A 131,931-nucleotide genomic window follows, 5' to 3' on the forward strand; every position below is an offset into this window, starting at 1 on the left:
CCTTTAAGCCTTGTTGCAGAGGGTGAAGGGGGGAAGAGAAGAAGCGCGCAGTTTGTTTTAGACGCTGCACTCGCCTCTCCACATTCCTGCTCCTGACTGTGCTGTGGATGGACAGACAGCAGGACAGAGAGCTCTCCTTTGCTTTTAGTTAGTTTTAGCTGGCTGAGGCAAAGACGTTCCCTGGACTGTGGTTTTTCCCCTTTTCTTTGGACCTGTTTAAACCTGCTGTGGCCTGAACACCAGAAGAGCATTGGCAGCTCACACCTGTGGGGCCCACTAGGCCGGGCCGGGCCTGGGCCGCAGCATTTCCAGCACCGGAGGGACGGATAAGAGCCTGAGTAAGCTCAGCTACAACCCGGGGAGGGACTTTCTCAGTTTGTCATCTCTTTTGGAGCAACAAGAGGTTTTATTGTTTAATAAACAGTTTTTTCCCACTTTTCTCCAAGGTGCTATTTTCTCCCGAACCAGTTGGGGGAGGGTCTGATTGAATTTGCTTTCCTAGAGGAGGCCTTTGGGGGTTCTCTCCCAAATTTGCCCTGAACCAGGACAGTCACCCAGAGCTGGTGTCCAAGGGGTCACCAGGGGCGTGGGGTGGTCATTCCCAACACTCCTGCTCACACCAGGGAGATGCTTCAGCGGGAGCACAGGAGCCTGTCCCACCTCACAGCCTTAGCATACAGCTGGTTTGCAGCCCCTGCAGGATTTCCTCCACATTCTTTGGTCCATTTTCACGCACTGCTATCAGCACAGAGATTCCTTGCCAGGTAGCAAGGACTCCTGTCAGAACCCCTGCACCACAGGTAGGGTCCTGCTCCAGCAGGGACGCCTCCCACTGCCCCAGGCTGCTCCCAGCCCCTCCAGCCTAGCCTGGAACATTTCCAGGAATCCAATATGTTAGGAAAATTAACCCACAAACACCAGAGGTTTATGTCCAAAAAGGAGACACAGGAGTCCTTTGACTTTATTCCAATAAAGGGAGAGGCCATGGAGCATTCCCCTGGGGTCTCTCACATTTTTGGAGGATGCAGCCTGAGGAAGGATTTGGGAATTCCCTGTGCCTCTGAGTGTCACAGCCCTCAGAACTAACCAGAAATAAGTTCAAAAAGAGAGAGAAAAGGCAGGATCTGAAGGCAGGGAGGGAGACCTGAGGTTTCTGCTAACATGCCACACATGACGTTCCCCACCTGTGACTGGTCTGGGGGAAGAGCAGAGCTGCTTTTGGAGGCAGCTGTGGGGTGTCTGGGCTGTCAGACTGTGCACACAGTACTCCTGGACCTGCTGGCAGAGGAAGAGTTACCTGTGGAGAGGGGAACTTAGAGGCAGAGAGAGGAATTGTTCAGCCTGGCGAAGTTCCAGGGGCACCTGAGAGGCCCAGAGGGGCTCCAGGAGAGCTGCAGAGGGACTGGGGACAAGGCATGCCGGGACAGCAGCCAGGGAATGGCTGCCAGTGCCAGAGGGCAGGGCTGGCTGGGATCTTGGCAATGAGGAATTGTTCCCTGGCAGGGTGGGCAGGCCCTGGCACAGGGTGCCCAGAGCAGCTGGGGCTGCCCCTGCATCCCTGGCAGTGCCCAAGGCCAGGCTGCACACTGGCACAGTGGGAGGTGTCCCTGCCATGGCAAGGGTGGCACTGGGTGGGATTTAATGTCCCTCCCAACCCAAACCCTTCTGGGATTTTGTGAGTCCAAGAGCAGATACCCAAGGACCTAAGGGCACGTTTGGACATTTTCTCCTCCCATGTCCTGCTCTGTGTGCAGAGGGCATTTTTGGCCTAAAACATGTGCTTTGGCCAATCCTGTCCTGCTGTTTATCACTCAGCACATGAGAAGTGATGAGGAGCAATGAGGCAGGCAAGGCCTGTGTGGTGCAGGGTTTTCTTGCAGGCTGGCTCTGGCTAGAGGCAGTGCCTGACTCCTCTCTGTGCTCACCAGGAGCTGCCCCTGTGCTCCTCATGAGGCACATCCCAAACAGCGCCCAAACACTGAGCATCCCTGCCCTGCCCCCTGCATCACACTCTCGGGGTCTTTCAGATCACTGCGACCCAGAGAATGTTAAAAGTCTCTTTTCACAGCCTGGCTGTTGAAGAAGGAGTCAGAACTCTTCATTTTTGGTTGTTTATTGTTCCTTATCTATAAAATTCTTTCTCCTGTCCTGCCCAGGTCCGCTCAGCAGGACGGTCAGAGGCACTCTGCCTGCCCCGGGGTGGTGCTATGTCTTTATACTAAAAACTACATGTACAATATTTACAGTGACTTCCCAATACCTGTCACCTATGTTAGACAGTGAGCTTCTACTCTAAACCAATCCAAAAGTGCCACCATCACCCAGAGGATGGAGGCCAAGAAGAAGAAGGAGAAAGGCTGGACATGTCCAGATTCCTCCGTCTTGTCTCCTGAACTTCCATTCTAAAAACCCCAAACTCTTCTTTTCCACCCCGTGATAAATTCACTATTATTCTACCTAAACTGTCATAATCAAAACCACAGGTGTTTTGGGTTCTGTGCCAGGGTCTCTGAACCCCTGGCAGGGGTCCTGGCGTCCTGGACAGCCAGAGGGATGTGCTGGGTTCCCACATCACACCTGCCCTGCCTCTCTGGGAGCTGAAGGAGCAGCCAGGAGCAATCCCCAGGGCAGAATTTGGATTTTCCCAGCTCGGGGCTGGGAGCAGTGGGCAAGGCTGCTGCCCACAGCAATGTTAAAACTCTCATTCCCTGCCTCTCAGAGGGATTTACCTTGACAGCACTGCACAAATGTGAAACTGATGCCGATGCTACCCAAACAATGTCTGTTCCTAAAGGACATGACTGACAGACTGTTGCCTCCTATTTGTGTGTGAGGTGAAGGTTTCTGCCAGCAGTTCACTGCTGCAGCACATAAACAACCCTCAGCTGAGGGCTGCATAAATTAGTTTTGTGTTTTCTACAGAGGCTGTAATGAATTGTCCTCTTGAAAGCTTTCGCTTTGCACATAGCATCAGATGGCCTTCCATTCAGACAAAAAAAAAATTTAAAAATCCTTGAACTACATTTTGTTTACAGCACAATATGAATTTCTGGTGAATGTGGGGAAGGGAAAAAAAAGCCTTGGGAGGAATCAAAATAGACAAGCTGTCTCTCAGTGAGATTTGCTGTTGGTAGATTACTCTTGGGTAAGAGGCTCAGGTACAATCAGCTGCTGGAAGTTAGAACATCCAGGCTGATGCTAGCTGCATCTTCCCAAGTGAGCCTGAGAATCAGTCCCAGAACAGTGTAGGCTGAAGGGACCCTAGAGCCCATCCCCTGCTGCCCCTGCCATGGCAGGGACACCTCCCACTGCCCCTGGCTGCTACAGCCCCATCCAGCCTGGCCTGGAACATTCCCAGGGATCCAATCTGTTAGGAAAATCAACCCACAAACAGCAGAGGTTTATGCCCAAAAAGGAGACACAGGAGTCCTTTGACTTTATTCCAATCAAGGCAGAGGCCATGGGGCATTCCCTGGGGTCTCTCACATTTTTGGAGGACACAGCCTTCTTTTTATCCCAATTTCCCAGCCACATTTCCCTTCTCTCTTTCCCCAATTCTGAGGCACTTGAGAGGTTCAGACTTCCCAGAGCACCTGATCCCAAAGATTCCCCTGTAATGTACAACCCTCCCTTTTCATTTTTAATTCTTATGGAATTTAGGGTTTTTTCTTCCCCACTGTTTCTTTCACCTTTCAATGTCTAATTTCATTTATCAGCCAAACTAAAGTTTATTTGTAAAAGCAAATCTCTTTTCCCATTCATCAGTCTGTGGAATCCTTCCCATTGTTTCTTTTCTCTCTCAGTGCTGGTTTTATCCACCAGCAGACTCACAGTTTGTCTGGAAAGACAAATCCACCATTCCTCTCAAACCCAACGGGAATTTTCACATGGCTGCCCTAGAGAGGCTCTAACTCAGCCAGAACAATGTCTGCTCACAGTGGTCTCTCCTGGCCGGTGCGGGTGTGTGTGAGCAGCACACCCCTGACCCACACACACCTCTGCTCCCTCAGACAGAGCTCACCCCAGGGAGGGTTCCTGACCCAGCCCAGCCACCACGGGCAGAGCTGAGCCTTCCCCAGCCCCTGGCTGCTCCCCTCAGCCCCATCCCCACGGCTGCTGGGGCTCAGGCGCTGGTGTCCCAGAGCAGGGGGCTCAGAGCCCTCCCCAGCAGCTCCTGGGGCTCACTGGGTGCATTCCCACCCCAGGATCCCCCCCAGCTCAGGAGCAGCTCCGCAGGACAGCTGGGACATGGCCAGGAGAGGCTCCAGGGCTGGCAGGGAGGCGAGGGCAGTGCTGGGCTTGGTGTGACCATGAGGGTGGTGTGACCACATGGGGGGTGTGACCACAGGGTTGGTGTGATCACGAGGGGATGTCTTAGGTTGCAGTGCAAGATGAAACCAGATGTATTCTACCACCATCTGTTAAAAACCAGGTGGGGCAGTGTTCTTCATCTCTGCCACAGGCAATCCTCCCTCCAGGAGATCTCTGCTGTCCATGGCCCATTAATTATTAATTACCTTCTGTCCATGGCCACTGAGTGTCCCTGCAGGGCTGATCCAATTCCAGCATCCCATGGGGAGATGCTGCGCCCAGGGGAGGAGCCAAGCATTCCTACCTGGATCCAATCTGAGCTCTGGGACACCCCAGCAGCCTTTGCCCGCTGCATTGCCAGAGGAGCAGCTTTCTGCTGCCCTGCATTGCCAGAGGGAGCCCAGGCCCATCTGCAGCAGCCCTGGAGCTGCAGAGGAAAACTCCCCCCTTGTGCAGGATCCCTGCTGCAGCAGCAGCACAGCTGGCACTGCAGGAGGGCTGAGCCCCCATGGGATGGGGCTGTGCCCCCCTGACACACAGGGGGCAGCTCCTGTTCTCACTCTGACTGTGGTTTGTTTTTTTGTTTGTACTATTTGCATTTTTATTTTTAATTTTCGTAGTAAAGAACTGTTATTCCTGCTCCCGTACTTTGCCTGAGAGCCCCTTAATTTCAAAATTACAATAATTCAGAGTCAGGGGGTTTGCATTTTCCATTTCAGGGGAGGTTCCAGCCTTCCTTAGCAGACACCTGGCTTTTCAAACCCAGATGTGCTGCCTGGAGAGGCTGCCTAGAGCAGGGGCTAGACAGAGTTAAAGGAATAAAGTGGGGGTTTATTAAAAGGCCTTGAAAGGACACACCTTGGGCAGTACAAGAGCCTGGCTGTGGTTCCACCCAAGACAGACCCAAGATGGACCCTGAATCACGCGTTTTCATGCTTTTATAAGTTCTGGTCCATTTCCATACTGGGGTTCAGTGTCCACTTCCAGCTCCAGTTGTGCAGTGCCACCCTCCCAGGTTGCTCTCCTCCATTCCCTGCTGTTTGCAGTTTTTGGCCTGAAGCTGCAGCGGTGCCCTTGGTTCTGGGGCTGGACAAGGATTGTTCTGTGGGACTGGGCTGTGAGGAGAGCTGCTGACAATTTATATGGAGTTCAGAGATATTTACCAATGCAGTACAGAGTCTGGAGGATATGAAAGCTCACATTTGTGTGACCAGGTGCCCCCTGCCCGGGGAGCAGGGGCTGTGACCCACAGCACCCTGGGGAGCACAGGCTCAGAGCCCTGACAGGCTGGAAATGCCCAGCCCCATCTGTGGGACAGAGCCCTCAGAGCTGCCACGCCAGCTCCAGTTCTCATGGCTTTGTTTTCAGTAAAACAGCTGAAAATGTTCCACGGCTCATAAACGTGACTCTACCCTCACTTCACTTAGGATCCCGCTTACTTTTGGACAATCTCTTCCAATCGTACAAAACTAAATTCCAAATCGTGTAGAGGCCTGACTAGCCAAGCATGAATTTCTTTGTGAGTGTAAGAAGGAGTGGAGCTGAAGTGAGTCAAGGGCTTGTCCTGGGACACTCAGAAGGTGTGTGCACCATGTACAGCCCTTGGATGCTGAAAAAAGAGCAAGGCCAGGCAACAAAAAATGCACTTTTCAGCGCAGTTCAGTCCACAACTTCCTTTCCAACAGCCTGTGAACCTTAAGGCCAGCACTCACAGGAGCACGCTGTGTAGCTCATAACCCGTGTGTGACAAAACCACTTTGGCACTGGTGCAGGGCCAGGATTTGCTCTTGCAAATAATTCCTCTGCACTCCCTGTTGTGAGCATTATAAACTCTTCTGACACTGCTGCCTCGTGCTGCCAGCAAAGGAGAGGCTGTGTAGCCTCGGGTCCTGTCAGAAGCTCCATTTCCTCACTTGCAGCCCCAGCCCAAGTGCTGTGCCCAGCTCCTGCAGTGCCTGGCAGGGCAGCTGTCACTGATGCAGAAAGAAACTGGCACAGGAGAGAAAAGGGGAGAATTGAAATCCCTGATGGTGACCACAGAGATCTGCTGAGCTCAGGGAAACTCACACAGAGCACTGGATACTTGCTGTGAGCTTGTCTCAAAACTCTGGGGACCTAAACCTGAGAAACCAGGAGAGACAGATTTGAAAATATGCCAAATTATTTTCATTTGAAAAAATGTGAGATTATTATTGTTTTATTGCAATACCGTGGTGATCACGATTGGTGTGCAAAGGTGGGAAAGAGTCAAAATGCTTCTCCTGGTTGTTCTCTTGCCTGCAGTTCAAAAATACAGCAGACAGAAATTATTAAATGTGTAACATTTAATATTTCATTATTTAACAAATAATTTCAAACAGCAGCACAGAGGATGTCAGCTGAGATTCGGTGAAACACAAGAGAAATAAATAACAGGGACTTCTAACAGACAGACCCTTGCTGCAGTCCTGGGCACACTTTAAGGGATTCATCATTTTGAAGATTCAGCTCCTGCTGTGAGCCACGAGGGGCTGTGCCCGCCCTGGGCAGAGCAGAATGCAGAGCACACAGCACCACGGGGAACGTCCCAGATTCACACCAAAGAGTGGGGAATGTAAACTCCAGAGCACTGCTGGAGCCTCCACTGAAGGAGAGGGATTCCCCTTAGCTGCAAGGAGCTGCTCTAGAGGGGAAAGTTTGCATTTATTTGTAATTTATATAAAGTTTAAATTGAAATCCTTTAAATTACAGGATATAGGGCTTTTAAAAAATTATCTATTTTCTGTTGAACAGCCTCTTTTTTTATCATGAGGAAGAAAAAGGCAATTCTAGATGAGGTATGTGTAGCGCACAGCACTGGAAGTGAAGAACAGAAAACAAAATTTGTTGTAACAGTTACAAAGGGGAGGAAAGGTAAATCCTGGGGAAATCAGGTGGAGATTTTTGTCTTGCTGCTGGGGAAAAGGGGGGAAGGAAAGCTGCCTGATGGCTTGTGGGACAGACCAAAGGTATCATCAGCCACAGATCCCTTCTAAGCCTTAATTGCTTCTCAAAAAAATGTGTCAAAAGGCTTACACAGATTTAGTTTGCAATTTAATTAAGGGATTAGCGAAGTTTTCTTTTCCTATGTGGGAGCTATTAAGAATAGGAACTTACCTAGAAGATCAGCTCATTTAACATAGCTACTTAATTGCATTAATAGAGCCTTTGCTTAGGCAAAGTACTGCAAATAGAGGCAGCGTCTCAATTTGTGCAGAGACACCTCTCAGCGAGGTGAGGTGAGCTCAGGGTGGGCACAGAGCACCAAGGGGGACAGAGCTGTGGGCAGCAGCATGGTCCCAGTGAGAGGAATGGTGGATTTGTCTTTCCAGACAAGCTGTGGGTCTGCTGGGGGATAAAACCAGCACTGGGAGAGAAAAGGAACAATGGGAAGGATTCCACTGATTCATGAATGGAAAAAGAGATTTTGCTTTTACAAATAACTTTGGGTTGGCTGATAAATGAAATTAGGCATTGAAAGGTGAAAAAGAAACAGTGGGGAAGGAAAACCCTAAATTCCATAAGAATTAAAAATTCAAAGGGAGGGTTGTACATTAGAGGGAAATCTTTGGGGTCGGGTGTTCTGGGAAGTCTGAACCTCTCAAGTGCCTCAGAAATGGGGAAAGAGAGAAGGGAAATGTGGCTGGGAAATTGGGATAAAAAGGAGGCTGCGTCCTCCAAAAATGTGAGAGACCCCAGGGAATGCCCCATGGCCTCTGCCTTGATTGGAATAAAGTCAAAGGACTCCTGTGTCTCCTTTTTGGGCATAAACCTCTGCTGTTTGTGGATTGATTTTCCGAACACCAGGGACACTGTCCTGTCTCCCTGGGAATGTTCTTGGGAAGGCTGCTCGGAGCACCTTGGTGGTCTGTACCTTGCATTATTAGACCTTAATTATTTTGACATCCATCTGGGGACAAAAAATCCGAATAACCAGCTGCATCACTCCCTGGCAAGGCACTTTGTGGGTAGGCTGGCTTAAACCAGGACAAAAAAACTCAATTCCTACAGCATTCTGCAGAGAGCAAAATGCAAAGAGGAATAACTCAAAATGTAGGCAGAGGGAAAAGCTCAGCACTTGACTGGAACTTTTATTTGGTGTTACATAAGAGTGAGATAATTATATCTAGTAATCTTCATGGTACACCCTTGAGTTTTAATTTACCCTAGATATTGGGATTATTATGATTCAGAAAACCCAACACTGATTTCTACTTCCTTATTGCTGATTGTGCATTTGAAATTTCCTGTGTGTTGTATTCTCCAATCCCTTCTTTCCCAAGAATCATCCTTCTTCCTACAGCACATTGCAAAGTTATAGAAACTGACTACTTGAAAAATAAAAAGGTTAAAAATTCCATTAACACCAGAAGTATTTTTCATTATTGTTACTAGGGGCACCTACAAGTGTTTTAAATAAAAACAACCTTATTTTATAACACCTGAAAAAACACTTTTACTTACTTTCAAGGAACCACCTGGAAAGAGTGCAATAAGAAAATTACAGATTCCTTGCAAGTGCAAAAGAACATAAATACTTGAAAACTATAAATGGCTGAAGTCTCTCTCTACAGTTCACTTATGGCTGAACCAGTCCAGTTTCAGAGAGTCCCTCACAGTGAACAGCCTGGACTTGCATCTCAAATCAAGGTGACTGTTTCAGAAAGTGTTAAAGATTTTCAGGAGATTCAGAAAATATCCTTTGCTTTCCACTTGTCCCTAAGTCTAGGCAGGGGGAAAATCTCTATATAATATGATGTCATTGAGGAAGTCCCACTACCTCTCTGTGCTCAATCCACCAAAACTTTATTTCCCAAAAAAAAAAAAAGAATTTATGTCAAAACTACTGCAATAGTTCTACTAACATAATTTAATTAAATTATCAGTATTTTAGCATAGAGTGGAAATAATCTGGATAATTTACTTTCAGATACCTGTCAATACCAAACATTAATTGCATTGCAGGAAACATGCTTTTTGTTATACCTGACTCAGCTGACATTTCAGTGATCCCTAAATCGATTTACACACCTTGTTGTGAACTTTTGTGTCAGCAAATTCATGTCACTTCTACAAATACCTGTGGAAAACTGTGCAACACACAGAGAGATCCTGTGGAGACATCCCTCAGTGGAAGACGTTGTCTGGCAGCAGCAGAGGTGATTGCTCCTGGTTATGTGTTTTGCTTTGCACGTTCTGCAGTAACTTCTTAAAATAACCAAACACAAGGAGATGCACCCTCTCCCTCCCTCCCTTCCTCCCTTCCATCCAAGGGCTCTGCCAGGTGAGGCTGCTCACCTGAGGCTCTGAGGTTTGCAGGCAACACCTTCCAGAGAAAGGCATGAACATTCTCTGCTGGGAGCAGGGAGAACAGTGACAGAGCTCAGTGGAGTGATAAACACGGCCTTTAAACTGTGGGTGAAAGCCGTGACGTGCAAATTCTGTGCCTGTGTGTGTCTCAGCACAAAGCTCACATGATGTTTCACCATCTCAGAAATGTGCTGGGAGCAGAAGCCAATACCCTCTGCAGGCTTCCAAAAACCTTAATATTTGGGAAGTGAGACTTCAACTTCCTTTGTGAAGGTATCCCAAGACTAGGAGGAATTCCCACTATCACCAGGCACCATCTAATACAGGCCACTCCTCTTCACCCTTAGATGATTCATATCTGTTGACTCAGCACACAGACAAAACCTCATTACTCTGATTTAAAAATAGGGCACATCTCCAAGATGATCCCACTACCAAAGCTGTACTTCACATTCTTTTTAAGATGAGGATTCCTGTGCTGGGACTGAAAAGCCAAAAAAAAAAAAAAAAAAAAACAAAAACAAAAAAACACACCACAAGAGCAGTTTCTCAGCTCCCTTTGAGAAGGACTTCTGCTATGACAGAGAACGCCCAACCCACAGCAGAAGGACTGAAGACAAAAATCTCATATAAAAGTAAGGCTTTTCCCTGTTTTCCAGTAAGGTTTTGTTTCTTTACGCCCCACTCACTCTCCCAAGGCTGAGGAGGGCCTGTCTGTCTGGATAATCTCCTGCTGCACAATGCTCCCAGGCACGCCCTGGGTTCCTGCTCTGCATCAGCAGAACCAAGCCCAGACACAGCTGCACTGTCCCTGCACTGTCCCTGCTGTGCCTTGTCACCAAATGAGCTCCAACAGCAGCAGCACTCTGCACCCTCCCACCCTCACAGCATTTCACCTGTTCTCTAGGAATTAAACAGCAGTGATTGAAACAGTGATTATCTGGCAGGAATACAAGAAGCCTCACAGGGACAGCCAGAAAAGCTCCCTGTTGACAGAGCAGGGCTCACCATCACTGCAGTGTGACCACAGGCATTGAAGCCTGCTGAGGTTGTTCTGGACAGCACCAGCAGCCCAGCAATGCCAAACCCACCTCCCCAGGCTTCACTGCAGTTCTTTTCTTTCACTGCATCCAGGTTTTTTTGTCCTTCCTTGTCAGAGCACAGTCCGAATGCTCCCTCGAGGGTGAGGACTGAGAGTGCACTTGGCACACGCAGGAATTTGGTAATGGCTCATTCATTCTCTCTGATGGCAATGGTCAGAGGTTTTCAGACCCACAGCACCGTGTCTGCGCTCATCAGCAGCAGAGCACCGGGTTCATAATGCTTCACAGTGCCTGCCTTAGATAAACACACACCTGCAGTCACACCTTGCAAGATTAATTTCCCTCTTCAGCTCCTCCAGCTCAGGGCAGTGCACTGCAGAGTCTGGGAGGAGAAGCTCCCACTGATCCCTGCTGCGGGAACGGCAAAGCGTTTCCCTGATGTCCTGACACCTGGAGGGAATTGTTTGCTTAAGGTTAGCAGCTGCCTGACATGTAAAACATCACCCCCTTTTCTGCAGTCCTTCGGGAAGGGGCTGCTCCAGCGGGGTCAAACCCTGGACCAAACAAGGGACAAACCTTCAGGGACAAACCCTGCCACCAAACTGCTCCTGGGGCTTGCCAGGGCACCACAGCCCCCTCAGGGCTCCCTGATATGGTGGGGGCTCCTCGGGGCTGCTGGGCACCCAGGCCCACGACACCACTGCATTATTTTTATAATACTTCAGATTATTTGCTGAGGTTTAGGCATGTCAGCATCACTGTACATTTTCAAGCACTATGTTTAGACTGGTTATTTGTAGGGAAAACCCATTTGGATATCATATTCCCATACGAAATTTGGCCCTGGTAACTGGAAATTTGAAAATTGAGAAGCCCTTCTGAATTTTTCAGCTTCACTTTGCATTTGACAGAGCACAGGGGATGCCAGCTGCACACTCTGAATCGCCCATTTCACTCACCCTTACCATACCCCAACATTATTTTTGGATTTAAGTCTTTCTCCAGACTGTGCCAGACAGGGAAGAGACCAGGAAAAAAGGGTGCTCTAAAAATCAGTGAATTTTTAAGGCATTAATATGGGAACAAGGAAAAAGTCTCTTTATAGTAACCACTGTTGGCAGTTGCTGGCTGTACAGCAGAGTTGAGACTCAACTACATTTTCCCAACACACACAAATATATCTTCAGAAATAAATACAATACAGGTGAAACACATTGTTTTATTTATAAAAAGTTACCTTATAATTTATCAATATTTTTTCATGGTTTTTAAACAAATTAGAACCAATCCCCATTAGGCAGTTTGCATTTAAGGAAAAGGGTGAAAGGGAAGGGATGTGGAGAGAGAAAGTTACACATGATGCAGCATCTGTGATCTCTCAGAAAGCAAAAAAGCCAACTCAGTGCACCTGGAACTACACCCTGATAAAATCCATTAAGCTTCAGACATGTATTTTGAACCTCCAGTATCTGCCATCTTTAACCATGATTTGAGGATTAAAAACTGTCCTTTCTTTCATCCTCAGGCTCATACATATTTTTCCATTTCTGTAGTTCCTGAGAATCATTTATCTTCCACGCTTCAGCAAAGGACTTCATTTTTTTCCTGTGGGAGAAAAAAGAAAAAAAACCCTAATCAAAATACAGACACATTTTTAAGTGAAGCACATCAAACCCTGAAAGTCCTACAGTCATCTGCAAAATTTTATACATCGTCCAAAATAGCACAGCTCAAAATGTTATGTGATCTTCAAACAGCCAGTTAATATTTTCTAAGATTCATGTTCCTGCTGTAGGTCAGCCAACAAATTACTTTCATAACTAACTTACAGCACCAGCAGCACTGACAAAATTATATAAACAATTGGTAAGAACTACTTGTTAAAGGAAATAAACAGCATTGCAGTTAGCCCTGTTTAATTTCGATCATTCAGTTTGTACAAATTTGTATTTGCAGGACCACAACAAGAAAACACATTTTCAATACAAATGATTGCACACATCCTTCCTGTTTCTTCTCAGCATTTTTTGATTTGTAAGAGCTGTGACAAATTACAAGACATTTAAAACGGGTTAACACACACTGCCGACGACAACATCAATTGTCAAATGTCAGAACTGGATGAAGTTACCCAGTGGATTTTCTTAAACAATATGAGGGTGATTTAAAAAAACAAGACAAGGCATCTGGCCCGTGGGTATTGTGACAAGGGCAGTGCCACAGCAGGTCCAGGTGTGGCTCCCCAGAGCTGGAAACTCCTGTTCCCACCACGCAGACCAGACACACTCTCTGAACAGCACACTTAGGACCCTGCTCCAGGTTTGTTTTTTTTTTTTTTGCCAATTACAGACTGATATTTCCAATTAGCATAAGCCACTGCATTATTTTTCTTATAAACTGTCAAGTACCTTCTAAAGTTTCTCTTTTGCTTTATTAAGAGGGGATAAGAAACGTCGTTAAGTGCCGAGTGCTGTTGAGTTTCAAAGTTTGCACCTATAAATAATTAGTAGTCAAAATGTTCTCATGTAAAATTATCCTGTCAGGATTAGGTACAGCCATCACATAACCAAGATCTGGATTCATTATGTTCTTATGGGGCTATTTGAATTTTGCTCATAGGACTGCCATGGAAAATAACAGCAAAAGAAAAAAAAGAAACAGTGAAAACAGTTATGAATATCTAAACTGTGCACATAATGTTACAGGATTTACAAATCCATTATGCCACTTGATACACACAGGAATTTTCATAACTACTCTAATATATAAGGTACAAACACCCCTGAATGAAAACTGCATATCAGGGAAATATTAAAATCCCCAGAAGTTTCAGTACAATTCTGAGTGTTTGTGGGGCAATCAAAATAATTTATAAATATTTATTTTCAAGTTAAACCAGAATAAAAATGTCTGTATTTCCTTCTACACTTTGGTATGCAAAGACAATTTCAAGTTCCAAAGTAAGTAATATATACTTTCTAAATTAAAGTCATTAGTATTTTCACTATCACTGATGAGAACGTAAGTAGGTATTATAGAAGGAAATAATTAAACAAAGAAATCACATTTGTTCTGACCTTTTCATGTTCACTATTCTCTCCAACTCCTTTGATTTGTGAGCTGCTTTCTTCAAGATTTCTTCAGGAATATCTGCCAGTTTGGCAACATTTAGCCCATAACTCCTTGCAGAGACTCCTTTAGTTATTTGATAAAGGAAAGTGATAAATTCAGGATTCTCTTCCACTTCAGATCCTAGAAACATAAAACCAAATTCAAAACCTCCTCTATGTGGCAAATACATAAGTCCCCTGTCTTGATCAGCTTACAAGGTAAGCAGATAATACAATATGAAGAATTATTCAGGGGAAAGGTTAATGGCAAATAGCAATGGCAAGTCATTAAAGAAACACATTTAAAAATTTTACAATTATTCCGTGAGCAGGCCTTTATGATGCCTCTTGTAATTCAAGAACTGGGGCCATCATGTTTCAAAACAGTTTCAAAACAATCAGATGCATTTTTTCACTCCATAGAGTGCTAAATTTTGGAGCTGCTTGACACAGTAGGACAAAGACACTGAAAGTACACGATATTAAATTATGGAGCTCAGCTGAAATGAAATCCTTGGAAGCTACAAAACACATCCTGCTCGTGAAGGCCCATAAATAGCAAATGTTTCCAGACAGTGAGATCTTTCAGAGAAGGAGCTGCCATATGTTTGATCCCTAATCCCTCCTCCCTAATCCTTTGTGTTTGGCTGCTGTGGGAAGTTGGATGCTGGGATGGGTGAATCTTTCCCTGCCCCAGCTCAGATATCCTCCTGAAACACGTGAAGGAATGCATGTCCACTTTTCAACCCCCCTAAACGTGTGACTGGAGTGACAGTGGGTGTATCACATTCAGGTGAGGTGTAAATTGTCACACTGACATCCTAGAATTGTAGCTTTTATAATTTCCATGTCTTTGTGATCCTGCAGTTCTTTAGTGTATAACTCCAAACTCCACACACAGTGTGAGCTGCTGCTGTCCCATTTTGGGCAGACACAACAATTCCTCTCCAGGCCTGGCAACCAAGGACACCTCACTGCCTCAGGGCCCAGAAATTAAACAAAAGTGAGTTGGGGGGTCAAATTTGGGGTAAATGACTTCATTAGCTGTAGCTGTGATTGGAACATTAACCCCCAATATGCAAATGCACCAAACTTATAAAAATGTGAAAATCCCATGGTCCATTTTTGGGTGTAGCCCCTGAGGGAGGGATTTGTCTGCCCAACATGTACCTGAAGGCCCTTTAATGAATATCACTGCTTTTTATTCCCTTACCTTGGTCTGGCCCCTGTTTTTAGGCAGCCCAAAGGGCATCAATAGCACGGAGGGATCCCTCAAACTGCTGCCAGCAGCCACTGGGGACTGCTCAGGTTGGCAAGAAAAAGCATTTGGCAAGGTCTGAGGAGGAAAGTGGCCCTGAACAGCTTTTGAGAAGTCTGGCCCTTGTTTTTAGGTACCCTGAAAAGGCATAACCTTCAGAGTTACTTTGTGGCTGATGAGAGGAAGGAGAGATTTGTCTTTACAAACAAGCTGTGGGTCTGCTGGGGGATAAAACCAGCACTGGGAGAGAAAAGGAACAATGGGAAGGATTCCACTGATTCATGAATGGAAGAAGATATTTGCTTTTACAAATAAACTTTAGGTTTGCTGAGAAATGAAATTAGACATTGAAAGGTGAAAGAAACAGTGGGGAAGAAAAACCCCTGAATTCCATAAGAATTAAAAATTAAAAGGGAGGGTTGTACATTAGAGGGAAATCTCTGGGATCAGGTGTTCTGGGAAGTCTGAACCTCTCAAGTGCCTCAGAAACAGGGAAAGAGAGAAGGGAAATGTGGCTGGGAAATTGGGATAAAAAGGAGGCTGCATCCTCCAAAAATGTGAAAGCAGAATGGGCTCTCCCTTTATTCCAATAAAGAAAAGAACTCCTCTGTCTCCTTTTTGGACATAAAGCTCTGGTGTTCGTGGGTTCTTTTCCTGGCACTGACCTGTGTGCTGCGTGGTGTCCTCCTCACTGAGCAGGAAGGCCATGTGGTAGTTGCCCACGGCGCGGGGGTACAGCCGCTGCAGCTCGCACACCGACGGGTAGTGGGTGACAAACAGCGTCAGGGCCTGCACCTGCAGCACACACACAGCATACCTGGGCCTCACCTGACGTCCCCTGGGCTCAGCCTCGCCGGGCTGCTGTCCTTTCCCCACGCCCCTGAGGGGAAATGGCACCTCCCTCCATGGCTGCGGCCAGTGCGGCCTACCCGCGCCACAGAGCAGCGCCTCAGGTGTTGCAGTGTGATTTCAAGATTTACCTCAATACCCCAAGTTCCTCCCATGATAATTCCTTGCCAGGTGTGTCAGCCAGCTCTCCTTTCCCACCCTGACCCCTCCTAGCACTGTCTGTCAATCCTGGCATTCCAGAAGGGTGTGGTGTGGTTGGTGAAGTTCAAAAGATGCCCTCCGCCCCTGGGGGACATTGGGCCATCCAGGTGTCCTTTGTCCCTTTGTCCCTCCCCTCCTGTCCCTGCTTGGTGGCTCCCCACCCCTTCCCTGCCCCTCTCCCCGGGGTTCAAAGGAGCAGCAGCCACGGGCTCAGGGAGTTCTGCTGGAGCTGCTGCTGCATTCAGAGGCCTGTGGGCCAGGATAAAGCTCTGGATCCAAACCCTCCATCAGAACCGACTCCTTTCCTTCACCATGGCCTTAAAGCTTCTCCACCAAGGTAAAGCTGAGCTCCTGCAAGCCTGGGCTGGTCTCCATGCACCCAGCTGCAGCATCCAGCTGGCCAAAGGTGTCTCTGGGGTGAAACACCACACACCAGCCAGCCAAAGGTGTCTCTGGGGTGAAACACCACAGTTGCTGCTTTTTGGTCAAGGAGCAAGGGCCAGACAAGGCAAGGCACCTCCTGTCCTGAGCAATATTGGTTAATTATTCCAATACTCGGGCACTTACATCTCTGATGAAATGCTCCAGGGTGGCGTAAGCAATGGCAATGCCATCATGTGTGCTCGTCCCTCGGCCCAGCTCGTCCAGAATCACCAGCGACCTCGAGGTGGCTTTTCTGATGATCTCAGCAGTGTCAGTCAGCTCCTCCATGAAGGTGCTCCGGCCTTTGTAGATGTTGTCTGCAGCACCCATTCTGCACCGGGACACAGAACACAAAAACTCATTACAAGTGCCAGCTACTGCTGGAAAAACAATAATCACGGGCATGAAACCATTCTGTTATAATCTCTGGTTGTTGCTACAAACAGAGGAGAAGAACACAGGCAGAACATTCACCTTCCAGAACAGTCTCCCAGCTCACACTTCTCCCACCCTCACAAACAGCACAAGGCAGCCTGCTTTTCCCCAAAAAAGATCTCTGGGACTTCAGACCAGTCAGCTCACAAGAATTCCATCAGAGGTAGCTGTGAAGGTGAATTTTACTCCTTTGGTTTAGTTCAACACTCTATTCATATGGGTTTCTAATGCTAACAATACCCGAAGGTATCCAATGTGGCATTTCCACACGGAGTGGAAGCTCCTGTGAAACGGGTGTTTGTGCATTCAAACAGCAGAGCAGCCACCTCCTTCAAGCACTAACAAAATAACCATTAGTTCCCCTAATTGCACAGGTATACAATCTTAACCAGCGCCCTTAAACAAGATTTAAAGGTATTTTAAGAGTTCTCTCCCCATTCTGTTGAAACACAACACTTAGCAGCCTGCAGGCAGGTGGGCTCCACACCCAAATTCCTCCACATTCCACACAACTGTTCTAGCTCTGATTCAGATCCATGCAACCCTCAAACCCTATCTCAAATTGTGAATTTGTGGTCTGCATGTGAGAAACCTGTTGTTAGTCCACCCTGGTTTTCCCTTTTCCTGCAGCTTTCCTTACCTGCGCAGGTAATACCCATTCTATACTGAAGAAAGACCATTTCTTTTTTGCATTTCTGCTTTTGAATTACATTAATCACATTAGAGCATCCCTTCTGAGACAGGTCATCACCAGCATGCCACGGAGGAGGGACGTAAAACTGGATTTATTCACTCTTATCAGCCAATATATAGTTACATACAAGCCACACTGATTTAAGGGAAACTAAGTCATGGGTTTAGTATATTATATTTCCAAATTTAACAGCTGGCCACAACAGTATTTAGAGCCAATCAGAACCTTTAAAGAGAAGCCAAATACAGTGGTTTCTTTCTCTTTTGCTGGATCTCTCTCTATTATAATTGCTCCTGTGACTTCCTGAGGCACCACTAAGATACAAATAATTTTATGAGGATCTTATGACTAAGAGCATTTGACTAAAACCAAGCAGCCTGGACCCATTATAACTATGATTTGTATATATTCTCTGGTCCCTGCCCTGAAAATCTGTTGTGCTATCATGCATAACTGCATAATAAGCAACTCTTCAGTTATAAATTAACTACTTTTGGTTGGAGATGGGCATATGAGAAAACTGAGTTTTTGTTTTATTGAGTGTGTGCTTAAACACACACACACAAGTTGCACTCCCACATACCCCAAAAAACAGGTGATTCTGGCCGTAAGCTAATTCAACTGTACATGATTTTTCTCTGAATTAAGTGTATAACTCAGGATAATGAGGTTTTGTGAAATTAACATTTCATTAAGCCACTTACTACTGTAATCCTTTCAAATGCTGGGTCAGGAATGATGAAGATTTTAGTGAATTTCTCACAGTGCCCCCACTACCCCTGTGCCTCTTTCCCAGCTTGGGTCAGGCACCAGGCTCTGCTGTAAAATCCCCCTTACTGCACAGATCCACAGAGAGCAGGATAACTTAGGCCTTTTTTAACACTGTTAACTGCAAATACATTAATCAGAATGACAAATACTTTTTATGTTTGAACAGTCTCTGACTCCTTAATGAACAACTTCAGTGTCTCCAACCTTACAATTAGCAGCGTTATTATTTTCTCATTTCTTACTTGGCTTTTCCTTACAGGGACAGCATCTCACAGACTGTCTGTTGTGTGCCTGTGATGATTACACACAGAGCTTCCATTTTGCTCTGGGATTGCATCATTTCCACAGAGCCCACAAAATATTTTAGCCTGCTTTGTATCCAATTTGCATTCACAAAAATAATTTCCTGAACTTCCTCACTAAATGCTCAAGATACAAAGAGAAATTAGTATTATCTTTCCCTTGTTGCTAGAGACAGCTGGAGAAGAAGTCTTTCTTTCCAGCATTTTGAAAACATTCAAATCCAACTTGGGCTTAACTACAGATTAAAAAACCAGCGCATTTTTAAATGACATAAAACCTCTTAAATGTCATCCTTTGAAAACTGATAAAATTGTTCTTTCTGCCTCTATCCTTTACACTAGAAGAATTACACTTGTTTTTTGAACATACATACTGAGCAGTGTTATCCCAGAAGTAAGCAGGAATAACTGTTTTAGTGTGGATGATTGCATTTATAAAAGTAGCAGATAATTTGCAGCAAGGCATTGCTCCCTACCATTATGCTCTATTCCTGATACAATAAAGTTGCGGAGTCACAAAACCTACTGCTTGAACAACCCTTTTTTGGTTTGGTTTTTTATTTTTTTCACATTTAAAACAGCCATAATAAACCCCACCACACTTCTCCAGGACTCCTCAGTGGCTTGGAATCCGCATTTTAATGCAGATCTCCTCCTAAATGTTTTTATACATTAAAACATTAAATTTTTCTTCTCCAGTCCTGCCCACAAGGAACGTGCAGACAGGCAGCATGAGCAGCGTCTCTTTGGATCCATCACTCCTCAGCAGATGCAATTTGGCTGGAAAACACTTGTTTTAATGTCTCTTTGACAGCCAACCAAATCCTGCAAAATTAAAAGCTCTTCATCTTATGGTGCTCAACCCATTTATTATGCAAACTAAAAAAAAAAAAAAAGAAGAGAATGGATTTTCTGTTTTCAGTGCTCGGTTCAAGTAGGAAAGATTCCTGTCAAAGGCCTCAGAAAAAAAACAGCAGAGAGGCAATGTTTTGTAAGTTAATTTTCAGAATGTAAGTTAGAGGATACAACTGCACTACCTCTCAAAAGAAATTAACCCACATGTTCCTAGAGCTGGCCTGGGTTTGAGATCACAGTGAGGGCCCCAGAAGTTCACTCCTCTCTTATTTCACTGTGCATCTCTCTCACAGTTTGTGGAAATGTACAAGCAGCCCAGCAGCTCACAGTGCTAACATTCCACCACATGAATCCCAGAAAACAAGACTGCAAAGCCATTCTCTAGAGCCTCATTTTCACACAGCTGTCAACAGCCCAGTGCTACTTACTGATTCCTAGTCTGCAGAATACTTAATGCTGGGAAAAAACCCCAAACTTACACTACGTTTTCCCATTGATTTTAGTAATATCCATCTGAGTTTAGAAGCTCATCTAAAATACTTAAAATACTGCAAAATACCTAAAATACTGCAAAATTTGAACCTGTTGCAGAAGAATAAACTTAATTCAAGAACAATTAACATGAAAAGAAAATTACTTTTTTCTCCAGGAATAAGGTGTACAACATTCTCAGCACCAACAAAAATCACTTTCTGTGATTCAAAGATAACTCTGAGAACGCCATGAATAAAATAAATTTATAATGTAACTTTACAATTCCACTCACTCCCTCACACAAACCCCTCTGAAATGTCATTTCAAAGATCACTGCATTTGCACAGGAGTAATTTAAATTAAAATAACCAGTTTACAAGAAAGGAGGTCTAGATGTGCTGCTGCCTTGCAGCTCACCCTTTTCCTGGCAGGGGCCTGCTCTCCACAGCCTGCCTGTGCCCAGCACAGCAGCGTGGCCAGGGCAGTGGGGACAGGCAGCCCACCAGGGACGGGCAGGACACTGGAGATGTATTAAGTAATTCCTCTGGAGATTGCATGTGCAAATTTGTAACAGCTCACTGGCAAGAAAATAATGCTTCACACTCCCCCACAGCCTACTGGTACATCATCCTCTTCATCTCCATCAAGATCTCACTGATGCAGACCAAAAACTGACAGAAAGAAAAATAATTTACAGAAGCTGTAATTACAGAATTAGGAAAAAAAAAGAAGTGTGATGGGAAGCATGGCTATCAGGATAGTTATTATTTTTGCATTACTCATGGGTGACTTCTAAGAAGTGTGCCAAGTTCCATGGATGATGACAGGGAATCAAAGGATGCTCATGACATAAACCTGTTTTTAGTCTACATGCACATGTGCTCAACCATCTCTACAACTGCTTATCTGCAAATTTAAGTGAAGAAATACCAATGGTATGTTACATAATTAAGGAGAACAGCTGTTGAGAAGCCTGACAGAATGCATTCAATGTAAAATACATTTTTCTTTTGCACGTTATTGTAGATATGTGATGCTCTCAGTCACTGAGACATTAATGAAGATATTAAATGACTCTGAGGGATAAAAACTTTGTGTTATCCTAGAAAGAAAAGCAAGTCCAAAGTGATTTCAATACTCAGTTTCACAGTGGTTTCTAAATCTTTTTTTCCCCTCCTCAGTATCACTAGGTAACTGAAGCAGCCAGAATAAATAATCACTGAAATCATCCTCTCCTTCTAGAGCTGACCCACAGGGGAATGCTGCACACACCAGCACCCCTGTGTTTTAAAGAAACATTTCTAACAGGATTAACTTTCAAGAGGTGAAGTGCATTGATTTTTTTTTCCTGAAAGCCGGAGGGAAGAAGAACACCCACTCTATCTTTTCAAAAGCTTCAGCTGGACTGACAGGACAGGTAGGACAGAATCCCTGTGAGTCAATGCAGGCCCTGCGGGACCAGAAGTTACCAGCACCCCTCATCCCTACACTTCATGGACTAACAGAAACTCAGGTTTTACAAAAGGTTATGTCACGTTACCTAGGGAGGAACACACAGTAAATTTGCTTTCTGAAATTCCGCTATGATACTCTCAGTAACACTGAACTCCTTAAAAGTACTTGTTACATTGCTTAGGGCAAACACATCACTGACTTTTAAATTATCAGTGTAAATGTTACTGGTGGTCAAGAGAAAGACCAGCTTGTGAGGGCAAACACTTTGCTGAAGGATAACTTATAATATTATAAACTATAAAATTAAGGTGTTTCTTTGAGAGTCATGACTATTAGCTTGAAGAAGGTGAAAAAACAGAGACAAATCAACACCTTCAAATATGCACAGGTTTGCACTCACTGCTTGGGACACCAGGGAGGGAACTCAAGGTAATTAAGTTAATGTGCATTTGTAGCTGAAGGATTGAGGCCAGGGGGGATTAAAGAGCAGGAGCTATAGCAACAGAGTAGGGACAATGGCTGAAGCACTCACCACAAGTGAACTTTTCCCCTTTAGACCTGTGGACGCCAAAGACAATCCAATTCCACCTGTGACTGGGTCAAGTGATAGGATGGAAGAGTTTCGGACACAGCCTCGCTGTGAGCAGCTGCTCAGCTTTGCAGGCACATTTCCCCCTGCCCTGGCCCCTGCAGCACCCTGGGGAACACCTCTCCAGCCATCAGGGGCAGCAGGAGGTGCCCTGTGAGTCCCCCTGGGCGTGAACAGTGCCCTGCACTGCCCGAGATGCATCTCCAGGGCACATCTCAGCCCCTGCACACACAAGGGGTGTCTGCAGTCAGACTCTACCCAACGACATGCATGCACCCCAAAGGCTGTCTGGTGGAACACGGCAGTGTTCCATGTATAAAAGATGCAAACCTCACACCGCAGATGCATGTTTCTGTGAAATGAACAGAGACATGACACCAAATTAGCCACAGATACATGCACAGCCTGGCTTAACTTGTTCCTACAGAGCCACAGAACACTGTCAGAAGCAATTACAGCTCAAATGCACTGTGATACGTCCAAGACACAACTTTTATAGAAAAAACACAACGAAATAATTCTTCAGTTTAACAACACGAACTACAACTTTAGCTTTTTTTTTAATCCAAACCAAAGCTATCTCCACATGATAAAAAATGGTGCAATGTACTTAATACAGCACCCTGTTCTTCCCCAAAAGATGGGAACAATTTACCCCAGAGGTGCAATTACATGATTGATTGTGAGCATAAATGAAAGGCTTAAGTAATTCTTGTTACTCTGGCAGTAAACAAAAATACAATTAAGGAGGAACAAAATGAAGCAAATTACTGTGCCATAAAGAAGTAACATTTCTGAAAATTACTTTGGGGTTATTGACAGCTAAAAGTTCTGTTGGTCTGACTCATTGTGCTTTCAATACAAACAATACTTTCTTGGCATGTCAGTATATAAAAATCTCATGTGGGCTTGCCATTCACTTGGGATTGCTTTGTGAGAACAGCTCCCTTCTTTTCTGCACAATAAATAAATCAATGTGCATGGCAGAACCACTAAGCTTTACCACATACATACAAAATAAACAAAGACCTCAAAAAGTACCTTTGATTTTTTTAATTTTCTGACCATTATCTTTCAGAGTCTAACTGCTCCAGGCAAATTGAGAGACTTTCCTCTATTTGTTCTAATTTTTTTTTCCAAAGGACGATCTGAATGATTTAAACATTTACTTTCAGGTTTAAAGAACTTCTTAAAAAATCCCCAAAGTTCTGGTCAAAACCAGGCTCTGTACAAACAAGTTGTTGAGCTGAGATAAACTCCTCCACAGTTTTGACTCAGCGATCAATCTCCTGGTGATTTCTGTACACACCTGCAAAACCTGCCAAACACTGCTGTCACCTCCCCACTGGTTTCACAGCCTAGATTCTTCTGATTATGAAGAAGCTGCCTAGATGAATGTCTTCATTTGTCTGAGGTGTTGTGATTTTAACTGGTATTTCTAGGAAAAATTATCTTAATTTATCTTGCCCTGTAAGTTTCAAATAAATCATTAAAGCTTTATAAAGAAATAAATGGAAGCAAGGAGTTTTTAAAATGTAAGACTCTGGTCTTTAGAGCTAAAACCAGAAAAATTCACAAGTGATATAAAAATGAGAGGCAATATTTGCCTATTCCTATGCAATTAGGACAATTTCTAATAATGGAGCTTGTTATTAATTTATTATTTTAAATACAACTATTTCCCCCTCTGTGCTTCTCCTGTGCAGCTCCCTTCTGATAAGCCAATGAAACTGGCTGAATGAAATTAAGTGTAACGTGGTTTGCCTAGTTACAAAAAGTTGAGAATGCCTTCTGCCTGAGAGGTTGCATCAATGGAACAGTCACATCCATTAATACTTAGGAGTATTATTTTGCTTCTGTTCTCACGTGATGTGCCTCAATGTGTTGCAAAAAGCACTTGGAGAACATCTTCCCCTCAGTTTCCAGTATGACAGAACATTCTCTTCCCTGCTTCACATACCCACTCCATCCTGTGCTTTCTGATTTTCTCAGGAGTTCTTACAAAATATACTCTTAGCAACCCCTGAAACATTTTAACCTGAAAGTAAATCTAAAAGTAATCTAAAGGAAGCCATTTTTTAAGTATCTTTCAAACTTGATAGAAGAAAAGAAAAAATAAAATACAAGCATCCCAAGTCAGTTGTCCAAATGCTTGCAGGTATTCATACAATATTTGCTTTCCATCATGATTTCAAACCTTATTGAAATTTGTGATAATGCCATAGGTATGCACATTTCATCCAGTTAAAATAAAATGTTTGTCTACTTGTTTCTTTCAGCTCCACACACTTGTGAAACAGCAATATGACTTTGTCAACTTGTCAGAATTAAATAGCTGTAAATGCATTCAGGGAGGTAACACTCACAATACATCTATTATAAGGCCTGACCTTTTTGAGAGTAATTCCACCACTTACAGATCAGAAAAACAGACATTTTAATAAACCATACAGAAGAAAGTACTATGGCTTGTTTGGTACATGGCCTCTCCAGAAGTCTGGAGTAATGAGAACTGAGTTTTCTTGGGTTCTTTTTAGCTTCCTTTGAAGAAATCTTCCATCTCTAAACCGTCCTCTAAGCCCTAACAGCAATTCTTTCCAGCTATGGGGAAGAGGCTGAGGGCTCCATTTACCCTGCACAATCCTACAGAGACACAGCCACAAACACTCCCTTAGTTTCTGCCCCATAAATCTCTTTTAGGTGACAACAGTCAAGGCACAGGAAAAAAATGTGACAGGATCCACAATGCCTGTAGGCAAGTCATACCAGAAATGTCACTTTGGGACACAAATGCCCCTTCCCCTTCCATCTCTGTGAGCCCAAATGCATGTGACTGTTGTGGCTCTCTGCTCACAGGATGATGGAGATGAGCAGTGCCAGGCACACCACTCGAGCAGGCATTCAAACACTGATTTATTTTTTAATGCCATTATGCTGCCTCCCACGTGGGTTTTGCGAGGTTTTTACCCCGTGAGGTGTGTGCAACACTCACAAACCTCAGTGGAATGGGCCACACCTGGTCTGAGTGGGTTTCAGATCAGCTGAAGATCCCACCTGAGCAGTGGCACAGCAAGGGAAGTACAGCCCCCAGCTGGCAGAACAGCACCAAGTTCCCTCTTAGAGGGACTGAGGAAATGTCTTGGCTGCTCCAGCAGCTCCCTAAAGATAAAAAGAGACTGAATCTCATCAGTGTTACCATGTTAAGGCAGGTATATGTATAAGTAATACTGTGGGAATCCACAAAATCGGAGGTTTTGGGAAAGCTGCAAAAGGCAGGCCTCAGAGACAGCAGAACTGGGATTGGAGCTAAGCACCAGCCATGAGATTGATTGGTCAGCAGAAAAATTATGTAAAAAGTAGAAAAGGACAAATAGAGCAATGCTCTGTGTATTAACACTTGTCTAGAATAACTCCCTAAGCTACAGAAAAGTTTATCTAGCAAGATATTAGGAAGGTTGAAGCTTAATAATGGAGCTCTGTGTGTTGTGTTTGAAGGCTCACAAGCAGGTATTGCATTTGAAATAAGCAAGCATTGTTTAACCACAGGTACCTGTGCTTACAGTGGTTGGACAGAACTACTGTCAATATAGAATAGATACTGTACAGATATAAATACTGTCAGTGTGCTTTTGCTTTGTGTGATTGGGCAAAAAACTCATCAAGTGAGTTGTGCCATTGAGTTCTGTGTCTGCTGCCTGGGATGTGAGCTGCTGGCAGCTTCCCATTGTCATCACCATGGAATGAGAGTGATGCTGGAAAATCAAACAGCTCAAGGCACCTTCCCTGCAGCCCTGTCCTGTTTGGGATTTGTGCACAGACCCTGGCTGGTGATATAATACCATTTTTTCTTTAACCTGGAATGAACAGTAGGTAAACAACCTGCATGGTCACTCTGTCCAAACACTGGGGAGGCAGGAGCAGAGAGCTTTCCTCACACCAGTTCTGCTTCTTGGAAAAGAAGGATTATCTCATGGCCACTTCTGGGTGCCTTCAAGGCAAAGTGTCACACAAAACCAGGCTCAGCTGGGGTGAAATACCCAGGCTGGACTGATCACAGGATCCCCTGAGCTGGAAGGGACCCACAGGATCACGCAGTGCCACCCCTGCCCTGCCCAGAGCCCTGACAATCCCACCGTGGGCATCCCTGGAGTGCTGTCCAAGCTCTGCTGGAGCTCTGGCAGCCTCGGGGCCGTGCCCATTCCAAGGGGAGCCTGGGCAGTGCCAGCAGTTACCCTCTGGGGGAAGAACCTTTCCCTGTTTCCATGCCAAATGGCCCTGGCTGCTCCTGTCTCTGCCCTCAGCAGCAGCTGCAGCCCCTGGTCTGGGACTGGCCACAGCCTGGTCACTGACACTGCCCTGGCAAACTGAGCCCTGCACACACCCGGGTGTCCCCTCAAGGGCGGACACAGCCTGTGTGCACACGCTTTCCCTGACCCTGCAAAGGGGGGGTGTGCTCGCCACCTGAGCTGTGTCACCTCAGCCACAGCTGGGAGCACACAGCTGACACTCCCATGGACCTCAAATGCAATTTTCAACAGGACCTTCACTTGGAAAGGCTCTCAGTTGTTCGGTTGTTGCTTGAAGTGATCAAAATCCTCTCCCTATACTGAACCCATCAACCAAGTCAGAAAAGCCACTCCAAGGCACATGGTGGGATTGGCCCTTGGTGGCTGGAATTTGTGTGACCCAACTAAGGCCAGCGGTCAGGGGGATGAAACTCCTCCACTATTTCAGCGCTCAGCTGCCCAAAGATTTCTGTGCTCTGGTTTTAATTGAACAAACTGCTTTTACACATGTTCCACATCATTATACAAGAACAACAGATTATAAAATACCAAAACAGTGATGTAACTTCAGAGCTGGGGCAGACAGACCCAGGATTCCATCGTGGCCATGTCTGTCTGAGGGACTCTGTATACAGACATGTAATACAAGCTACAATTAAAAAACATCCCTCCCTAGCCAAGGTGAGCAATCACCATTTGTTTTCACAACTTTTTCATATATATAAAGGAATCTGAAACAAGTGAGTACCTCCATTGCAGACTCAGCAATGAGGAGGGCCCTCCAAGTTAAAAATACATTTAAATCATCTGTTACAGGGAGAAAATGCAGAGAAAAGTTCTTTACACCTAAATACAGATTATGTGATGCAAAGGGACTATCCTGCACTGCCAGCCTCCTCCACCCCTGCCTTCTCTACATACCCTACAGACAATTCCAGGTCTGTTTGATACCATGAGGATTAAAGTCATGCTGGGAGGCTGTAAGCAGCAAGGTAACTCTTTAAAGAGAGGCCAGGTGCATGAGAGGATAGTCTACACGGCTCCATTTATTCCTGTGACCTTTCAGCATGAGGCAGACCCCCTGCAAGAGGCAGTTCTCAAAGGCATCTGAGGCACAGGTGCTTCATTAGTTCAGATAACTGAAGCTGCACCTTAACAGCATTTCCAGCTTGGCTGGGATGAAACCTCACTGCAAGGTGTGACCCACAGTAGTGACTGTGCTAGCTCCCTGAAAAAAGTGAAAATAGCTCTTATTTCAACACAGGAAGAGAAATCCAGGCAGGTAAGTGCTCTAGGAAGGAGATTACTCTGTCCCTGTACCATCACCTGGCACTGGCAGGGGTTGCTCTCCTTGACAGAATTCTTTCTGATGGCAGCCTCTGATGTCCAAAAATTTATTCTCAAAGTCTTGAAGGCACTATGTAACCTGAACTGCTAATTATCTTGTTTATTTGAAGATGTTTTGCCTTCAAAGTGCTGTAGCATTCTCCCTCTCCCTCCCAATTTTGAACACGGACCCTCATGAACAGCTACTGTTGGCCCACAGGAAGTAGGATAAAGCCTCCTAGCAGTGGGAAATTCTATCAATAATTGATTAGAAGAGGGAGCTCTGCAGAGGTCAGCTTTCTTCAACCACCCCTCCCCAGGGCATGATCAGGCCAGCAGAACTCTTGTCATTAATTCCTCCATACATGGATGTCCACCCTTGCTTTGTCTCCCTGCTCAAACACACACAGAAACAGCATATTAATTTCAGTGTCTGACTGACTGTATTAGAACTAACAAAAACTGAAGGTGGATTTTAAAGTAGAAAATGAGCCCATTTACTGCAAGGAGAAACCTGGATGGGAATTTTCTAACATCAGAGAATTAAATATCCAGATCCCATTAAAACTCAATTAGACGGGATGTCAACCTCTTCAAAACCCTTCTAAATTTTAAAAATATAATGCCACTGATTAGGTTGAAATTCTTCAAGAAAAGATTACAAGAAAACATTATCCCTTATTGGAGAAGGGGGAAAAAAGAAAATACTAACCAGCAAACATCCTCAAAATCCTGTGTCCTCCCCCTAATCTGGGATAGGCTCAGCACTGTCCCCTGTCTTACCTACCCAGTAGTGAAGAAAGAAAGAAAAATCATGCCTATCTTCCCTCTACCTGTAAGCAATTCCTCTTGCATCTTTCAAAACATTTGGTGTAATCCAGTATGTAAAGTCAATTTAGAGATGCTATCCTACATAAGCACAATATATCACAAGGAATAACCATAGTAGCAACCTTTCAATTTCCATGGAAACCCTACTTGGAAAACAAGAGACAAATCCTGGGGATACAAATCCCTTAAACCTATAGAAATTCACACTTGGAAGATGCAGTCTACAAACCAAAAGAGGGTCTGGAAAAAGGTTTATCATGAACTCTTGGTCACCGTGGTGCACAGAACCCCTCATAGAGCCTCAGAGAACTTGTACAGCATCACTGGCTGATCCCTCCCTGCATCCTTCCCTGCATCCCTGAGCATCCCTCACTCTCTCTCCCTGCAGGGGTACCACATTAACAGCATCCCCCAAAACCACACCACCGCAGTGATGAAAGTAAGACTGACACCTTCCCATGGTAAGTTTTTAAAGTATTAAAAATGCACTGAAGTTATTAGCAACAAAATGGAAATTCACACTTTTTTCAGCAAGACCTTGTGGCCTGGGGTGGCAGTGCAGAAAGGAGGTCTACAAGGCTGTTATCATTTAAAAAATTTAAATTGTAATAAAAAAAATATCCAAACAAAACTAACCCGCAAAACAAAGCACAGAAGGTGAAAAAACAAAAGAAAAGGAAAATTGGGTGGGAGTTAAGAGAAAGTCTCTGATCTCTTCCAGGTCATTCTCCACCAGAGGAGAGGACAGAGCAAAACTGAGGCTTTAGAAAAAAGCATCAAACCTCAAGCAGGCCACAGTATGTGGCAGCTGATTTTTTGATTCTTTCCTTAAACCAGGCATTAAAAACTATTTCAAGGGTAACTTCCTATGGCTGAGAAATTCCCTGAATGCAACACCACATTAACCTGCCTGACAGACTTATATAGTTTTAAGACCTTTGCCAGAACCCTGAAAAAAAACAAAACCTACCCTAAAAAACCCCCCAAACCCACCAAAAGAGAGGTGCCTCCTCCTTGAATGGTCTCTGTATATCTTGAGCAGAATCTTCTAACCTGTTCCTTTTCTCCTTTTTTGTCCTATTACCTTTTAGCTGATGCATGACTACTTCTATCTTAAAAATGTATTATCAATTTCTTCCGGATTAATATTTAGTCAATTAGTTTACTCTTAATTGCTGGTGTAATTACAAGAATTTCAGTAATCCTTCCACATGTTCATTTGGTGTTTGACACATATCACATTAAATGAGGAATGGCACATCCAGCTGAGCTTCCAAAAGTAATATAGACAAGGGGGGGGAAAAAATCCATCCCTTGTGTTAATATGTGACTGGGCTACAAATTACATGGTCTGAAACCTCACAGAGTAAAAATCACTCTGTGTCTGCCTGGTTGTAAGTCTGAAAGCAGAAGTTTTGCCTTTGCCCACACCACTTTATCAGAAAAGTACTTGGGCTTTATTCTAATACAGAGAAAAGTGAAGCGGAATCAGGGAAATACACTGGGGAACAGGTGGAACACAGACAAAAATCCAATTTATTCTCTTTCAAGCAGGCCCAAAACAAAACATCTCTCCCAATGACTGTGTCATATTTCTTAGTACTTTCTGCAGAAATCATCCTTTTGCAATGATAGTCTAGGAAAAGCAGAGGAAAGCAGATACTCAGCTTGAGTGTGTGTATGATTAGAATTCAAGGCAGTGAGAATCCAAGTGAAGCACTCCATGTTCAGCTACAAACCCCAGAGGAAGACAAAAACAATCTCCAAATGCTCAGTGATGCTGTAATGCTCCTCTTGTATCATAAACCAGGTGTATCTCTGTGTCCCCACAAGAAATGCTCACCCCATCAACCAGCCCCTTACTTCCAACACAGGGTGGGGAAAAAAGTGAAGAATTTTGAATTCTCATCTCCAGTTACTTCTGGGAAGAGGATACAAATTGTTTGCTACTGTGCTTGGCACTGACCTGCACAGTGGAAAGTACAAACACAACACTTTTATAGGATGAAGCAATTGCAGGTGAGTAGTACCTCAGGTTCTTGATTAAAAGTTACCTCTGGAATCCACACTGGCATCACACAACAGGAATTTCCAGAAATTCCAGCTTAGGCACCTGATTGCTGTGAAACTTATAACCACACATGATAATCCACCTCAAATACCACCAGTAACACAAAACTTTGAGTAATTAAAGTAATTATTGAAGAAAAAGAGGGGAAACAGGGCGAAAAACCCTAGCAATATTAGATTATAATATACAGAATTCTGAAATTCTGACTCTACTGATAATTTTACAAATTACTCAGCAATGTCTCAAGAATGGCACAGTGAAATGAACTGTCATTATTCATTCTTAAAAGGACATCAAGTGAGGAATAAGTGTGTTTAGGACTGATAGTACAGGAAGGAGATTAGGCATGAAATATATGCAGCCCAAAATTTTCAGTCTGTAATATTGTGAGTGTACACAACAGAGCTTCAGGGCAGAAATTGTGACATAATTTTAAAAGGTGACAACATTCATTTTAGGGGAAACATTTGGCTACTACCGCTGAGATATCCATTCAGGCAGGTAAGCTAGATATCTGGATGTTAATCAAGACAGACACTTTCAAATTCTTACCCCTTGAAGATTCAAAGATTACAAAACAAGTACCATAGCTTACCAAAAAACTGGAATCAAAACATAGCAATGAACCTAAAGTGCCTCTAAAACGAAAAAAAGGAAACTTCAGGTATGAATTCTCAAGTTCTAAATGAAAAATTAAGTTATTGATACACACACTCCCTGCCACAGTAGCATTTCCAGTTTTGAGAGGTTACCTGGTAAAAATTCCATCCACAATGCCAATTGTGGCCTCTTCTGCAGGAACAAAGGAGCCAATCTGTGCCATGACTGTGATCAGCGCCACTTGCTTGATGTAGGAGCTCTTCCCTCCCATGTTGGGCCCAGTTATTATCATGACTCTTTCACCATCTCCCTGGAAACACAAAACAGTGGTGGAATACATTGCCCTGCACATGATGCTTTTACCAGGAAGTCTGGTGTGCTTAGAAGGATACAGGACAAGTCTGCAGGGTTAAACGTTCTATTTCTAGGTGAACAGCTTTCCTCTTTTCTTAGAGCTCATCACATTCACCTCTCCAGGTATTATCAAGCCCCAGATGTAGCAAAATCAACTTTGATTACTCTTGAGCAAAATGGACAGAGTGAGGGGGAACCTTCCTGCTCTCCAGCCAAGAAATAATCGAGGAACTCAGTCACCAGCACGGGGAGCAGTGAGGGATGCTGAGGGATGCAGGGCTGGATGCAGCCAGGCCACAGGAGGCTCCAGCATGGGCACAGGGATGGAGCAGCTCTGCTGGCAGCAAAGGCTGCCACAGCTGCCATTGCTCACCTGGGCAGGAGAAGCTTTGGCCTGAGCTCAGGGTGGCCTTGCGGGGCCTCAAGGGGCTGCAGCAAAGATGGACACAGACAATTGCCAAGGGCTGCAGGGACAGCAGCCAGGGAATGGCTGCCAGTGCCAGAGGGCAGGGCTGGCTGGGGTCTTGGCAATGAGGAATTGTTCCCTGGCAGGATGGGCAGGCCCTGCATCCCTGGCAGTGCCCAAGGCCAGGCTCGGAGCAGCCTGGGGCAGTGGGAGGTGTCCCTGCAGGGGTGGGATGAGGTGAGCTTTATGGTTCCTTCCAACCCAAACCATTCTGGGAATCTGCAGAATTTCTCTGGAGAAAGGGAGGAAATCATGAGTTTCCAGCATAGCCAGCACTGCCCATGTTTGGCTGTGATCTGGATTCCTCTCCAGTCTGAGCTCTCACTGTCAAATGGGAAGATCCAGGTAGGCAAAGACCTGACCTGGATTTTACACTCATAACTGCCTGGCTGGGTAGGACAAAAGGGCATGCAGAGTGGCTACAAGAAGGCATCAAGACATTCCTGAGCCTGGTAGTAGTTCAGTGCAACACAGATGCTGTGAGCAGACCATGCCCAATTTCCATCAGTGTCTCTCATCATTAAACCAGACCCAAGAAAATGAGATCAGATGCAAGAAATCATCTCTGCTGCAGGACTCCCCACAGTACTGCTATGTGTCTGCAGTTCCACAATAAAATTGTGTTCCTCAAGTGCAAGACAACTGCTGATACAAAATTAAAACTTGTCAATGAACCTATAAAGCTTTCTCACAGCCTGAGTTGAGACCAAGGGCTTGAGTTATGCAAGGACATCACACAGCTAGACTTTCCCAGGGGTGCATCTGATGAAATGCACCAAGTGATGATCTGAAGAGAAGGCAGCAGTCTCCACTGCCCCATGGGAGAGGCAAGGAGACAGGACAAGCTGTGCACAATGACATTAGTCACACTACGTGGGGAACTTGGCACTGATCAGGCACTGTGGTAACAGCAACCAACAAATCTCCATGCAGCAGGTCTCAGAATCTTCACAGACTTGGGTTTCAGACTGGTCTTTCATTCTGTTTATAGGAACACACACAAAACACAGCCAGGACTGTCACTTATGTTATAATTCAAGTGTTAGAGAAGATACAGGACATCAGTATTTATTATATGTAAAAAGCTGATCAGCTTTTGCAAAAAAAACCTCAACCACACAGAAGTCACAATGCAATCAAAATCTAAACAATGCCATTATTGGGAATAAAGGATTGGATGTAATGAAGTGCACATGACTATATGAGAACAGAATTCATAACATTCCAGTCTCGAAAGTGTAACTCAGTATTGCTACTAAAACTTTGTCAGGGCTCAGCACAACAGAATTTACAGATACTCAAACCCAGAAGGAGTTCACAAGTTCATGTTAGGATCCATGAATTTTTTGCATGTATCTGGTGTCTGTCCAGGCTCCCTCCAGCCATGCTGTGGGACTGATGGCTGCTCTGCCAGGGCTCTGGTTTTCAGAATCTGCTGCAATACCAGACCAGAGAACCCCTCTGTCCTCACAGCTGACGCAGCCATGAGCCAAAATCTCATTGGAATCCACGGCTGAAGAAAACAATTCTACAACAACCCACAAATGTTTGAGGAGAACAGGGGGAATGGAAAAATAAGCTGTTTATTTCAGGGATTAAGGAAAAAAAAAAAAAGCTTTTCCTCAAGTTAGATATTTGACAACATTTCAGCTGACAACATGACAGGAGATGTATTTTCCTGCTGATTCAAACACATCAGTTGAAAACTGGAGATGCTTTAATAAACTGGTTCCCACCCACCTCTCTCAAGAAAAAGAGAACTCAAAGAACTGTAGAAGCAAAAGTGATTCTGCCATGGTCACTTGGTTTTGTAATACTCAGTATTTAGAAAGCCAGCATAAGAATGGGACTAAAGAGGGAAAAGTGTATGATGATTCCTGAATGACACGCTGAATTTTTTTGGAAGTGCCATCTGTCGCTTGTTTGGAGTTGACAAATAATTTTGAAAACATTGTCTGATGTATTGCAAAATATCTGTAGCATTGTTCAGTATGGAACAGCACTTTAAAATGTTCCCCAAGAAATACACACCAATTTGAATGCTGTTTTTACAGCAATGTCCCGCTCTGGCAGCTGTTTCATACCTTTCCTACATTTAATGCACAAAAAGGCGGAGAGAAGTTGTGAGGATATATTTTATATTCATTAAGAACAGCTATTTAATATTTATAAAAGTATATGGAGAGATAAATATTTAACGAAAAGCTTCAAACAGGCATGTAATTTAAAAGACAGATTTTAGTTTATCAGGAAAAAAAGGCTGTATGACACTAATATTTCCATAGAGAAAGGAAACTGCATGGTATAAAAATACATTTAAAAAATACAAGCAATCTTAGAATTAATCTGAAAAATTTTACCTATAGTTTGTATTTCGTAATATTAGAAGATTATTATTAAAAGATATTCTAGATTCCAGAAACTAGATAGCTTGTCAAAATGCAGACTCCCTACAATGACACTGTTAAAAACCCTGTAATTATTCACTTGTTTTTTGAAAATAACCATTTGATTGACACGTCGATTTTCCTAATTCTGAGATTGCCTTCCTTTTCTTCATGCCTTGAGACTGAACAAGGCTGTGAAGAGAGCATCTGGCAGCAAGGAATCAGCAGAGGGACAGAACAGATGTGGTGACATCTAGCAACACCTCTCTGAAATGCAGCCCAGCAGGCTGCATGATTTAAACCACCTATTTCCACTCAGTGCCCAAGAAGCTCACCCCAGCCTCCTGCCCTGAATGATTCGGAAGCTCAGTCAGTTTCTGGGTACTCACTGAAAGGCTGGTGGTGTTTGGAACATACTGATCCTGCTCTCCCAGCAGAACATCAATCACAGGGTGCCTCCCATTCTTTATGATTATTTCACGACGACTGTCTTGCACAGTTGGCCTGCAAAAGAGGAAAGGTCTTCATCTCAGTGTTCTTTGTAACTGAGTATGTAAAACTACTGTAACTGAAGCCTGCAGGACTGTCACCTGTGATGTAAGTTTCTGTGGAAAAAGATACAAATTATAAAAATTAATTACTGCCATCAAGTATTTCTAAGGAAAATACTTTCTAAAGAACACTTTCTCTGAGAAAAATAAAGCCACAGAATTTTAGGACTGAAATTACCTAACACTTTGGGTGGACATCAAAGGGAAGATGTGGGGAGTGAGATTTCTCTTGGGTTGAAGAATGATAATGAAATTTTAAAGGAAAATGGAGACCAAATAAATGGCATCCTTCAAGCACGAAGCATTGAGGAAAGAGGTAAAACCTGATAATGGTGAGGGAGTTTAGCACAAAGGTAATTCCAACAGTTGTACAGCTGAGATGAAACCAGAATATGGACAGTCTTGGGGCTTACCACGTGTTCAACAGCATTCCTCAGACTGAAATTCAGTGAAAGTCTGCAGAGTGGACACTCACACACCAGATGGTGACCTCCGGACTGCCCACACCATCACCTACAGCTCCAGCGGCTGCCTGGGAGCCCTGCTGAACTGTCTGTGCAGAGGAGCAGCCTCCAGCACACTGCAAGGGGGGCTCACCTCTCCCCAACACCTCTGCCCCTGACCCAGCTCATTCCCCTGCCTCAGGCAGGAAACAATCCCCACAAATCAGAAAACATTCCTCCAAAGTAACACTACAGTCCACTCTTTCCTTCAGCAAGCCTCCAGAATTAATTATTGACACCTTCCCTGCAGCTGAGGTTTCACTGAGAAGTCTCCTTCCTGCTAGTTTATGAAGCCACTCTGAAATTCAGTGAATTATTTATTTACATTCTGCACAGTGAATTAATCACATTTCAGTTTGTTTTCTCATCTCAGTACACCGAAATAAGTGAGCAATTATTTTCAAAGAGATTTTGATAGAGAGACACACAAGATCCCAAGAGCCCAGAAGTGATCAATATTGTCTTTAATGATGTATCACAGCAGAAGTTTTTGGAAGTGGATTTCTCTTCACCCCCCTACCTGTGTGTGGTCTGGGGCAGAAGCAGCAGCTCGGCTCTTACACCTGAGCCCAGCTGAGGCATCACCACTGCTCTGCAAGCTGGAGCTAATATTTACTATTAATTACCTGAGATACACCTTTCAAACACACCTCAGATACCCCACACTCTCAGGTATCAGAAAGGTACCGTAAAATCAGACCTCTCTGAGAATAAAAAACCAGTAATTTTTTACAGAAAGACATAAAAAAAGTCCAGCATTTATTTGCGATACCACCTACTAGACTCAGGTCAAACAACAAACATTAGGATGTCAAATTGGAACTGCAATGTTTACAGATTTGCATTAAGTCCAGAAGTGTAGCTCTCCAAAATCAGATTAAGTTGAAACTACTGTAAACACTTTTAGTAGTGATTTTTATCATGGCACACATATTAAAATACAATTTATTTTAAGTACACTCTTATAATTCCGTATGAAATCCTACGTAAAAAAATTAAAAATTAAAAATTGATTACCTGCAGTAGTCTCCTTGTTTGGCCACCTGGGCCAATGAGAACAGGCAGTCCACAGTTGCTAGGTGACAAATGGCTTTAGACACGGGGTGATAATGTTCGCTGAAACGGCTGCATCAAAACGGGGAAAAGTTACACAAAAACAGGGACAGAAACAATTCCACTCAAATACAAAAGGATTGTCAAAATGCACCCCATGCAAGCTCGTCACAGGGCTCCTATGCTCTTTAGTCACTCTGAATCCAAATCTCCCAGCAGTGTATCACACAGAACATGAGGACAACAATCAAGGTGGACTTCACCTCCCATTCTAACAGTGAGTTATTTTTCAAGCACAGAAAATCAGGCAAAATTAAATTCATTAGATAGCTCATAAAGGGTCAGCAGTTGATCCCTGCTGCCTAAATGAGGTGTACAAAAATGCCACAATTTATCATAATTTATACAGAATACCAGCAGCTGGATCCAGCTGTTGATTCAGCCTCGGTTCAGCCTCAGCTGTTGATTCAGCTGTAAGTTACAGTCAAAGAAGAACCAAACTAAGAGTGTCTCATCGCAGCAGTTGTCTAAAATTTCAATGAATTATGGTATCTACAACGGAAAATTCAAGAATTCATTTTCAGTTTATGGTGCTGCTTCCCCAGTACAATAAGGACATTATCAGGAAAACAGTTTTCAGTGGAGTTCATTCTCTTAGTCCTCTGGAATTTCTTTTTCCCTCTCTCCTAGTCTCAAAGCTACAATATAGAATATAAAACCAGCAGGGGAGCAAAATCTAATAAACAAAGACATAAATGAATGATGGGGAGGGAAAGAAGAGCCCTTTCCTACACACAGGTCTTTCCTTTTTGTCTCCTGCAGCACTGCTGAGAACAGACAAGTGAACATGGAGACAATTCTTTCATTGTATTGCAAAGGAAACAAAACTGGAGAAGCGTCAATTGGAATGTCTTTCCAGTTTCTACTCAATTTTCAGAATTTCTGGGCTCCTAATGGGAAGCAAATCCAGTGAGACAACTTGAGCAGGGACTTGTTAAGTTCTTGCAAGCTATCGCTGCATGACAGGAGGAACAATTTCAGCAGTTCTGCAACTCATGCAAGTAAAAAACAACAGATAATCAGGCAACTGAAAAATTAAAGGCATTCAGAAGTTCAGGAAGTATTGTTTAAACTCCCATTTTGAAGATCCTTTTGCTATCCAGGCAAATAACCCCACTGAAAACTCTGATCTCAGACAAGCACACATGTCAGATGTGAGGGACAATGAAACTCCCACTACTTTCTAACAAACTCTCATGGTCAACGTAGCATACAAGATATAAAAAATAATAAAACAACTGTGTAATATTGATAAGTAATATAATAAAACCAATGAAATGCACTGGGCTCAGTTTCACTCAGAGTCAGCTGTACTTTCAGTTGTTAATGCTGTGGTATTATTTCTCAGAGTTTGGGAAACACCTTGCATACTTAATGGTGTGTTTTCACCAGAGTTTTAAAAGGTAGAGACACCACTGCTGGTCTCAGGACTGGGGCTCAGTCCTGAACCATTTAGAACGGTTTAAAGGAAGAACAGCATTTAACTGACTACCAGCCAAGCTGCTGTGTACAACTACTAACGCCTCTATGTACAAAACAAGCGTTTTCGTGTCCCTGCTGTCTCCCAGCGCAGGGCTCGGGGGCGGAACACTCACTCCAGGAAGCAGAGCCACCCAGAGGTGCAGTGCAGGGCGAGCTGCTCGCGGAGCTGCTGCAGGACCCTGTAGCTCTCTGTGACCAGCGGCGAGTGGAAGCGGCTCACGGCTTTGGTGCTGCACGGGGAGAGACAGAGACACACAGGGCTCGTTGGGATCAAGGCCACTCAGCGTGAAAAATGCACGTATTTTATGATTGGCTTTTTGCAAATATTACAATTAATATTATACGTGTTGTGTTAGAAACTGATGCTGTATTAATTCTCTTAAGTAGTGTGTTGAATATAGTTGTAGGTTATAACAAAATGTTAAAATAGAAACTATGCTATGTAGGATACTTTTTAAAATAAAGGACTTGCAGCGAGATAGCAGCCACAGGACACCTGAATCTTTCAGAGAAAGAGAATTTATTGCCCCATTATCAGAAGAAACGAACTTCTTCCTGCCTCGAGGGCACTGTTAGGATTCAGAGGAAGAAGCTGACACTGAGCAGAGAGAATCCTGTGTTTGAATGCAATTTATGCATCATGGATGAGGTGTATGAATATGCAACAGGCTGTTGCTTTTAAGGGTTAATCCTCTGTTAACATGGGTCCTTTTTCAGGCTTATTTTGCCCAGAGAAGTTACCCAGACTGTCTCTAACTCTTTGTTTTTATTGTCTCAAATTGTCCTAATTCAAATTGTCCAATTATTATTACTCTAATTGCATTACTATTTTTATAACCATTTTATTAGTATTAAACTTTTATAATTTCAAAAACAAGTGACTGGCGTTTTTCACACCCAGCAATCACCTGCACCATCCACATGCCAAATTGGACTCATTTCCTTCATCTCCGCCAGCCCCCACAGTGCATGTGCTGGAGCAAGGTTCTCCCATTGGTGGCAGTGACCTCCATTGGGAGTGAAGTGGCACTGCTGCCCACTCAGGAAGGCTCTGGAACGCTCTGCACAGCGTGCCATTGTCACCCCAGAGCACACACTTCACAAAACTGCTCAGCAACAGCTGCCCGAGTGCATGGCTGGCTGATACACACCCAGCCAGACAAAAACAAATTCACTGTAAAGAGGAAAACTCCATCATAAGCCTGAAATAAACATAGTTGATGCAGATTGTCTTGCTAGTTTTCATTTGCTATTTATTTGTGTGTTTTTATTAAGGACTCAATTTGGCACATACAGGCATTCTTTTACAGAATCCAGATTAGCTGTAATTTGTTCACCATGTTAATTCTGTCTGATCTGTGCGCTTCTCAGTATTAAAAGAAGTTTAATTAAAAGAGAATTGAGTGTTAATTCTTGCATAACTGAATAGAGCATCACAACAGAGTTCAGCTTAGGGAGACATGTTTGTGCTCACACATTACACTCTGGGGCTTGTAGAGAATTCAGTGTTTACATGGACATTGTAACTTCCAGGTATTCAAACCATTCAAATCATAAATCAAATGACTGAAAAGAAAAAAAGCCAGCTACATAAATCAGTCCATCTCTGTTTCACCTGCTGGAAAATTATCCAAAATCAAGCTTACATTAGAACAAGTACCAAAGCAAGAAGAACTGGTCTGTATGAGTAAATAAAATTATATTTTAAATGCACTGAATTCACCAAGATGTATAAGCAGATGTTGGCACAGCTACTTTAATCTTTCTGAATAAAACAAGAACAATCAAAACTGCATGAAGGATTTGCATATGCAAGCTACAAGTGCAACTGAATCAAGGCCACAGATCTGACACCAGTACATGAACCTTGAAGAATTGAGTGAGTAATTCTGTGCTTTGAGGATGCACTGTGTGAAAACAAACGTTGTAACAAATCAATTTTTCTCAGTTTTGTTTGGGTTTTTTTTCTTTTAAGCAATAGATTTGCAGTTTGGTTGGGTTTTCAGCTTAAAAAAACCCCAACAAACCTTAACACATGGGACAATAAGAATATGTATGTAATGAATTGTAATACCAAAATACCTCGTTTTTTCCTCTAAATTAAAACAGAACCAAACTTCAAAGACATTTTACATACCTACTAACCATAACCCAGTCAGATGGCACAGATGATTTATGGGAATTCTTGACTTCTATCAAAAACTGAAATAACAGAAATGTAATGTTACACACCATGGGAAGTCAGGAAGACCAGAGAATCAGAATCATCATTTATCCAGTAACTGCAAGCACCAGAGGAAAACTGTGGCATTCACATTTTCTGAAAAATCCCTTCGCCCAGGATTTTTCTCCTGGGAAGCTGAGAAGCCTCAGAGAAAAGGAAAACAATTCTTATCTCATTTGCTTCTCCTGTGTTGTGCTCATGTGGAATGTGTTTGGAGATTGTTTACCCACAGGTGATTGTTCCACTGGATTCTGCTGGGAGTTGTTTTCACTCTTTGGCCGCTCAGGGCCAAGCTGTGTCAGGGCTCTGGAGAGAGTCAGGAGTTTTCATTATTATCTTTTTAGCATTGAGTAAGTATCCTTTCTGTATTCTTTAGTATAGTTTAGTATAGTGTTCTTTAATATAATACAGTATTATAAAGTAATAAATTAGCCTTCTGAGAACATGGAGTCAGATTCATCATTCCTGCCTTCGTGGGACATTCCCTGCAAATACAATGGAAAACCATGCTCAGCCTGAAGAGAAGGAGCAGCCCAAGAGGGAATGCTGTTCTCTCCCCAGAAGAAGCTGGGGTTATGACACACATCCCCCTGGTGCACCTGCAGAAGTTTGCTGCAGGTTTGAGTGGGCTCGGGGTCAGACAGGGAGGCACAGGGACCAGCAGCAGCAGCGCCAGGGGGCTCAGAGCACTGAGATCTATGTGTTTGTTTCACATGATTCATGTCAGTTATCTCTGTAACAATAGCCTGAGGTCCTGGGTGTCAGGGAGTTGAGGCAGTCTCACGTCACAGAATTCAGCTGGAAAACAGATTTCCTGCAGAGATTAGGTTAACACAGAACCTGACCACATTTACGGAAAGCCACAAGAGCCATGTCTGGCAAAACTTCTCCATTGTGGCTAATGGGATTTAGATAGAAACTTCCACAGGAGCCAGCAGTCATCCCCAAGAACAAACAAGGATAACAATCCGAACACAGGAATAGAGCAAGGACAGGGTGCACTAAATGTTAATTCACCCAAAGTACTTCCAAGGTATTTCTCTGTAGTGAAAGAGCATTTGAATTTCACATCTATCAGGGTGCTACAAGAACACAGGAAGAATAAAACATACAGATCTGAGGAAGAAAGAGCTCAAATCAAATAAATTCCTGTTCTAGTCCTGTGTTCTATTCCTCCAACACAACTTTGTTTCCATTACTTCCACTCCTCTGGCATCTCTCTTTTCCTCACTGACCATATTCCCTGACACCTCTCTGCTGCCTCTTTTGGTGTCTGTTCAACACTCACACCAGATGTCATGAAATAAGAGCTGTCCCCAGCCTCTGCAGCTCCTTTCATCAAGGCACCCAGACATATCTCTGTCTACAGAGGTTTCTGCCCTGCTGCAAAGGCCTCCTCTCTGAAATGTGGGCAGCGACTGCTGCCTCTGGAACCACTTTTCAGTACCTCCTTGGATGCTCTCCTCTCTTTAATCAGCTCCTCTCTTTTCCTTTACTTCACACAGATGGCAGCTATTAACCCAGCTTCCCTGAGAGAAACCTTTCAGATCCTGCTCTTCCCTGCCTCAGACAATACTCAAACACACTTTTCCACTTTTCCTTTGGATTTCAGCCTCTGTGCTGACAGCCCACCCGACTCCTGGGCCGTGTGTTTCCTGTTCTCAGCTTCACCCTCAACAGGAACATCCAGCTTCAGGTCTTTATCAAAGGCTGCTGTCTCTAATTCATCCCTTCCCTCATTTTCAGTAGTGTCTGTTTCCTCCCTCCTGTGTCTTTTGGATCTTTCTCAGCTTCCAAAGTGCCCCTCAGGCCAATTCCAGCCCCCTCCCTCCCTGTCCTCACCCACTCCTCTCTTCTGCTCACACCTCTCATTCTGTTTCCTAACTCCATTCTTTCCCCAATTTTCTGTTTCACAGCTTTTCCCAGCTTCCTACTCTCAGTTCCAGAGGAGAACGCTGAGCAGTGCTACCTGACTGCTCCTTTCAGTTTCCTCACAAACGTGGCAGGGTCTGCTGTCTCTGTTTTTCACCACGGAACCTCTCAGCTGGCTGGATCACATCCTGCCCACACTTGTGCAGCATCCACGAGGAAAAGTTCCAGTGCAGAACACCATTTCCGAGAATTGGAACTAAAACAACACTTATCACTCTTTAATACTGTTCCCTCTCCTCTCCCATCTTTCAAATTACAGTCTGACTCAGTACTCAGAAATCCTTTCACCATTCTTCAAATTAACCAAATGCTGTGCTTCCTGGTTCTCTGAGAGTATTCCAGTACTTAATAGCCATACAATTAACCTTGGAAGTATGTGTTTTTACACAGACAGAAAAGCAAAGCATTACTGAACCAAATTCAACTGCACTAATGCACTTCTATTATTTAAGTCACTGAAGTGATTGACTTAACAAATAAAGGAGTCACACGGCAAGAAAGCTGCTCTTCAAAGTTGTACAAAAGATTATAGTCAAATGCCCTCATGAAGCACCACACTCAGGGAATAGAGTTCCAGCTAGGTCCCGCTTTTAAGCTATTTTCCAGGCAAGGATGGGTACAGTCATACATAATAAACCCCACAGTACCTCTTGACCCGAAACTGCAACATACTCTGCAGAAGGGTTCTTAATCTGTTTACGAATATCCGGCAGATGCAATTGGATTTTAGAAAGCACATCCTGGATCTCCTCCTTCTTCTTTCGGATGGCAGGGAAGTCCGTCAGGTCCCTGAACAACTGGGTTTTATCTCCAGTCCTACCCGTAAGAAATGCAAGGTAAAACAATGGTAAAAAGGGAGAGATGTACCTCAGTTCTACCAGCTGCATCCTTATTTTGTTATTTTTGCCTGTTGGAGCATTAGCTCAATTCCCCTCTGAGTACAGATTTTCAGGTGCTTGGTCATAGCAGAGCCCATTCACTGAAAGCTGCTGTGCTCAGGACAGGAGCAGAAAGGCACCCCAACTGCTGACAACACCTGTACTGCAGTTAAACATGAAACTTGAGGTGATTTCTGCATGCCACGAACACAGATTTTCAACACATTTAGAATCTGGCCAAATTTGGGTACACATTTTTGTAAGAATTGCATGGAAAAATCCCCCCCTCAAGGCCCTCATGGAAGCAGAATGCCATCAGTACTTTCCCAGAGCAGCTTCCTTCTTTTGTCCAGAAAAGATTACCCAGAATACTTGTAAGCACATGCAAAACAATGCCCTTTTCTAATTTCAGTGCCAGAAAAAATGACAGAACTGTTTTGGCAGCACTAGCTCAGGTCAGGACTGAAACCTGAAACAAGCAATGCCATTCAAATGGTTAAAGCTGGGAAGCTGAAGTAGCAATTAAAAATACAGCTGTCAACAAAAATAACAAAAAATTTAACTTACCCTAGTAAGTATCAGGCAAACAATAAAAAAGCACTGTTATCAGCCCTAAGTTAATTGCAATATAACTTTGCATTTTAGAGCCAATACAAAACTCTGCAAGTTAATTATATAATTACCTTAAAAACTAATATGTGGAGAGCAAGTAATTAGCCAACTGAAAGTACTACAACATGGAAGCAATAAAAAAATCTAATATTCTACTTACTCCACTGCCCCTTGGCCTGCAAATGGAGCTACAGCTGGAGCCAGTGGCAAGGGAGGTAGCACAGAGCTGAGCTCTGGCTGTGCACTCCCTCCTCACTGGGATTACATAAGTGACAGTGAAGATGCCATTTTAAAGTACAATACTAATTTTTAGAAACGATTTTGTGCTAATTAGACTAGTTTCCATGGGAATGCAAGGCAAAAAAAAACCAGATCCCTAGTAGCCAGCAGCTGATTGTGAAGACTGTCACTGCTATGTGATGCCTACAAAAAATTGTAACATTGACAGTTTCAAAAACACAAATCCCAAAATCTCTATCTCCCTGCTAAAAAAACCCAAAACCTGGAGAAAGGGATGCTTTTGAGAACAATTACAGGATTTTATCCACACCTCATAACAAAAATAACATGTGATGCAGTCTGTGCTCAAGTGCGTGTGTGCATGTATGGATGTGAGCAGAAGCCAAGATTTTGATGAAAGAAATGTTTTTGAGTAAAAATAATACCACCACATGCATCTGAGATATATAAAGGCCAGAAAGTAAATTGGCTTAATCATTCTGAATAAATGTAAATACAATATACCCATTCTACAGATCATTTATATCTTGTATACTATTCTAGCCATTGTTAGTACAGTGACAGAAGAAAACACCCCATGCTTTGAAACTAACTACACTAAATCTGGTATAATGTGGATTGGTATGATTTAGATACAGTCTGTTTTGGCACAAACTGTCACAACTATAATTGAGCACCAGGCATCAGCAGAAATCTCATATTCCCACCTTGCCATTGGGCAGAGGAAATCCTTCTGCCCCTCTCTACTTCTAAATTTATACTCCTTGGGTCCACCTCTAAATCAGAACCAAATAAAATAAAGTTCTAGGCTTTCATTCTCAGATTTATTTTTCGATCTCAGGTTGGAAAAGATAAAAGGCGTTTTATAAATAAAGTGGATTTTTTTTTAGTTCTCAGTGTAAAAGTTAAGACTATGCTGCCCCCATATAACAACAGACTAAACTTTCTGCCACAACCTCAGCAAAGAATCCAGGGATGACAGTGGAGGCAGCAGTGCTTCAGAACGAACAGTACACAGAAAATTATTTAGAGATATTCTCCAATATTATGTGTACTCATTCCAACCTAGCATCTTCTTCCTCTGTCTTTTTTTCCTCATGGACCAACAATGGACATAAATAAGACAAAAAAGTGCAGACAGCTTTGATGAATTCTCACAAAAACAGTGGAAGGCATATTGCTGATAACAGAGCTGCCCCTCTGCTGAAGGTCAAGCCTCTCTTCAAAAGGAATAGCTTCCCTTAAAAAAAATTAATTTGAATGCTGTTAAACCAATTAACATAATGCAAACCGTATTTTCCTGCAAATTCCCATCTCCCAAAACAGGTGAGAAACTTTCAAAAGCTCATTCAGCCTGAGGCAGACACCCTCTAGGCAAAATACTGCCTCACCTAGTTTAACTTTACAAAAGGAACTGTACCTACATAAATATGAAATAAAAACATAAAACTGAGGTGTATTAAACCAAGAGGCATAATTTGCATAACTGTACACATTTACTCAAAAAGGCCATGAGGACGGAAGAATGATGTTATTTTCTCTACTTACTTGGCTGCTTCTTCATTAAGGATCTTTAAATACTGTTTTACTGGGGAGAGAAGGTCTGGGATTTCCAACAGTGCATCTTTTAATAGAGGAGATCTCACATGGGACTGTATGACCGGGACAAAAGCTTGAATTTCCGAGTCCAGACGAGACAGGGTGCTGACTATCAAGAAGAACTCCTGGGTAGAGCACTGAGAAGGGAAGGAATCTCTGAATCATTACAATCCACTACATTTTCACTTACAGGTTCTTGTGCTTTTTCAAAATGTGACAGCATGCAAATTAAATGTACGGAAAGTAACAGAGCTGCACCATCTTGCCCCACTAATTAGGAGGGTTAATTAACCACACCAATTGACCCACCCCTTTTGCTCAGGATTTTGTCAAGAGCTGATCTCCAGCGTTCCTGTTGCTGGGGGCAGATGTGCGCACAAAGGCAGGAAAAGGGGCAATAAGGTGCAAACAACAAAAAAAGCAGGTAGGGTGATGTCAGGAGCACCACACCTTGTCCATATGGCCCTGGCAGGGCAGGGTTTGAAAGGCAAGGTCAGGCACACACAGGGAGAGACTGGGAACAAGAACGCAGGGAGGAGAAGAAAAAGACACAGAGAAAGGGAAACCCAGCGCCCTGTTTAAAGTGCTTGAAGCTACTGACAGCTTGGGCTGTGCCAGCCCTGCCTGGAGGGACAGGGGACACACCAGCCCACTCCTCATCCTCTCTTTAGCACAAGGGAAGATTCTCCCACCTCGTCCAGGCACCCATCCAGGGCATCCTGCAGAAGGGAACATCCCACCCTGGGGCCAAGCACACACACAGCCCTGCCAGAGCCTCCTTTGTGACACCCACAGGGCAGGAGCTGCCTCCCTAAAGCAGCTTCTCACCTACAGCACCAGCCCTACAAGAGAGCCTCCTCTCCCTTCCTGAGCCACCTGTGCTGTGGGTCAAGCACTTTGCTGTAGGGTTCTGGGTGCTCCCCAGTGCCAGCACAGTTCGTCACCTCCACATCCTGTTCAGGTGTGGGAATCCACAAAATTTTTGTGGATTCCCACACCTGAGGGATTTGGGAAAGCTGCAAAAGGCAGGCCTCAGAGACAGCAGACCTGGGATTGGAGCTAAGCAGCAGCCATGAGATTGGTCAGCAGAAAAAGTCTGCCATATCTTACTGTTACAACTTTTTTTTTTCTCTTTTATCACAGCAATCTAGAATTTAATTTCTGGACGGGGCTGTATGGTGACCAGCACAACAATGCTCACAGAAGAGGCAGACTACAATGAATCACTATTTCATAGAACACATCTACATTTTTATTTTGCCATCCTTTGTCTTTCAATTTCTTCCCTAAAGTAAATTTTTCTTTCTCTTCCTTGCCACACTCAAACGCAAGAACTAAGGCAATTCTCTCATTTATTACACTGCAGTTATTCCCAGGTTATGTCTGTACCCAAATGCAGAATCAAGTATTAGCCAAAATGCAGTTTAATCACAGTTAGGAATTCTGGCGGGCCACAGACACTGCACCCTGAATATTTCTGGAGAACCTAAGCTCATCTATTTTACAGAACCACAGAGTTCTATGGGACAGAGGACACCCATTAGGAGGTTTTCCTGCAAATGCTCCGGTTTTTCTGTGTTATTTCCTTTTTGCCTGCTCTCAGGCCTATATATTTGTGTGCTTACCACTAACCCATAATGCAACAAGGATCATCATGTAAAAGTGTTACCAGACAGCACAATTTTCCTTTCCATTGAACTATTCCAAATATCTCCAGTTGTACTCCTTTGTATTACACTAACTGCAGTTTCTTTGCTGTTAACACCCTTCAAATGCCTCTAAGCCTTCTGTTCTCCTTTAATCATCCATTTGACAAAAAAATCAAAAGGTCTTTTAGTCTGCTTCATAAACGATCCATTACTCTTCCTCATGAAAACTTTGGGTTTCCTCTGCACTGGCTGCAATTTATCATCATCTTTCTGATAATCTGGGACTTACTGCCTCTATCTTACAACAAAATTAAACAAAATAATAAAGGAGTAAGTATGTCAACAGTGTTTGAAGTCAAAGCACAGAGGAAAGGCCTGAAAGTGTAAACAAATGATAAATCCCAGCTTGGACTCCAAGTCAAATAAAACACTTTCTGCCTGAGTGCATCACCATCCCCATGCACACCCATGAGGATGAGGGATAAAACCCTGCCAGGCTTCTCTAGAGCGTGCCCAGGAGGCAGCAGGGCGATGCACAGCATGGGAGAATGAGCAGATGTGCACACCCAGAGATGCATCAGCCCCCCAGGGGAGCTCATCAGGGTGGGGGCTTTAGTTGTTCTTTTTTTAAAGAGGGAAATAAAGGGCCCTGATCAGTGCACCACCTGCAGGACTGTGGGAAAGGGACATGGTGGTGGGTACAGGTGGGAACACCTGGCTGAGGTGTCTGCAACAAGGCTGGTGTTGAAAATTGCAATGCAAGATGTTCTCCATTACCATCTGTATGGCAGATGAGCTTTGTCAAGTGGGCAGTTTGCTTTATCTCTCTCTCTGAGTGACCACATCACACCTCCCTAGGGAGGGGACATTGCTGATAACAGCCATTGAATGTCCCTGCATGGCTGATAAGAGCTACAGCATCCCATTGGGAGATGTGAGCCCAGAGGGAGGGGCCAAGCATTCCTACCTGGATACAATCAGAGATTTCAAACATTCCTACCTGGATACAATCTGAGGCTTCAAACATTGCTACCCGGATATAATCAGAGATTTCAAACATTGCTACCTGGATACAATCTGAGGCTTCAAACATTCCTACCTGGATATAATCAGAGATTTCAAACATTGCTACCTGGATACAATCTGAGGTTTCAAACATTGCTACCCAGATGTAATCCAGAGGTTTTTGAGACACCAGCACAGCTTTCTCCATGGGATTCCCCAGAGGAACAGCAGCTGCCTCTCCTTCCCCTGGATCTCCAGAGGAAGAATACATCCTTCTCTACAGATCCCCCTTGCTCCAGCAGAACCACCCCTGACACTGCGGGAGGGCTGAGCCACAATTCCAATGGGACTGCCACCAACGCCCTGACCCACAGGGTGTCAGGTTGGGTTCTGACTCTGTCAGTGCTGTTCTAGTGCACTGCATTGTTTATTTTATCCTTTCATTTTTTCCTTTCCCTATTAAAGAACTGTTATTTCCTGCTCCCATATTTTTGCTTGAGAGCCCCTTAATTTAAAATTTATAGCAATTCAGAGGGGTGGGGAGGGTTTACATTCTCCATTTCAGGGGAGGCTCCTGCCTTCCTCAGCAGACTCCTGTCTTTCCAAACCAAGACAGCTGGTGAGGATGCTGAAGCTCAGGCTTCACTAAGAGGAGAAAGCTGCATTTCAGGGCACCTAAAACAACCCTTAAAGTTATGAGGTTTGTCAGAAGATGGTTAATAAACACTCTCAAGTTCCTCACAGTAGCTCTGAAGGCCCACAGGACACTGTAAGAGTCACCCAATGAGTTAAAACCCACTTGGTTCTGTGACTACAGACCTTTGGAGAAGGGGAAACACACCATGTTTCACTGCAAACAGCCTTGTTGAACAGTGTCCCCAAGAATGGGGTGAACACAGCTCTTTTCAGTGCTTATTCAGTGTTCCTGTTCCCCCTGGCTCCGTGCTAGGAACACTGCAGGACTTGCATGTAAAATTTAACGTCTCCCCTGCAGAAATCATTCACTAAGCAAACAGATAACTGGGAACAGACACATTCAAATAACTCTGACAATATGGGCACCATTGCAGTGGGACTGATTCCATTCAAATCCTAGGTAACGTCACAAAGATACACACTATGTTATAAATTAGAAGCTTTTAAAATACAGTAAAAATTATTTACATGAAGCAGGATTAACAGTCTTGAATTCACAGAAGATTCTCACGAGCTGATCCAATGCTATTTTTGAAGCCTGCCTTTGAGAGGACAGCAATGATAGCCATAACTTCTCTGGCACTGGAGAAATAACCTCAGAGTTGACAGTGATGCCAAACAACAGTTTCAACCAGCAGTTTATCAAACTGTCCTGAAAATGGATGCAGGAAAGATCACAGAGATCTAACACCCTCTCAGCAATACTGACAGCAATTCAGCCCCGTTTGCATTACTGAAATTGTTTCCAGCAGAGACCCACAGCCAACAGCCACTAAGCCCTTTTAACTCCAAGTTAAAAGCATTTCAAAATAAAAAAAATATTGGTGTCTAAATGCAATATACATTTATCACTCCTTTCAAATTGTAATTCCCACCTTTATCTCTTTAGCATAGGGAGCAGACTTTGGTTTGGGAGAAATGAGGTATTTAATTTTAAGATTATTAAGTCCCCTCGTTACGACTTTATAATAATCAGCTTAACGGGGAACAGTTTGCTCAAATCAGCATTTAACATTGCAAACCTAAAAATATCTGTGATGCAGAGTGTTTAAAAGATTAGAAGTGTAGCAGAAGCAAGATGTGCATGATATTATCATAGGAGGAAAAAAAAAAAGTACAACTCCAAGGTATGTGTAAGCTGAAGTCATGTCACTGCCATATTTTCTGGAAAAATCCCCTTGCCCAGGATTTCCCCTGGGAAGCTGAGAAGTCTCAGAGAAAAAGGAAAACAATTTTATCTTATTTGTTTCTCCTGTGTTTTGCTGCTTTGGAATGTGGTTGGAGATTGTTTATCCAACAGGTGATTGTTTCATTGGAGTCTGGTGAATTGTTTTAACTTAATGACCAACCACAGTCCAGCTGTGTGGGACCCTGGAGAGTCACGAGTTTTTCATTATTATCTTGTTAAGCTTTCTGTAAGTATCCTTTCTCTATTCTTTAGTATAGCTTAATATAGCATTCTATCATATCATATCATAAAATAATAAATTAGCCTTCTAAGAACAAGTCAGATTCATCATTTCCTTCCTGCCATGGGGCACCCTGAAAATACCACAGTAAGGTTTGATTATTGCCCTCCCTCCTTAGGTAAACAGCTCCCCCTTAATCTGTTTTGTACATCTAATGGCCAATTGTTATGATAATTCCTTTGGTGACTGCGCTTTAGTCAGAAAAAAAATGTTTATTGAGTGAAGGGTACAAATAAGATAAACACTTATGGGTTGAGCCTGTGTAAATATTTATCTTATGAAACACACTGAAAACACAGGCATGAAAACAGCAAGAAACATCAGGTTGGCCCTGCAGGACACATTTCTGAAAGTGCTAATGGCGTGTTTACTCTGTGCTGGTTGTAAAACCTGCTCAAACATCGGTCACTGACCCTCTTTTGCCACACTCCAAGGCAATAAAAGTCTCCACTTTAACTGAGGCAAAAAAAAGGAGGGTCCTGCCATTTGTATTTCGCCCTGATGCCAGAAGGGAATGCCTGTGGTGCAAATTGTGCTGGGTGATTTGGTGATTCTCCTCCGAGCACCACCTCTGCCACTGAGGTGATTCTGCACCAGCTCCAGGCACTGCTGAGACAAAACTCAATGTCAAAATTCCAAATTTCCTGTCTCTCAGATTCCTCTGCAGTCAGCCTCTGATGCTGCCCAAAAGCGTTCACCCATTCCATCTCCAGCCACCCTTCTTTTCCCACAGAGAGAAAAGCGGGGAGTGGAGAGCATTCCTGCCTGGAGAGGTGTCAAGGGCTGGACCTGCACAAACCGAGAACACCAACCAGTCCTTGTGGAGTAATTCCTCTCTCCATGGCTACTGCAATATTGCTCCTGCCTCTTTAACCACTCCCTCAGTCTTCTTCCAGGCTGGGACAAAATCACAGCTGAACTGTGACCCCCAAGGCAACACCTAATTCCACTGTAAAAACACTGCTCTAATTCCAGAGTGGTTGTACCTGGGGTAAGTCAGATACAGTGGTTTGATTCTGGTGGTTTGGTGATTCTGGATTTGGTGGTTTGAGGCAATGGGAACTTGAGAAGGGCCAGCTTAACAATTCCCAGCCTGAATTATGCTATCTGATACGACTTACTAGCAGGCTTTCAAAAAAAAAAAAAAAAAAGAGTAATTCAGACCAGGAAAACAGACAGTGATGTCCTTGACCACAGGAGTTCCCATCAGGATACTTTGCCTTGCAGACCATTGTTCTGCCTTCATTTCCTTCTGTCTTCTCCAGAGCTTGCTGGTGCACAGGCCTGTGCACCACACAATTCCTGCAGTGGCTGACCTGAATGTAAAAAACATTCCAAAGAATGTCTGAAATGACTGAGACACCCCAGCCATCTCTGTACACCTCAGAATCTCCCTGTACAGCACACCTCCTCAAATAATGACTTCACTGAAGTATAAAGGGCCTGGAGGATGAAATGCTTGTCACATTCACCTATTTTTCCTGCAGCTGACACTGAACTAACAAGCACATTCCTTCAGTGAAGCCATCAGAGAGTTCCACTCGGAGTCTGGAATCCCTCAATGGAATGAAAGGGCACTGAACCTCACTTTGAGCATGCGGGACATCTGGAATTAACAGAGCTGGAAAGGGTTCTGTAGTAGGAGCTGAAATGGCAGCCTTCACTGGGGGGGAACACAAAAAAATCCATGAAACCCAGTCACTCCATGTTCTTGGATACACAATCTGCTTTGCTGGGACCTCTCTTCAGGCTCCACATTCACCAGCCACGCTTCAGAATCAGCTCAGCAGAATTTGCTTTTGATTCTTTATTGGAAACAGACCCTCTCTCTCAGGGACACTGCCATCTCCTCAAAGCCCTACAGGTCTTAAGTGCTTCAGGTGCTCTCCAGAGTGCTCTGCACAACCCAGGCTTTTACCAGGGGAAGCAAATCCATCACATTAGAAGTGTGTGCTTAGAGCTTTCCCCCCTCATTCACCCTTTTTAGGGAGTCTGCTGGAGCATTTCTCCTCTCCTGCAGCTTCTTTCCAGCATCTGACTCACTAAACCCATTTTCATGCTGCAGTGGCTGTTGTTCAGACAATCTGCATTGTCACCTCATCCCAAAAACCACACGAAAATCCAGGGTCTCTGCATGGCTGCGCCTAAAAGTGAGTTGAAAGCTGAGAAAGGCTAGCAACTCTACAGCAGGGAGGGACATCTGAAGAAATAAGTACATACAGAAAATAAAACAAAACCAAACCAAAGCAAAAACCCCACAGGGCAGCAGCAGAGCAGTTCCAGGATATTGTGAAATGCAGATATATTCCTAGAAACTGTGTATGAAACCTGAAATGAGTTAAACCATTAAAAAGTGAATTATCTAATTCCTGGGCAGTTGTTTGGACAAAGAAACCCAACAATTTTATCATGTGAATGTGGTACACTTCAGAGGATGGGCAAAATGGTGCACACTCCCTCTTTTCACAGCCTTCCTTATGGCTGGACTTCTGTATCCATTCCCTGAAACACACGAGCCCTTCCAAGAGCCAAACACTGCAGGGCTTGAAAAATTGCATAAAAACTGGGTTTCAGATTTTCAGACACAGGAAAACCTTATTCTGTACCATACAAAAAATTTCAACTTTGCTCTCTTTCTACCCACCTATTCCATTATTGAAAAAAAAACCTGTCAAAACCTCTAAGTAGAGCAGTGAAATGAAAGAACATGATGTACTCCACAGGTGCCACTGGCACATTAATGTGCTTCAACTAAGAATTGTCAGTGCCTCATCTCTCATAAGTGACTCTTATTAAAATGTGGACCTGAGGTCCAAACTGGAGAATTCATAAGCAAACCAACATTCATTTGCAAACAGCTATCAGCAGCCAAGTGGTTCCACTTGCACATGTGATTTTAGATAAGCATATGGAATGCAAAGCTTTGGTTTAAAGGCAAATAACAGTCCAAGGCAGAAGGGCCTATTGCACCATCCCTCCTCCCTGAATCCAGACACTAAATCATGAGCACTGCACATGTCTGCCTGTTACCATCAGCAGTCCAAACATGTGCTTCAGAACCCTACCCAGACATTTCTTCTACCAGCACATCACTGATCACAAAGCAAGATTTCACCACATCTGATTTTTATAAACCCAACGTCCCTTTAATAGGTCAGCCTCAGTCCTGCTAAGTAGAAAACATTTTTAAACAAACATGCAAGCCCAATGGAAGCACACTAAGACACAATGATGCTGTTCAGAAAACAATCAATTAGTGTAATGATGGGTGTACCTTCTTGTGGAAAACACTGCAGAGGCCTCTCTCTAAATCTGGCAGCTTACAAAGAAGATTTTGAATCTGACCAAACACGCTGGATTCTGAGAGCAGAATTTCAGACACAGCATCAAGCCGGGCATTTATTTCACTGCAAAAGAAGAAGATCAACAATTAAAACTTGTGTTTCTCTGAGGGGAAGGGGGAGGCAGTGAACCTCTTCCTGTGGTTTGCTTTGGGTTGATTTGTTTCAGTCTTTGACTAATGCCACATCCTCACAAGTAGCAGAAGAACTGAGGAATGCAGAGAATTTCGGGATTTCATTCCAAACTCAAGCCAGATCCTGGCCATGGGCTCATTGTGCCCTGTCTGTGCTCACAAGACACACCTCAGTGCCCAATTCAGCACGCGTTCCTGGTGGCAGCAGCACTGAACCCCGAGCATTCCACCCCACATGCACAGACAAGTGCAGGAGGATGGGCAGAGGGTTTGGAGCTCACACTGCACCCCACACACCACACTTCACCCCAGCAGGTTGTAGAATTACAACCCCACCATTTTTCCCCCGTCTGCTCCTGACCAGTGACTGGTAATTACCTGGATCAGCACTGCATTGGGCTTTCTACCTTTTTTTTTGCTAAAAGCTGTAACATTTATCTGCCTATTTCAGGACTGAAGTCACAGAAACACCCTCCTGAAGTGAGAAAACACTTTTTTAATGAGAAGAGGTGATTCCATAGCTCTTGGCAGGTTCCTTACAATCATTTTGTTAAAAGCAAAGTGCTGCAGAAATGAATGGACAACCACCACCAAGTTTCACCCAAGTTTTCACAGACTCTCCTCTGTATCCTTCCAACATATCCATGGACTGGCTGCAGGTTGCAGAGGTAACTCCATTTCTGCTTTCTATGCAACCAAATTCCCTTTTTGCTGCTTCTTAGAGAAGTACTGAGAGTCAGGGTCAATGGGTGTACCCAAAGCCCACCCACGCGGGCAGCTCAAGGAGAAATCAGTGCCTTGATGCACACACTCCACACCCCAGACAAGTGTGTGCAAAAGCAGCCCAGCCCACATTCCCAGGGACCAGCGAGATGCTCAGAGCTCAGCCAGCACAGAGGGATGGGAACTAAGGATGCAATCCAAATTTAACATTTTTGCAAGATTGCCTGCCTTGCCCGTGGCTTTTACTGCAGAGGTTTCAGGCCAGCTGCCAGTGTGGCTGCTCATAAATAGTGTCCATGAGGAAATCAAAGAAATCAGGCACCTCCAGAGGTTGCAGACATTACAACAGTCCAGCAGCCAGAGGCCTCTGGCCCTGAAGACAGCTGAATCTGAGAGTCCTTGAAATTTTATTGCACTTCATGTGAAAGGGGGAATCACGCCTGGGTGTGCTCTCAGCTAAACACAAATCTAACAGCACATTTTACAAATCTCCCCCTTTCCTGTGGGCAGCCAGGCACCTTGGAAGCAGCTCCCACTGACAGCAGGGTCACAGGGAGGAACCTGAGCAGGGCTGACACCAGTGCCAGAGCCACAGAACACCCTGAGCACACAATGCCACCAAACAGCTGCAGTGGTGCTGTGAGGTCCCCAGGATGAGGTGAGAGATGAGAAATTGACTCCATGTTCTCAGAAGGCTGATCTATTCTATTCTATTCTATTCTATTCTATTCTATTCTATTCTATTCTATTCTATTCTATTCTATTCTATTCTATTCTATTCTATTCTATTCTATTCTGTAACTATACTAAAGAAAGAGAAAGGATACATCAGAAGGCTAAACAAGAATGATAATGAAAGCTCGTGACTAACTCAAAGTCCCAACACAGCTGATGGTGATTGGTCATTCATTAAAAACAATTCACATGAAACCAATCAAAGATGCACCTGTTGGTAAACAATGTCCAGACCACATTCCAAGCAATCAGATAATTATTATTTTCATTTTTTTCTGAGGCCTCTCAGCTTCCCTGGAGAAGATCTTGGGCAAAGAGGATTTTTCAGAAAGTGTCATGGTGGCACTGCAGTGACATTCTGAGGGGTCAGTGTCACCACCCACAATCCCATTTTCATGGAGAATAACTGTACATGAAACCCTGGAACACCTCTCCTCCACATGAGGGAGTACTGAACTAAATTTATACACATATGTATATATAGTAAATTATACACATATGTACCTTAAAGAAGATAAAAACCTTTATTTTTCATTATTAAAGGCACTGTAAGCAGCAGAACTCTGTTAGTTAATTTAAACAGCACTCTTACTATGTGGCCAAATGGAAACTGGAAACTGTCAGTAATATGTAAAATAGATGCAGATATTTGAAAAACTCCTCCCTCCAAAGCTTAATCTGCACTTTAATCATCCTCACATATGGCTGTGCTAGTGGAGCTCCAGTAATCTAAAACTAAGCATCCACACAGGTTTTCTGCTTTAATCCCACAAATAAGAAAGGGTCAGGAAAATGGCATTCAGTACCAAGTGACCCATTTTTTTCCACCTGTAAAGAAAACCCACTGGGATTCCTATTTCAAAATACATGAAGTACAGCTAAGAATTGTCTAAAACACCATATACCCATCAGGAAGGAAGGACTGGAACGAGATCCCATAAAAACAGATGATGAATTTCAAAGTATGCTTTTAAACGTCAAATATTTAGATATTTAATATATAAATGTTTAAATTAACAAACATTTCATTGAGTGCCAATGTATAAATATATGTCTTGCATTGACCAGTTGCTAAGCCATCTCAGAAGGAATTTGTTCTGCACTGCACAGTTGGGGCTGCCAATCTCTGCATGGTCTGGAAAAGAATTCCACCACCAGAAAACCCGGATCTAACATTATGCAAAGAAACCCAACAGCCAGCTGAACTGGCTACTACTTCATGCTGCACTGAGGTGCAATATTAGCCTGTTCTTTCTCATCTGTATAAACCATGTCAGCAATCTGAGCTTTATCCAATTTTCCAAGCAATCTTCTGTGGAATAATGTAACATAATTCAGTTGACTAAAAGCAATACTCTTACTTCTGCCATACCCTCCATCTAAGAATAGCATCATTAATACAATACTAAAATCACTTTTCAGTGTATTTAAACATAACAAAATCTAACTGCAGAATTGTTATTGCAGTCATTTAAAAGAACTACTTGAAGTGAAATAATGAGATACTCTCCTGCATTATTCTGCTGCCAAATAGTGAACAATACAGAAAATTAGAAAATGCGAAGAAGATGTTTGAATCCCGAACTAAAAATTATTTTGACAAAGTAGAACGCTGCAGACACGAAAGCACTGCACTGAATTAACATCTGAGCAGCCTAAACAGGATTGCTGGTGTGGTGACAGAGATCTGCTGGTCTCTCCTGCAGCAAAACAAACCTGGCATTTTTAGATGTGATAATGTATCTTTACTAAAGAAAGTGAAATTGATAACATAACTGCTATGTAAGAACTAAGGACATTTTCATTCATGTAAGGTATTATTTAAATACAAGGTATATTAATACAAATTTATCAGAAATCTCTTAACCTATGCTAAATGCACACAGTATGAATTCATTCATCATGCTAAGGACATAACTCAATAACAGTGTAAACAATTAGGACTATTTTATTAAATCCATTCTAAGACACAACTGATGTGCAGAACTGTCAGTGACAGGAATTCAACCCCTCAAAAAACCATAATTAAGGGTATGAAACAACAAACATTGCTTTCCATAGGCTATGATATGTAAATCAAAGCCTAACAGCCTCCTAACTGCAGCACTGTAAAGAATGAAAATGTACCATTTAAATTACTCACTTATGTATTATGGGGCTTTTTCTGACCTCCCCTCAGACCAGGCTGACAAAGGAAGACTTTGGATGAGCTGATTAAGTTAAAGACAATGTCAAATGGTACAGAGTGTCCCCTGCTTGAGACCACTCCCTTGCATGATAGGCAATTAATGCCACCATAGCCCAGGCAGAATTCCCACTGTGCAGTCCATAAACTCAGGATGTCCTTCTGAGAGGAATGGTGGATTTGTCCTTACAGACAAGCTGTGGGTCTGCTGGGGGATAAAACCAGCACTGAGAGAGAAAAGAAACAATGGGAAGGATTCCGCTGACTGATGAATGGAAAAAGATATTTTGCTTTTACAAATAAACTTTAGGTTTGCTGAGAAATGAAATTAGACATTGAAAGAGGAAAGAAACAATGGGGAAGAAAAACACCTAAATTCCATAAGAATTAAAAATTGAAAGGGAGGGTTGTACATTAGAGGGAAATCTTTGGGATCAGGTGCTCTGGGAAGTCTGAACCTCTCAAGTGCCTCAGAATTGGGGAAAGAGAGAAGGGAAATGTGGCTGGGAAATTGGGATAAAAAGGAGGCTGAGTCCTCCAAAAATGTGAGAGACCCCAGGGAATGCCCCATGGCCTCTGCCTTGATTGGAATAAAGTCAAAGGACTCCTGTGTCTCCTTTTTGGACATAAACCTCTGCTGTTTGTGGGTTAATTTTCCTAACCCTTCCAAAGAACAAGCGGATAAAGCCCAGGGGGCCAGGGGGATGAAGTCCCCGGCAGTGACAGGCACAGGCTGCAGAGCCAGCCAAGGCTGCTGAGGCTGGAGCAGGGGCAGGGATGTCCTTTTCCAGGACAAACACCCGTGCTGCGCCTGCTGAGCCCAGCAGAGCACAGCAGCAGGGTCAGGGAGCAGCAGGGTCAGCACCACCCCACAGCCCTGGAGCCCTCTCCAGACAGGTGTGAACAGACTGCCCGCCTTACCTGCTTTGCACAGAGAGCCAGGAGCTCCTCTGCAGGCAGGAGATGTCACCATGAACGGGTCCCTGCAGGCAGGAGGGCCCAGGTGTGGTGACACCCCAGGGCTCAGACACCCCGTCAGCTGCATGGGAACTGGGGACAGGAACATCAGCGACCCCTCTCTGCCTTTCCTCCTCTCCCCTCCTCTCATCCACCTCCCTCTCTCTCCACTCTGGTCAAACCCACTGCTATGTGCTCACCTCCCATTGAGGACTCACAGATCAATTTCCCTGCCAAGTGTGCAATGAAGATTATTAATTACTAATGAAGATTTGTACCCTTCTGTGGACCCTCCATCCTTCCCTTCACCACGAGCCCCTGCCCATCCTGGGTGCTCTGGGATGCCCCCCTTACCTCTGCCTTTCTGCCTAAGTGCCGGCTGAGCTAGAAACTGGCTCAGTTATGGGATGAATTTGTTAAATTTTGGTGTGACCCCTGGAATTTTATCCATTAGGACCAGTGAAATAGTACAAACAAGGGTAGTTATAAATAGTGCAGTGAAATCTAAGTGAAACCTAAAAAAATTAAGCATCCTTCTGGATCTGTTCACTTGTTTTTAAAGTAATTTACGCCCAAAACTCCTGATGTCTCCAGAGAGGTCCAACAGGAGAGGACAATCTCCTGAATGGATCTCAAATACTGAGCAGCAGTACATAAGCACCCTAAACTTTAGCTTCACATCTGTTAAAAGAACGTCCAAAATATGCAAATGGCAATCAAACACTTTTGTTTATGTTCATACACAAAATATTTCAGCTATTTGTGCCTAAAAAGGGAACAATTAGCTACTTTAGCCAACATGAATGAATGCCTGATTGCTGCATTTATAAGGAATTAGACACAGCAAAGGGACCAAAACACAGCTAAGCAAAAATGAATCAATACAAGTGATGATGCTGCAATCTTTTTCTTTCCTACAACAATTTTGAGATCTCAGGCATATGCTGTAACCTGCATTTGTGCATTTTATACTGGCACTGATTCTATAAAGTTGTTATTCTTAGGAGGAAAATTTAGTCCTGCTGTAGGATCAGTGGATTTTATTCATAAATAACTGCTGGGGAAAAAAATATATCTTCTAATCCTGCTCTGGATAAAGATGGTATCAAATGGGAACCAGTTTAACTCCAAAATAAGATGGGACAAGGACATTTAGACATTCTGTTTTACTGCCCTGATATTTTAATTATGAGAACAAGGACGAAGTCAAACTTGAAAGACTTTCCTTCAGAATTATACTTTGTGCATAGAAGTATAAATAAAGCAGCACTCAATACATTCAAAGCGAGAAAATGCAGAACAAGACATTATTTTATATTACAAAACACATGTCATTGCCAATCTCACTGTAAAGGGACCCTTCTCCTCCCAGTTCTACAGTATATATCCTCCAAGCAAGTAATGTTGCATTAGCAGTGCCAATTTACACTTCCTCTTCTTCAGGAGTAGACAAGGAACTGTCTGTAGTCCTGAACTGTGCAGTTCTGAATTTGCTACATTGCCAGTCATTCTGAGCTCCTGTGGACAAAGCATATTCAGACTAACTAATTATCAATACCATCCTACCAGGCTTTAGTATTATAAAAGCATCATCTTGTCCAGAACTGGAAAAAACAGGGGACAAAGTATGCTAGAATCCCAGGGGGAAAATGGAATTACAGCTCTTGAGAGGTAATTAAAATTTTGGTTTCTCTGAAGCACAAAGCAAAGGTTGACATGTTTTGGGCAACTGTCTAAACAGATACAATTTTCTCCTTTCTTGACAATTTACTCCTTTTCTCATTTCTTAAACATCAGCTGTAACTAAAAAAAGATCAGGTGATCTTGGCCACAAGTAAATGCAGGCACATCATATGTAGCACTAAAAATCCAACAGAGACAAAAGAATATTGAAGAAATACAATCCAGGCACTTGTGGGTCACTCAGTCTGCTTAAAGTACTTCAATCATGAAAACCCTCAAAAACCTGTGGAGAACACCCCAAAGAGAGAGATTACTGTGCGAACTCATGTCCACATCTCACACCCTTCCAGTGTATCTCACACACATCCCTAAGGTTTTTAAATTTTGCTCTGGAAATCCTTTTAACTCACAGGAAGCACTTTTGCAGCAGAGGCGAACAGCAGCCAGGTTCTCCCCAGTTCCACAGCAAGGCTTCTCCCTCCTCCCGGCACCAGAAATCCCTTCTCCAGTTTTGAACTCCTTGTTCAACTCAACACACAACGTTGACAAGGCTGTGTGTTTGATATATCCAAAAAACAGATTTCCAAGGAATTGTGCAAGAATCAATAGCTGAGCAAGGCACAGACGCAAATTAATGCCCAGCCAGGGAAAGGATGCAGTGTTTATTTGTTTTGTCTGTTTGCACTGCAGATGGGCAATCAGCACTCCTGACACCTGGGGAAGGCGGGAAAGGTAAAGAAGATTCTGGAAGGGAAGGAGGGAGGCAGTGGGTAACCATGGATAATACAGAGACAGGGAAGGACACATTCTGCAGAGGTCAGGTTTCAGATTGGTCATGTGCAGGGCAGTGTCTGTACAGATCAACATCCAAAATAAACAACACAACAAGAGATTAAAACCAGAGCCAGGTTTGCTCAGCCAGGCCCATGTGAATTTTATCTTTCTCCTCCTCATGTAGGTACTGAAGAAGCAGTGACTTTGACATCAGCCTCAAGGGCTCTGAGACCTACTTCCCATTAGGAAAGAAATTTTTTGTAACTGTGGCACTGTGATAATTCACTTGTGGGGAGTTTTGGAAAGAATTTGAGATGGGATTTGTTTACCAATAAAATTTTTTATTTTGTTTGACACCCCATGCTTACTTTTTTTTTGATACTCTAAACTTGCCTTTACTTAGCTCAATGTGTCTCTGCTTTAAACTACAAATCCACAATCTCACTTCTAGCACCTGAGTTTGGGAGGCTTTCCCAAGGTCTCAGATCAAATCCTGGGTTTAATTCTAAGCTTTGGCTTACAGGCCCAAGGTTCTGAGAGCTCCCTGCATGTCAGATTCCAGCACTGCACACAGCACTGGATGCTGTCCTGAGCCCTCTGGCTGCTCTGGCCCCTTTCCTGCAGGAACCCCATTGCCTGAGTGGGGACAGCAGCCTTCCCTCATCCACAAATCCTCCAGACCATCATCCCCTTCTCTTCCACCTACAGACACCAGGTGAGAAAGGCACTCGATGGAACTTGGATTTCAGAGGTAACACAACACTTCTATAACCCCCAAATACCTAACTTCTGCAGAAAAACAACCTTCCCCATTCCTCCTGAAAAGCTCAGTTGTTAGAGACTGATACGCTCTTATCTCATTATCTTTGTGCACCCAGGTGAGTAACTGAGGACACTACACACCACTTGGTTAAACTTTTTTCTGCCATTTCTTTTTTTCCCAAATGTATACACCTTGTCTCTACATGTACTGCATCACTGATGATTTAGAGAGTATCTTGAAGCTTGCCCAAATGAGTCCGTACACATTCCATCTTTATTCACCCTAATGTATGGTTTCTTCACAGGAAATTTAGTCATCATCCCAAGTGATTTTCAACTCTAAGGCATAAAGCAGTAATTACACCCTCTCGCTTCTTGATACACCTACTCACTGACTGGAAAAGATGCAGTACAGGAGCCTTACTTCCTCTGAGAATGTCACTCCAGGAGGCACAGGTGAATTGCAATTACGGAATGTTCTCTGAGTGCATTTGTGTGCATTACTGGGAACAATACTGCCAGATGCCTGATGCACTAACTATGTAAAATTACAACTTGAGAGTCAGAAAGGGAGAAGTACACAGACCAAAGCAGCTTCTTTAGCCTCAAGTAGTACTGAGGAGCACCATCACCTCCAGCCACAGCAGCCTGAAAATGCCAAGCAGAAGGAGGAAGGAGAGAGGGGTAAGAGGAGGAAATAAACCCACAAACCTGTGAGGCCGGTTCTGCACTGAGACAAGGGAGATTATAAACTAAATATATTGGTTAACAAAGAGGGCCTGGCGTGCTGGGGAAGGCCTGCTGTGCTGTGTGGGAGGAGGAGCTCCATTTCCCTGTGGAGGGGTGGCTGAGCTGCTGCCCCACAGGTGTGATCACTCGCTGTGGTCACTCAGCGTGGTCACTCAGCGTGGTCACTCGCTGTGGCCAGCCCCGGGAGGAGCCCAGCCAGCTCCTGCCCAGGGCCATCCTCAGGGCTCTGGCTCCCTCCACTGACAGCTGCACACACACACCCGGCATGTCTCCAGGGCAGGGAGGGAAATAAACTGATTTATTTACATTTACCCTTGCAAAGCAGCCCCGAAATTCCACCTAAATGCTTTTCATGACACAATGCCCGGGTAAACTCCCATGCTGTTTAGGATAGTTACATCAAAAGCCTTTGGAAGTGGGAAAGATACACAAAAGCTATTATCAGAAGAATTTTTTTTTTAAAAGGGCCACTCAAATTAACTTATTACAAGGGGGCTAATAAGAAAATTAAGCAGTGATGCTGGAGAAGTACAGTGCTTTAACATACTAGATTTGGTCAAGGAAAAAAAATGCTTCTGAAGAAACAGTTGTAAATTACCAACAACAGCAAAATGCTAAAAAATGGTATATCTCACTATTTAAACCTGTCAAAAAAAGTAATGAAAATTAAAACTGCTTAATTTGTTTTCAACAGTAAAACAGAGGGGAAAAATACTGTGGATCACCAAGTCAAAAGATCTCCTGTATGCTACAAGTGAAGGGAACAAAGTGACAACTTCAATGAACTCCACATTGACAATGCTCAGGAAACACACATTCAAATGAATGGTTCCAAAAACTCAAACTGTGGGCAAATGCAGCCCATGGACTCAACACTGCTATTTACCACACATTCAACCACAGCACTCAAATCGAGTCTGCCAAGAGAAATCAGAAAAGATGGAGTCCATTTCAAAACTGAGACAAGCGAGAACCAGCACAGTACTGCTACAGAACACAGCATTTCTAAAGCACTGATAAATCAAGCACAGGTCAAAATACTGGAGTGGCCACATAATCATCACTTTTCAGGATTAATAAAAAGGAACCCTCTCCTGTGCAAAACATTGTATATAGGGTTAACAAAGGCATCCACAGCTACTTCAGAAGAAATTAAACACATTAAATGTAAATACTTGTGAAGCAAGAAAGACATCCAACATTAATTGGCACATTTAGGCCTCCAATCCCAGGTCATCCTCATGCACTGTCTGAAAAAGGGTACAGAATTAGAATGGTGCCCACTCTGATTTCTGCAGAGGAATTTCTAACTTGGTCCAAATCCACTGCTATTTATCTGAGCCCAAAAGAGTGGTTTAACTCCTGCAAACCTAAATATAACATCCCTCACTGCTATTGTGTCATCTGCTGTGGATCTCAGGTATTGTGGACAAACAAATTCACTGGCCATACTCAGTATCACAAGCAGAAAACAAAGGTTGAACCCAGGATAAGGAACCACCTCACCTCAGTTTCAGCAGGGGCTGGGTCACCCATTTCTTCAACCTTCGACGTCCAAATGAAGTTTTAGTGTGATCCAACACCCAGAGCAGGCTTCCTTTTGTTTTCATGTCAGTCTGAAATAACGAAAATAACTTCATTATTTTTGCCTGGTCTGTCAGTTTTGCAGTGGGAGGATCTTCACATTATTCAAAACATTGTGTTTGGGCTTTAAGATATGGCAACTGTATATTCATTATCAATTTCATTCATCACCAATGCCTTACATGAAGAACCTCCAGGAGTAGTAAAATACTTAAGCATGCTTTTCCTTTGGCTAGAAAATGGTTTTTAGGAAATTAACAGGACAAAAATAAACAGTTAAAATAAGTCTGTGCACAAAGCTCTGAGCAGGAGCACAGAAACAAGCTCTACTGCAGACATAACTGCAGTTGCTGAAGAAATTAAATTTCAGGAAAGTTCTTTGTTCGTCAAAGTGCAGCACAGTTCCTAACTCATACTAAAAGGTAGTACAGATTAACTTCATTTATGCTTCTGAAAATGTTATCTCCCTTCAGTCTGATCCCATTTAAAATAATTTTAGACTGTTATGGGTCAGATTTGCAAATCTGATGAAATTCATTGGGAAAAGTATATCAAACGGCCACGAAAATCTCAGCATTTATTAAAAAATGTTACATTTGTCCTTACCTGATTCTGTAAAATTTCAAGATTTTTCATTGTTGTCCCATTAATTGTCATGTATTCTGTTTCACTGGACAACCGTTTGAAATTGCTGGGGAGAGGAATTTCAGATGTTGTATCTTAAATGTGGGCATGGGCAGAACACTGAAACACTCTCAGGTTTCTCACATTAGAGAATTCAACAGCTTCGCAAATAATTTTTTAAAAGTCAAGCAAGAAATTAAAATCTCTTCAAATAAATAAAAGAACTGAACAGTAGTAACTTCTTTTAACTTTCTGCTTGGGAAAATAAAATTTCAGACTCACTTCCCCATTTCCTACAATGACTCTGACAAAGCTCTGAATAAAATCCAGCCCTCCTGTTACCTAATCCTTTTCCACTAAGTGGTTAATTTATTCAGTTTACAATTTAGCATTGACAGGACTAACAATTAATACTTCAAGAATGGAACAAATTTTTAACACAACTCATCATCAAAATATTGCATCAAAATACATATTTTTCTTCATTACTACTGCAAATTTAAACAGCCTGCAAGTGCAATTAAGGAAAATAGAAATACGGGAGATTGAAACTATTTGATTTTGTTTCAATATGAAATAACCATGATCAAAATTACTTGACTTTTTGTTACCCCTTAGCAGAACTGGATGAGGCCAACCCAAAGGCTGTGTTGTTTTAGAATCACCATTAATAAAATACTGGTATTAGCTGTGCAGTCACATTTGGCCTGACAATCATTTCAGTCTCAGGCACACACGCAGTAGTCAGGACTGTGAAGTGCAATATCCTCACTAAATGCTTCTGACAAATCAAGTCATGATTGTCTGGGTTAATCATCCTGCTGACTGCCCTTTGCACAGAATCTAGGACACTCTTTGCTGTCCCAGACTAAGCAGAACCACGTGCTGGGCAAGATTTAAAACAGTTTTCTTGACTTTTTTGACCCACAAGAAGTTTTTCAGTGCATTCAATTTTAAACCCTCTGGAAAAGTACTTGAATGCTCTACCTTTTCCTGTTACACACACAGCTGCATTACTACTACCCTAAAAACAAGAACTGCACCAAAACTTTCAGAAATATGAAATATTCAGAGACTAATCTTATATATTTATGTCATATGCAGGTGCTTGGGCTTGCTACCAATTTTTTTCCTAAATAATGGGTCAAATTAGAAGTATTTTCCACAGAATTGTAAAAAAAGCAGATTCAACTGAAGGCCCTCAAGAAGTTTAATGACAGCTTGGAAGTACAGCTGACTCAGAACTGTACCCATAGTCATAATTATTCTGCTTTGTGTGCTATTTCAGAAACCAAGGAAGTTGACCAGCAAAAGAAAACACTGGAGGCAAAACCAGCAACACTTTCCAAATTACACAACATTGTAAGCAACAAAACAATACTTCTTTTTATTATCCTCAGTCACAACTGCTGATGCTGGCAAAAATTAATTAAGAATGATTTCTGCTTGGTTTCCCTGCAGGAAGCAGCAAATCCCATCTGCTGTTCCAAAGGCACCTTTCTGCAGCAGGACCAATGCAGTTTCCCAGTTTGCCACTGCCCCAGCCTCTGGTCTCTTAAAACCCAGCTGGGAGAGAGCCAAGCCCTCCCATCTGCTCTCCAAAGCCAAGAGGATGCTCCTGTCACATCAGAGCTTCAGGATTGTGGATTTTTCTGGTCCTGGTGCTGCCACACCTCTCCTGGCTTTAGAGCAGCTAGCACAGGACACACTCTGTTCACACAGGGCTGCTCAGGAGTGCCTGAAGACAAATGACTCTGCTCCACTGCACAGTGGATTTACTCTTCTTTCACAGTGTATTTACAGTTCTTTCGGATCAGACAAGCTGAAGTTGTTTTCACAGCATAAATTATGTGTGTCTTACATTACCCAGGTGTTTTCTTTATCTGAGTTACTTCACCCTGCTATTAATCGTGGTAATTGAGAGTTTAGAGTACATGAGTAACAGCCAAGATCAACTGCAGGATATGCCCAACCAACAATTCCACATGTCACAGCACAGAACATGTTTTGCTTCCACCCACTCATCTTCCCTCAGCTTGGGGACTTGATCATGTGGAAAAACTTGATAAAAATGTGGAAAAAAACCCCACATTCTCCATCAGGTATTTAGAGACCAGATGGCAGGAGAAGGTTGTAGGTAACCATTAAGTCAGGGCTGGTTTTGCAGCAAAGGTCTCAGCACAAGCCTGGTGTGAGGTGCTGGTGTGCTGCTGCCAGCCCTCCCTGCACTGCTGACCTTCCAGAAATCACTGGCCAGCATCACGGGGCCAAAACTCCTCCTGCAGGTGACACTGTGACCCCAGCTTCAAAGCACAGCCCTGCAACTCTCTGAGCACCCCAGCAGCACAAAACCCAATGGAAAGCAATGGACACAGCTGGGAAGTCCATAACAGGAGCGTGGCAAGGCAGGGTCAAGCCATCTCTGGGCTTAGAGGAAGGAAAAGAGTAAACAAACAGAAGCTTCCAGGGAGATTTAGGAATCTTACAGGGAACGCTCATGAGAATGAGGTTCCTGCCCATAAAATTACTTTTTCAGAGCAGGACCACACGATGATGAGTATGAAAAGGTTACTGTTCTGATTCAGCACATCCCCAGACTTCAGTTATTATTGTAACTCGAGAAACTGGATCACCTGTGTAATTTTTTGAGTACTTAATGGGTTTATAATAAAGAGTAGAGCAACTTTCTACACAGGCAGTTAGGACAAGGGGGAACAGCTTTAAACTAAGGTAGGAGAGATTTAGTTCCATGAAGGAATTGTTCCCTGGCAGGGTGGGCAGGCCCGGGCACAGGGTGCCCAGAGCAGCTGGGGCTGCCCCTGCATCCCAGACCAGGCTGGACATTGGGACAGTGGAAGGCGTCCCTGCCATGGCAGGGGTGGCACTGGAGAAACTTGAAAGTCCCTTCTGATCCCAACCAGTCTGGGATTCTGTGATTTTGCCTCTCGAGAAGCTTGCAGTGGATGGTGGTTTTAATGTGCTGTGTTCCTTATTTTCTCCACAGGAGATAATACATAAAATTTCATACTCGGTATCTCAGCCTAAGTGAATGCATGTTATTTAGATCAGGAACTTTCAACTACTTTAATTTTCCAAATCTCTAATGTTTCTGAGTGAAGCTACAAGGCACCCTGAAAGCAACAGATTGTCTTTGCTCAATTACCTTTTACAGAGCTCCAGGGTCTATGTCTTTGAGATCTCTAGCAGTGAATAAACCACTAAATAAACTTATACAGAATAAATGCAAGAATCCCTAAAAGCTTTATGAAGTAAAAATAAGTGTCTCCATTTTTCAGAAGCTAGTTTTTTAGGTTCCATACCAAAGACATTTACCACAATCTGTGTAGCAACAGATGTCAAGCCCAAGACTAAGTTTTGTGTTTAATTAACCAGGTTTACAGTCATTAGTGAGTACTTCCACAGGGCTAGAACTTTTGATCTGAATCCCTTTTTGTTTTGTGCATGAGTTCTTGAAATTCATCCATCACTGTTCAAAACTTACAAACCACTATCTACAAAGTCTCTCTCCTCCATATACAACATGCTGGAAAACACAGAGGTAAAATTGAAACACACCATGACACATTTCCTCAGCAACTGCTATGCCAATGATGATTTTTTCAAACAAAATTGGGTATTCAAATGTGCTTGAAAACCTCTCCTACCTGTGTACTAACTTCTTGACAAAAGCCTTTAATAAAGGTCTCTCCGTATGTAAAGGTATTAGAACACATTGATTAACAAAAACTTTTACCATTTATTATTAAATGTATTTTTACTTGCTGCTGGAAGTCTAAAGCAACCTACCCAAAATTGGGGTCCTGCTGTGGCAGAAATCTTTATTTCTTTGTAAAGTTTTGCTTCTTTTAGGATCTTAAAAGTAGATTTAAAAGTTTCATCAAAATATGAGAGCAAAACCTGCTTCACCCCACCAGTTCCTTGACTCACATGGTAACTTATGACTCTTCCTACTAAACTGAAATGGAAACTTTTTTTTCAGCTGGGAGAAGAGTGTTTGTCCAAAGAAGGTACAGAGGTGAAATGGATTTTTCTGTCATTCTTCCTATCAAACAGGTCTTCTTCATCCAGACCTGTGAGACGTTAACAAACTGAAAACTACCTCACAACTCCCACTTCATGCTCTCTGACTCATCTGTATATGCTCACTGACCTGAATTCTTCTAGGAATATCAGGTTCCTTGACAATGCAATGGAAGTTAATTCTCTTCTATTTCCTAATTCAGGACATTAATGAGCCTGACATCATTTGCTTAAAAGTCTTTCACTGTTCAGTATTTAGATAGCATTTCACTGGCATTAGGAAAAAATATTGAAGTAGAGTTTTTCTGAGTATTTGGCTCAGTTTGTTGATCCCCATGACACACTACAAGCAGCAAGTGGAACTTGGGCAGTTGGAGCACAAAGGCTTTAGAAACAAACACAGCAGAATCCAAGCTCCTGACCACAAAGTTATCTCAAGAAATGTTATTTTATTTCTTCACAGAACTTCACCAAGGTATTAAGTACTTTGCCTTTTCCCTCAGATGCTCATACAGTCCCCACAAATCCATCAGAGCAACCTTCAGCAGGCAAATGCCAATGCTGAGATTTAGTGCTTTTCCTTCCCAGTCTATAATGTACTTGATTTTAGGATGCAGCTGTTACAAATGTGACTGACTGCTGCTACAGAAGCCTCCACATAATTATATTTGTCCTCTGCTACAGAATTACTTCTACATAAAAGATGGATTTCACATTTTCTCCAGCTGAAAGAACATTCACCTCCTGTGTGATTGCACACAGGGCACTGTGACAGCAGTGACCCACGAGCTGACCATAAAATGGCATTTCCTTGGAATTCATTTTCTTCCTCGGAAGTTCTACAAGATTTCCCCACCTATGCCAGCATATTAAAAAAAACAATTTTTTTTTTAAAGGCCACCAAAGAAGATAAGCAGGCAGGAGCACCACAGATCAACACACCCCTTGATGGATCAGCAGGGAAGATGCCACAAGAACTCTTTCCCCATCAGTTCCATAAGCACATCAAACCTTTTGATAACATTCAAGTACAACTTGGAGAGAAGAGCAACTTAGGGAAAGAAATCCATCCCAAAATTCAGGACACATATAATTTCCAAATATTTTGGTGGACACCTGGGAAAGTGTTTCAGCAGTGTGTAAAGCTGGCACCTGCAGTTCATGTTTTAAATGCAGCTGGTAATCTAAACTGGTAATGCAGGGAGTCCTTCAAAACTGGGCTTCAAACTCTCAGAATCCCACACAACTTGTGAATGATCTACAAATAACACAACATATTTCTAAGTTTCCACTCTGCAGCCAGACTGACTTTATTAAATCCTGCATACTTATGGGACAGAGGAATACTGAGACAACTGGGAGAATATTTTGCAGAGGATCCACGACAGATAAAGCTGTTTTATTTAATACGCCTCAATGACATTTCCAAAGCTAAGCCAGGTAGGACAGCAATGATTTATACTCATGCAAGACAGGATAAGAGAAGCTTTAGCAATGACATCTTTCCATTTTCATTTGATTCCACCAGCATAAGCCTGTCACAAATCTTGAGTACTCATCTCAGCATATCTAATAAACCCAGGTGTTGGGACTGCTTAAGAGGTGACAAGGTCATATCCATGTCAGTGTGGTTTTGCAGAAACTTTGCACAAGTGGTGGTGCTCTAGCAACAGCTTTTGCCATGATCCTTCTCCCCACTCCTGCTTACCCCTGAGTCCAGCCAAGGGACTTTTCAGAAAGCCAGGATATGTTAAGCAGTTTTCCTTAAAACTGATAACTAGATTCAACAGCTGAAACAGACCTGCTGAGTCTGAAACAGACTGCCTGACCATTACAACACAGAGTTTATACCTGCCTCCAGAGCTACAGAAAGAAAACATTATTTACACACTGCTGGCAAACTGCAACAACATCTGCAAAGCTACGTTGCAACAGAAATTTTTTTTAAAGCTGCCCAGAAAAGCCCCACATTTTGGTTACACAGTAAAACTGAGGTTGAGATGCAACAGCTGATACCAACAAACTTTAATTTTTTTTCCCTAGTATCAACCAGTTTTTGCACCTTGTTTGTTTTCAGTATCACCTGGCAGCAGTACAGGCTCATTCCCACCACTGACAGTAATGTCTGCACAAACATACTTCATAAAGGTTCTCCTGAAGCACCACTCAAAGGAACCACTTGATTCTTTCACTTCTGATTAGGAAATCAAATGCAAGGTGTAATTTTTACAAAGAGTATGTTTATCACCAGCAAGTTTTTCATTACAATCAGGGGCACTGTCTGCTAAAACTTACAAGGCGTGGTGCTTTGAATTGGAAATTTATATAAGGCAACTTACCTTGGATTGTAAAGCATCTTTTCCAAATTAAATTCTTTGAGATATGTAATTACTGCTGCCAGAGAGCAAATAATAGGCTTATCCAAGCTTAGTATTACAGATAGGTTTTGAGGACCTAAAAAAAAACAATTTTTCTTCTTAAATGTTTATTTTCTGGTTAATCCACTGTGTAGAAAAAGGATAATCTGCTTTTCAAGTTATTCTAATAGAAATCTGTAATGTATATACAGTGTTTTATGACATCTATAAATCAGCATAAAGCCAGGCTCCAAAGTAACACATAATTCCAAATAATGCAGACACATTGCAACAGTGTAAATACATGATGAAACAGGAAACATTTGACTCATGAGTTTTTCTTCATAAAAAATTACTAACTGTTGGCATAACAAACTTCTAAATATACAGACTAAGAATGGAATTCTGACATGTTCATTTTTGTGCACAGAGCTCTACTACCGTGCCTGTTCCAGCTGCAGCAACAGGAAAACTCACTCCACGATACCACAGCACAAACTGGTATTTTTAAAAACCCACACAGTTCAGCTTTTTCCAGGGACGTTTTCAAAGCTGTTCTCAGGTAACACCTGCAAGAACTTTAGAACTTAGTTATCAAGAATGTGACTCCTGTCTTCAAAAAGGGCAAGAAGGAGGGCCCAGGACACTCTCAGGAGCCATCCCTGGGAAGGTGATGGGACAGGTGGCTCTGCAGGTCATCACCAAGCATGCAGAAGGAAAGGTCATCAGGAGTGGCCAGCAGGGGCTGGGGACACTGTGTTCCCCAAGGGGACATTGTGTTTGAGAGAGCTGGGCAGGGAGAAACCTAAGGAGGTTCAACAAGGACAACTACAGGTCCTTGGGAGGAATAACCCCAAGTACCAGAACAGCCTGGGAGTGACCCACAAGAGACCAGCTCTGTGGAAAAGGGCCTAGGGGTGCTGGTGGATGGCAAATTGACCATTAGCTGACAGTGTCCTGGGGACCAGGAGGGCCAGTGGGATCTTGGAATGCATCAGGAGGAGTATGGCCAAGAGGTCAGGGAGGGAGCCTGCCCCTCTGCCCTGCCCACATGAGGCCACATCTGGAATGCTGTCTTCAGTTCTGGGCTCCAGATTCAAGAAAGACAGGGAGTTGCTGTAGAGGGTCCAGTGGAGGCCATAAGGATGATTAAGAGGCTGGAGCTTCTCTTATGAGGAGAGACTGGGAGCTGAGCCTGTTTAGTCTAAAGAAGAGAAGGCTGAGAGGGGATGTCCTCAATCCATATAGATTGGTGCCCAGTGCCAGCAGCAGCAGCAGGGGCCATCAAAGAAAGGGCAGCGAGGTGCAGGGCAGCAGGAGGGAGAACTTGTGTCCATGGAGGGACAGCAGAGCCCTGGGACAGCTGCCCAGGGAGGGCCTGGAGTGTCCCTGTCTGGGGACATCCCAGCCCCAGCTGGACACCTTCCTGTGGGATGGACCAGGGCACCCTGCCTGGGCAGGGCTGGGAACTCCAGAGGAATCTGCCAGCCCCAAATATCCCAGGATTCAGTGAATTTCAGGAACATTTCAGATGTTGCGTAATCTCCCTCAGCTGTTATGTACGTTTAAATTTAAATCTGTATAAACACACACCTTCAAGTTATGAAAAAAAGTAATGGTAGCGCTGTTTCATTTCTATTTAAATAATGCTCCTTTTCCTCCAAGCTCAACATGACATCCCACTGTGCAGAGAATGAAGCAAAGGTGGCCAAAAGCCTGTGTGACTGTAAAGGCTAACAGAGTGCATGCTACAAAGGTATTTGGAATGAAAGACCTGTAATGTCAGGCACTTCTTTTGCATAAAAATCTGAATGAACATACCTGCAGTACCAGGCACCTCTTTTGCATAGAAGTCAGTAACCCTCTGGAAAGCATGGCTGTACTCAAAATTGAGGTTTTCCATCCTTTCTATCCTAATTCTGTCATCCTGTAACCTGCAAAGAAAAAAAAATTAACTTTCAGGTTTTTACACACCCTTCATGAAGGAGGTTACAAAGGTGCACTTTCTTTTGTCTTTGCTTTGTTAGGAGTTGAATGGGTAAGGAATTAAGAGATGAGCTATTAAAGTAGGCTGAAAACATTTCCAAGCATGGTGTATTTTTTCAAATGTTTCTTCTAACCTCTGTGAAAGTGCGAATAAAGCAAACCCAAACAGCAGCAAGCGCAGCCAAAAGAGAGACTGCAAGAGGTGGTGTAGCATACCTGCAAGGTAGATACTAATACATCTTCACCAATCATAGCAAGTATTTGCTTTACCTCTTCTTAAAGACTGATTATCAAACTTAAGCTATTACCCTATCCCATTCCATATTTAATTATCCTTTGGAAGATTTATTTTCCATGCTGTAGAAGGAAAGAGCTGGATTTCTTTTAGCCTTACTGCAGTCTAGGCAGCCAAGGATGGGTTATTACTGATAACCCTCTCCAGCCAGCAGTTATATCACTTATATCAGTTGTATCAGCAGCTCCTCCCAGTTTAACAGCACCACCAAACACACCAAACTTTACAAGATGCAGCATTTCCACACTGCCTGTTTTCCCTAACTGGTGGCTGGGATTAAAACTGGTCACAGCCTTATCATTGCAATTTGCACAGTTGTTGATAAGCACTGAACAGATAATGCTGGTTAAAAAACCACAAACAAGAACTCAGGGTGGCCCTGCCAGCCTCGAGCAGAATTACACAGCTACACAGTGAGCACTGAGCCACGGGCCAGGGGAAAGCTCCAGTGAGAAGACACACACAAAACCCACTCGGCCCCAGGGTTTCCACTCACTCTCACACCCCCATGGGATGTGAATCAGCCAACTGCTTTGAGAAGACTGAGACTGTGCCAATGAGAGGGACTGTGCAGGTATTACAGCATGGAAGTTAATTAATACCCTTCAGCAGGGCTTTCCAACTTCACAGGGAAAACAGACAGGTTTTCTGCCTCACATTCTACATACCCCACCTGAAAGGATCAATACATCTCTGAGGCCCAGCTCTCAAAAAGGAGAGTTAATTCCCACAACACATGTCCAACTAACCAGACTTGTCCCAGCACATGCTCAGTAATCCTGCTATGCCTTCAACTGACTGATCAAATTAAGTTTTGAATCTTTACACTCTCTGAAGTCCCCTCTCCCCAACTCTTCTCAGGATGAGCAAACATCCTTCAAGCAAAGGAAAACACCAACCCCAGTCAGCTGTTTTCTTCCTTGCCTTTTTCCCCTTGTGTTGGACAATACCTTTTCCTGACCCAGAGACGGGACAACTGAGAGGTGTTTTCAAAACTTTGATTCCATTTTCAGTGTCATTTGAAGGGTGAGACAGTACAGATGTTATAATTCACTCCATCACAATCAGAAGCCAACTATTTCCTAATTACAATACACTGTAAGAGTTTCTTGGCCTGCCAGCTTTAGCCACGCCATGCTGTAAATGCCTTAAAGCCAATCAGCTAAAATCACCCCTTGTGGGTGTCACTACAGTGCATCTTTCACAGTTCTGTTTCTCCAAAGTATCTTATTTACAAGGCCACCCTTTGAAACTTGTTTCTAGCTCCATTTCTCTCTCAGCAATGTCTGTCCCATTCCATGGCATTTCCAAGCCAGCATTTCTTGTCTCAAAGTTTGCACACTGTGTGAGCCTTCTGTCAGGCTTTGAGAACACTACAAATCCATTTCCAACATTCCCCCCCTCTCTCTTGGACAGAAAAAAACTTCTTTGATGGCCTTGTTCATCATTTGCTGAGCACAGTGAAGTACACAAGGCACTATGACTAACAACGCCACGATAACTATCAATGCATATAAACCTATTTTGCAGAGCTCCTTTAGCCAAGGTGCAAAACTCCATCCTTCAAACAAATCATCTACCCATGATCCATCTTGTGTTTTAATTTTTAATTTCTGCCTCTTTATATTTTCACAGCAATGCCTACAGAAAAGCAAGGCTTAACAAGGTCTGCAGAGCTGATTTGTAGAAAGAAAGTCAAAAAGGAAGGGTTTGGGGTGTATTTCACTGGATGGTTCATGCCACACCTGTTTGCTTTCTAGTGTTTAAACATTCATAGCTGTAATTTTAATTCATTTGATTGTCTTCCCTTTTATAACCAAATGTATCCAACTTCTCAGCATAAACTCTGGAATATGATAGTTACAATCAATATATGTTCAGTGACTTCTGACAGTATTTTTGTTTGTCAACTCAATGAATGGGAAACATTCAAAATTATTCACTAATTTAAAATTCTTAACTCAGTGATCTGCAAAGATTTTCAAATATTTAAATATTTGTATTGTAGATACAGCAACATCAAATATATATATGACATTCTGGCTGAAGAGTATGCACCTGATATTTTAGATAACATTAAAAAAATGGAAAGTTACAGATTCAATGCTTGAAAAAAACCTAAATTTTTAACAACATGCATGAAAACAAAGTTTGCTGCAGAAGGTTTTCATGAGTGTCCTTTGTGCAGCAAGATGATCACCAAAGGCCATTTTCCTGATTATAGGCAGGATGATATGTCAATGCTTATTTTATCTCTCCAGCCACCAATGCCTGTTTAAATCAGAAGTCAATTCACCATCAGCCTCTGTAAACATCACTCCTGTCAGCAGCTCCAAATGAGCTGCAGTTCAGCTGCTCCCAGCTCCCTGAAAACAAGCCATGCTCACCAGAGATCAACCCAACAACCTCTCAAAGCTCCCTGAGCCGCCCTGCCCAGCCCTTCTGCACCCCTGGAGTGGACACTGAGTGACCAGGGAGGGACAAACCCCCTGTGCCCCCCACCAGAGCACCCTGTTCCTCCCTGCCCTGCATGTGGGGCAGATCTGCCTCTGCTCTCCAGGTAAGTTACAAAATCTGCCCAAGGATGCGACCACCACCCACAGCCAAGGGTCTGAAACCAGCGTGTCCACAGACAGCTGAATGAAGGATGGCATCCTACAACACACACAGGCACACCACACTGCAACAATGCAATAAATAATGGACTAATGCAATATTGTAATCAGTAATGCAATAATGTATAATGTAACATGTGCATCCTAACCTACTCCTGTTACTGGAGGGACTGATTTATCTGTCACCCTGCTGGCAAAGAGAAAAAGGATCAACACTGCTGGGTTTAATTCCTCTATTTATCTGACAATTCAATGCATCAACCTAAAATTCGTTGCTTAACGAGTGCTGTAGGAAAAATATTGAAAAGAGTGCTCTCACTTTGACAGAAAGGTCTCTTAAGAAAAACATTTATGAAAATGCTAGAAGCTAAAAGGAAACAACATAAATAAAACTAATTTACTGAAACGGACTCAAGATACCTAAAAAATAATAAAATCTTTTATTAGCAATGAGCTTGCTTTAAGCACAAGAGCTAACTGCAGTTTGCTGCATAAAGCAGGAATCACTTCCTTGTTGCTCTGTTCAATTCACAATTAAACAGGCATAAAGCGAATAGAGACTTGCTGCAAAACAAACACCTCTAAACTCAGTTTCCTTAAAGCTCAGTAACTCCTCCTAAGGAAAGCAAGTAACTGCAGAATTTTACCTTTATCCTGCCATGCCCGTTCTGCTTTAGTACATTCACATGCAGGGGTGCACAGACCAAAATTTCCCTGCACATCCCTGTATCATAACACAAGGACACCAATGATGCAGAATTTGGGAAGGTGTCTGCTCCTAAAATTTAGTATGAAATTTTTACTTCCCATGCTAAGCACAGATCTATAAAGCACAAATAATTTATTTAGTTTTTCCTGTACAACTTATTCAAACTGCTCTTTTCTCTGCATTCCTCATAGTTTACTCTGCTGGGATGACCAGTCTGCCACTGCAGGGAAAAAGTGCCAGCACTGCCCAGCAGAGCAAGGCACCCTGAATGCATTGGTCCCTTCAGATGTCCAAGCACACTGTGTCACCTTCCCTTATCACCATGCTTGGTAGATGTGGGAACCCAGGAAATTCCTCTGGCTGCCCTGGATGGCTCAAGCCCCTGCCCAAGGGGCTCAGAGACCTTGGCACAGAGCCCCAGACCCCTGTGCCTTTGATTTAGCCCTTGGAAAAAACAATTACCAGCCTTTATATGAAGAATTACAAGTCAAAAAAGTTTAAGTAGAATGATAGTGAATTTATCACAGGGTGAAAAATAGATTTTTGAGGTATTTAGAATGGGGGTTCAGGGGGCAAGATGGAAGAATCTGGGCATGTCCAGCCTTTCTCCTTCTTCTTCTTGGCCTCCATCTTCTGGGTGATGGTGGCACTTTTGGATTGGTTTAGAGTAGAAGCTCACTGTCTAACATAGGTGACAGGTATTGGGAAGTCACTGTAAATATTGTACATGTAGTTTTTAGTATAAAAAGATAACACCACCCTGGGGCAGGCAGAGTGCCTCTGTCTGTCCTGCTGAGCAGACCTGGGCAGGACAGGAGAAAGGATTTTATAGATAAGGAACAATAAACAACCTTGAGACTGAGAAATGAAGAGCTCTGACTCCTTCTTCAAGTGCCAGGCTGGGAAAAGAGACTTTCTAACTTATCTCGGGGTCACTCTGACCAGCTAGAAAGGTCCCAAGAGGCAGAAACTGACTTTCCTTCACTTGTCACCACTGAGTTACCTTTGTTATCCAGCCTCTCCTAGCTCAGGGTGATGCTTTATCAGGGTGATGCTGGACAGAGTCACAGAATAAAGCAGGGATTTATTCAAAGGATCTCCTCCATGGATGCACCTTGGGCAGCACAAGAGCCCAGCCAGGGCTGCACCCAAGGTGAACCAAAATGGCCCCAAAATGCACGAGCGGGCACGGGCTCTGTCCCTGGGATCAGTTCTGCTCCATTTGCACCTTGCAGTTCATTGTCCCATCCCAGCTTTAGCCCCTGCAGTCCCACCCTGCTTGTTTTTCTCTCTCCAGCCCACGGTGTTTGTGCTCTGGGGCTGAGATTTGGGTCATTTGTCCTTGGTGCCCAGCTGGAGCAGGAATTGTTTTGTCTCCCTGCTCTGTGCACAGAGCTCACCATCCCCTCATGTGAGCCCAGACCCACACACTAAAGCAGCACAGAACCTGAAGAATATCAAAGCTGAAACCTGAGGCATCAAGGGGTCTCAGTTCTGAATGTGTCTGTGGAAATGGAGAACAACCATCCTCCCTTTTTGGGTGAGCCTTGGCAGGGAGCTGCAGCAGCTTCTCTGGCAAAGCCTCAGGGACATTTCCAAGCAGTTGTTCTTTTGGCACTGAGCACACACATTTTTAGAAGCACAGTTTTTTCAGCAGGCAGAGTCAAGTGTTTCCCCACATTTGCTCTGAGCAGCTTTCAGATGCCAGAGATGGAGACTGCTATTGCAGAAAAACAGCAGCACAGTCACCTTTTCTGAGTATCTGACACAAATGGCTGCTGTCCATGAAAACCAAACAGAAACCACCACATGGTGTTATCAGTGTGTTACATACAACATAGCACCCTACAGCACCTCCAGCTTCCAAAATGCCCCATCCCAAACTCCTTCTGAATGCCAGAAGCTGCTGAAAAGCCCAGAAGAAACTCTGACACACTTTAATATACATACACACATGTATGTGTATCTGCTTACTCACACGCATGTACACATACAAATATATAAACACACACACAGAAAAACATGAGGAAAACTCCTTGCTTGCCCTTTTCCATCTGAACAACCAACATTTCTCAACACATTTTCTGACTTTCTCAGGAAGAACTACATCTGAAAAGAACTCCAGCCACACTGACAAGCCTGGAGCCTGGAACCAAGGATTTCTAAGAAAACATTCTTTTAGCTTTAGGAACTCAGAGGCAGGAGCTGCCAAAGAAATGGAGTAAGGAGGATAGAGAAAAGCAAAGGGCTGTGCAGGCTCTGCATGAGACTGCATCCCTTCTGTCAGGGCAGAACTAGGTAGCACAGGACAAAACACAAGCACAGCTGTATTTCCAGCAGCTTCTGCACCCACACACAGAAATCTTCTTCAGGCTTCTTCCATCTGCCTGTCTCAAGAATGGGATGAGACACATTGCACTCATGTCTTGGAAAGTAGAAAGGATCAAGAACTGCTGCAAACTATTTTTTATTAGCACCTAGGAACAGCCAGGATGAGCAATAGTCCACACTGAACCCAGACAATCCCACCACGTCAATTTAATTTCCCTCAATTGCAGAGGAGCTGGCTCTGTGGACAGGGAAGACGCAGATGCTGTACCTGCTTGATCTCAGCGAGGCTATTTCCCAGCTCCACACGTCCTCAGAGCTGATGTGCAGAGCATGATTCACAGGCAAGTGCTCTTACAGAGCGGTGCCAAGCCGGCTGGAGAGCAGCGCTCGGGCGGAGCAGGGCTCCCCGTGAGATGAGGCGAGTGTTCTGAGCTCAGCACTGCCCTGGGAGCACTCACAAAGGCAGGCCCAGAGAGGACAGCTCCAGCCCACTCAAACGTGGTGTGAGGCTGAGGCGGCCACAAACAGCGTCACAAAAAACACCTCACAATGCGGCAGAGAACCCCTGAAATGTACCCATTTTCTCCATCATGTATGGCTGTGGACAAATACATGGAGGGACAAATGAAACCCTAACCTCTGATGCAGAAGTTCTTTCCATTCAATACCCCAATCTTGTTGAGTTTACTAGTGTCACCCTGTTTTTTTAAGTTTTTCTAAGTCTTCTGATTTTTACTTTCTTGTAACAAACTTTCTCACTCTGTGTAAATCACTTATTGTTTTTCATTCTTTGATGGAGGAAGAGAAATTTGATGGATTGTTAATTTGTCCAGTGTCATTGGAGAGGTGGCACTTTCACCCTCCAATCCACTGTCACTTTTGGAAATCTATAAATGTTAGAGTCAGAATTAAACTTCCCTCTTTTTTACCTTGGGAGAGCCACATGTCCGTGTTATTTCCTGTCCTACAGTGACACACTTGCTTTAACATGATTGATGACAATCAGTATAACACCTCTATCTTTATAATCTCTTTCTATCGCAGTGCAAGGCTCAATTTATCAAGTAGATCATCAAACCATGTCCCATCACAGTGCTAGGACAGGCAGGGCAGCTCCCAGACAGTGACCAGCACTGCTTACAGGAACTATCTGGTGCAGCTATCAGATCACACAGCTCTTCAGAGCCAGCACAGCCCACACCTCCAGCAATATTTACTTTCTTTTATACATACAGATAGATATTTGTATATTTCAAATATGTACAGGAATATTTGACTAAGGCCAGTGTTTATTTTCTGGAATGCTCAGCTGTGTTCATTATGATCTACCTGATATGATTCTGGTGGCTCTTTGTTCTTAGCTCAGATTAAGATGTGGGGAGGCTGCCTCTGAAAAGACATTTTGGGAGGTAAGCTGAACTTCTGTCTGCAGTTAAAAAGTGTTTTGCAGAAGCTAAGTACAGAACCTGATGTTGGGAGGAAGCAGCTCACACTGGTCTGGTCCCATCAGAAGCCTGGACCAATCTGCCCTATGCTTGTCCCACTGCTCCTTCCCCCTGCACTCTGACAGAGATGTGCCTTATGCTAGGAAATGAACCAGGCATTGATCCATTTCCTGACATTTTACTGAGCCTCATCACAGTAGAATTTACAAAAGGGGAAAAGAAAATTCAGATACCTAGGCAGGTCCTCCTTTTCTTTTTTACAGGCAGCTCCCAGAGAGCTAGAATGAGATCTTAAAATTTCTGCTCTATCAATCTGCCTGCTTTGGACAAGGCATTCCAGAAACAATGAATGGTGCACTTCCAGCAATAAAGCAGCTTTTGGCACTCAAAAACTAACCTGAATGTAATAATAGCTTTAAATTAACATTTGTAGAATATAATTTTCCTCTTTCCAGGTAAATCAGCTGGTAAGCCAGCTGCACAAGTGTGTCCCCAAAATCAGCAGTTCCTCCAGACAGATTCTGCCAGCCAGAAAAAGTCCCTCTACTTGCAGGGCTTCAAATAAATTAAACATAACAAAAAAAACCATACCAAACCAAACCAAAAACAAAGGAAAAAACCAAACAGCAACAAAAACCAACCACAAACAAACAAACCAAGACAACAAGAACACCACAAAGCAAAGCACAGGAAAACCCTGCCCAGGATCTGCCATACTACATGCACATTGATGAAATAATGCTCTGTTGCACCCCATGATGGACAAACAGCTGTTTCTGAATCAAAGTGGGAGTGAGGAAGGAGAGAGGACACAGAGCCAATCATCTTCTCACAACATCTTGGGATTATCCCTAAGGATAAGTACAAGTATTTCTACATATCTGGATCTATACAGCAAAGATGAAAAATGCACAGGAATGAAACTGCACATTTCTGCTGTATGTCCTAAAATCAGGTGTGGAAGGCTCTCCCCATCTCTCTTTCTTGTAATTCACTGACAGGCCATGAAACATGAGCCCTTCATTGTGCTTTTGGGATCATTACCAAATCCCAAACCCCCCTTTCTGTCCTCAAGGATGGAGCATTTCATATCCCTGTGTCACCCAAGTTTTTGCCAAGTCACAAACAAAATGTTAATGATCTGTGTTCTTTCCCATCAGGTAGGGTCATTCTCTGTATTTTCTTTCACTGTGGGCCTTAAACTTCATACAACAACGTACAGCTGGACAAGGAAACAAAAAAAATTACTCATTTAATTCAACACCATCTCTTACTATTGTGTCTGGTCTCAACTGCTGCGCAGCTGCAGCTCTGTGTGTTTACATCACTGCACCTCCTGACTGCCACAGCACCCCTCTCTGATTCTCCATTCCTCACATTACCACTGCTGCTGTGCTTTGGAGTTTAATGTTAAATCTGACTTTTGCTCACGCCCTTGCTGGTGATTTTTTGAGCAAGTTCAAGCACACTCATTCAGGACACCACTTAATACTATTTCAGTTTCATTTTGAGTTACCAAGCCTTTTAGAAGGCTTTTTTAGCAAAAGGGGGAAAAAGCAAGTCTACAACACCAGACAATAGGTTGGCAGACAGAAAAGTTGAGTTCTATATAATACATTATATAACTCAAGATTATTACCACTTTACCTTGCATCACTTAGGGAAAAAAAGACTTTGAAGTGCTTGAAAAATATTACCAATAAATTAGATAATAATAAGAGCATGACTAAAAGAAACCAAGAAGTTTTGGACAGGCAGAGCAAAGGAAAAGATGACAGAATAGCCTTGAAAGAATTAGTTTTGAGACTCTAACACAAAATTGTGCACTACCACCTTGTTCTAAACAGCAGCATTTCCACTAGCTCTTGAGTGAGCACCCTGAGTGAGGCACACAGCCTCCCCAAGTGACTGCACAGCTCTTTGTTCCACAGGGACACGTGCTGTCTGATCATACTTGTCCCGACTGACAGCAACACGAAACGTTCTCATTTTCAGCAGCAGAAACTTCTGAGCACAAAGCACTTTCCTCTGTCTCTCCTGAAATATTTTTGCAAAGGCTCCCCACCTACCAGATCTCTCAGTGAAGACGTACCCATTGTGCTTCTGTCAAATCTCTGCCTACTGCCATCAGCACTCTCCATCACAACCCCTCTCCAGCATCAAGCTGATGGAGGAAACAGTCAGGAGAAAACATCTTATTCAAAGACATATCTTCTCCAGCAGCAGAAGCAACAGTCTAAATTCAGCTTGAACAAAGCCAAGCTCAATGCTTAATGAGATTTCCCAACTGTTTTAATTATCCCCCCTTCCCTTATGCTGTGTGTGAGCACAAAAATCTCCCAGGCATTTTAATTTCAACATATATGAAACTGCACTGGACCTCCAAACAGTGGAAGTTACGTGGGTCATACACATACATATGCAAAACACGCAGTGCTTTGTCCAAAAAACAAAAGCGTTTCCTAGGTGAGGCTGTTCAATTAAAAATTAGAAGCAGACAGCTACAACACAACACACTTCTGGAAAGAATCTTAAATTCAAGCTAATTACTTTCTCAATAAGGATTGCAGAGAACCTCAAAACAAAGCTGAAAGCTTCAGGATGTATCAGCCACAGAAAATTCACATGGTTAGAAAGACACCAGAGCTGCTGCAGAGGCTCCAGGGGAAACACAGATTGGATCTGGACTGTGCAGCACCTCTGGGCTGGGCAGGCTGGAGACGGGAACGCTGCCAGGGATGCCATCAATGCACCCAGACATCTCCAGGGCTGCCAGAGCATGGCCGGGCTCTGCTCGGTGCTGCCAGTGCCAGCAGCAGCAGCAGGGGCCATCAAAGAAAGGGCAGCGAGGTGCAGGGCAGCAGGAGGGAGAACTTGTGTCCATGGAGGGACAGCAGAGCCCTGGGACAGCTGCCCAGGGAGGGCCTGGAGTGTCCCTGTCTGGGGACATCCCAGCCCCAGCTGGACACCTTCCTGTGGGATGGACCAGATCATCCCCAGGCATCCCTCCTAACCCCAAATATCCTGGGATTCTGTGGTACAGGATTACTGCTGAAGGAAGAATCAGATTTACCCAGGTAATGGGTAAAAAGATACTCTACAAGCACAGGCTAAAAACATCACTAGGAAGTTGAATGGAAGTCACCACCAGCTTATGAAACATCATTTCTAATGATTATATAAGAAATGACTGAGATGGTGACAGACAGGGTCCATCCATGTCTCTGTTTTAAATCACTCTGAGCTAACCTCCCACACTGCTGCCACTACTCCACCTGCCAAGAACTGTCAGAAACATAATTCCTGTTCTTTAATCACAAGAACTGCTGTGGAGATTTACAAGGAGCACTGAACATCCAACACAGACCTCAGTGAGAAAGCACACTGCCTCTGCAAGCAGTAAGGCCACACCTGGATCATCCACCCATCACTGCAATGAGATCAGTTCAGTTCAGGGGATTTAGGTTCATACCCAGCAGGGTATCCAGGTGCTGCTGAGGCTCTTACACCCCTTGCTTTGGGCTGCAGAGACACAGAGTGCCTGGTTTGTGCTCCCTGAGAGAGAGGCTCAGAAACCTGTGTGATAAAAACAAAGGCACTGACACAGAGCTGTCCTGGAGGGGGACAGGACATGCAGGGATGGCCTGCAGGAGTGGGAGGCCAGGCAGCAGATGCCTGTGCTCTGGGGATGGAAGAGCTGAAAGGCCACAGAAAGAGAAAAAACATCAAAAACCTCAAAAAAAAAAAAACCAAAACAAAAAACAAAAAAAAACCAAACAAAAAACCACAGGAAAAAAAAAAAAAACCACAAAAAAACCCCCGAAAAAACCCCAAAAAACTACAAACCAAACCAAACAACAACAACAACAAAAAAAAATAAACAAAAAACCCCCACCAAGTTAAAAAAAAAAAAAAAAAAAAAAAAAAAAAAAACCCAAAAGAAAAAAACCCAAACGAACAGAAAAAAAAACTAACAAAAAGCCCAAACAAAACCCACAAAAATCAAACAAAACAAGTAAGGATAAAAATCCATCCTGCTGAATACTGTTGATAAGCACTCAGGCATCATGTAAGATTAGAGACTGACTTAATCAGAAAAAGAAAAATTAGAATTTGCCCATAATACCTCAGTTTAGTTTAAATATAGAAGGGAAGTATACACATTACTGTGTTTTCAAGTTATGCTGGTGGGTTATTACATGTGGCATTCAGGCAGAAGACCTGCAACTGTTCTTTAATTCTTTATTTTTCTAAGAAGTTATAATAAAAAGGAGAAAAAATTTAAAATATATCTTCAGGATTTTGATAATTTTATCCAGATATTTTCGCACAGATATTCTGAATTATTATCTTTGATAAATAACTGTATTGAAAATAAGTACCTGATCTATATCTGAATGTGAAAATTCTGGATACCTGCTCCTCTGGGTATTAGCCTCGTTAAAAAAAAAAAAGTGGAAAATACATTCATTCAGGCTGCAGAGGAAGAGAAAACCAGCATTGTGATTGCATTCCATTATTAGGGGGCTACAGCATATGCCAAATGAGGACAGACTAAGGAAATTGAAATCATTTGGTATGGAGAAAGTTAAGAGGGCATCTTCTACCACCCTGGGGGCATTCAGGAAAGCCTGATTCAGATTCTGCTGAGAGGTGCAGGGACACAACCAAGCAGCCATGAGCTGCATTCTCCCCCACAACACCAACTACACACTCCAACAGGTGATGCAGCGAAGCTGGGGGCTTCCTTTCCTTGTCCGTTCCCCAAAGTAGACAAAGATGTGGAACACCTGAGCTCCAGAAAGCTCATCCAAGCCAAATTTCCACAAGATTTTGAGAAAAAAGATATTATAAGAAACTGTGTAAATCATAAGATGTGTCATAAACCAGCTGTAGACCAACTGCACAAATAAGAACAAGAGCAAAGGGACTGGCTGCACAGCCACTGCTCCTGCAGACCCCTCTGTGCCACAGGAAGGAGGAGAGCACACAGCATTTAATGCACTGCTAACACAGCCCCCTGAGGGGCTCTGGGATGGGCCTGAAGCCTGCTCTGCGCTCACACCACAGGTGATCAGCTTGCTCCTCACCTCAGGAGCCCAAGGTCTGTGCTCTGAGCAGGGGATGTTCTGTGGAAAACAAAGGGATTTTCCGTGCAGGAATTCCCTTAGCATGTCCTCTTGTAGAGGACTTCACCCACCTCTAGGAGGTATGAGACATGTTCTTATTCCCTTATCAATAGGCAAGAACTGGAAGACGTACCATTCAAGCCAAATATCCAACCACACTGTGGCAAAAAGCCTCTTTTTTTTGGTTTTTGGCATATGTAACTCACGGCTCACATTTCATTCTCCTCTCACACCAATGACAGAACCACTTGAACCAATTCCAACTGAAAGGATATAATAGATTATGTAACTATTTCATCTTTCCCTTTTTTTTCCTCGATTTGGATGCTCAGCACTTGGGACACTAGCATATTCAAGTACCCTCTACTCTAGAGAAATAAAAATTTTAAAGCCACAACAGGATCTTCCAGACGTCAGCATTTGCAATTACAGACGTCATCAGAGACCATAAAAACCCCAAGTACTAAACAGCTCCATCCTAAAAATCAAACCCACCGTTCTGAAGACATTTCAGAAACCAATCCAAATTTGCCTCTGTACATGGCCTGGACCTTGCAAAGCCTTTTCACACTTTTCCAAGAAAGATCCAGCTGCATGATGCTCCAGTGCGTTGTCCCTAATGACCTCACAACCGAAGGAGGCTGGAAAATTGTATTACCCCTGATTTTCTTCCAGAAATGTCTCCATCTGAGCTCTCCACCTATGATTAAAATAAAAAAGACTCCCAATTCCAAGCTCACAAAGACACTTTCAAATATAAACACAATAGGCAAAGTTCTGCTCTAGCCCCACTCCTTTCTTCTTTGCAATTACTGGAGCTATTCTCCTTCAATGCTGTCAAACCATGGCAGCACTTGGAACAAAACTTTTAAGATGCGAGTAGGGAGGTGAATATAACAATAAATCCCAGCCTGAAGGGAGGAAGAAACTCCTTACAAAGTAATCTGAATGAAAGAGAAGACATAAAAGAGCAAGAGCCTTTATTGTTACATGTGTTAACTTGGCAATTAATACTGCTTTCATTCTGCACTCAAAAACCAGAAGAGGCTTCAGAGTTTTGGGAATATGCATTAATGGTGTGCTGTTTTTAATAATTCTACCTCAAACACAAATATGGTTCTCATACATCTAATTAAAAAAAAAAAAAAGCCCTGCAAATGGCAGCCAAATGGTGAAATAAGGCTTCAGACCCTGACAGCTGTGTGCCCATGGCCAGGAAGGCCAAGCTCTGGTTTCTGAAACAAGGAAGAAGCTGCTGAGTTTGGTCATGACCTGCCTTGCACAATGAGAAGTGTGGTTTTGACACAAGGTGAGGGTGGTTCCATCTCCAGAAAGTCCCTATTTTAGGAGCTCTGCAGCTCTCAAAACTCCTCACAGTTGGGAAACTGAAGTGTGGGAAGGGAAACTGGAGCCCTCCTGGCACCTGGGGACAGCCCTGTCCAAGCTGGGAGCCAACTCTGTAAAACCACAGGACAAAACACTCTGCCCATGCAGGAAGATCTGCTCAGCCTCAGCCCAAAAAACACCATGGAAATCCCTCTGCTAAAGCAGAATTTGGCATGGGCAACTTCTCCTCTCCCTCAGATAAAGAGCTTTGCATGTTTTGTAATGGTTTAATAGAGGCTGCTGGACAGAGAACGGGATACATCTGGCTGGTCAATTACACTTGTAATTAATGTCTCCTTTGATAAGCTGATTTAAGAGTCCATCAAATGTGATGAATTGAACTTGTTAATTTTTCAACAAATCATTTCAGGCTTTCCTGTGAGATGTACAAAGATGCTTAAACACAGTCTCATCTCTAACAGAATAAATACAAGTAGAGTGTTAACAATTATACTCCCTATGTAAAATATTCTCGTCTTATTCCACATTCCTGTAATCCACGAGTGGGTTGTTTGCACCAGAAATTGTTATTTACCTTGATTTCCTGTTCTGTGAAAAACTAATACAAGAGAAAAAGCAAGGCAGTTCTTCCCATGGGTTAATTTAGCATGTAACTTAACACATGTTGTGCACTATGTATTCTTTCTTTCCAAGGATTTACCATTAAGGAGCCAACTGCAAAAAGCCACTTAAATTATTTTACAAATGGAACAAAAAATAAACCATTTCGAGGAAGAAGGTGAAGGCAGCTTGGGCCAAGTGGTATGCTTTTAAGGAAAAAAAAACCAAGAAAGAATTCTAAATTGAAATTCAATTTATTTCATGTTTATGCTTTGGGGGCTGGTAATGGTTCAGCTCAAAATACAGTTTTAAGTATCACAAGGCTGCACATCATCTCTGGAGAAGTGAGCTGAAAACAGAGGTAACAGACTTTTGTCTTTGTTCTGCCTGGGGCCTTTCAAGTAAGTCGAAAATTGAAGAAAAAAATAGTATCTTAATTCTACAGACAATGGATACTTACTCCAACTTATTAGATTTAGTAACTCAAGACCTAAGGAAACTGAGTAATAAATCCTCTATTAACCAACAAATTAAATGGTTACAATATTAGAGGGAGTAGAAGGATAAAACTACTAAGTGAAACTGAGTTTTTTTGTCAGATAAAGGATTTATGTTCACAAGACACATAGGCTTCTCTTTGTTCACTACCTGACTTCTAAACTACAAGAAGCTGTGTTAAACTTGAAGTTGTATGTAGTAGTTTTAAAATACAAGAAATTGTTGGCATATCTGTCCATAAAGAATGCTCCCAGCAAAATCCCAAGAATTCCTTTCAGCCAGCCTAACATGAAGGGCCCTGGTCTAGATTCTGCTCATGGTCAGTGATGAGCCAGAAGTGTCTGAAAACACATCCCTATTAATACACATTAATTCCTTCATGTTTCTGAAATCCTTCCTGTGCCTGGGCTGCAGCAGAGGGACTTCAGACCCTGCTGAATCCTCTCCCAACAGCCAGCTCCAAATGTACCACTCTTAACGTGGCCACACTCAGGACAAGTTCTCTTTCTTTAAAAAACAAACAGAAAAAAGGGTTATGTTAAAAAAAAGAAGTTTCTTGGTGTTTGTGGGTCTCCATTTCCTGTGGCAGCTCTCTTTGATGCCACGAAAACTTTTGCCATGATCAGATCAAAAGGGGCTGTGGGAACACAACTCCTTAAGCCATCAGCAGCACTCCAGAGCTGCTGGTGAAACTCCATTCTGGGGCTCCTTTCCTCAGTACATTAAAAACCAAACGTGTTACTCTGCAATTAATAACATCTGATAGTGTGCTAATTATATACCACAGGATGATTAATTGATAGAGTGCATGGTTTCCCCTCTGCCATGGCTCAAAAATTACATTATGGCTTTGAGTACTGAACAGCAGATTCCAAAACAAGCATTCCAAAATACAACTTAATTGGAGTTAGTCATAAATGCATTTGATGATATTTATGAAAGCATTTCCTTGCTTAGGCAGCCCAAGGGCACTGGCATTCAGATTCTGGTGCCAGGTCAGGTCTGTGCTCTGACTCTGGCCGAGTCCAAAAATTGGGCCACATTTAATTTCTCACACCCAGACTGCTATTTCCACCTAGATTAACTCAAAGCACCAATCCCAGTGTTACTTTTCACAGACAAACCAAGCTGGGCTTTTCTCAAAGCCATCAGGAATAACAAGTGCACTGTATTGGCAATATACACAGGATGCTTTATGGTGAGGCTTAACTTCTCCACCTCAAGATGCAAATTCATGTGCTATCTTTTCAGACAATTAAAACAGCTTCATAAATCAATAAAAACTCTAAGTAGGGATTTCTGACAGCTACACAACTGTTTCCTTTAAATTAAAGGCTTTTTTCCCCTCTTCCTACCTCCCTTTCTCTCAAATGAATATGTTTTATTTTGGTTTTTTTTTGTGTTTGTAGTTTTGGGTGATTTTTTTTCCTTGGTTTTAGTTTTGAGATCTTTTGTGTATTTTTCTTTTGTTGTTGTAGTTTGTTTTCTGGTGGTTTTTTGGGCTTTGTTTGTTTGTCTAGCAACAAAAAAAAAAAAAACAGCACTGCCCTGGAAATGGTTTGATGGATGGACTGTTCACGAATCAGGAATCAGCTGGCTGTGCACATCCAGAGGCAGTGGTCAAAGGTTGAGTCCCAGTGGACATCAGTGACCTGCCCTCAGGTCAGGGCTGGTTCCAGCACAGGCTGAGCAGAGGCAGCAGCCCTGGAGGAGCCCTGGGGGTGCTGTGGGGCAGGGCTGGGACCCCAAAGCCTGGGCTGAGCCCAGAGCCCCGTGCTGGGCCCGGAGCCCAGAGCCCCGTGCTGGGCCCAGAGCCCAGAGCCCCGTCGTGGGCCCGGCCGGGCCCCGGGAGCCCAGAGCCCAGGCCCCGCGCTGGGCCCAGAGCCCAGAGCCCCGTGCCGGGCCCAGCCCAGCGTGGGCAGCAGGGCAGGGGCCATTGTGCCCCTGTGCCCCTCAGGCAGAGCCCACCTGCAGAGCTGCCCCAGCCCTGGGCCAGCCCCGCAAGGAGCTGGAGCTGCTGCAGCCAGGCCACAGGAGGCTCCAGCATGGGCACAGGCATGGAGCAGCTCTGCTGGCAGCAAAGGCTGCCACAGCTGCCATTGCTCACCTGGGCAGGAGAAGCTTTGGCCTGAGCTCAGGGTGGCCTTTCAATTTTTACAGGGGGCCCATAAGGAAGATGGGAACAGAGTTTTCAGTAGGGTCTGCTGTGACATGGCAAGGGGTGATGCTTTTAAACTGAAAGAGCAGATTCAGACTGGATATGAGGAAGGAGTATTTTACCATAGGGTGGTGAGGCCCTGGCACAGACTGCCCAGGAGGACGTGGGTGCCCCATCCCTGGAGACATTCAAGGTCAGCCTGGGCAGGGCTCTGACTCACAGGCAGCAGGGGGGTTCGTCTGGATGACCTATGAAAGCCCCTTCCAACCCAAGGCTTCTACGATTACATGAACACCACCTGCTCTTCACAGTGCTCTCCTGGCTCCTCCTCTAGCCCTGACAAGACCTGTTCAGTAAAAAGGAAGATGCACAGCCACAAAGCAATGGAAGGCATGCAGTGAGAGGCAGGTGGCTGTCCAGGAAGCTGTCCAGGAGAGTTATCCTTCCTTTCCATACCCCTGCAGTGCCCAGGGCATGTGACAGATGAGGCAGGTCGGAGGGGTGTCACTGGCACCCTCCCCAAGGTCCAGCCTCAGCTCTGCAGAGGGGGCTGCAGGAGCAGGACAGTGCCAGGCTGCCAGGAATGCCCTGAATCTGGCTGGGAATAGGGACAGGGACACCCAAGACACATAAACAGAAGGGCAGAGGCAGGAGGAGGCGGCAAAGACTCCAGAAAGCAGGAGCACAGCTGTAAAACACCAGGCAGGAGGGATGGAGGGGCAAACAGTTAATTTCCACCTGACAGGAGCCAGCCAGACAGGCACAACAAAAAATAGGAATACACTCAAATGTATTTGCTAGGAAATGTTCTTAAGTACTTCCATCTCCCTCTATAGAAAGGCTTTCACATAAGCTGAAAGCAAGTATCTTACACAAAATCTTTTTGCTTTAAAAAATACTGTGCTGCTAAGCAATACAGAGTTAATTACAATAGTAGTGATTCCAAATTCTCCACTGAGAACCCAGAAAATATTCACGTGAATTTTGAACATCTAACAGTCATTTGCACTATTCCAAATTCCCAGAGGAAGAGTCCATGCCTAACGCACACTGCTCAGGAGTCTAACTTTCCTAAAGCCCCTTACCTCTGCCATACATAGGAAAGAACATCTGTTAAAAGAGACAAACATTCTCAGTCAAGCACAGAATTAAACTGCTAAAGACAGCCCAAAACATAAATCTTGTTCCTTTCTGCAGTTCAGCAGATTGATAGCACTTAAAAACCCACTTCAGTTTCATCCTCTTCAAAACTGGGAAAACAATTACATTCTGGGTTTATTAAAAATAAATAAATTCATGGCCTTACTCTCTTCCCCAGCTCAGGAGGGGCTGGGAACCAGGACTACAAGAGCTCCACTCTCCTCACTCCACATCACTGCTACCTGCATGTCAAACATGCAGACAGCCTCAGTAGTCTTCCTCTCTCCCACAATGTCTCATTGACACCAGTGCCTGGATTAAAAATGCTGAATTTCAAACTCCTAACAATGAGGAAATGGGGGAAGAAGCAATGTTTGAGAAGTTTACACATCCAAGGTATCCTCAATGTCACTGTTTCACAGCGAAGGAGTTATGGCCCAAGTCAGCTTCAAAGCTGAATAAATTATGAAAAAGCAGTCCTTGTTAAAACAAAACACTAGGACTTCAACAAATATGTCAACATTCATAGACTGCTAAAAAAGATTTAAACTTGCATGCCAGTTTTAAGAGCTTAAGACTCATTCTCCATTTGAATATGTGAAAAATCACAGCATATGAATATATACTGAAAGAAAAAACAAGCAACAACCAGAGGGGACAAAAAAAGTACCACAACTTACATGTCACCTCCAACAGTTTCTGATCTGTCCTGTAATAATAAATCAAACAGTTGCCAAAACATGCTAACAAAGGCTTTAAAGTTTTATTTTTCCCGCTTCTGTTTATAAGGTAAGGGCTTTTTCCCTTTGTAAAAGTTAACTTCTTGATACCAAGAAACTGGACAAGCATCAAGGCTCAAGACTTAATAGTTCTCCATTTAATAATTTCTACCTCAAATGGAGGGGAGGAAAAACAAGTCCACACCCATGAATACTTCTAATCAGTGCAATAATGCCACAAACGCAGCTGCTGAACGCAGCATGTTTTCCATGCTTTGCAGCCACATGAGAAATAATGCACATTTGAGCCAGGTGTGAATCTGGGGAAGCTCATCAGAGTTTTGGCCTGGGGGGAAGTTTACAAAAACACAAGGGCTGGGCAAGGCAAGGCCTGCAAAGGCCAGCTGTGGCTGTAAAAAGCACTGCTAACATTTTTAATATAATTTATCATCCAGGGTAAGGACAGTGCACTGCTTTCTGCATTTGGACACAGGGCTTTGCAATTGCCTCTTCAACTGCAGCAACAACTCCACGTGTGTGGGGGGACAGTAATTCCACCTGGAGAACATCCCAAATTGTGAGGGGCAGTCAGGCAGGTGTGGTGGATAAATACACTTCACTCTTCAGCAATTTGTCAAACAAGATGCAAGCCCCACACTTCCCTCACCTGCAATGCCACAGGAAATAATGAATGAGAACAGCAGCATGTCCTGACTGAGACAGGATCAAACTACCAAAAAACACCATCCAGCAACTCTTGCAGGCCACTGCAAGAGGTGAGAACACTGTGGTGGAGTTTTTTCCCCGTTCATTCAAAAGGAGAGAGCTCTGACATGACCACATCAAGCAGCTGGCTGCACAGACCATGGGCTGGACTCTCAGCAGTGCAAAACACCTCTCTGGTCAGTAAATATCTGTTCACTGATGCTTTTGGGGTTTGTATTTGCAGAAAACAGCTCACATGCTGGTTTTGCACTCAAGTTGCTTTTTTCCTCCCTGCTGCAAATTTAACTGCTTGCAGCTTCCATTGACACAAAACATTCTCAAGATGGTTGTCACAGCTTGCCTTTCACTTAAAAATCCACGGGAACATTACAAGCTATACAAACCATGAAACCACTGCTTTTTATGATCACCAGCCCTTTAGACACTCTCCACTCCTCTGTTCCACCACTTAATGTGCAATGCTGTTTACTCTCACTGCAACCCTTTGAGGTCTTCTTGTTGCCACTACAACCCTTCCTGTCCTTGCTGACCTACAAACCTCAGGAGCTGAGCTATGTAAATAAATGGACATGCCCTTCACACAAAAAAAAACACCAAAAAAAAAAACCCTCAATGCTAACTACATGAATGCATCCTCTGATCTGAACAACCAGCAGTCACATATAAAGACCACAAAATTAAAAGCATTTTGTACACAGTTACAAGTCAGAGTTCATTCCAGCTGAGTTTCTACTTGACTGATGACATAAATCCATAACTCTGTCCATAAGAGCAATTAGCACTGAACAGCACCATTGACCAAACATAATAAATCCACTACAGCTCACTCTAAGAGACCATGACAGAAACTGGAGAGGAACAAACCTGCAGAGACCCCACCCAGTACAGTTAAAAGCAGAGGCCACTGATAAACCAGAGGGCCATTAGCACTGCACTTAGCAGAAAGAGCTTGAAATTATATTTGCAGAGGTCCTGAAACACAAATTAAAAAGGCTTGTGTTGAACATAATGATGGAGGTTCAGCTACTCGAGGGATTCCACCATGCCTGGAGAGGGAGGATGAGTTTTAGTTCTCAATGGGTTTGAAAGAGAGGAGAATTCCAGGGAACCAACTCCAAGCCAAAGACAACTGCAGCACCCAGGAGAGAGCAGAAACCTGAACCCCATCTTCAGAACCCTGGGGCTCTCACAGGCAACAAGCTGCAGACCACCTGCAGCCTAAACCAAACAGTGCAGACCTGGGAGAAACGCTGTGGGTTAAAGCTACTTGTGAGCAGTGTGTTTCCACAGTGTCCAAGAATGCTACAGAATTAAACACTGCAAAAAAAGGGCAAATGGAAAAAAGAGGAAGAATGGAGCACGCTAAAAATGCACTGAATTTTTCAACAAAACAAGGAAGGGGCAACATGAGAGGAGCAAATATCCAAAAGGAGCCTCAACTACAATGTCAGGAGACCAGTACAGGCTAGGTTTTAAAGCAGCCAACATGTTAAGGAGGGTGGGTGCTGACCCTTGACTAGAAAGAACTTGGAGTACAAAATACTGTGTTCTTTGGAAAAAAATGGAAGTATTTTCTGAAGGCAAGACTTTTTCTCTGCTTTCCAGAAAGAAGGAAATTAAGACCATGACAAGATTTTGCTCCAGGCAGGTCAGCACTTGCAAACAGATATTACTAACACTTTGGGAACAGCACAGCACTCACCAGAACAGTTTGTCTTGAACCACTTTCTGTAACCTATTTTTAAAATAAGCTTTGCTTTTGAGGGAAGGCTCTTCATGGGCCCCCAGCTCAGTGTGCTTGAATAGTATTTTCTAGTCATTAAATCCACCCTAGAATAGGAAAGAATAAAAAAAACCCTCACAGAAATTGAAGGGAAGCACGGCGAGTTTCAACTCTTCTCAGTGTAAAGGGGCACTGAACCAACTTAGGGCTGCTCTCACAAAGCTGCAGCGCTTTACCTTAGCTCAACACTTTATTTAATTCTTTTGGTAACCATAAGCACAGTCTTTGGGCTGGCCACATCACCTTGCTCACTCAGTGCCAAGCTCTGCTACACACCATCCAGCACCAAATCACCCCAGCTGCAATTCTTACACTACACTGGAGGAGCAGAAAGACTCTTCTGTCTCTTTTCTTCTCTCTCTTCTCCTCTCCTCTTTTCTCTCTTCTTTTCTTTTCTTTTCTTTTCTCTTCTCTCTTCTCTTCTCTTCTCTTCTCTTCTCTTCTCTTCTCTTCTCTTCTCTTCTCTTCTCTTCTCTTCTCTTCTCTTCTCTTCTCTTCTCTTCTCTTCTCTTCTCTTCTCTTCTCTTCTCTTCTCTTCTCTTCTCTTCTCTTCTCTCCTCTTCTCTCTCTCCTCTCTTCTCTCTCTCCTCTCTTCTCTCAACCTCTAGTCTCCTAGGACTACTTTTCTCTCCATCTCTACCCAGTTTTCATTATCCCAGTGTTTTTTTGCTGCATCCCTAACACACAAGATGAAGACCCTTCTTGAACCACAAGATCTAGATCCCACTGTTTTAGTTAGAAAGGTCTTCAAAAAATTATGGAAATTGAACTTTTCATAGCTCATGGAAGATTCTCAACAACAGGTTTTAGAAAAAAGCTGCTAAAAGATGAAATCACCAGATGCTGGGCCAATAACCAAACCTGAATGCTACAGACATCTCAGTATGCATTAAAATGAAATAACTGCTGTACAAAAACAAACCTAATTAAAAGCACAAGAAAGTAGCATATTGAAATCACTTAAATTACTATGAAATACTTCAGGGCCCTCTAGTGGTTTAATCTCTGGTACGAGAAAAAATCCACTAAAAATTGTTTTTAAAATAAGGCTACTGAGGTGTATGGCAATAATGTGCTCTATTTTTGTCACTCTCATGTAATTAATGGTATTTGGGCTGGAAAGCAGCCTAGCAAATTACCAGAAAGGTGAAAAAACTACAAACTAATCCCTGTTCACAAAATCAGCTAATGGGTAGCATTTTTTGTCTTCATAAAAATGAGAAATCACTCATTAACATTCTCTACTGTGCACAACCAAAAAAACACAAACAAAAAGGAACAAAAATCACAACCACTCTCCCAGATTCACACCACAATGAGTATTTCATTCAAAACTGAAATGCCAAACTCAAAACCAGCCCTCTACAGCCCCAAACTGCATGGTTAAAAAGAAAAATGTGAAAAATTGAAATTTCCTCAAAAAAACTGCATCTGCAAGATTTCATCCCCACTGTTCAGAACACTGCTTCATCTTTCATCTCTCACCCTAAAAGTTACATACTACTCTGGCTTTACTGGACAGAAAAAGTGATACAGAAAACAGGTAACAAATTTCCTCTAGAAACATGCCAAGAGAACTCAAAGCAAAGAGATGATCAGTCACAATACTTCCAGGTCTGTACCCCAGTCCAAGATGGTGTAAAAGGACAAACAGGATCAAATACCAGTTGCAAAGGTTTTCTACACCTACCTACATTAATAGAAAAGGAAGTCTCATGTCTTTTAGAGACCTCAAAACTACGACAAACAGGGGAAAAAAGCCACATAGCACCTCTTTTAGATCTGAAAGGTAAGTGACTGAGCTTGGAAATTATTCCAGCAGATCCTGTGATCAGGAGTGTAGTGGCAGGACAATGACAAAGACAACATTTAACTGCACAAATCTTTCACAGGCCAGAGTCAGAAGCCATGAACTTCAATCTAAACACAACTTAGGAGCAAGTGCCCAGAACCTTGAGGGATTTGGGAAGTTCTGAACCCAGCAGCAAACTGCAGCCACTCTGGAAAGGGCCATGACAGAACTACACATCCATACCTGCTCCTGGATCTCAGCTCCACCGCTGGCTCTGGGAAAGAGAACCCCACAGAACTCACCTCATGGAGGTTATACTGTGGATGAGCTTTTCAGATGGATCTGACAGCCTAGATGGAAGAATTATCTCAACTGGCTGCAGGCGCAGAACCCGACTCTCCAGCTCCGAGCGGGAAGCACTGTCCCGAAAACTGTCAAAAATCACTTCTCCTGTAGTTGGCTGGACTGCCTGCCAAACAAAAATGTGCACACATATACCCAGTGAATATTCACATTTTCAGGGACTGCTTCAGTGGCTCAAACTGTTAACCAGAAAGGAAATCTATGGTGTAAAATTATACAGCACCCCCACACACAGTGAAAGCGCAAGATCAAAAAACCTGAATGCGCTTTTTTTCAAACCCATGACACAACAATAACCTCAAAACACTAACACAACTTTGTCTTGGGAAGTGGCAACAATACCTTACAAATGTAAATGTGCTTTTGTTCTTAGCAGTCCATCACTGTTCAATTTTTAATACCAGACAAATCTACTAACTGAAGTCCATGAAATGCACATGTAATTCGAACTGGAATTTGAACACTTGCTTCTGTTGTTCTCTCCCAGCAACAGTAGGACATTCAAATAGAGACACAATCAAGATACTTTTTAATTAATTCATTACCAGCTGACTGGGCTTTGCTGTGTGTTTTGCTGGTTAAACAGGACTGGGTTTAATCTTCACCATAAAAGACAACACAAATCTGAGGTGTAAGTGGTAGCAAATCCTCTAAAGTCTCTTCCTCTAAAGAATGGTATTTTGTAGAGGAAAAAAGTGCTCACAAGCTTTAAAATATTGACCCTAAAAATGTTTAAACACTGAAATTTGTAAAGCATCTGAACTAATGTATTTGGTTAAAATACTAATACGTTTTCAAGTGAAACAGGAGCAACACCAGTTTGATAAATGTTAACTATCCACTCCATACCTTTTCTGAAATTTTCAAATATTAAGCCATCACACTTCACACACAGATCTTACCTAAAGTGCCTCTTTTTTCCAAAAAAAAAAAACCAAAAAAACAATTCCTACTTCCCCACAAAATAAAATCTGAAAGACAGAACAGTCATGAATTTAACAAGGTAGCCACCCACCTCCCCAGAAAAAAACCAAAATGCACAACGAAACTACCCCACGCAGACCCTAAAACAGACTCCTGAGAAACTAACTTACCATAATGCCTGTAACAATGTCACCTTTCTTCCTGTCCTTCAGGTGGTCCCCATTTTCACAGATGCAGAGGAGGTAGCTATCGGGGACATCTGCTGTTACCTCTTCAACATCTACAGAATCATCCAGCTTCAACAAAGGGTTCACATGTAACAAATGTTCAAAAAAATACTACACAGATTTGGGTGGACTGTTCACAGGTCTTTCCAGACCCAAGATTAACGTCTGAGAGTACAAGACTAACAATCTTTTTAGCTCCTGGTATCTATTAAGTTTGTTTGAGAAATTAAAATAAAAACATGAGGTAGACAAGACCGGATAGAGCAAAACAAAAAACTGAAGAAAAGAAAATAAATTCATTGGTTAAAAGCTGTTTCTCTCTTACTTTAACATTATTTAGGCAAGACCTGCAGGACACTGCGGATTTGCTAAGTCCACTCCATGACTTCAGAAAGCAACTACAGTAAACACAACAAACCTACAGCCAGCCCTGAAGAGACTGAACTGTTTGTAAAGACAGCAGTATGTTTTACCACAACATAAAATTAAAGGAACTTTATTTCCTGCTGCCACTCTTATGTCAGCCACTAGCTGCCCATGTTCCATCCTGGTGATAACACCAGAATCAAGGCCTCCCAAAGGTTAGTCTGAAACCAAGTTTATTTGAAAAGGATATCTTCTCCAATAAGTGTAGACTTAGTGTAGAGGGCAGTCAGCTTACGGCTGAAGAGAGAGCTTTTATTTTCTCCAGCAGCTTTCAGTGCTGCAGTTTCCATTTGTTTTATTACTCCAACCTACAGGCAGACCAACAAGAAACAAAGTTAGATATCTGGCAATAAACTATTATTTTTATTATTCTATACATCTGGTAATCTTTTAAGATGTGCAAACAACAAATGCATAACTCAAGCTGGAATGCATGATCAACAGAAAGGGCTCTCACATCAATCCTACTAATGAGATTATAAGGCAGTGCTTTTCCTGACCTTTTTCCTACTCCTGACTGCCCTCTCAACTTCTGTACCTGTGCTTCTCATCCTATTTTGAAACAATTTAGCTGGACATCGCTGCTTATTAGAGAATGGTTGCTTGCATCCAATTTAGAATCAACAAGTCCTTTTCTTAGAAATGGAAGCAGAAAAAAAGGCTATCACCAGAAAGCCACAGAATTACAGGGATGCAGAACAGGAAGAAACAGAGAGAAAAACAGTGGGCTGGGATAAGAAAAACAAGGATGTGAGGAATAATAAAACAGAGAGAAGATATGTACATTTCTCCTTATTAAATGCAAAACCTTGATACAAAAACACTGAGAAAAATAATTGTTCTGAAACTGTTCCTGAAAAAACAAAGATACTTCTCTGAATCTGCTAATGGCTCATGACACCCACAGCACAGAGAAACTGAAACAAAGGGAAGTTGGCCATTTCTACTGCAGGAACCAGGGATAACAAGCTGCCCACTTCTCAGCTGAAACCAGGGGCTGGTACAAGCAGTGCAAGTTCTCTCAGGGCTGGTGTGTACTCAATTAGCAGGAGTCAGGGGTAACCTTGTGTCCCTTGGCTACGAGGCGGCGCACGTGGACGAAGAGCCGGTGGCTGGGGATGCTGGCAGTCATGAAGTTGTGGTCCAGGTGACAGTAAATGTTCAGCTCCTTAGCTGCAATCTGCAACAAGAGTCAGCCAAAGGGTCACAAAGTAATCTAAGAAGGTAAGGAGCTTATCTCTATGACAACAGTGATGCACAACTACAATTAAAAGCTCGGTGACAAAGGGAGAACATTCCAGGAGAAAGCCTGGAGGGGCCCCTCCACCTCCCTGTCCCAGCATTGCCATAAACAGGGGATTCACTATCACAGGCTGCAGCTGTCAGGTTTTAAGGTTGCACCTTGATCTTTACCACTGTGAGGTAAACCACCCACACTGCACACACAGGGTCTGAAACACAGCTCAGCAAAAGGTCAAACGATTTCCACGCCACTAGAAACGCAGCAGGAATGGAAGCATTGGGTTTGTGGTCATAAAGATGGGATTAACCTAGCCAATCAACTAAAATACTGAAAAATCAATATTGAACAGCAGTGGAAACTAAATACTTGATAAAAAAGAGTAACAACACTTACTAAAATGTGACATTTTCATGTGTGATTAGTATGGTCTTTTTGCCCCAGGTGTTCACTGAGCAGAGGATGGGGTGCTAGGCAGGACCTGCAGGCAAACACTGACCTGTCTCTCTGAACTGCATATTTCTATTTCTGGGCTGTAAGTACACCAGCAAATGAGCAGACAAATTACACAGCACAAATATGATGGGGAAAATGAATTCCCAGTAACTAAGCAACATTTCTCACTGGTCTCAAGTGTGAAAATAGCACCAAACAAAGGTTGGTAGCAACGACTTTGGACAGATCACAAGAAAAAACATTATGAAACATTTACAAAACACCCCTTTAACATCATGTTTGTTATACAGTCCTTTCCAGCTCCTACAGATCTGCCATGTGTAAGTGCCACATCCTGGCATGCATTCAGGATGCTCTCTGCACCCAGGCTATACCTGCTACAGTCATCTTCTCTAACACCACCTGCTCCAATGCCTTTCAATCTGAAAGATTCCTAATGTCATACATCACAGTTATGTATTATGTATATATTATAGTAGAATTCTAAACCATTACATGCCATTCACCTCAGTAAGTTTTTCAACTTTAACTCTGACAAAACTCTGACTGGGAACTCACCTTAAATTCTCAATATACAAGACAGCAAGCACTACCATGTGATTACAAAGTAATAAATGCCATTTTGACCAAAAAAAAAAGTGTGCATAATGGATAGTCTTGAATTTCAGGACACAGAGATTTTCCAACCTGATTTCAAGTAACAAAACAAAACAAAATACCCCCTTACGCCCCCAGTGAAGTCGCCTTTCCAGAACTGACCACAGGCCTAGGATGACACCAGCATAATCCAAGTATCTTTCCATAATCTTGGAAAAAATTACCTCTGCATCTTGTCCAAAGAACCGGTATTTGTATCCACATTCCACACACAAAACAGCATCTTTATACTTTTTCTTCATTTCTATGAACTGGAGCTCTAGTGGAGTGTAAATGCTTTTGGTTCTTTTATTAAGATTAGTCTCTGAAGAATTTTGAGAATTTTCATAGGACTTAAGAGACGCAGAAAACTGACTAAGATTACATTGTAACTCCTCCTGTAAATAAAAGGTGGAAAAGTGGAAATTAGGAATCATCAAACAAATCAATTGCCCCCTCCTTGGTTTGCACTGACCACAGAGCTAAAGATTGCTCTTGCATTGAAGAGGCTCCAGGCTGCAGCACGATTATTGCAGCAGGATATGCAGAACACAGTACATTTGGAACTAAAAGGAATGAAAAAGTCATGAAAGTCAAAGTTAGCTGAATAGGGGAGAAATCAGAACACTATTGTATCAAAAGCTCTCAAAACACAGACCAAGACAATGCAGGCTGCAGAGACTGGGCAGCCTAAAGAGGCCATATATTGAAATAAGGATGAATCACTGCTCCCATTTAGAGGTGAGAAACTCCAGCATGAAGAGATTAATGATGTTCCAAAAATCCACAGTAAACCAAGGAATAAACCAATCTGAGTCTCAGCTCCCTGTCTCAGCCACCAAAACTATACTCTTTCTGCAGTCTGCACTTCCTCTGTAAGTTCAGCAAACCTCTCAGAACAACTTAAACACAGAGAATCAGCACTACAGTTTCTAAAACCTCAAATGTGAAATGCTTTGAGCTCACTCTGTCTGCAGTTTATCATTTGCAATGACATTACGTAGCCTATTCTTGCCGAGCAACTTCAGCTCTACCACGCTGTGCTGTTCTGTATTGTCAGCAGAGTGATGGTTTCAGAAGTGCAGAGAAAAATGCTGAAGTCTTTCACTTACAGCAAAATTCCTCCTCACTTACACCACAAGATCAAATACAGATAGTATTGGTTAAAAAAAATACAAATACAACACTCTCCAGAATTTTTTAAAGTATATGATTATTCAAAACCCAATTAGGTTGTGCTATAAATTCTGCATCTGCAAACAAATCAAATAAACTTCCATTTCCACCGAGGGTCCCATTCAGATTACAAAGTGAACAGACCGTTTAGCAGCAATGGTAATTCAGGAAAAAAAAAAAAAACAGAGATGGCTTAAATCATATACTTATATACTTTGGGTCATGGGAATGTACAAAGTGTGCAGTCAGAGAACAAGTGGGGAAAAACAGCACTTAGCTGTAACTGCAAATCCCCACAGCTGCACACCACTAAGCAAGAGAACCCAGCACAGCTCAAATAAAGCTGCCCTGCACCCAGAACTTGGGTGGCCTCAGGAGCTCAGATGTCTCTGCTGCAAAATCCTCAGCTCACAGACTCAGCACTCTTCGGTCCAAGGTCTGTGCCAGCCAAACAGGGTGACCTCGTCTCACTTTACAGGAAACTGTCATGACAAACCATGTGAAATAAGGGCATGAAGCCAGGCAAAAGGACTAGAAACAAACACAAAAGACGACTTGGTGAGATGGTCTAAGTTACCAGGTGGAGGAAAGTTACAAAGTAAAAAGCAGGACACAAACAGCTAAAAGGACCCCTTCCAAGGAAGGCAAGAAAAATCAATTTTCTGGGTTCTCCAACCAACCACATCCTCATAACCTCAACCCCTTACCACAACAGAATTATCTTGCCACAAGCTGCTCACTCCAGCATTTGGACCCCACATCCACACAAAGCAGACCCCCCAGTTAAAGGGCACAGCCCTCAGACAGGGAAGGTTAAAATCAGCTTTTCATACAAGCGCCTTCCCTCAAAAGCCAGATGGAGAACTCCACTAAAGAGCAGCCACCACAGTAAGCCATGAGATGCATTCTAGGACCTGAGCAGCTGACCCCCAAACCCCCCCTACCAATTAACTAATGTTAACTACCCCCATAAGTAAACGGGAAGCAAAATACCATTATTCCATTCAAGTCTCTAGACTTGTACCATAGATATCATCATGACAATATTTTGTGTGAGCTACCCCCACCTTCTGCAGATGAAAAAGCAGTGATACCTTTACTAGTTAGATTTACCAGCAACTAGATTAAGCCACATCTCAGTGATAACCCTACACAATATTTTCAGAAAGAAAGCCTGTTGGAAGTTTGAGAGCCCACATCTGGAACTGAAAGGAAGCTGAGCAAAGTGCCTCTCTGAACATGGGTTAGTTATTAGGGTGTTACAGCTTCCCTCAGAGGCACAGGTGACACCAACAGAGCTTCTGTTCCCTCATGATGCTGCTGTTCAATGGTATCACTAGGGAGCCAGGGCAGCCAACCTGCTCACCATGCAAGGAACTTCAGGAAAACATCTGTACACAAACACAGGTCTGTGGGGTTCTGCTGCACCATTCCACGTCACAGCACAGGAGCACAAAGGGGAGCTTGTGCCAGAGTTTGCTGGTTTAACTCATAGCTCTGCATACCTTCTGTGCCACCTTTGGGCTGCTGTCCCAAGATGGAAGAGGATTTTTCAGTTCTGAGCTCCTCCCAGTAACACTGGGACATTTTTCTGTCTCCTGAAAGCCATCCTCCCGGAGGCTGGTACACTGCTGGTTTGGATCACTGCAGAACTCTCTCAGCCTGCCCAGAGTTTCCAAACAGATACGGGACTTCTCACACTTCTGAGATTCTTCTTTTGGTGAAAATTCATAACAAAAACACATTAGCAACTTATTTTCTAAAAGAGAACATCTGTTAGAAGAACATCAGTAAGCACAGACACAACCATTTTGCTCCACGTCTCTCTTCCCTGTGCTCCCTCTTTTCTCCCACTGCAGTATTTCTGCCAGCCTGACAGAATCATGCACTGAAACAGCTTGGTTAACTTCCCTGGAAAACCAATATTCCTCACGTGTGTGCTTCTCTCTAAGTGGGAAGAGATTGTTTTTTGGACTGACAACTGCACAGCCATAAAGTTAGCTAAGAAGACTGGGAATCAAGCAGGTTTTCTTTCAATACACTTCTTTAGGCAGACAGTATTGCCTCTTGAGGGTGTACTAGTGATACTTCACATCAACAAATGTAATGCCGTTCCCACTTTGAAACTCAAGAGGCTAATTCTTCCTATTGAAACATAATGAACTTTACATTCACTGGTTTTCATACCAGCATTACCTTATTAAATTCTCTGCTCAAAGCCAGATGGAACTCAGGCATTTCTGAGGCAACAGAGCAGCTGACAATGAAAAACTTATTTACTGGCTGCCAATGCTTGAGGGTTTGCTAACAGTCAACTCACTTTTATCCTGAGTCTTCAGTGGGTTACAGATCTCTTCCAGAGTAATCTGCCGTACCTTGGTCTTCTTTTCACAGGGTTCATTGCTTTCAGTAGATGTGCTCCTTTTTGTGCCACATTTAGAAGCCTGAAATGTAAATTAAAATATTAAGTTCAGTTATCTTTTCTGTTTCCTCTTCTCTTAAAGAGAACAAACAACTTCTCAATAAGTTAAGGAAAAATTGTCCAACCTCCCATCCCTGGTATTGCTCAAGGCCAGACTGGAGGAGCTTGGAGCATCCTGCTCCTTAGATGTCTTTTGAAACATGCATTTAGAACACTATGTAAACAGAAAATTCACCAATTTTGCTGTTTCATCACTGACCTTTTGCAAGAAGCTTTACTAAATATGAAGTAACTTGTAAATCCAACAGAACATAAACACTTTTCACAGAAGCACACAACAGGTGCTTTCAGCAGCTTGCATCCACATTTCATATCGTGACCTCAGATGGTTTAACCATGGAATTTAAAATTCTTTGGAACTAAGCAGGAACTCCAGCCTCTAAACCAACTAAACCCAAAACCTCCATAAAACCACAGCCCACATGAGTAGCAGTTTTCAAGCCCACTGTTAAATACCACCAAATTAACATTAATTAGGCAGTTTATTCCACAAGGGCAGAAAGATGTAACCACACCTTTCAACATATATTTGGACCAAAGGCAACCAAAATAGCTGACTTGAGTCACAGGTAAAAAAAGCAAACACCCTCCAGGGCCAGAAGGGGCTGGAAACAGTAAGTACAGGGAGAGTGGAAAATACAAACTCAAAATTAAATGCACCTGTAGAGACACAGCCACTTTTCCCCAGCGGTGACACAGGGAGGATGTGCACCACTGCAGGCTCTTTTGGCCTTGCACCTACCAGCACTCAGACCCTGAATCACTGAGCTCCAGCACCTGGGACAAGAGCACAGCTCACTCACTGCATGCCAGAGCTGCCCAAAGATGGGATTCCTTGCTCAGCGTGCCACAAGCCAGCAGTGACACCCTGCAGAGAGACCCCAGTCGGGGCTGGGTGCCCCCCGGGCTGTTCCAGCACCGCCCTGCCCTCTCCCTGCCATCAGCGCCATTGCTCACACACAGACAGAGCCGGGGCTCCCCCAGCCCTGCCCCTGGCCCGCAGCGCCCCAATTGCCCCGCAGGCTGGGTGAGCGCAGCCGGCTCTGCGTGACCTGCAGGGCACACGGGGGCCCTGAGCCTTCCCACGAGTCTGCCAGGCATGCAGGGATGTACACCAACATCCTGATTTACATCCCTGAAACTTGCTAACTGCAGGAGCCCTTGACTAAGGGATGCAGCTGCTGCCCGTCCCACTGGTCAGGTCTCATTTCTGGCTGATCAGGCTTCAAAGAACACAAAGATCAAACCTCAGAGAACATCCTCACTTATGGTAATCTTAATATATTCCACATTTTACAAAACTGGAAGGCACAGGGGTTCAACACTGGTGAGAAGCCCCGATGGCATGGACCAACATGCTGGCCTTGCCCAGATCACCAAACCTGTGGCAAGCCCCAGCTCCCCTATAACAGGCACATCCTGTACCACACGATCCCAGGGGATTTGGGGCTGGCAGGTTCCTCTGGAGTTCCCAGCCCAGCCCTGCCCAGGCAGGGTGCCCTGGTCCATCCCACAGGCAGGTGTCCAGCTGGGGCTGGGATGTCCCCAGACAGGGACACTCCAGGCCCTCCCTGGGCAGCTGTCCCAGGGCTCTGCTGTCCCTCCATGGACACAAGTTCTCCCTCCTGCTGCCCTGCACCTCGCTGCCCTTTCTTTGATGGCCACTGCTGCTGCTGCTGGCACTGGCAGCACCGAGCAGAGCCCGGCCATGCTCTGGCGGCCCTGGAGATGTCTGGGTGCATTGATGGCATGCCTGGCAGCGTTCCCGTCTCCAGCCTGCCCAGCCCAGCTCCCAGAGGTGCTGCAGAGCCAAATCCTCTCTGGGGCCTGCCCTGGGCCCTGTCCAGCAGCTCCGTGTCCTTCCTGCCACGCTGGCCCTGAGGACCCGGGCACCTGTGCCCACACAGATCGTACAGCCGGGAGCTAGCAGCCTGTCCCACAGTGTCCGTGCGCCGGTCAGGGATACCGGGATGGACACCGGGATGGACACCAGGATAGCGGGCCATGCCCGCCCCGCCCCGCCCCGCGCACCGTGTAGCGGGGCCCGCGCTCGCCGCCGCTCGCCGCCGCCCCGAAGAACCTGCTGAGCACCGGCTGCCCCGCGGCCCCGCCGCCCCGCCGGCCCCGCGGCATGGCCGGGCCCTGCGCCGCGGCACCGCCTCCCGCCGGATGCGCCCGCTCGGCCCGCCCCAGCCCGCCCTGGCACGGCCCCGGCGCGGCGCGGAGAGGAGCGGCCTGGCCATGGCGCGCTCGCTCAACTCCATCGTGGCCGTCAGCCAGAACATGGGCATCGGCAAGGACGGGCGGCTGCCGTGGCCGCCGCTCAGGTACCGCGGCCCGCCGCCGCTGTCCCCGCCGCCCGCACTACAGCCCCCAGCGTGCCCAGCGGCGCGCGGCACGGGCGGGTGCTGCGGGGCCGCGCGGGGTGCGGTGGGAGCTGTAGTGCTTGAGGGGATGATGTGTGAGGCGGGAAAGCGGCGGCGTGGCGGGAGCGCGGCTGTGGGGTTGTTTTTCGCGTGGGCTCTCTCTCATGCGATGGCCGCCGGTTATCGCTCATGCGAGCACAGCTAGGGGGACAAAGGTCCCGTCTCGGCCAGGCACCGGCTCAGGTCTGGCCAACCGCCTCTCCCCGGCCTCCAGCAACACATCCATCACGGGGGGATTTTTCGTTGAAATTAAAGAACTTGCAGAAAAAATATATATAATTTAGAGAACTTATTCGTAAGGTACGTTGTAACGCAGTCCGTGCTTCCCCGGCAGGAATGAGTACAAGTACTTCCAGAGAATGACGAGCACGGCCCGTGTGGAAGGTAACGTGTGGGCTGTGTGGCGCCCCAAGCTCGGCTTCGGCCTTTCCCTGCCTCGGCCCTCTGCCCTGCCTGCCCTCACAGGTCCCCCCTGTATTCCAGCCCTTTCAATCGCTCGGCTAGATGAGGAAAGAAGATGAAGCAGATATTTCAGAGGAGATGCAGATTGCTCCTCTTAGGGAGCAATTTTCAAGTCCTTCTTTCACCAGAAGAAAACTTCATCGAAAGTTTACCTAACAAACCTTTACACGAAACTCCAAGTTAAAATGGGAAGGTTTTCACAAGCTGCTTAATTAGCAGAGGTGGTTTGGTTTTTTTCAGTCTGCATTAGCTTATCTCGCTTGTTTCCTGTGGCTCAGCCTTGGCCATTTGATCCACTCCTCTGACCCTTGTGACAGTAATTTTGCTGAGTTTTCTGAGTGCTGAGCCAAATCCATGCACCAGAAAGTCCAAACCATAGAGCAGAAATACTGCAGTTGTTTGTCAACACAGTCACTTTTTCATGGTTTGTTTAGGGTTTTTTTTTTTGTGCTGTTAAAATTCACTTGTTAGGTAAAAACTCATTTCTCGTCAGCTTCATATATTTCCGTGTTTTGGTTAGGTGCCAGACTCCATTTTTTGCCTTGAAAGTCTGTTTTGATTAGGAGACTTATTCAAATTGTCTGATTTGAATGTTCCATAATTCACAAGGAATGTCTAATCTCATTTTGAAAAACTTCTGAGTGAAAGACTTTACGTATGTTTAGAAGACCTGGTCCAACCCTTTGCAACCCTGTATGTACTAAAAAAGGCCAGAACACAACTGACAGTTGTAAGTGTTTTTAGATGTCTGCAAGTTGCATCTTACCTGGCAGAAATAAGCTGTGATCAAGAAAAAAGATGTTTGAAATATAATTACAAAGAAACATTTTGCTCTGTCCTGCCTGCAGATCTTTTGATAAGCTGTGATCTCAGATGCTGGGCAGGTAAAGTGCTTCATAACCACACTTCTTAATGGATTATGCTGCCATAAATCTTCACACCAGGGATGTCACCTTTGCCTCTGTTGTGTCTCAGCCTGGACACAGCATGGAAAGAGTGACCATGTTGGCATTCTGGTTTTTTTCTCTTATAACTCCTTTTCCTCATAAAGAGAAACATTCTTTTCCTTAGCAGATTTACATATGAGAGGTAATCAGGTTATGAATGCTTGGGTTTGGTCAGAAATTGTATTTATGTGAGAATGTTAGGGTATGATTGATCACCTGTAGCAGTCTGGCTTTGGATTTAATTTGAGTGGCTCTTCTCCTAGAAGTTGTTGTGGGTTTATAAATCAGTTCTCATTTGAGAACTGGGGCCTGAGCTTGTGCTTTTGCTAACTGCTGCAGAGCACCTTGCAAAGGCAGGGGAAGTCCATCAGTGTCTCTAAACAATTCAAATCAATTCTCTCCTGCTCAGGTAAACAGAATGCAGTGATAATGGGTAAAAAAACGTGGTTCTCCATCCCTGACAAGAACCGTCCTTTAAAAGACAGGATTAATATTGTGCTCAGCAGGGAGCTCAAGTAAGTATGATAAATAAGGGTCCTGTAAAACAAATAAAAACCTGCACCAAAAAATGTCTGTAGTGTTACAGCGTACAGTAGTTCCAAATGCAGCATTTTTGATACCTGTTTAGAAAGCATTTCTGCTGTTGGTTCTGAGTGTTATGACTACCTTACTCTTAATTTTTAATATCTAAAAATTCATTCACAAGGTAATTGTCATTACTTTGCATCATGAGTACTTTTCACTCTACTCACAAACCATTTGACAATTTTCAATAGTGTTTCTGACTCATGTATTTAACTGCATTTCTGTAGTTCCTGCATACACTGGTGGCCCGAAGTTCATTTTTTGAAGTTCATTTTTATTACGATTTGTGGATGAACTGTCCTTTTTCAGAACTCACTTCTTGAATGCATCACCCACAGTCATGCAAATATTTTTAAACACAAATGTTCACTTGTAGTGCTTTATTGCTTTGGAGGATATTGGTGGATTTGCAGGTGATTATGTGAGAATATTGGCTTTTCAGCTGGTTTTGTTGAATGAAATACTAACGTTCTGAAATTCAACTCAAAATCTACATTTTATTTCTTGATTATCTGTATTGAATGATCTATGTTTAATGTATAGATTGTGTCTTTGTCTTATATATACGTAAATTTTTCAGTTACATTTTTTCAGAAACATGCTATGAAATTCCAGATTCCTTATTTATAATGCCTTCTAAATTTCAGTTAAGCTGTGATCCTTTGAACAATCCTACAGTCAGATGAGACTTCTAACATAATTTAGCAATTACAGGCATTTCAAAATAATTAACTGACATGCAGCATGTAGTTATTTGTTAATTCAGCAAAGCACATTCTGTGTCTAGAGTGTATTGATGATCATGATGAATTGTCCTTGATTTATTTAGTAATAGAGCTTTGCTTTTTCTAGGGAAACCCCAAAAGGAGCACATTATCTTTCCAAAAGTCTGGATGATGCTTTAGCTCTTTTGGATTCACCAGAGTTAAAAAGTAAAGTAGACATGGTCTGGATCGTGGGAGGCACTTCAGTGTACAAGGTACATTTAGCCTCCTCCTAAATTACTCATTTTCTGTGATGGGATGAGGATGAAGTTCCTATTACTGCTGCTTTAGGGGGTGCTTTCCCTTCCCATTACCAGCAAACTGCAGTGATTGCAACAGAACAGGTCTCAGAGAGCAGGATCTCAACTCTCAAGCTCAGAATACCAGTCTAGAAGCTGAATATTGCTCTTGCCAGTGCGCCAGTGTCACACTGATATTGTGCTTTTGAGAGCTTTTCATAAATACCTAAATTGCTGGATTCTTCAGAAAAAGCCCATATTATTATGTTTATTTTACTGAGCCCATGTTTTTGTGTTTATTTTCTGAGATTGCTGACTGACCCTGCAAAGGGTGTGAAAAGAAAAATAAGGAAAAGCGCTCCAGCATGTTTAGCCCAGAGTATGACACTTTGTACATGTAAATGGAGAAGAAAATAGGATTTAGAGAGAGCTGACAGGTCATGGTGTTGCAATAACAGGAGATAACCACACAACAAAAGGTCGCACTCATTCTGCTTTCCCATCCGGCAGTGTTCCTGCTGCTCCCACTCCCTGGGTCAAGAATTGTAAAGCAAATTCTATTTAACAGTGAAAGGAACAGTGCTGCTGTCCTGTAGTCATTACAGGCATGCTGGGAGATACACTGCAGTTGTTGTTGGGCACTCAGACGTGAGATGTGTGATGACAGTGCCATAATGCACCTGGTGGGGAATCAGGGCTGATACTGTGCGCTGTGTACAGGGTAAGAAAATGCATTTTTCTGGTACTTCTTGCCTTTACACTTCGTGCTTTTCATGAACCTCTGTGTCTGAGGAATTGCGTTTTTCACAGTAAAGGAATGAAGTAGTTAGGGATTGCTAAGATTGTTAGAAAATGAGGTGAAATAGCACTGTTGTTCCTCGTGGTGAAGTCCACCACGTGTTCCATGTGCAAATGCATTCACTATAATCAGATGTTATCCTACAGAAGAAATGTCCTTGGCTCTCTGCCATGACAGTGCCTGTGCCATGCAGAGGGTTTCTGGAGAGGGCTTCTCCTCACAGAGGGCAGAGCCAGAGCCAGCTGTGAGCAGCAGCATTTGCCCCTTCCCTGCCACAGGCTCAGCTGTAAAGAGTTGTTGCTTTGGCTGCTTCTTCCAAGAGCATCTGTCTTGGAGGTTTCTGATATTTGGAAGAAAATAATGCCTTTTTTTCGGCCATTACTCACCAATACTCACATTATAAATTGGCAGTTTGCATCAAGAATAAATTGGAATGTACTATTTGTACTGATCAGTACAAGGGAATGTGTAAAGTAATAGGAGACCCGGCTATCCTGGACATGGACAAGCATTGAGAGGGATGGGAATGTCCAGTGTGGAGAGGAGAAGGCTCCAGGGAAAGCTCAGAGCCCCTTCCAGGGCCTAAGGGGGCTCCAGGAGAGCTGCAGAGGGACTGGGGACAAGGCCTGCCGGGACAGCAGCCAGGGAATAGCTCCCAGTGCCAGAGGGCAGGGCTGGCTGGGATCTTGGCAATGAGGAATTGTTCCCTGGCAGGGTGGGCAGGCCCTGCATCCCTGGCAGTGCCCAAGGCCAGGTTGGACAGTAGGGCTGGGAGCAGCCTGAGACAGTCGGAGGTGTCTCTGCCCATGGAACAAGATGAGTTTTAAGGTTCTGTCCAACCCAAACCCTTTTGTGGTTCTAAAATTTCAGCTGTTTCCTCCCTTTCAGTCATCTGCTCAAGGCATTTCAAAGAAAAGTGTAATTACATTAGGAAGAAACCTGACCATTTCATACAGATTCCTGCACTCAAACTACCTTTGTGATGTTAACTGAAAGAGTTTTATGGGGACCATACAAATCTGCCAAAACTACAAGTAATATTTTTAGTGCCTGTATTACAGATGCACAAAGGATTTTACAGGAATATTTCCATTATACTATATGGAAATGTGTGGGAAATAAAATAGCAATTGGTAATTGAAGAGAATAATTTTGTTCAGTAGTTGTAGGTATTTGGTTTTAAAGCAATATTTTGATTTCACTAGTTTGTGTGGCTCAGAGGTTGAGATCTGATTTTGTTCATTAATACAGGTCTGTGGCTGTCTATAGAAAGACCTACCCAATTTTGATTATTCAGGCTGTGACAGGACTCTCTTACAGAAAAAAACCTAGTCTGTTTATGCTTTCTGCCATCAACAGAAAGAATGTTCACATGAGAGTTCCTTGCTGCCCTTTTAGACCAGGGGAAGCTCTCGCAGGTGGCAGATTTGCAGGTTCCCGGTGGGATCTGCCTTCAGGGTCTCTGTTATGGTTTTCAGTCTGATCCTGTCATGCTGTGTGCAAGGAGCATGATGTGTGCAGGGTAATTGTTCTGTGGGTTGCTAACTCCTTGGGGCACGGTTGTTTTCCATCAGGATCACTACAGAGTGGAGCCACAGGCAGCAATGTGCTCTGACAGCCTGTCAGGGGCTGCTGTGGGTGTCAGAGGAGGAGTGGGAAGATGTGGGGATGGGGATTCTTGTGATAGCACTGCAGTTGCTGTGCCCAGGTTGGTCTGTGGTCCTGGGCCATGAGCTCAGTCTGGTGACATTCCATTGGAGTGGGATTCCGGGGAATAGGAAGCAGACGCAGAATGCGCAGGATGTGAGGGTGTCTGTCAGAAGCTGCAGCAGCAGCCTTGCCATAGCCAGACAGTGCCTCCGGGGCCCACATCCTTATTTCAGACGGTGGCTTATTGTCCTGTGGAGCTTTTTAACTCGGCTCCTAGCCTTAGCCCCGTATCATCAGTCAATCAGTTTGCCTTGGGGAGCTCCACCCTGATCAGGGCTGTTGTCACCAAGCTCTGGGCACAATCCTGCAAGCCTCTTTCTATAGATGGTGTGAGCAGGGAGTGTGCCATGACCTTCCAGGCCTTTGCTGGTTTTTGTTTCCCACACCCCTGGTGGGTGCCCTGGGCTGTTCAGGATAGCTGGGCTGCTGTACCCTCTGCTTGGCCCAGACACCATGCTGAGCACCAGCCCGACCTGCCCTCATCCAGGGAGCTGGGCCAAGGGGCAGCAGCTACCCTGCTGTCTGAGTGCACCTTTGGGACACGGGCATCCAGTCAGTCTCAGGTACAGGTGGCTGCAGTGCCTGTCCAGCCTTTAGGAACTGAGGCAAGACAGGGTACTACAGCGTGTGCTCCAGGATGGCATTTAGGGACAGGATGCTCTCTGCCAGGAGTGGGATGGAGGCAGGGGTTTGCTGCTGTTCACATCCTTTTCCTCCTCAGACCGCAGAAGAGTGAGGGCCAAATCTGTGAACACTTACAAGGACACAGAGCATCCCTCTGTTGGTTCTGGCCATCTCTCCCACTGCCCCTTGGTTCTCAAGGACACAGTTCTCTCCAGGGCATGGGGGGATTGGCATCAGCTGCTTCAGGCCCTCTGTGAGCTGTGGTGGCCATCCAAGCCCTCGTGTAGGTCACACTGATGCTGTGCTCGCACAGTCTAGGAAACTGACCTGACCTCTGCAGCAGGGAAAGGGAGAGCAGTGGGGACAGGGAGAGGCTGGGTGGAGTGTTGGAATTGGCAAGTGAGAGCAGGAAAGATTGAAAACAGCTCCATCAGTTCAGTGAGGGTTCAGAAAAACTCATGTGGGTGTCATCTTCTTGAATTTGACTGGACACTGATCCCTCATCAGGTTTATTATCTCCTAATGTAGCCACAGGGCAGTAGCAATGCCCCCAGGGAAGCTTTTGGCCTTCTGACAGCACAGGCTTACCAAGTAAATTTCCTTGGATATTAGTGCAATGCCGTCTGGATCCCCTGTGCACTGTTTTGGATCTCCTGAGCTCCAGGAGGAGCTGGGGTTGCTAGTGTTTGCCTGGATGACGAAGGAGGAGCCCCGCAGTGGGTTACAGCAGTTGTGAAGCTGTTACACCTCATGGCAGGCACTCTCTGATTTTGTGTGAGCACTTCATGTTTGGAGGGCTGTCTGCTGGCTTGTGAGTGTTTCTTGTGTGCTGGGGGCTTGTGGTGCTGGCCCACTCTTTGGTGCTGGCCCTGGAGTCCCCAACAGCTGGTAGAGTTCATCAGATGTACTGGAGCACAGCCTCTTGCTTTGTGTCATCCCCAAGAAATGTCGTTCATGGATATCAAAGCTGCTCCCACCTACACCTCAAGCATGGTGAGTGGGGAGAGTTGGAAGAATCATTAATAGTTGGGCTCAATGGTCTTGGAAATCTCTTCCAACCTTGGAGATTCTACAATCCTGTGATTTCAAAACCAGGTTTCTGTTCTAAGACACTGCTGCACCTATGTGGAGGTATTGTCTCTTGCAAGGTTCAGGTCTTGGCCTTGACTCTGAAAAATAGTGCTCTGTGGACATCCTGGGGTGTCAGAGGCCCACAGAAGGGTTTAGGCTGGAAAGGATTTAAAGGCTCATGTGGTTCCAAACCTCTTGTCATGGACTGGGACACCTTCCACTAGACCAGGTTACTCTGAGTCCGCTCAGTATAAATTGTATCATTCTCTTTTAACTACATTTAAACTGTGTGATTTAGACAGGTCAAAAACAACATTGAGGTTTTGCTAGGAATAAGACCTGTAAGTCCATGACATCCTTAAATATTAAATAGGATGTTAAAAAACCCAAACAAAACCAACAACAATAAAAACACACACATACAAATCCACAAAAACCAACAGATGGGGGTGTCAACTTCCTTATGTGTATGGTATGGTTTTATGATGTTGAGGGAGTATATCAGCATTGCACCAGCTCAGCTCTGTGCCTCCTCTAATTTCTCTTTGGTCCCAAAAAAATGGTGAAACCAGTGGAGTGGGCTGGACAGGGCAAGACTGAATTGAATATCAGTGAGGACCTATTTTATTCCTTGTGGAAAGGACAGCATTATGACAAAACTCCTTTGCCTCCCTGCCATGTCCTCAGCAGTATTTCACCGAGGCAGTGTCAGAGTCCAGGCCTCCCTGAACAGGGTCCTTCGAAGGCTCCACCTGTGGAAGGTTTCGTGTTTGACACAGGATTTATTTCTCTGAAGTTTTCTGAAGTTGTCTCTGGAGAACAGGGGGGACCAGGTGTTCCCAAGGGAACAGGAGCTGACCCCATGGGCAGTAACTGGAGTGGCAGGGCTCGGGGTGGTGGGACAGGTCCGTGGGGCACGGTCTGGCCCCATGACCAGGTCAGGCATAGCCTGGGGGTGATTATGTGAGAATACTGGCTTTTCAGCTGGTTTTGTTGAATGAAATATTAACGTTCTGAAATTCAAATCAAAATCTACATTTTATTTCTTGATTTTTTGTGTTTAGTGATCTATCTTTAATTTATAGATTGTGTCTTTATCTTATATAAATTTCTCAGTTACACTTTTTCAAAAACACGTTGTGAAATTCCAGATTTTTAATTTATAATGCCTTCTAAATTACAGTTAAGCTGTGATCTGTTGAACAATTCTACAGTCAGATGAGACTTCTAACAGGCAGGGCTGTGGGCACAGGCTGGGGCTGGGTCGGGATGGCAGCGGTGGCTGATATAAATGTGTGCTGGAGTCTCAAAGCAGGGGAAAGTTGCCCTTAACAGAGCAGAGCAAGTGGAAAAGCGTGTTTGTCCTTGCCCCTTACATGCTCACTGCCAGGCATTGGGCAGTCCCAGCTGCTGAGGAGCAGTAACGTGGCCTGAAAGCAGCCTGAGCCTATTGCTCTTCCCCAAGCTCTTTCCTGTTTGCTGTTTACTGGTCACGGGCCGCCTACACAGCCTCCAGAGCCGGTCTGGGAAACTGAGGAAGCATCTGCTCTTCTTCTGTGAATGTGGGGACAGTGACACAGCTGGCTGGTTCATTCAGCTAATGAAACCATCTCCCTAGAACGGAGGTCACCATCTGGTCTCCTTGGGCCTGTGGTTGGTCCCTCCCTGTGCTCCTCCCTGGCCTGTTGTGGTGGTAGGGAGTTCTTGATAAAGCTGAATTCCCCACAAGGTTGGATAGGAAGTTGATTTGTTCTTCTACTACAAAGCAGAAGTTTCTCTGTTTACAGAACACATGTTTTTATTTGTGAAGCAGATTATTATTCTGTCATTTTGCAAGTATGACTCTTCTTACCTCCCTGTCCCTAAACAAAGAAAAATACTAGTATTTGTGTACAAACTGGATGGACAGCAGTTCAGTGCTGTTCAATGCTTGTGTGCTGTGACTTACCTCTTTCATTTCTAACTGTTCTCTAGTCGAGCAGCTTTTCTACAAATTAGTCTCTCAGCAGTGGTTAATTAATTTTATTGGATTCCATTTGTTATTACTTGGTTCCTGTGCTTGTTGAAGTAGTAGCTAATAGCCTGCTGCATGGTGAGTCACCTTCCACAAAAAGCACTGCTGGTTGCCAGTTTAAGCGAAAGAGAGGAACAGCTACAAGCTTTTCAAAAATGTATTGTAACCAGCCCTAGTGTAGCTTTTCATGGGTTATTGTAATGCCCACAAGGTCTGGAAGAGTTGCCATTTTCAATCTCAAAACAAAATGTATATTCCTAACTCCTGAATTTGTTGGTGAAAGCCTCACCTAACAAACATTATCTTAGAACATTTTCATCCAAGGACCTTGGAAATGTAAAAGCTTTCAGCATCCAGAGATGCTGCACCTCGAATGCTGTGATCAGTTTTGAGCCCCTCACAGCAAGAAAGACATTGAGGTGCTGGAGCATTTCCAAAGAAGAGCAACAGATCCAACTTTGAAGTTAAACCAAGGGGTAGATTGATTTCTGGAATTCCAAAAAATACAGCACAAATCCCTAGCAGTGATATTAAGCATCAGAACAAATTACCTTGTGGTGTGGGCATCTCTCACCACTTAAACCTTCCTGTCTCCCAAAGAGGTGTGATTCAGAAATTGCTTGTTGCTACTGGGACTACTGTTCCTTTCTCTCACAGGGCTATTCAGATTTTGTTCTTAACTTCTGTCAGATACCCCAGGCTCTGAGAATAGGGTATTGCTGCCACTTACCAGGTGGAACTGACACAGGGTGAAATTACCCCTTTAGAAAGTGCTCTTCAGTAGAGTCTAAAAGAGGAGATTCAGAGTGTAATTTTCACGACTTTGCTAAAAGCCTGTGATACATAAAATTGTGACTGAGTTTGTGTTGTTTCTAAAGGCAGCAATGGAGAAGCCAATTCATCATCGATTGTTTGTGACAAGAATCTTGAAAGAGTTTGAAAGTGACACATTTTTTCCAGAAATTGACCATAAAGACTACAAGCTTCTAACAGAGTAAGTACCAAAATGAATACCAGGCTTGTCTTCAGAGTAATCTAATTGGAATGTTTTAAGGGTCATATTAAGGCTATGTTAGTTTGAGTTTGAGGTGAATTTTTCCCCAGAATCATACTTCACTTACAACCTAGAATGGCACCATACTCTGCGCAGATTTTCTTGGAAATTGCTGTGTTCTTCACCTTTTGTATGATCTTCACAGTAAAGAATTGTCCATGTCAGTTTGCTGCAAAAATAGCTTTTTCCTATTGTTTCCTGGTTTAGAATTACTCAAATATTTACTAAGCTTTGTAACTCTCAGTATGTTGTTAGTAAATTGTATTTGGCCTCTGAATTGCCAGACAAATTAAATGGACTTGGGTGTAGAGGCTTGAGTTTTATGTATTTCTAAGGTTATTCCTTCCCTCTTGAGAAAATTCCTTCTTCCTAATAAATACAGTAGGAAAAGGTGTACAAAAACTTAGCATTTCTGGCATTCACTGTGGTTTCTTCTACATGATCTTTGTCATATTTCAGTTCTGCTTTTATGTTCTCACCAACAAGATTACACCCAACAGGCACTGAGGAGCAGCAAAAATTCAGACACCTGCCTCAAAACCAGGGAGGACCAGACCTGTTTTCCTCCTGCTGCTCCTGTTTTGGCTCTCAGCTGGTTACAGAGCAGCAGTGGAAGAAATAGAAAGTATGAGAAGTGAAACTCTCCTCGGGGGGCACAGGAATGGATTAGCACGGCTCTGAGGGAGGATAGGCAGGAGCAGGGAAGAGGGATGCAGGACAGACAAGGTGGGTGGGGAGGATGAGTCATCTTCTCCAGCTCCAATATATTGCGAACTACTCTGTGCTCATTTGAGTGTCCTGAGATCTGACCCAACGCTCCCTCTCGGCTGTTCCTAGCTATACGTTGTTTTTGGCCAATGTACTGAAATGAACATTGGTGTTAGAACATGATTTTGTAAAATAACAGGTAATTTCCTCACTGAAGTGGAAACCTGACGATGCCAAACCTTAGCAAATAAATTTAAAATGTATCTCTCCCTCAAAGTCAGTATTACTCACACAAAATCCTTCTTTTGCGGGGAGATGAAAAGATTTTTGAAAGCGTCTATTAATAAGAAGTGGTTTAGAAAACCTGGAATATAGAGGAACTCTTTCTGTGGTAGCAGTCACCTGTTTAGTAATCTCTTGCAGACTTGTAAAAAGCCTTGTCCTTAGCATTTCCTCTAAACCAACTTAGGAAAAGCAAGGCAAGGAAAAAAACCAAAGTGTTCCATAATCTCATCTTCCTTGGCTGACATTTTGAATAACATATTGGAGGCTTTAATAAAAAATGTTGGGTATTTCTTTAAGCCAAAAATAGGGGTGTTGTTTTATGTCAGAGTATGCTTTCTTGGTCTAAAAGATGTGCATATAAATCATGGATAGTAGTTAATATGAGTCCTAAAAATGGTGTACCTGTTCTAAAAGACAATGTTTTCATTTTTTTTCCAAATAACTTGCTTTTCTGGTTGATTGGATAAATTGCAGGTGAATCATAATGATATTCTTACCTGCTTGTTGGCTTCTTTTTTTCTTCTCCTCTCTCCCTAGGTACCCAGGTGTCCCTGCTGATATCCAAGAAGAGAATGGGATCCAGTACAAATTTGAAGTGTATGAAAAAACTGTCATGGCACAATAAGGGAGGCATGTTGTACTTCTGTGTAAGGGCAGGTATTTTAAACCATGAAGTTTTACTGAGTGTAAAGATACATTAAAATTTTCACGAAAATCATGCCTGATGGTAAAATACCTCAGTAGTGAATGGTTCCAAAAACCACACCCCACACTTTGAAGGTACACCCTGTAGAAGGGGGTCTGAGCAGCTCCACAACAAAGGTTGCAGGAAACCTTCCACTGATCTTACAATCCATGGCAGCATCCCTGACAATTCCACAGATAAGGAGAGGCATTAGACTATGGTAGAGCTTTTCTACTGAATCAAAGGGTTTTAGCATGTCTCTCCTTGTTGAAAACATTCAGCACTGAGAAATCACCAATCCTCCTGTTTGACTGGGGTGTTGTATACATTGATAACAGACTTTAAAATGTATTGGTGTAGGGGTAAATGTAAGCAAGCCCAGCAGGGGAAGGGGGACCAGGAAGTCTCATGCAGCAGTTGAGGGATGCACTGATCCAGGACCTGTTGTTAGTGTTCAGGAACACGTAATCACAGAATGATTATATGCAGGTGCTTTTATTGAAGAGCTCTGGGTGTCAGGGGTAGACAGACTCAAATCTGACTCCAGCATGGGTTTGGGATGAACACATTTTTATACCCTTATCATTATATAACTACATATTAATTATTCAACTTATATTGTTCTATTGTATACATTGATTTCATCTGAGCATGGATTTTGTAATTTCCATCAAGCCCACCCAAACATCGTTTCTCATGATTTTTGTTACGATTAAACAATAATTATATCCAATTAACAGTCATCGCATCTAACAATCATATCATTTATCACAATCATTAAATGATTATACAGGTGCAGCCGAACATTTTCCCAGGGCCTACCAGGTCTGTCCTTCCTTTCTAACTCCCCTGAATATTCCATGATTTTAGAAACATGTTATTTTTATACTGTCACTCCAGGGTGCATCCCACAGGATCACCAGTGCTGCTGCAGAACCTGCTCCAGGTGGGCTCCTCTCCCTGTGGGGCCACAGGTGCTGCCAGCAGCCTCTGCAGCAGGGGCTGCCCACGGGATCACAGCCTCCTTCCTGCCTCTGCTGCTGCAGTGTGGGCTCCTCAGGGCTCCCCGTGGGCTGAGGGGAGCCTGAGCTGCTCCCGCCTGACCTGTCCTGCAGGGCTCTTCTCCTCTCCCCTCCCAGCACCTCTTGCCCCAGGTGTTGTTCCCCACGGGTTTTTCCCCACCTTTTACCTCTGTTGTCCTGAAGGTGCCAGTGCCACAGGTGGGCTCAGCCTTGGCCAGCAGTGGCTCTGCCCTGGAGCCAGTGGCATTGGCCCCACGGGACACAGGGGAAGAAGCTTCCAGCAGCTTCTCACAGAAGCCATCCCTGCAGCCCCCCTGCTCCCCACACCTGGCCACACAAACCCAGCAAAATCTGGTAAAGAAGCTTTAATATTTCTCTGGGTTCACAGCTGTGTGAAACCTTTGCTGCTCTCATAAAAAGTCACTGTCAGTTTGACTGCAGCCCCTTCGAGGTGGAAGAAAACATACATTTAAAAGTCTGTGTTCCTATGTTCCTGTCAAGCATTATCAGTAAAGATACAGTGTGTTTATCAGTGTGATTTTGAATAAGCTATGTGACAAATGTGGATTATAAGCAATAGTGGAGTAGTTCTGTTTCATCTTTAAATATTAGATATAGTTAAATACAAAAATACTAAAAATATTAAATAAAATGGTATAATTTACTCTGATGTTCCCTTAGAATATCAGCTATGAGCACCCCTTGAATTTCCCATGGCACTTTACTACAACACCTCGCTGATAAAAAACATATTTGTTGTAGCACCTGCTCTGAGTTGTCTCAGTTTTCTCTGAGTTTCCTTTGAAACTGTAAGCACTTCCCTGTATTGATCTTCTTGTTCCATGTGTGCTGATGTTACATCAATCGATAAAAACAAGTTTATGCTTACATAATGCTGCAAGTAGTCTCCAGAGTTTGAAATTGACAGCATATTGTTGAAGGGGAGGAAAGAGACTGCTGCCAGGGAGATGTCATTTGTTTCTTTTTAAATACGAGTCACAGTGACCCTGGCAAGAGAATAACCTCCCGAAAGTGTTTAAAACATACCTGTTATAGGTCAGTGTTGAAAGCTCTGACAGTTTGCAAAGTACTGTGTTTAGGACAGCTGACATTTATTAAAAGTGGGAGAAAAGACTTCATGCAATGTTGGCTGAGGCCAACATACATTAGAAACTTTGTGCCTAAGTGCAGAGATAGGGTTCACTGAGGCCAGGATGTTTTGTAGCATCATTTCAAAGAACTTTTACCTTGGGTGCAAAAACAAGCCTGCTGAGAACATAAGTGGTTACTCTTGATTCTTTGTGGACTCACTCAGTCCTCTCCAGATTTAACTATGTCCTTTGTCAGATACAACAACAAATTAAGTTAATTGACGTTTCGTGGAAATGCAAACTTCTGTCTCGTACTTGAAACTTTTCAGAACATAATGCTGTTCCTTTAGTGTGGCTCTCTGCCACAAAGATCCATTTTTGTTTGGTGTGGTTTTCAGCAGAAGAACTGCATTGGGACAGCACCTTTTGTACCACAGCTTTTCAATATACAGAGCCCTGTTGAGAGCCAGGAGGATGCATTTGACTGCAGTGAATCTGAACCCAAAATCATGTTCACCCCACAGATAAACAGCCCAGGCACCGCTCTTTACCCACACCAAGGTTAAAGGCTTGCTGTCTCAGGGTGGGTGGGCAGAAAGGTGCTCAGCAAGCACATGCAGACTGTTTGCTCTCGGTGTATTGTGAGGGTGGTTACCTGGCCCCTGATACTTGCCCAGGGTAAAAATAAGTCTCTCATACTGTGGTTTGAAGAGAGAAAAAAACTGTGTTCCAAATGCATCTTTCCCATGTTTTGTTTACTCCTGTACCTCATTGATGAATGATTCCTTGAAAAGCCATAGATTCTCATTATGTCCAGTACAGGGGGAAATGTCATGTTTTTACCCGGTTCCATGCAGCTAAGTGCAATGAACAGCATCATGAGTGACAGTGTAATTACCAATCACCAAGAAAAGTCTATACAGGTATAATTTAATCCCCCTCATTCATGCTTTACCAGGAACAAACTGTTCCAAACATATTAAAATCTTAATTTTCAAATATAATACTAGATTTAACAAGATAGCTAAAACCAGAGGGTTTGCATAAAAAGTCAAAAACAAACATAAATGTTCTTATTGCTTGTCTATTACTCATTATCTCTTATCTGACAGTGGACAGCGATTTCCATTTGGCTGTAGAAAGCTGATGTTTTCAGTAGTGTTAGAGCCACGGTGTATTCAAGGTCAGAGCTGGGAACATTCCAACAACAAATCTCTATCGTGGACAGCAATCCATGGAAAAGAAAGGTACACTCTGAAAATAAGTTAGCTAATTTAGCAAATAAAATACTATTAGTATTTATACAGAAGAGCAGGGGAAAAACAGGAAGGGGAGAATGGCAATGATTATCTTATTCAGGTTATCTGAGGGGAGCACTGGTAGCACTTGACATCTTAATGGGGAGCAGACAATTGTGTTGACTTCATCAGACAACAGCTAATTTGCTGGAGACTTAAACCTAAACCCAAACTTAGCCTGACTTAAAAAGTTTTGGTAGCAGAAGACAGTGGGAGCAGGCAGAGGCAGCAGCTGACTTGGAGGGAGGGATTGTTCTTTAATCAGGATCGAAAATTAGGTGAGCAGAGGTGACAGATGAGGTGACAAAGCCTGGTAAAGTACAAAACTGGGAGATGCCTCCCTTGTTATTCAGGTGTGCATTAGCTGTCTCTGCTTGCCCTGGAGGGCTGTAGGAATAAAGCCAACCAAGTTAGGCTGGCTGAAAAGTCTGAAGAGCCAGGTCCTGAAACAGAAAAGTGGAAGAGGAGAAAGAGAGCTGAGAAGAGGAAATTGATGTTTCTTAGAAGGATACATGGTCTATGGTGTTGGTTTGCCCTGTAGCTATAATTACTAAGAAAACACTTTAAGAGTGCTGCGGGGTTAGCACCTTGAAGATGCTGTGACAAAGAATGTCACTAGAGAGGGATTTACAGGATTTGGGCGTTTGTGTGACTGCCTTTGTCAGCTCCACAGAAATCCTCAGCTGGAGCTGCTCTCCGGAAGTGCCTGCTCTACACCCGGGAGCGAGAGTCCCATCCCAGAGCCTCCCGTGCCCAGGGGCTGTCACTGTGCCCAGCCCCGTGCTCTTCTGCTTCCCTCGGTTCTGGGACTGCATGTGGGAAACCTGCTCTTTTCCCTGCCTTCACTTGTTTTCAGCTGGCTCTGGGGTGATCCTGGGTTTCTGCAGAATTTTGTGTCTCCTTTCTGTAATATCAAAGCAAAACTCATACCAGAAGCCTTTTGTTAGATTAACTGACATCATTGGAAAAAGAATAGATGAGCTCTTAAGCTCTATTCTGATTACATTTTCAGGACTTTTTTTCGAGTGACTTGGATAATGGCTTACATTGCAAAAGTTGTCTGTTCATCTCCAATTAAATTGCGTGGGTTAAGATAGATTATCTTTTCTCATACATCTTGTTTTGCTCTTTTTATCATTTGATGGTTTAGCTACAGCATTTCTATATCCTCTTCAGTCCCTGAGCTGTAGTCCTCACCATTCTGTTCCTTATCTCTTCAGTTGTCCCATTGGATTGAAAATTTACAGAAATTCAGAGAATTGGGCTGATCAGGTATTTCAAATAGATGTCTCTTAAGTATGTGCTTATTTCTGATTAAGTGGTGGTGAAGTGTTTTTCTTGAAATTGGGCCATATATTTGCCTAAGTAAACAAAGCTGTAGGCATGAAAATAAATATTTTGTTAAGTGATGTCTGCTGTGGAAAAAAAATGGAAAAGTAAAGGCAAACTGAGAATAAACAGAACCTGAGAGGGCAAGAAATAAATTATACACCATTACCTATGGAGCCCTAAATCAATCTCTTTTCCTTCCTTGAGCAGTTCAGTTTAATAAGTTCCTAACACCAAGCAGAATCTTCTTCAGTAAGCAAACCATTATTCAAAGGCATAAAATCATTTATAAATTATGTCATTGATTTAATTGAGATGGACACTTGCATGAAAACAGAAAATTTTGATGTTCATGCTTCCTGAAAATGCAGTTTTCCACAAAAAACTCTGCTGGGAACACTCACATCGGTTTTGGACAGCTGTCCCAGTGGGTGGATTACCAGCCCTTCACTGGAGATCCCTGCTTCACCTCAATAACTCAAAATGGATTGGGCCACTGAATTACACTAAAGCTTGTTCAGTTGTACTAAGGAGCACTTTAGAAGCATTTAGTCTTTTTAGTTCTATATCAGTAGCTCATTGAACATGTCCAGAAAAGCTCCTGGAAATTATTTCTTTTGAAAACGGTTGGAAAAAGAGCTTCATTTTCACAAGAGCACTTTTAATCACTGTACCTCCTCTTGTTCGGTTTTGCTCAAAAAGATTAAAATTTAGATCTGGTCCCATCAGTGGTCCTAGGTGGAAAACCTCATTAATGTAACATATCTAAGTTTAGAAAGATTTATTTTTTTCTAATTAATTTTAAATCCTTTTTTTCTCATGCTGTTCAGTTGTTTATCATGGTAGAAGGCAACCCATTTGACTGGAGTTCTTTACTCACTGAGTATTTTTGTGCATATTGCTATTTTAGCAGTCAAAATTGATTTCTTTAGTGTTGATTCTCAGTGGCTCTCATGAAATTATGGTTATCTTTCCAATGGAGTCATGTAAATTCTGTTCCTTTTGTTGCAGACCAGTTTCACCTTTTTTTTTTTGCACAGTTCACTATATTTTTTTCGTAGTATGTAATTCAGATTCTTTTAGAAACTGCTCCAGACATAGAAGTACAGCCAACATTCTGCTGCAATCTAAACAACCATTTATAAATGTATGTATGAGAAAGATTCTGCTCTAAGGATGTTCACAGGCTGTGGGAGCTGGCAAAAGATAGTTATCCCCTGAGCCTGCTGATTTATAGCAGCCAGGAAGGTAGCACTTGAATTGTGCAGCCTTGCAAAGGCTGGTGCCCGTGGAACAAGACATTTATTGCAATATATTCTCTAAAGCTGTTAGAGGGAGCCCTGCTTCCGTCACCAGCCACAATTATTCCTGCAAGTGTCACAAGTGCAGTTCCCACACACACTCAGTTTTTTAATCGAAGTACTTGGCAATAAACCACCAAACACTTCTGAGAGATTATTTATCCAGCAGAAAGCTCCACGTCCCAAATAGCTAATCAAAGCATGCTTGATGGAAACCAGGAGATACCTGGGCACCGGCATGATCTGCCTGGAGGCAGAGGGTCACACCAGAGCCTGACAGGCCCACGGAGCAGGGACAGTGCAGTGCCACGTGTGCCTCCAAATTGCCTGGGAAACAAACCAATAACATAACAAGGCTCTTCTCTAGATTTTACACCGCACGCATGGGGTTTTTGTGAGACACTTCATAGACTCCTAATTCCTTCTGTTTGGTTTTGGTCATTATTTTTGAAGCACAAAACATAGCACTCCACTTCTCTCTTAGATCTCTCAACTGATGTCTCTACATCACTACCATAATCCCCTTTCAAGAATTTGAACAACCAAGCAGCTGTGCCTGTTACATTTTAGATATATTTTTAAGAACACTGGTGTTTACAACATGAGCGCATTCCTCTCAGCAAACAGTTCTACTACAGTAAACATCTGCCTCTGTACCCAATGGCTTAGAATGTATTTAAGTATTTAATGTATTTATTTTTATTATATACCAAATTAGTATATCATAAAGACTTCAGGGTTTGGGGTTTTTTTCAGTCATCCCAAGTCATCCCTAATTAACTTAAACCAAGTTAATTAGGCTTCTATATTTTTCCATTCATTCACCATTTTGAAAATAATTCTATGCACTAATACATAATAAAGTAACTGAATTACTAGAATGGCTTATGTTACATCATACCATGTTCAACAATTTACACGGCAATGCATTAATATATAAGTAATTACATATGTAAGCAATGATGGCCCCTTCCCTTGAATGAGTTCTTGCTGGTGTAGGCTGAGGCTGGCCAGTACCAAACAGACACGATAGACTGTTTACAATTTCTCATGGGAAGCAAAATCCAAAACTAGGGCAGGGGGTGAGGATGTCAGATTGAATTTAACTATTTCCATTCCTTTCCTTTATCTTTCTGTGAACAAAGTGGAGCCGCTGACCTGGCTGATTGCCAGAATCCCCAAGGACACAGGAAAGGCCCGACTGTGGCTGATGACACTTGGGCCCCACAGGTGTGCCCAAGTGTCATCAGGTGCCAAGCCAGTGCTTTCAGCTCTGAGACTGCCTTCCCAAAGCAGGCTCCTGGGCTCCAGGCTGCAGTCCAGCACTGGGCTTCCTGCAACTTGCTGGCAACTGGTGTCCAGAAAACTAAATATGTCATTTTCCTGCATGCCTGAGCACAGTTTATCAAGAATCACCCACCTGGGGCCACGCTGTGATCTCAGAAATGCTCATCAGGTTGTGGCTTTGATGAGCAGCACCTGAGGGGCTGAGCTCCTCCTAAGCTACCAGAGACACTGTCTGCTCCCAGGATCTGGGGCTGGCTGATGAGCAAGTCCAAGTGGATGAACATTTTCCTTGTTGAACATTCAGAGAAAGTTGCCAAGCAGAATTGCAATCTGGATGGGACATTACTGTGACTAATACTGTGACCCTACAAACATTTGTCCTAAGTGAGTCCTTCCCTGAGGTGGGTGGCATTTCCCACAGCCCATAGGCCTGTGAGTTACTGTCATGCTTCTAGTAAATTCTACAGAGTTCTTTGTTAAATTCTTTGAACTAGGCTATTAATTCAGTGCCACTATGTTTAAGTGCTGTTAAAATCTTCAGGCCTAAATCTTTGGTCAAGTGTGAGGCTATGTTTTGCAGGGAGGTGCATTCTGAACCTGTAAATCAGTGACAGGTCTCCCTTATCCCTTTGCATCCTCACCCTTTCCCATTCTTACTCTTTCTCCTGTCCTCACCCCCCACATATACCACTTTCATTTGATTTTAATTTTAGATTGACTGTTTCTAGATTTTGATCAAGTTCTGTGCTTGAACTTTGAGTAGTAGAGTGAAGCATGTCAATGAACTGTGTTGCACCTTCACTTTTATGTTAAGCCTGATTTGGCAATACCTTTTCCAGTAATTCTTTGAGCAACCTAAAAACATCTGTTTGTGACAAACATTTTTAGTTAATTAAAATTGTTATTAGAATTCTGCAACCATGGAACTTTCTCCTAGTACACGTCCAGGTAACTCAACTGTCAGTGAAATAGAGGAGAGGGTTATCAAGAAATGTGATAAACAAATATGCCATGTGCATATGCAAACATCTTCTGTGTTTTATAATAAAATTTCTGCTTCATAGATGTGTTGCCTGCTCTGGCTTTCCAGTCTCCTTCACTTTTAGCAGGAACTTCTTGATACCAGTAGTTGTTTTTCTATCCAACCAAGAGTATCCATGGTGATGTTTATAAGAAAAAAATCTAATTATCTTCATAAAAGTGTTCTTCCAAGAGCTTGTTTGATACGCAGGGGTTTTTTTGGGTTTTTTTGGTCAATGATTCATGTTGGCTATCAAGCTCAACAGCACAATGCAGGCAAGGATGGAAGGAGGAATAAGAAAGGGGACATTTAGAGCTGCAAGAACTACAGAAGTGGTACTGTTTCAGCAGCAGGAGTGCTGGTATATACACAAGTGTACAGTGCCTCTCCATCTCACAGAATTAACCAGCAACAGGACTGTGAAGAGCAGTAAACTCCTCAAGAGCGGGTGCTCAGTACACAAGTTTTTCTGAGGCTGCATGGCAAAGACTGAGTATTAAGAATATGGATGAGGTAGGGGAGAAAAGAAAACAACAATGATTAGAATCACGGGCAGAAAAGCCCCAAAACATCTGTGGACATTCTCCCAACTTAGTTTTTGAAAGAGAAGGTTAAAGAGCAACTGAGGAACCTTCCCTTGGAATGTTGTTTGTCTTAGTGGCTTATTCATACCATTTATGCAGCTCTTAGTCATGACGGCTTCTCATTGATCCTGACGTGCACTTTTAAAAAATAGCAAGGCACAAATCCCCTTCACACTGCTCCTGGAACCTTCTCTCCCTGTGTTGCCGAGCTCAGTGCTGTGCAGCTGGGTGCTGTGCTGTGGTTTGCTGCTCATTGTCTGGCCGTAGTGGCTCGTTTGGCTGCCGCTCACCCTCACCTGCCCTGCTGCACTCACCTGGCAGCTGTGTGCTCGCACTGCTCGGCGAGGCGGCCGTGAGGGCTGCCTGCAGGGTCTCACACGGCCCCGTATGAGCAGCAAGGACACCCTGCCAGGTGCCCTCCAAGGAAACCCCCCTGGAGCCTCTGGGGACCATCAGGAGGGCCTGTGGCTCACAGATGCGTGGGAGAACACGCCGTGAGCACCACCAGAGGCACACAGCAACTGCAGAGAGCAGAGCGCAGCGCAGGGATGGCAAGGGTCAGGCTGGCTGCTCCAGAGCAGCCGTGCTTCTGCGACCTGCAGACCTCCTGCCATGAGCAAGGAAGGCGTGGGCAGGGCCCGCCTGGATTTCTGCAGAGAACATCCTTGCTCTGTGTCCCAGAAGATGCCCACAGGCTCTCAGTCAGAAGCGAAGAGGCTCAGGCAGCTGCTCCTGGATAGCCTGGAAGAAACAATGCCCAGAAGGGGTCTCACTGCTGTACACCAGAGGAGAAGGCACACACACAGAGCTGCATCCTTCCAGCAGCTCTGTGTGACAGGGAACGACCCAACGGGCACAGAGCCAAGGTTCTGAACCCCGGGAAGCCTCTGAGGGTTGTCGAGCACCGGCACAGGCTGCCCAGGAAGGCTGTGGAGTCTCTGTCCTTGGAGGCATTAAACAAATGGTGGCAGGGTGTTCCTGGGCGATCAGGAGGCTTGGACTGGATAACCTCCAGAGATCTCCAGCCTCAGCCAGACTGTGTTGTGGAGGCGTCCTAAGCTTGCCTGGAAACCAAGAAGTGTCTTTGTGCTTTGAAATTTCACAGGATTCTAGCCTGTGAAACTAAGCAGGAATTACTTCAAAGTCAAACTTGGTCACACCTGAGGGAAGCTTCTCCTTGGGCTCAGCTTCCTCTCAGCCCCGTTAAATCCTGCCTGGGTGGCTGGAAGCAGTGTGGTGGTGAGGAGGGTGTTCAGTGTATTGTTCCTCCATTGGCTGCACTGACAGGAGATCACAAAGCACGGCCAGGGAGCCCTCGGTTCTGCCTCTGTCCAGACGGTCAGGAGGTGTGGGGTGACGGGGTGTGTGTCGCTGTGAGTGTGGGATGGTGTGAGAGAACGGGGGATGCAGGTGTGAGGGTGTGTGGGGTGACAGGAGGGGCGAGGGGTGGGCAAGAGCAGGGTGGTGTGGGGTGTGTGGGGTCTGACAGGTCTGAGGGATCTGAGGGGTGTGTGGAGTGTGGGGGGTCTGAGGGATGTATGGGAGACGAGGAGGGTGAGGGGTGTGAGAGGTGTGTGGGGTGTGAAGGATATTTGGCATAGGAGAGGTTTCAGGGGGTCTGAGGGGTGTGTGGAGTGTGTGGGTTGTGTGGAGTGTGAGGAGGGTGAGGGGTGTGAGGGGGTGTGTGGGGTGAGAGGGGTGTCTGGGGCGTGAGGGGTATTTGGGGTGTCCGGAGTGTTTGGGTGTGGATGTGTGGGGGTGTGAGGGGCAGCTGTGGGGTGCTGAGGGTGTGAGGGGACACAGCCGGGTGTGAGGGGCTGTGGGTCCGGCTCTGGGGCTGAGGGAGCAGCCGTGGGGTGCTGAGGGTGTGAGGGGACACAGCCGGGTGTGAGGGGCCGTGGGTCCGGCTCGGGGGCCGGGGAGCGGCCGTGGGGCGCAGGGCGGGCCCGCGGGGGTGGGCCCGGGGGGGGGGGCTGCGCGGGGCAGCGGCTGTGGAGGGGCAGCGCAGCCCCGCCGAGGCCGAGGGCGGTGCCGGGGGCGGCGCTCGGTGTCCCGGCGCTGCCGAGTGTCCCGGTGTCGCTGGCGCCGCCGGGAGCGCCAGGAGAGGCGGCTCCGTCCCGTCCGCCCGCCCGCAGCGGAGCCGAGCGCGCAGGGAACGGCGCTGCCGCCTCGCCGCCGACGGCGCGGTAAAGTATTTAAACTAATTCTCGCAGCCTTCTTCTCGTGCTCGTGGTGTCTGCGTGTTGCTGCTGTGTGTGCTTCTCGCTGCCGAGAAGTTTGCGGTCCCTGCTCTTTCCCGGCTCCGCTGAGGGAGCTCTTTAGAGCCGTCAGGTTGCGAGTTGTGGTGGAAACTTTGGGGTGGTGGTGGCGGAGCAGTTTTGGCAGCGTTGGAATGGGAATTTTTGTAAGTCAAAAGTAACTCGTACGTGGTAAATTTAAAGTAGCAAAGCAAGTTTTTACTACCCTGACTGAATTTGTCAGGTTTAATGTGTATATGAAGAATCATAAAAATACCGAAGTGCTCATGCTCTTTGAGTGTGAAAGCTTTTTTCCGAGATGAGAATCAATGACAATTTCACTGGAATGATTCTAGGCTCTCTAAACACAACTGTGAGAGCTTGTTTAACAGTGAGGGTGCTGAGGCTCGGAGGGCAGGAGATCTGGCTCTCACAGTAAGCAGGTGAGGAATAGTTTGCAAAGACTCCTTCATTCATATCACGCATACATGACACTGTTGCCTTCATTTGTTTATTTGTTATAACGTCGATGGGCTCTTTTCCCCTCAGTGCTGTGATTAGACTATTAGGTTCAGAACCAGGTTTTCATACTATGAGGTGCCTGGTGCTATTTTGTCTCAGAGTACTTTCCAGGACAATATTGCTGTTTGAAAACAAAGCTAAGCCCTTTCTAAACAGCACAGTGCAGGAATATTATTTGCACAAGAATAAGAGGAATTTGTGGGGGATTTGACAGACCAGCCCATGATTCAGTGTCACACACTGAGTTGCCTAAGTTCCTCATTCCTCAAACTGCTTTAAAGCTTGAAGATGCTTTCAAAGTTTGCCTCCGCAGGTGAGAGGCACCTGTGTCAGTCCGGATAGCTCAGGAACTCTTGGATAGCTCAGACATGGCAGTTAATTAAATTTAGGAATGCTGTATAGTCCCAATCTGTTCAGCACCGATCTGTGATGAATTATCCAATTAATTACTATTTTAGGGAATCTGCTTGGCCGGTGGTCTTCCACTTCAAAAAAGCCAGCTGTGGGGCTTTTGGAGCAGGTTGTAGCCAGTCCAGGTGTGATATGATTAACAGATGAAGCCGTGGCTGTCATCAGCCCTCGGGAGTGTGTTCTGCATTGTGTTGTTCCAGTTGTGAACCTGTAACACTTTCTTTTGATGGTAGAGAATCTGATTCTGAAGAATTTGGGTGTTTCTCTTCCCCATTTCATGAATCTTCTCTTCACTTTTCTCGGCACAGAAACATCTCAGGCTTTCTCCAAGCAAGCCCATACCTGCCAACCCCATTTACTCTCACTTTCCAACTTCAGCTGTTGTCTTAGGTCAGCCTTCCCCCCCTCAGACCTGCTGAAGTCGGCAGAAACAGCGGATTTCAGCAACAGGAGGGGTTAGAGGAGATGTCACAGAAGCAGCCTCACCTTCAGCCCTGACCTGCTGCACCACTTCAGGTAGCATTATTCTCTCTCCATGCCTGTTCAATATTTAATGTTCTTTTGGCCGTAAAAGGGATTTCTACAGATGGAAAGGCTTATGTAATAAAGGCTATATGCTGTCACTTAAGTAAAGTTAAGTATCAGAGGAGCTTTAGATAAATAGGAAAGAAATGTAACATCACCAACAACTTCCAGGTAGGTCAAAACCAGGGGAGAACACAACCAGAATTCCAACATGTGTGTTATGTACCAGGTATTTCTCTGCAGTTTCCTTCTGGAAACCTAAATGCACAAATTGATTGGATACATTTATAAAAGACTTTACAATAATCGTGAATACATTACTTGTCAAAAGTACACATGAAAATCATAATAATGATTTGCACTTTAATGAAAGCTGAAATAGACAGTACTGAGTCCTGTACTTTTATCATAATGGAGTGAATCCCTAAAGTAATTTCGATGCAATTACCTTTTAAAAATGTTTTATCAAGATAGAGGGGTGAAAAAACAAGCGACCAGTCAAAGTCAGATTTCCTCCCCAGATTTCCAGGGAGTAAATCTGACTCTCATTTTTTTTGCTTGTTGGACTTTTGGAACAAAGTATATTGAGATCATCCTTCGATTTCCGTATTCACAGTAAAACAGAATTAAATTGCTGCTTTTCAGTAAATCACCATTACTAGTGTTTTCAGTGATGAATAAAAATGATTAATTAATTGTCTTTAC

General features: G+C 43.8%; 2 protein-coding genes across 3 annotated transcripts; one reads left to right on the forward strand and one right to left on the reverse strand.

Annotated features, from left to right (window-relative positions):
- Positions 1–11,887: 11,887 nt before the first annotated feature.
- MSH3 (mutS homolog 3) lies at positions 11,888–106,358 on the reverse strand. The gene is made up of 24 exons (XM_030968778.1): positions 106,257–106,358; positions 104,064–104,187; positions 103,249–103,457; positions 100,753–100,965; positions 99,299–99,415; positions 98,426–98,543; positions 97,753–97,898; positions 96,598–96,764; positions 72,844–72,956; positions 71,005–71,119; positions 64,607–64,691; positions 63,923–64,032; positions 53,647–53,779; positions 45,503–45,690; positions 42,872–43,040; positions 40,206–40,270; positions 38,182–38,298; positions 36,491–36,598; positions 34,809–34,923; positions 31,365–31,522; positions 16,668–16,854; positions 15,716–15,845; positions 13,760–13,934; positions 11,888–12,287 (listed from the first exon to the last, which is right to left on the reverse strand). Exons 1-24 carry the CDS (start codon positions 106,356–106,358, stop codon positions 12,179–12,181), a joined length of 3,273 nt encoding a protein of 1,090 aa, XP_030824638.1. The 3' UTR covers positions 11,888–12,178.
- A 45-nt stretch (positions 106,359–106,403) lies between these two features.
- Positions 106,404–118,633, forward strand: DHFR (dihydrofolate reductase). Of its 2 annotated transcripts, XM_030969334.1 has the most exons (6): positions 106,404–106,552; positions 106,986–107,035; positions 108,470–108,575; positions 109,498–109,624; positions 116,745–116,860; positions 118,451–118,633. In XM_030969334.1, exons 1-6 carry the CDS (start codon positions 106,467–106,469, stop codon positions 118,536–118,538), a joined length of 573 nt encoding a protein of 190 aa, XP_030825194.1. In that variant the 5' UTR covers positions 106,404–106,466; the 3' UTR covers positions 118,539–118,633. The 2 variants fall into 2 exon arrangements, with proteins under 2 accessions (XP_030825194.1, XP_030825195.1); XM_030969335.1 differs by lacking the exon at positions 106,986–107,035 and having other exon boundaries at positions 106,425–106,552.
- The last annotated feature ends 13,298 nt before the right edge of the window (positions 118,634–131,931 follow it).

Source organism: Camarhynchus parvulus, chromosome Z, assembly GCF_901933205.1.
Source record: "Camarhynchus parvulus chromosome Z, STF_HiC, whole genome shotgun sequence".
NCBI classification, from domain to species: domain Eukaryota; kingdom Metazoa; phylum Chordata; class Aves; order Passeriformes; family Thraupidae; genus Camarhynchus; species Camarhynchus parvulus.

Coding starts and splice junctions, on each gene's coding strand:
- DHFR (XM_030969334.1), top strand. CDS start 106,467: ATGGCGCGCTCGCTCAACTCCATCGTGGCCGTCAGCCAGAACATGGGC. Junction 106,553..106,985: donor CTGCCGTGGCCGCCGCTCAG/GTACCGCGGCCC, acceptor CTTCCCCGGCAG/GAATGAGTACAAGTACTTCC. Junction 116,861..118,450: donor GACTACAAGCTTCTAACAGA/GTAAGTACCAAA, acceptor CTCTCTCCCTAG/GTACCCAGGTGTCCCTGCTG.
- MSH3 (XM_030968778.1), bottom strand. CDS start 106,358: ATGCCGCGGGGCCGGCGGGGCGGCGGGGCCGCGGGGCAGCCGGTGCTC. Junction 104,188..106,256: donor AGCGCGGGCCCCGCTACACG/GTGCGCGGGGCG, acceptor TTTACATTTCAG/GCTTCTAAATGTGGCACAAA. Junction 64,033..64,606: donor TTGAAATTTTACAGAATCAG/GTAAGGACAAAT, acceptor TCGTTATTTCAG/ACTGACATGAAAACAAAAGG.